The sequence below is a fragment of the Pseudopodoces humilis genome, chromosome 6, assembly GCF_049639895.1.
Source record: "Pseudopodoces humilis isolate 2021_Gansu_Grassland_sample_001 chromosome 6, ASM4963989v1, whole genome shotgun sequence".
NCBI classification, from domain to species: domain Eukaryota; kingdom Metazoa; phylum Chordata; class Aves; order Passeriformes; family Paridae; genus Pseudopodoces; species Pseudopodoces humilis.
The window spans coordinates 29,082,251-29,191,264 of NC_142205.1; the positions used below are offsets into that span (position 1 = coordinate 29,082,251).

General features: G+C 36.2%; 2 protein-coding genes and 1 long non-coding RNA gene across 15 annotated transcripts; 1 reads left to right on the forward strand and 2 right to left on the reverse strand.

Annotated features, from left to right (window-relative positions):
* Positions 1-33,689: 33,689 nt before the first annotated feature.
* Positions 33,690-35,284, reverse strand: LOC148184137 (uncharacterized). The gene is made up of 3 exons (XR_015772642.1): positions 35,153-35,284; positions 34,268-34,314; positions 33,690-33,814 (listed from the first exon to the last, which is right to left on the reverse strand). It is a non-coding gene; the product is annotated as an uncharacterized LOC148184137 (long non-coding RNA).
* Positions 35,285-41,148: 5,864 nt separating this feature from the next.
* Positions 41,149-45,549, reverse strand: FGF20 (fibroblast growth factor 20). Its single transcript, XM_005517696.2, has 3 exons — positions 45,231-45,549; positions 42,886-42,989; positions 41,149-42,182 (listed from the first exon to the last, which is right to left on the reverse strand). Exons 1-3 carry the CDS (start codon positions 45,532-45,534, stop codon positions 41,937-41,939), a joined length of 654 nt encoding a protein of 217 aa, XP_005517753.2. The 5' UTR covers positions 45,535-45,549; the 3' UTR covers positions 41,149-41,936.
* A 5,568-nt stretch (positions 45,550-51,117) lies between these two features.
* On the forward strand, positions 51,118-103,181 carry MICU3 (mitochondrial calcium uptake 3). Of its 13 annotated transcripts, XM_014262150.2 has the most exons (15): positions 51,118-51,417; positions 63,687-63,840; positions 67,359-67,390; positions 68,186-68,264; positions 71,601-71,648; positions 72,969-73,051; positions 77,957-78,028; positions 79,321-79,359; positions 81,343-81,438; positions 86,441-86,541; positions 88,016-88,187; positions 92,166-92,274; positions 93,303-93,460; positions 96,294-96,368; positions 101,545-103,181. In XM_014262150.2, exons 1-14 carry the CDS (start codon positions 51,118-51,120, stop codon positions 96,360-96,362), a joined length of 1,512 nt encoding a protein of 503 aa, XP_014117625.2. In that variant the 3' UTR covers positions 96,363-96,368; positions 101,545-103,181. The 13 variants fall into 13 exon arrangements, with proteins under 13 accessions (XP_014117625.2, XP_087912427.1, XP_087912436.1 ...); XM_088056301.1 differs by lacking the exon at positions 96,294-96,368; XM_088056310.1 differs by lacking the exon at positions 93,303-93,460.
* The last annotated feature ends 5,833 nt before the right edge of the window (positions 103,182-109,014 follow it).

Genomic DNA, 109,014 nt, shown 5'->3' on the forward strand with positions numbered 1-109,014 from the left:
TCCTGCTCATCACTGCTTTGCCTATTTTGTAGCAGAGGATGGTACAATGCATGGTGTGTAATGCTATCAGCTCAGAACAGCAGTGTACTCATCCTGACCTCAGTCACGTGAGAAACAAAAGGTAGATACAGGTCATTAGGTAGTTAAGTCTAGCACTAACCACTAGCAATATTTAATATTTGATTATGTTCATCCTGACAAGCCAGAGAGGCTATAAAATGTGGTTATTGTGAAAGCACTTTTGAAAGATGTTTCCTGAATTTATGGTAATTAGCTTTATTTACCAGCAAATAGAGATACAATTTATAAAATTTTCACAGTTCTGTGAAGTGATAAATGGCTTCTGCATCTGTTACGTTAACTAAAGTCCTTAGATAGCAGTAGTTACTCAAACTCTGCTACAGAGTACTCTGTGGTAAATTTCAATAACAGTCCCAGTGAAAAACCTTCCTGTGTTATCTTACAGTGATCATGTAGTTAGAGGTACATTGGTTTTGCTTGCAGGGTATTTCCCATCCTCTTTCTGTTGTTTTCCAAAACACTGATTACCCATACAAACTGCAACATATTTTTCCTCCTTGGCTGCTGTTGTTTTGTCCCAGCTTGGAAACTGCTTATTGCTGGATTTGCATATTTTTGATGTCTGGCCTACAGGTGCTCAGAAGGTTTTCTATAGCAATTACTGGATTTATCTTTTAACTCGTTTAATGCTAGCACTAACTAACCCTTCTTATTAATTGTCACATTACAGATTTCAGGCCATGGATTTTGTTAAGTTCATTAAAATATTGGAAACACAAAGCTGGCAAGATCAGCTACAACCATAATGGGAATGGTAGGGGGAAGAAAAATTCTCCTTCAGCTGTACAAAAAGATAATCATCTGCTAATAGAATTTAGGAGAAAACTTCCAGTATACACAGGCTGTTAGTAATCCTGCCTGACAGTGTCTCTTTTGTAATCCACCATGTGAATGGATGAAACAGCTCCAAATGGAGGCTTTCCTCTTGGCATTTGATTGTTACATATCAACAGGGAGAAAAGCAGACTAGTTAGACTGTCACCTCTGGCACACACTATTTTCACTCCAGACCTAATGAATGAAATGTAGAGAAATGAATTTGTCTTCTGCTGATTAGGAGCAGCAAGTTTGTGATGTGAGGTATGAGAGAAGCAATCTTCTTGCAGTTTTGGCTGTCGAAGAGGGCATATTCAGACTAGGTGAAATCCAATCTCATGGCCACCAAAAGGGGCACTGCTGCTCCTCATTTCTGTCTCCACCTGTGCACTCCAGCCCACTTCTTTGCATTAGTGACTGTGTGGCTTCATGATGTCTCAGCTCAACTGACTGACTTGATAGAAACCAACTGATAAATTTCATAAACTGACAAATCAACAACTGGAACAAACAACTGAAAAAATTGACTGTCAGCATGTTAACTAAATCATCCTATGAACATGACTCAAATAAATTTATTCATATTGACAGCAAACATCAAAGATGTGCTCTTTTGAATCTGCTGTAGAGAGTGAGGTGTGAACATGTAGCTAGCAATAAGAAAAAAACACCCAATTGAAAGAATAACAAATAAGTAATTGATATTTGAACACACTTCAGGGTAATTTTAGTGAAAAGTTACCAGTACAAAGAACATACATTCTCAGTTTGAAAGGAAATGCAAATAAAACATTTATTATCTATTTGTGCTTAGATAATGAATTTCAGAAAAAATTTAAATTTTTCAATATGAAAATATGTTTCATAAATTGTTTGTACTCAAACTGGTGATGGCTACAAGTGTTACTCTTGTAATTTCCTAGGATGCTTGTAGCATCTTTGAATAAGTATGGCACTGTTGATGTTTGAAAGAAACTCTGTTCATCTAACCATTAATTATTCCAGTAAATTTAATAAATGCTAAATATACACAGAAAAGTAACTGCTATAAAGTTCAGGAAATTATCACAGTTTATTATTACAGAGACTGATGATGGGTATCTATTTTTCATTAATATTTTTCATCTCATCTTTCAACAGCTGAATTTTCCAAAATATATACAACACCTTGTACTTGTAAAACATATTTCCAAACAAATTATCAGCTTACTTTTTATCTCTTGATGTGCTGAAGTTACTTTTCTGCTCTGTATATTACTTATCAGTTATTTCTTTAATATTTTGGAGGGAGGACTGGGACATTGCTTTAAATTTAGTTTGCAATCAGAGAAAATATTGTTTGCATCAACAACACCAAAATAGTTTGGCACTTGTTCTGCAAAGGCTTGAATTATCAAGAAGTGACTAACTTTCCAAAGTTGGTTTCTTCAAATAGACACAAATACCAGCTTTCAATATAAAATCAATAAAACATGAATGAGATGAGAAATACATAACTTAGACCAAATATTCAAATAGTAGAATTAGCTCTTTTGCAAGCATCTGCCCCTATTTGCCACTAAAATATTTATGAAGCACGGTCTTCCAAGAACAATTAGTATTTTTCAAGAGCACTCTTTGGCAAAAGGACTAGAGCTGAGGTATGTACTACACTAATTTTCTCATTTTAGCAACAGATTTTTTTTAAGCTTATTTATTTCCCACAGAAACTTATTTTTTTCCACTAGCTGCTGCAAGTCATCCCAATTCTGCCATTTATTAAATGCAATTAAAGGACAGTGATGTCTCTGCAAACATTCAGCTTTTTAGCTTTTTCTCTGCACTAGTCAAATACAGTGAAAAAGTTACTTCTGTGATAATTTATGCATCTGCATGACACATTCAAGAAATGCAAACAGATTAAATGGATTCTCTTTACAACAGACAACATGCCATGAATCAGGAAGCAAGTCAGCCATAAAATTTGCTCCATTACACACACCACCTAAACATATTTCCATTACAGCCTGGATTATTGTTTCACCCTTCACACTGAAACTCAGTTTGATGTGATGGAGATTTTAAGTATTCTGAAAGTGTGTTTATATTATCAGCCATTTCAACATAAAATTTAGACAGACAAAATTTGAATAACATTACTGTTACTTCTATTCACCATCATTTTTAACTCACAACTTCTGTTCTCTACAAGCACATCTCCTAGTAATGGTCTGTCATGATTCATCCTTATAGCCTAACATGGCATCGAACAACATTTGACATGATGGAAATTGAATATTTAAAGGTCAAGACTAAATACTTCAGAATATTAATTTGCACTAGAAAGTATGCATATTTTTTTAATCAAAGTATAGCTTTTTTTCAGCTATTGTTTCTTCCTACTGAGAAAAATATTTTTAAATACCTATTTTTATTTATTAAAAACAATAAACCCTAATTTCTAGAATGTCTGCCCTCATAGAAATATAATCCTATGAATAACTCCCCTGGAAAGACAGTGACAATTTTAGCCTGCAATATTTGTGATTTTGTCTGCAAAACTAAATCCAGGGAAAACAGGGTTATTGGAATGCAGAAATGCCACTTCAGTTAGACTATTCTTACATCATGAGAAGCTTTCAGTTAAAATAAGGAAATAGTATTACTTCATATTACAGAAAAAAATGTCACCTTTCAGCCCAAGGAAGAAATAAAAAGGAGAGAAATGTTGACTTCTGGCTAATTATATCCTGGCCACATTTTCTAACTTTATCTCTAAATATGTAATTTGAAAATATTTCTGATTAGACCCATGGGCAAAAGCATATTTCTTTCATCACTTGCACAGCCACATGAACATCATTCTGCATTTTTTGCAATCTTCAGGTGACACACTTCGTTCTTCCAGGCTAAAACACTCAAAAATATCCAGAAGTGTGTGCATCAATCTCTTTCCCTTGACCTGCAGGAGAAAGTCTTTGTAAGAAAAACTACATTCACATGCTCAATACAGAGAAGAAACAATGTATGCTGACCACTTTGTTTCCTTCATTCATTTTACTATCAAACTGGGCTTTTAATTTGCTTACAATCTTCTGGACTAACCATTCACCCTATTTGCTTCTTCAGCTTTTATGAAGTGGCTTACAAGAAAGGAAACACAACTGAAATGCTAATCGTTTGGCTAAGATCTAATGTTTTATATCCCCTTCCTTTGAAGAGAAATATATGTAAATCTACTGAAGACTTACAGTTGTCAGTGAAAGAGTTTTGAGGTTGGTAAGTTGTTTTTTTTTTGTAACCCTATCAACTTGCAATTCACCTCCGTTTCAAATGTCGGCAGGTAAATTTTGTGCATCTCAACAGTTTTGCACTGCCAGGGCTTTAGCTTAAGCTCCTGTACTTTCTAAGTGGTTAACCATCCTTCTTTGATCTCTGTGAGGCCCTGTCAGGTAGAACTTTTCTTAAATCCTCGAGCATATTTGGGCTCTGTTTGGCTTCACAGCAACTTCACCAGTAAGTGTACACATGCATCCCCTTTTCTGACAGAAATACTTGCAGAGGTAAAGGTAAATGTAGAAAAACATATAGCTTGCCTCTCCTATGTAATGTAACACTTGCCATAAAGAAAATCCTTCTTGCAGAAATATAAAAACTGCCTTTACTCACAAACACTCAAGAAAATAGCATCACTTTTCTTATTGTAGTAATAATACAAAGAAAGAAGTCTGGCTTTATTTCTTTTTCTAAGCTCCAGTAAGCCTACCAGAGAAAGCAACTATGCTGATTTGAAGACTTTTCAGGTTGGGATCTCTTATTCTTTTTTTGTGCAATAATTTTGGAAATTCAAGACAGCATAAAGAGTTTATGTATTAATTCTAGGATTAGAGTTTACAATCTACTGTATTTCTACTGTATTATTGCCATTGGAAACTAATTTTTCCCTCAAGCTGTAGGAGGATTTATCATTCTCTCTGTTTTCTGGAGGTACTTCTTACATACACTACTATCACATGGATAAATACTTTTAGCCAGTTTCAGCAGTATATTTCTGCTGATCAGAATTCATTCAGTAGTGTCAGTGTGCTCTTGTGTTTTCTCACTTTTCCATTATCCTTCTCAAAGTTTTCACAGTTCATTGAACAACAATAAAGAGTAACAGATTCATACAGGACAGAAAGGAGATAGTGTAATCTCCAATTCATGTTATGATGCTTCTCCACATTTCTGCCTTTAAAAGATAAGGCCACAGTAATCAAACCAGAGGAACTATCTAATCTGCTTTCCTCTCTAAAACTGACCACTAACAGCTGCTTAACAAGAATATAAGGGTGTGGATACCTCTAGAATAACTTGTGCAGAGAAAATCTCCACACTGTGTTAATGAATATGTATTAAAATCCACCTGGAGAAGTTTCTGGATAACAAGTAACTGAATACTTCGGATTTACAGTAACAGACAAACCTTTTTCCAGCACCTCAGAGATTTTTCTTCATTTGAAACAATGGTTCTCTTGCTAAACTCAAATATAAAATAAAATTACTGTCTGACACATAATTTGTGATCTGTCAAGATACAAGATTATATAATTAAGCCAAAATCAACTGTTACTTCAAATTCTACCTTTCATTCTCAATTTCCACTTCCCAAATACAACAGCAGCCATGGACTTGAAATAATTCTCCAGAGATAAATGAACAATCGAAGTATTTTTTCTCTCCATCAGAAGAACATTCCTATGAAAAATATTTAGTGTTTCTTTAGCAGTTCTTTAGTTATGCAAGATAATATTTATGTAGAAAACTGAGCCCTTCTGTGGTTGAATATTTCCATGAGACTTGGCTGAGGAGTGTACTGGTTCTGGATAGGATGAAGTTAATTTTCTTCATAGTAGTCCATATGGTGCTGTGTTTGTACTGAGCATTGCCTACTGCACAGGATATGCTCCAATCATTCTGATCTCTATCATACTTTGCAGGCTGAGGTTCATAAAACACAATTTACAATGAAGACATCACCATGGGAGTAGTTACAAACGTACTTCTACACAAGCAGCATTCATCACTGAGCAGAGTCCAAATAATTTATTCTGACTTCTGATTTAGATACCACAAAAAAGGCTGTGGAAGGTAATGCTGCTGACCTTGAGAGCCTGAGCTTTAATGTATTGGGAAAGAATATTGGCATATGGTCAAAAGTTGTAAAAATTGCAACATTTATGCTGCAATAAAAAGAAAAGTTGCCTTTTCTTTTAGCACCTAATGGTATTTCTATGGATTTTACACTACAACTTTGTTTTCCTATCCCAGAGAAACATTCATGAACATAAACATACCAGAAGCTCCAAAGTTAATTGTCTGTGATCATAATGAAATCTAAATCTCTTTCAAAATTTATTCTGCATTTTCACTGTTCCTAAACATTATGGTCATTTTACTAATGTTCTCTGCCTAATACTGTTCAAAACACTGGTTTTTATGTGTACTATTTAACTTCCATTTCATTTCCTTTGGCTTGCTAATTTGTACATATAATTTTTTTAAAACTCTGCCTCTCTATTTCTCTTTGTAAAATCCATGGGAGCTTTTGCAGAAAAAGAAAGTGAGGGTTAATTGGTATGATTCCATTTCCTGGGTAGCTCTTTCATTTCACCAGGAAATGACCAGGGCTTATATAACAAAAGCCAGGTAAGAACTGTTATTCAGTTTCAGAAGGAATGTCATTTGTAGACGATGAACCAAGTCAAAAGCTTTACATTCATTTTCTTTGTTAATAAAATGATTCATGCTACTCTATTATTCTACTGGTATTCACATGCCATTTTCACACCCTTAAATGACCATCATCTCTCTAATCACTGCAGATCAGAAACTGTTCTGCAAACTAAGAAAAGGAGCTCCCTGCACTTGCCCAGCTGCAGAGGCCACTCAGGAAGCTATGATGAGCTTAAGTTTAACTTCCATATTTTTCAGATTCTGTGGTGCCTAGGTGTGTAGTTTTGAGCTTCATATTAAGTGTTGGTGAGCTCCCTTCACAGAGTATATAGACAAAACATTCCTTTTCCATCTTGAGACAGGGTGTTTCAAGCCTAACTGTTTCAGGCGCAAAAGCATAAACAACAGTGGACTGAAGAGAGAAAACAAGGATGGGACTTCATAACCTGAAGCTGTAATTGGACAATTAACTCTGATATGCAAATGGACCAAAACTTATAAAAGTGTGAGACCTCGTGACCAGGCATCCATTTTGTGACTACTTTGGGTCCACCTTGGGTGTAGCCCTGGCCAGGCTCTTGTACTGCCCAAGGTGTATCCTTTAAGGCCTTTGAGTAAATACCTACTTTATTCTTTAATTCTGTCTAGCCTCTGTTCTAGGTCAGCCATCTCAAGGCATCAGCTGGAGGCCAACACCAGTGTCAGTAACCCACAATGAAGGTGAGCAAGCTTTATCCCTGCCCCCAGCTCCCCACCAGTAAATATGGCATTTAACAGAACAATAAAACAGACCTTTACATTTTTTCTCTTCAATCAACCATCTCTGGTATTGTGTCTATCTCATAACGTAAGTTTGACCCAGTTTCCTTCCACCAGAGACTGAGCAGAATCCTCAAAAGTTATTTTTCTTTTGGAGAAGAGTTTCGTGGCTGCAGTTAATATTCTTTATTAAATAAATAGGTAAAAAAATATGTCCAAATAGTTTAATCAATACAAACATACCATTATTCAAGAGAAGTTCTAGAATTTACTGTGATATTTTCCACAAGGTGTCTGTTACTTCATTAAAAAGCATTACAATTTTCTGTATGTCATCCAGGTATTGCATTTCCACAGTTCATAAGCAATATCTAGCTCTTACCACTGATAACTCTATGCAAAAATCAACATATAGTTTTAATTTGCATCCAGTCTCAAGGACTTCAAAATATTTATATAGGGTTTGTATCGAGATGAAATCTGGCCTTATATCTACTAAAAATTACGAATTTCAGTGCATTTTACTAGAGATGAGTTTAACTAAAAAAACTCATCTCTAGTAAACTCAGAAAGTCTGGGGTCTTTTTATAACTTAAGAAAAATGGTCTATCAAAGCGACACCATCAAAGTACATTCATGGAATTTATACTTCTCTTGTGAATATATTGTGAATATATCGTTCTTAATTTTTGAAAGTAATAGTACAATGCCTTTACTAATCATTTATTTAATGCCAGTTTGCAAAGGTGTAGCATAGCTTATATGAGATCCTTAAAATTTTTTGTGTTTTCAGTTTTCATCATACAATACAAAGTGTGAGATGTAAGCTTATTTTTCCTAATTATTTTCACGAATACTTATGGTGCAGACACAACAGTTTAAAGACAAGCAGCATGTGTAACTTTCTGATGACTAATGACATCTTTAAGGGGTTTTTTTCAGTTATTAGTAATGGCAACATTAAGAACAAGGGGGTTGTTATTTGATTTGTTTGATTTTTGATCAGAGAAATAAATAAGATGTTTTAAAATTCCCTAATATGCTGGGTGTTCATTGAAAAATACTTCAGAATACATTAGTCTTAGCCCATGCATACGACGATCCATATCTCAAGGGAGAACATATTTCTGTGATGTTTTATGCTAAAATACAGTTTCACAGGTGAGGTGACTTCTTGCCCATATATTAGCATTCAGAGTTCTCAGTCTCCCTGAGAGTCCCCCAATCAAAATTCATTGTTTGTAGAGTAAAATGAGTCTTTAATCCCATGAAAATTCATGTCTAATTTTTCCATTTGATCATTTATACAACAAGGTACTTCTCATCCCAATATGATCATGATACAGATGGAAAAAAGCTGAATCATAGCTGAACAGATGAAATATCCTTGGTGAAATTCTTTTAAAATGACATTCAGATACATATAACAGAGACCAAACAGAGACTGCCTATGAATTTCCCCATGTGGTTCTGAGAACAGTGTGTGGGCATAGTTAATCACCTTTTACACATCTTTGACAGATCACACCAAAGAAAATAATAACCTAATCCACAAGATAGACAGGCTTGAAAATTATAATTAGCAATTTTACTATTTATCCACTGTAATATTGTAATTGTGTTACACTTGTAACAGTGTAGCACAAACCCAGACACTGTTCTGGAGGAGTCCAGTCAGAACATGTGAATTCCTTTGGATAAACATAATATACAGAATGTTTCATGCTTTGGATGTCTGGTTTGGTTCTTTCCCTTTTTTTTTTTTCAGTTGGGGTGCAATCGAAGCTTGATAAAGTCACTTTGTCATAGGTTTTATTACAACTTTTGAGACATCCTTTAGAAACAGAGTTCTGAATTTGTACTACTAGTACCACTAGTATATGTATATACTACATATACTACTAGTATGTGAACTCTTCATTATGTCTCATTTGCAGTCTTGCTATCTCCTACATACAGAAAATACTAATTTGACTACAAGAGGCAGTATCCAGAAAAATGACCTCATGAAATAGAAATGGCATGTTATGTGTGTATCAGTGAAGTCATGATGGTAATTAATTGAGGGAGAATTGCAAGCATAATTTCAACTCACACAGCTAGAAGTGAGGATTTCTCTAGAACAGAATTTATATCATATTCGGATTTGTGATAGTTGCATTGCTGAGAGTGATGTCAATACTCAAGAGACCATCCCAGTAGTTTCCTGAGAGTTCACATTTTTATTGAATTTGTGATTAAGAGCTTTGTTTTCATGTACTTCAGCAGAAATGATAGTTCTGAGTGAGGAAAGTTTTCTTCAATATCAAGGATGTAACTGACAAGAATGGGAAGAGAAGAGGAAAGAGACATAACTTTTAATGAGCAAGTGACTGCAGCTTTCCCTGAACATAAAACTGTCTTCCCTGAATCACTTCCTGTGACTTCTGAGATAAAAGTGGAAATAATGGAAATTAACTAAGAGACCTTTCATCTTTTTATTCAAGCAGTCTCAAATTAGGATTTTTTGCTGTTATTTTTACATCAACTTTGTAGACATTTTATCACCTTTCTCTTTGGGTTCTGTGAATGGTTGCCAAAAAAAAAAAAAACAAGTCAGCCACAGTTTCTTTAAATTGAAAAATGGCCCTGTGCTGTGCAGAACCCTTGTGAGTAGGAAGTAGAGATATCTGTGAAAATAGGTGGATTTTAGACAAGTTTATCTGATTAAGAAAAGAGGGGGAAGAGGGGGCAAGTTAAGAGTTAGAAAGACATTCCCCATCAAAGAACATCAAGTTCTCTAACAAGATATAGGCAGTTCTGCACTTAACCATACTTAAATACCAGGGAACCGAAGGGATGTTTCCAGGGTCCTGATAGTATTGTCAATTCTCTGTGGTTGTTATTTTGCATTTTCCTGGAAGCAGTTTCTGTGATATATAATAAGCAATTAGCTCAAGAGAACTAAAGCTGAGAGTTGCCATATAAAATAGAGTACTCACCAAAATAAAAAAGCCAAAACAAATTACTGGAGCATAAACCTGTCTGGGTTGGGAATGTATTGAGCACTGAGGTAAGCTAAACCTCAAAACAAGCACACAGATCCACATTCCTCTTCCAGGCTGAATATTTACTTACATGCTGGGGCATGCTTTCATTTACCCTGGAGTGATGTTTCTCCAAATGTCCAGGTTAGACACAGTTGAGAGTATTCTGCAGCTCCTGTCTAGGAGCATAACTGTGGTTTCATTCATGAAATTCAGAAGGTAGTGTGGTATATCCATCTCATCTGAAGATAAGGTGCGAATACCTTTCACATAAAAAATAGTACATTGAGTTCTCAAAATGTGCAACAGATTTTTTCAAGAAAACACTTCACAACTATAGCTGTTACATATAATAAATCCGTTCATTGCCTATTTCACAGAATTGAGCCTGAAAACAAAATGAAATTTTCCACAGTTTTCTCCAATTTTCAATTCCCTTTATAGCACAATATGCAAATAGTTTTAGTGAAGGAGGGTGTGTCAAAATTATTAATTGAATTAATATGTTTTAATTTTTTCAATATAAAAAGAGTAAAGTGTTGTGTTTGGATTTCAGGAACATTCACACCAGATTGTACAACATATATAGAAGTTCTAGTCAACTAATATTAGTTTGATTTTAGTGACCATTTATTTTCTTAACACAAATATTATTGCTTTCAATGAATTAATTTAATACCTGAAAAGCAGCACTGGCTTGAATATACTATGATAATGAAAATATCAAGAGGAATTATGATAGAAATAAAAAAAAAAAAACAGTGACTGGGTCAAGAAAGTAGTTAAATGATGGCTCTGAATGGTAATAGTGTCTGAACAGATCTGTCATACTCTAGAATAGCAAAACCAGTTTTACTTAACCTGATATAATTTCTGTTTAGAGGTTTAATGTTTTCCCTTAATGGTTTCAAGCTTTATAAGCCGTCTTTTTCTTAATGACCTTAGGAAAGCCAACCAAGAACCAGCAGTTCCACATTATAACATCTCTGGTTTACTTAAAGCCTAAACACTGTGCAGATAGCTGCAGTAATGGCTATCTCAGCTGACCTACCAGTAACCCCTGTTTTGACCTGTAGGAATCACCCTCTCTCTAGAGGGCAAGAAGTTATTTCAATTATGAGGCTTACTGGTTCTTCTGTTTCAGTGGAAAAGTTTTAGGCAGGAAACATTTCTGAGGCTTTCCTGGCTTTTTACATGATTAGTTTCTCTGAATTTTTCATTATGACACTACAAGAACCTTGATTACCCTTCCATCAGAAAAAAATCTTGCAAAAATAATGTAACAATTAAAGACCTCAAACTTGAAAATTGATTTTTTCAATTGTCAGAAGTAAAAGGGAATACAACTGCAATGTTTGCCATACTTGCCCAGAGATCCCTGCTAGTGGACTAGCTCAGGAAATCCTGTATCCTGCCACTTGCACTGCTGTTTGCTGTACTGATTGTCACTGTATATTAAAGACCATGTAAACGTCTTCTTACAAAAGGCAGAAAATTCCTTACTATGTCAAGAACATTCCCATTTGCTGCAGTGTCTTTTTAATAAAAATAAACTGTCAACCAAGATCAACAATGTAAGTACAACATATAAACACACCCTTGCAGGTAATTGTACCAAAGGTACCAAAAAGTTATTACATCAGTTACTCCTACTGTTTCCAAAGGCAGTTACATTCCTAAGTACTTTTATGTATCTGACACAATTCCTTTTTCAGAATGGTGACAGAGTTTTCCCTAAAAGTGATACATTTGCAAAATTCCTGATTAATACTCAATAGATCTTTATGGGGCAAGAATGGACAGAGAGTTTTTTCAAAGACAAGTTTGGAGCACAGTGCATCTGATACCTAAGAATTTGACTTGTGTGGTTCAAAGGGACAATATATTTATTAAACATGTGGTTTATAGACAGTAGTACTTTTTCAGAGCATACAGTGGAACGTGTTACAATAAAATCTTTTTTGGAAAATGTGTTTAACAAGGAAGAAATCATATTCACATACATATATACTAATATACTATTCTCTGTTCTGGGGGTATATATACCTGCTCTTAAAATTATTAAACAAGAAGTAGGTGTCCTTTAAAAAGATACATTTTTAAGAAAGAAATTAAAGCTCATCTTTAGTTACTAGTGTTATTAATTTACCTTGGCAAAATATTATTCTTATTTAATTTTCCTTTCATGGCATTATATTTTGATCAACAGGAAAGAAGAAGCAGTTGAATGTGAGGTATGTCAGCACTCAGTGCAAAAGCTTTAACTGATAGTTTCTACTTCTCAGTTCTTTAAGCTACAACTTCACTAGAAATTTACTTCATTTTACTGGCATCAGGACCTAGTCCTATTAGCAGCTCTGAAATAAGTCTGCCACTACGGAAGGAGTTTATAAACAATTTCAATTTTTTTTACGACTGAAGTTGTTTAAAGAATGAGACATTAAACAGGATACATAGAGAATCAAACAAAATTATTCATTTCAGATTACAATTTATTTCTTCTGGACAAACTCAGTAAATAAGGTTGCTGTGTGGAAGGATGGGAAGAATGTGCCAAATACAAATTGGAATTTATTGCACAAGTACAAGAAAAAACATCAGGAAAACTATTAGCGCTTATCTAGCTCAGAGTAGAGTGAAATTTTTCCTGTTGTTTTCTTTTTTTTTTCCCTAAACATTAAGTAACTACATACAATACTGTGTTTATAGTCTTTTATGAAATTTCTCTTATGCTGTGAGGCCTATTCTGTATATCAAGGCTAAGGCATTTTTACTTTTAATCATCAGCATATAATACTTATACACCCTATTATTTAACAGCTCTGAGTTTCTACCTACTTGCAGTGAAGTAATACCAGAGATTATCCTTAGAATTATTCTGGGATTATAACTGATAAAACCAGAACGTCAAGCACTTGGCTGTGTGTGCTGCCTGTTGCCTGCTGTCTTTAGTACACGTAGAGGAGGTTTCAAGAGGCAGAAATAAAGGTGCTGCGCTGGAGGGAAGGTGAGGCAGAGGCTCTAAATCTGCCAGTTTCTTGCACCAGTTCTGTGCCTGTGCCACAACAGCTGCATTTTAGAGCACCCTTGAACCCTGATGACTTTCAGTACCAAGCCAAAGCTGTTATGCTTCTTCGCTTCAAGGTCCTGCATACTCATCCTTCAAAATACTACTTCATTTACGCTTAAGCACAGTGGTAATTCCTACTAGTGTAGCAAACACTTTTAAAATCTGAAAAAGATTGACAAATTCCATTAAACTCCAGCTCCTACTAGGGATTCCTGTGAGCCAGACTGTTGCCTAACATGTACTTTTGACGACAATTATTTAATTTTGAAGATAATGCCTTTCGACCCAAAAACATGCTGAGTGGCAAAAGGAAGGACAACTAGTTGGTCTCTTCCTTACCACAGAAATAAAAAACTAGTGCAGTGCCAGATGAATTACTTGTTTTTCTGTAGTACACTGAGCACATATTCTTGCTTTTATTAATAGAACCTGACATGATAACACTTTTTCTCTTGATTTTTCCATGATAATTAATTATCCCAATATGGGAGGCATTTTATATATGAATACAGCAGGTATAACTTTTAGTTATAATCAAGTTTGAGGTTCACATTTGCTCATTTTCTAGTATCAAAGGTATTTAGGGTGCTTTTTTTATTGCTTCAAATGGAATAGACCATCACTAAAGTGACCATGACTCATGTCTTTCTTGACCTTACCTTGACGCATTATTTATGTGATTAAATTCCCCATATTTCCCACTATGTGGCATCAATGTTTTTAGTGGCCAAAAAATATGTGTAAAAAAACATTTTGGAAAGCATTTAATAGAAAACACATTTTAGGACAATCAAATCTTTAAACCTGTATTTTCTTCTTCAAATTTCCACAGAACCTAGGAAATGGGAGACCACAGGAAATTTCAAATCGTCTTTAGGGAGTATCATTTTATGTTCATTTGTTCTCAATTCAGCCATGACAGAATGGTTTCCTTCTGCCTCCAGGGAGTTTTCTAGGAAATTTTATTCCTTTAGTATCTGTGCTTCAGGTCCTGTTTTCAGCTGGGACATGAGTGTAGACCTAAGCTTAGGTTCTGTTTTGTTGTAGGTGGCTGTCTACCACTGCCACATCACTCTATCAAGCCCAAAAGAAATTGGTCCCAGGTTATTAAGGCACTAGGGAGCCTCTATATCCCGCTGCAAATCACATCAATATTCACAAAATTTATAGGTAGCATGTAATTATTTAACTAAAGAAGAGGACTTTCATCATGTCAACCTGATATATCACAAAACTTGAAGTTCTTCAGGTGTCTTCTTACCTATGCAGTCTACAGAAAAAAAAAATTAGAAAGTAGCTTGCCTAGTAAAACAAATTACTGCTTTGATTAAAAAAATACCACAGTTTATCTGGCTTAATATTTTCTATTATAAAAATTTTGTGGTTAATCTCTCTTCTAACAATGCAACAGCCATAGCAGATTAATTTGCCTTACTTGGATAACAATTCTTTTGCTAACAGAACATGTCCTACCATTTGTGATTTGAATAGAAAATCAAAGCAAATACACATGGTATTTCATCCAGTAAACATGACATTCCAGAATGTGAATGGGAACAATATGGGCAAATTCCTGCTTTGAAGTCAGCAGTAATCTCCAATAGACCTAAGCAGGCCACATTTCACTTGATGAGTTCTACAATCTGTCTCTAAATATGGCTGTAAAATCTGAAAGCAAATAATTGACAAGCCAGGTTAAGATGGAATGACATGACAAGTGTGAAAAGCATTAGAAATTCATATATCTGTCTCAATGTTTCCAGTGAACTTGTGTTTCATGATTGATAGACATTTAAAATGCATTAAAATAAATGTGAGCTCAACAACTATGAGAAAGCAGAGAAGCCACAAGGAGAGAGCATGTCCCACTTCCTGGTCTAAAAAAAGCATATTTATGCCTTTTTAAACAGTAGAGAATCCAGTCCTCAGTCAAAATTACTGGATTTTTTCCATGTCTAATAAGTTAATTCTCAAGAAAATAAGATGTTCAGAGCCTCTTTTATTTTTCATTCTCTTCCTAATCTTCTCCCTCCCACCTCAACTCTGTCCCTCATTTCTCCTTCCAATGTGACTTTTTTAATGATTAGAAACACTATAGATTACATTTTCTTTTTCTGTAGGAGGTAAATTATTATAGCCCCTCCATCTTCTGCCTGGTAACCCACTTTCATGAAAATTCATAGATCTTTTACACCTCTAACCCAGATTCAAAATTGTTTGAAATATATTAGGATCTTTCAGTACACTCAATGGTATTTACCCACAAATGCATACCAATATTAAGTTTGCAATCACTATGTAGTGATGCAGGCTATCAAACATATTGGAAGATCTATTTTTTTTTTATATTATCATTTTCTGTGGATAAATAAATCTCCTTGAAGTGCCACAAAGAAAGAGCAAGGGTTTTCAGCATACGTTACAAACTGACTGCCAAGAATAATTTGAAGTGATCAACCACAAAAACCACTAATTAGAAACAACATAAAGTTAAATACATTAGACCTCTACTTTCAGAATTTACATTACAAAAATCTGGATGCTTACTCTGTGTGGGCTGAAAAACTTACAATGAAAACTTACTGTATTGGGTCCTATGTATCTCACTGATTTGGGAGAAATGGAAATAACTGTCTGTTTCCCACTTCTCATAGATTTTTCCTCTATATTTTCCTTCAGATGTTTGAGTGCTTATAATCTACCAGCAGAGATTCTTCAGAAAATTAAAAGCTTTGAAGTTTACTACTAAAACTTAAAACTGGAGGCAAAGACCTCCAGAAATAAACAGAAAGAAACAGAAAAATATTGGTTTCATGTGGGTCAAAACTTTACCTACTTTAGAAGAATTTCCATATTTAAGGATATAAAGAGTGCCTATTGGACTGAAATATATCAAAAAGCGTAAAAAGTGTTAGAACCACAAACTTTTATTATTTTGATAAGCACAAACAAAAAAAAATATTTCAAAGTTCTCTGAATTCTGCCATCTTGGCTGTTTTGGAAGTGTATTTAAAAGTTTAGGACAAAGTGAAATACAAATTCTATATATCTGTTGTCTATTTAGCTGCTTGCTGGAGTCTTATTTTAGGGCAAATATGCTCCAGGTGCTTCTGTTCTGCTCTCTGTCAACTCTCTGTTCCCAGAATGTGACTGAAGTGAATAGCAGCATTTAAAGTCTTTAACCTTTAGACAGTCCTAAAAGCATTCCACATCCTCCTGAACATCACATAAGCCAATGTGGTGTTACATGCACTGGACCTATAGCCACATCTGACTCCCAACCAACAAACACTTACTTGGAGGCTTGATAGACTGCTAGAAATTACAAGGAAAACAATATAAATGCTGCACATAGATTAACAGATCATTATTAGCCCTTTCCACACTAAAAGCTGAAACCTCCTTGATCCTAGACTATAAAAGCCTTCTGAAGCATTTTGAGTTTCTCTTTGATTCTTGGCCCAAGCTTTAATTTTCTCACAGTGCTGCAGCTCTGGATTTCATTAGGGATACAATCTCAAATTCCTTTGTGCCTCTACTTGTTTGGAAGTGTTACTTGCACCCTCATCTTGGCATGCTTCCCTACCTATATAAAAAGTTAATTGATGATATCAAAAGGGTGTAAACCATGCCTGCTAATGAGCATTGTTTATTTTTTGCATCCACTTTGGTCTTATCATTAACCTGTAATGTAAAAAAAAAAGTTTATCAGCTATCTCAAAACAATAGTTTCTTATCATGTTCTTCTCAAATTTTTTATAAATATTTATAATTTTGTTGCATTTTCAGATATTTTATTTCTTTATCAAAGTTTATTTTCAACTTTTCAACATTTTCAACAAAAATTTTGTTTTTTATTTATGTTGAATGTGAAATCCTTCTGCCCATTTAAACCAGGAAGACTTATGTCTTGCAAATGTCACCAATCACTGCCAAATACAATGCATTAGCACCCATAAATCAATGTGAATAAATACATGAACAGAAAGTCTCACTTCAAAACTATTATTTAGCAATTTCTTATAACCACATGGTAAGCATATAATAACAGTACTGTATATTGAGGGGTCAAAAGTGGCCAAAACCTAGATATCTTTCCAGGTTCTAGAAAAACTCAGAAGGGGAAGGAAAGAAAACCACAAGAATCAGAGTCAATCACCAGAATCAACAGCAACAGCAAAGAGATGGAGATGTTTTTCTGATGCTAAATTGGATCTTGAGCGTGAAAGCCTGACATAAAAATTTATAATGATCAGAACAATCATGAGCAAAGAAGTTCACTGTAATGATAATATGAATGAAATTACCATTTGTTTGACATAACAGCATTATGGATCTAAGACATTACGTCAGTCAAGTATAGCCCTAGAAATATTTCTTACTTTATTCTAAAAAATTTTCTTGAATTCTTTGACTGTGAAGTTCCATAACTCATTAAAACATACTGGCTGCTATGAACTGAGTATTTGTAATGGGAAAAAGGTTATTTTTATAGTCCACTAGTCTCATAAAACTGTCATTGTTCACTCTCAGGTTTGGATTTGAAGCTACTTTATGTCTCTTGTCAGACTTTCATTTGTCTTTCTTAGGATGAACTGTTTGGGGAAGCTTTCAGCTGCAACAGCACAGCCTTTTCTGAGAATGTTATTTTGGCGCTCAAAAAAATCTTCTTGAAAATCTCCATGCTTTTATCATCAAGAGTAGAAATCTAAAAGTTGTCTAGGCAATGTCCATGATGTGACATGCACTATTTTCTGTCTCTGAAAAATTCCCTTTATTGTGGTTGAATTATAAGCCTTTCAAAATGCTGGGAAAGACACATACAGAGGAGGAACGTGGGGAAAACCTAATTTCTTTCATCAGAAAGCATGAATCAAAGGGGAGAGATTTCAGGAAAACCAAGAGGACTAATTAAGTTGAATCCAGTCAGGTTTTACATGATGCAGCTAGATACCCAATGAAAAATCCCAGTGAGACATCTAGTATTTGTAATAGGTTGCAAATAAAGTTAGTGAGCACTGCAATTATGTACATATTGCTTTCACAAACTCAGATATTCTTAAAAGAATCATTCTGCATGTCTCATTTTTGGCACACAAAAATGGACACAGTAAATTTGGCTTTAATCTCTTTGTCCTTCAGTTCCATAGCTGCAAAAATGGGACACTGATAGTACATTTTCAAAGGGAAGACAAAGATATGTTTAGGAGCAGCCATGAAGCAATTAGCTGATGTGATAAGAGAACCAAAGAAATTCCCAGGAAAAGAAATTAATAATTCTGCAGTCAGTCAAGATTTTGGATGATGTAGCATAAATAAGGCCTGAGGCTAAACCATACAGTGAGCAAGATAAAAAGAAACATTGGATAACTATTACTCACTCTGTAAGCCAGAGGTCTCCTGGGAGAAAAGCTGTGTGTGACTGTGTAATTAAAGATTGTATCATAACACATATGCACAAGGGGATTAAATAATAAGGCTGAGTGGGAAATGTTCATTCCTGTCTGTCCTTCTTTCCTGACGTTTAAAATTTTAGATCTACTATTTGAAATGCCATGTTAGAATAAAGAAGCACGTGCAAATTTTTTATAAGGAGAGCAAAGATAATTTTAAGTATTGAAATTAATATTAGCAAGTAATAAGTAATGGAAGAACTGTTTACTTATACATTTTAAAAGACAAAGTAATATTATTCCACAGAAAAAAAAGGTTCAGAACAGTCATGTATAGCATAGTCATAGCCATGTATTGCCTGCTACTGCTTCAATATCATATTGATGTTGCATGTGTTTCCCTTCTCCATGATGTTTGATGAAGGAATTGCAAAACACACCAGACCATAAGTCACTGAAAAACCTGCTGCTCACCAGCATTCTTAGATAGCTGAAATTCTACCGAATTCTCTTTACCCTTCATGTTTTCTTACCATTTTCTCTTTGATCTTCTTAGTCCAATAGAATCCACATAAACTTTCTGAGCATTTTCTTGGCTTTCAAACACTTTGCTATTATCATCTTTATAATGAATATCAGAATACATACAGAATAATTTTCAGAAAACTTTTCCAATCCATCTGTGCCCCTTGGTTACTGGCATTGAAGTAGCTCTTGGACCAAGACAAATACAATATAAACCACATACTGAAAATCCAAGCACAGTCATTTGAATGATGTCAAGACAACACCTTGCTCTACAAAAACTTAATTATTTCATTACATTATTCAAAATTAATCAAAACTGGACTCCCTCTGAATAAAAAGTTAAGCTTGATGCATGTTGAAAATAAGAAAAAACAGAATATCTATTCTCTAATGAGAGCTAAATTTCTCGTGTCAATAACATCAATGATGCACTACTACTTACGAACTCTTCATCTCAAAAAGTCACTGAATTATAGAATGGCCTGGATTGGATGGACCTCAAAGATATCTATTTCCAACCCATTGCCATGAGCAGGAACAGTTTCCACTGGACAAGGTTGTTCAGAGCTCCATCCAGCCTTGCTTTGAACACTGCCAGGGATGGGACATACAAAACTTCTCTGGGTAACCTGGTCCAGTGCCTCACCACTCTCACAGTGAAGAATTTTTCCCTAAGCCTGTTATCCTCCTTTTTTGCTGAGGCATCTATTGATTCAGACAACCCAACAGCTGTTTTAATGTTGGAGTGCAGTGCAAATGTGAGTCCAGGCTTGGGATACCATCACCTGAATTAGAAATATTGCTACCCTGTGACACAGAAAGTTGAAGTATTTAAGCTCCTTCTCTCAGACTGATTCCTTAGAAAGTGTGAATGGCTGTATTTCTTCTAAGAGACATTATTCTGAATCAGGTATCGTGTGCCCGTGTGCTTCTAACTATAAGTCAAGTTGGATATTTCTTATGTTGCAGCAATGTCAAATATATAAAGCCTGTGCTGTTGAAAATTTCACAAAATGGAATGATATTTCTACACCTGAACCAAGTAAAACTTGGCTTTAGCAGATGGTTACAGATTTGACATCAATGAAAATAAAAGCAGTACCTTCTCAGGAAGGCAGAAAATTCATTCTCAGCCTTGGCTTTGGGAAAACCAGGTACATCCTTCCTTTAGCAGGCTGGATCAAAATAATTTGTTTGGGGGAATTTTAAAACAAATCCTATTTGCTGTTCTCATTAAGCCTTTAGTTACTGCATATCTTTCCTCTACCCCCTAATTTCTTTTAATTAATTAGCTCCTCTTTTAGGATTAGTACCCATAAATAATATCTCACTTGCAGTGGGTTGATGCCAGGCACCCATCAAAGCCAATCACTCACTTCTTCAGCTGGACAGGGGAGAGAAAATATAATGAAGGTTTCATGAGTTGAGATAAGGAACAGGAAAAATCATTCACCAAATACCACTCTGGGCAAAAAGGGCTAAAATTAAGAGATATTGACTCTATTATTAACAAAATAAGAGCAGGATAATGAGAATTAAAATAAAACCTTCAAAACACCTTACCCTCACCCCTTCCTCCTTCCCAGCTCTACATCCTCCCCTAGCAGTACAGGGAGACAGGAGATTGGGGTTATGGTCAGTTCCTCACACACTGTTTCTCCTGCTGCTAAGAGAGAGGGAGTCCTTCCTCTGCTCCAGCACGGGGTCCCTCCATGAACTTGTCCAATGTGAGTCCACCCCATGGGCAGCAGTCCTCCCAAAACTGCTGCAGTGTGGCTCACTTTCCCATGGAGTGCAGTCCTTCACGGACAGGCTGATCCAGTGTGGGGTCCTTTCTCCACAGGTCCCCACAGGGTCACAGCCTGCTCTCAGGCACTCACTCGCTCTGGTGTGGGTCTCTGCATCCCCACAGACCCCCACGGGCTGCAGAGGGCAGCTGCCTCACCATGGGCTGTGGGGGAATCTCAGCTCTGGCACCAGGAGCACCTCCTCTCTCTCCTTCTCCACTGACCTCAGTGTCTGCACAGCCGTGCCTCTTTTCTCTGGCCACAATTACAACTGTGCAAAAACATTATTTATTTTCTTCTTCAATATGTTATCACAAAGGCATTACCACCATTTCTAATTGCCCCAGCCTTGACCAGCACCCAGGGATTGGCTCTGCTGGACACAGAGGAAGCTGCCACCAGCTTCTCACAGAAGCCACCCCTGTAGCACCCCCACAACCAAACCTTGGCCAGGCAAACGCAGGGACTTTCATAGCACCATGGCAGCTGTCAAAAAGGAATACTGACCATCTTTTGCAAAGTAAGAAAACAGGTTTCCCATCTAATATGCACACATAAAGGCAAATACTTTTTTACAGTATGTTCTCAGAGATATTAGATCTATTAAACATAAACTGCTTTCGTTTCAATTTCATTATCTTTCTTCTAGCCAATCGATAATGTGGAAAAACATTTGGCCATGTCAAGTGTCCCTTTATTAGCTTATGTTCAATACAATACTCATCAAAACCAGATTAGCCACCTCTTGACTGCATATCAGAAACCTGAAGCTAGATTACAATCTACCAGATCACACAACACATTGAAGATGTGGGGATGCACAATATATATCTTCAAAGAACAGGAGGGAAGGGTAGAAGGTGAGAAGGTCTCATTTGTAGTTATTCACAGCTGGATTATGCATCATCTTGTGTACTTGTACAAACAGTATTATATTCCCTGTTTTTTGAAAACATATATGTTTTACAGGTATCCTGAGAACAAACTGCAGCAGCCACCTTCTCTTTTAGTAACAGCACAGTAACTAAAGGCATTAATCTACTTTTCTTTAATATTTTTTCTTCAGCACTTATGGTAAGAATTCATATGATTTGTCAATAAAGTTGTTTTAGAGTTTATGACTGATTTTAGGCTATTGCTAGGAGAAGTCAGAAGAAAATAGATTCTGAGGAATAGACTATGGTAACCATACATTTGAATATTTCTTAAAGCATACCTAAGTGAAACATTTCCCATTCTTTGATATTTGCTTTTTGAAGAAACAATGTCTAAAAATGATTATTATTATTGTACCTTAATATTTTTCTTCCTATGTAGATAAGCAAAAATTTAATTGGTAACTCTCAGACCACTTTAAAACTACACAAGTTTTACTTTCTGCTATTTTCCAATCCTGAATTTCCTAATATTTTCAAATACTAAATTTTCTCCAGTCTTTAAATCCACTGTCTCTTTCTTCTTAGCTGTTTCTCAACTTCAGCAATTCAGAAAGTATTCCTAAGTGTTCAAAATCAAAAATAATCAACATATTTTTGGAAGCTTTTTTACCAAACTACCAGGTCTAATAAAATAGAAATATTTATGTCTGTCAACACAAAAACCAGGTCTATTCTAACAACAAAGAGTACACCCCTTTTGGCACCTGAACTCAGTCTTGAATTTTTTTTTAATGCTCTTTACTGAAAGTTAATGAAGTCATTCTGTGTCAGTCATGTTCAGACATGAAAGTGATTCAAAACACAACATTTGCAACTTTCAATTTAGGTTTCACAAGGCAATAAATGAGTTTGCTAATATAGAACAATTGTTCAACTTGCCTGATTATCTGAGGAGAGGGATGATTCCCAAATGGACGACTATACCAGACAATAAACTGGCAGCTGGTTATCATTACCAAAATGAATAGTGAAGTATCACTGACATCTGTATGGGTTCCAGGCAGACACTGCTGTATCAAGGTAATTTCTTTGTTTTAAAGACTGATCCTTTCAGTGTCATTGATATGATAAAATGCATCTTCACTAAAGCTGTGAAGTGTGTTATGGAAACACAAAATTACAGTAACTGCTAAAAAGATTTAAGAGAACTGGATCATAAATAAAATTTCCTCTCTCCAAGTCCAAGCCAAGTATTGGCATGATGAGATAATGCAGTAAAAGCATCCCAATAAAATGAGAGAAAGTCAAGTTTAACCACTCTAAGTGCTTTGAGCTTATGACACAGCTGATAAAATCTTCCACATACAAAGTAACTTCTGGTGTGATGATTTGTCAGACTTCATAACTGATTTTCAAGGAGCAAATGCATTGCTTTATAGATTTCCAGTAAGATATATAGCATAGTCTTCAATTTGGTTCAGTGATACAGAGAGGAAATTATAGAATGTGACCTCACATAAGAGTATTTTCCTGTGTTTTGCAGTAACAGTGTAGAAACATACTGACACCATGAAATTCTTGTCTATTATTGTTAAATGCATTAGGAAATTATTTTGCATACATTTGAAACAGCATTTGATGAGTAAAAAAAAGGCTAAGTGTGAACTAGTTCCCAAAACATTGTTCTGTATTACTACAAGTATTATTTGGGATTTAAGAAGGGGAATCCATCTGGGTGTTTACAAATAGAATAAATGGCAGCAAAGTATCACTATTTTCTTCTTGCTGCTAAAATACAGATGTGTGTATGTAATACAATTATATATATATATATATATATATATATATATATATCATATATAGATATGTGTAATTACTGCTTAACATTTTGAAAGGTTTTGATGAATGACTAAGGTCAAAATTAATCATCTTGGAATCAATGGAAATTACTGAGAAAAAGAGAACTCCATAATTTTCACAGAGGCAGATTGACATCTTTACTCCTAGTGTCTGAGAAGAAGTAACCAGTTCCCTGCTTTTCATACTGCTCTATCATCCAGAAATACAAGGAAGCTGTCCTGAAAACCATTTCCACACCAAGCCAATAATTCTAGTACAAATTGGAAAGTTTTTGAAGAACTCAGTTTGGGAACAAGTGGAAGGATTGTACTTTCTTTCTAACAATTTTCATTATCAGACTGGTTCAAGCAATTTCAGGGAAATTCCTGAGGGAAAGTAAACATGTCTGAAACTCAGTCTAAGTCTCTGTTCTGAATGGTCTCCATGCAAAACAAAGTCAGTCACGAGCAACAACTGCATGAGAAATCAGCTACTCAAAATAAGTTAGCACTCTTAAGAGGAAGGGTGTAAACCAGTTGCTGATTAAGTTTTATAATTATTCAGAGGGCCTTATTATACTTTGTTCATTACTTTATGGATGTTAGAGCAATGGTAGGTTTTGTATGTCTTAAGAGTTGCTTGGATGGGAAAAAGAAATTACTGTGCAGATTCTATTGACATTGAAGGTACATAAATCTGCATACGAGGACATATAAAAAGTCTTTTGCATATGTAATAGATTTTAAAGTTACATGAGTTTTTTATATCTATCATTATTTATTCTTTAACATCGCACACAGAATTCAATTAGAAGTGAATTTTTATCATAAAGCCAAAACATTTTACATTTTTCCAGCACATCAATCAGATTTATAGGCTTAGATATACAAAGTAGGCATTAAATGAATGCATTTTTGGACACATTTTTCTTACTTATCAGTAATTGTAGATTGCATTAATTGTTGGGTTGCTGGTTGTTGTTGTATAGGGGATGATCTACAATAACATAAACTATCAAGTTAAAAAACCCTCTACTTCTTAGACTGACAGACTGTTAACTGTGCTAGTCTTTTTAAACTTAAGACCAGTGAGAAATAAATTCTGTTTTATCCTATTCCGCCAAAACAACAAAGCAATGGGGGGTTTTCCTACAGATTTAATGTAAAAGTCCCCAGATGACAAACACAAAAGCCTAGATATCAAACAGGTTGAAAATGCTGATGTTTAACACCTGCACTGTGTGAGGGCCAAGAAGTAAGCTAAAGCCTTTGCTAACCAACACACCTGCTTGATAGTTTTTAACTCTTTCATCTTCATTCTCAAATTCCTTGCTTATAATAGGCGAGAATTGTAATAGCATGATGCAACCGAACAGATTTTAAAAGACAGTTTTAAAACAGAAACAAAACTCTACCTTCTTGTCAAAATGTATCAAATATTATTTTTTGTTTGGAAGGGCTGTCTAGCCTGACAGGTTTTTTAATAATAACTGGAAAGGATTATTTATGGCTACAAACTTATGGAAAAAAAATCATACAGGCTGCATGGAACTGTTTTCTGTGTCTTTGTATTATTACATAGTGGTATCTGACCAGGCATATGCTGCAAAAAAACATGAGTTGTCTAATCATTCTCCCTACATTTCAGAGGCTGCAACGATTTAATTAAAGACCATCCAGCCAAAGCTGAGCCCAGGTATATACTGGGTCTGCTTTGGCAGTCCATAAGCACTGAGTGTACATGCTGATGTGCAGAAGGCTTGTCCTTAAAGTCACAAATGAATGAACAAGGGCCCATGTTGCAGTTCTTACATTTTAATATTCCCCAGTTCTTCAAAAAGAAGAACATTTGATGGTTTTTCTTGTTTTGTAAATAATACTGAAGATCAGGTTCATATTATTGGGTCCTCAGTCACCCTTAAGATAGTCCACACAGGGTAATTGCCATTGTCAATAAAAGCATTTTACCTAACTGAAAACTTGTGCAGCAAGTGCAGCTAATATGTCATTTTAAGTTGATGTCACTTTCTGCTTCCTTCACTATTTAATGCAAAAAAACATCTTCTAGTGTCTTTCATTACTGCTTGGAAAGTGCCAAATGAATTCAAAACCTATCACTGCACACAGAAATAACATGGGATATTGCATATGGGAGATAGTTCTACTTACAGTGGTAAGAAGGGTTGAGGTGGAAAGGGTGGACTCAACAAAGTACAACTATAACTGCAAACTATGCCTTTTGCCCACACCTAAATTATACTAAAGAATGATCACACCAATGAAGCAGCAGCAGGACCTGTGATTTTGTTGGAAGCATTGGTAGAAATTCTTCATGTTTAAAAATAAGTGATCCCATGTAATACCAGGAACTATACTGGGTTTCAGTGTGAAGCTTATCAGTATTTTTTTCATCTTTACCTCCATGTAAAAAAAATTACCTAAAGAACTACTAAGCAAGAGCTCTTCAGACCTTCTTGATTAAAATGACACTTCAGTTACATGAAGAGCTGGCTATCATTTAAGGTAACATAATTTTCAAGTCTGAATGCCAGAAGGGAATAAATTAAGAAATTAATACCCTGAGGATGAATTTTCATCACTTCATATGGGTCAGGAAGCAATTCACAGAAAGTCCTCAATGCAGAGGTTCCTCAATAGCAATTTGAGAAAGGCTGTTCCACAAAAGAAGCCATTTGAATGAAGAGCAGAGGATAACAGTCTCTTAGTAAGAGTATTGGAGTGCTCAAAAATGATGAGGAATCTGAGGCTGAACACCCATGTGGTTTCTATTATGTGATCTGAGTTTGTGTATTCTTGTGATAGATACTGTAAAACAGCCAACTTCAGCTTCATGTCTTTTCTCCATAAATACTGGGCATACGGAAAAGGGTCCCCTTAGGTTACATTACTTAAAGGAGCTACAATGCCAGATCTTACTCCTTTGAAAGGGTAGAAGAGCAAAACCATCTGCTTGTAAGACCAGTCACTGTGGTTGAGGAACTACGTGTTCAGAGTTAAAACCCACTGAATGGTAACTCCAGAGCATGGAGTCTAACACTTCTAGACACAAAGCAGGAATCCTAACCAGAGAGTCCCTCAAAAGATGAGTTTACCAGAGCACTAGAATCCATTATCAAGCAAAACATGGGCAAATATGGAGTTTAAGGAATCTGACAGACTGCTATTAAGACGGAGAGTTCACCCCTCCTTTCTTCCTGAGTGTATTTGGTAATTATTTGATGAAGACTGCTGAAATGTTTTCAACAGTGTTACAGCAAAGAGTGTTTTTCATGCTCCAGCATTACAGAGGCAAGGACACAGAGGATTTTAATCGTTATTACCTCACCAAAGATATTTTGGTACACTTCACAGGAATATTAATTTCTCCCTTGCTAAACAAAATTATATCCAAAAGTTTGACAATATGTGTGTGGAAACAAAGAAAAGGCAACCCAAAATTTCTTTTGAAATTGTCAGCTCCTTTTAGCCCATCCTTTTAACCTCCATTTGAACTTTGGCAGTAGTTAAATTGTAGACTGATGCTTTAAATAAAGCTTAAAAGTGCTGACAGTGTTGGAATAAAGGTTTGAACACACTAATAGGTTTTAGTGTCTGAAACTTTTGATAATTTGGCCCTGAGTGTCATGGGTCTCTCTGAGTGAATTCCATCTGTCCCATAAACTTATGTATTGAGAAGTAATGCAGCCCTTTGATCTTCCTTGTGTGAAGATCCTCATGTTCTATAAAATCAACAAGATGCTCTCATTCACTGAAAAGCCAGATCTCAGACTTGGTGAGACTATACTACTTGCTAGTGTATGTGCCTTTTCCCCTTTGTCTATGTCAAATTTCAGCTGCCAGATGACATCGCAAACACTGTTGAAATATCAAGTGCTTTTACTCTTACGACATAGTCATATCAGAATAAAATGTCATGCTATATGACCATTTTATGACCTGGCCATGTTAGCATAATATCAACTGAGACTGTAAAATAAATACTAATGGTTGCACTCTGCAGTAAAACACACTGTAGTGCATTAATAGACACTTCAGAAATGTTATTTGTCTATAGTGAAGTGTTTTGGTATCTTCAGGTGTTCTTCAGTGGGGTTTGTTAAACAACCAACAAGGCTGCTCCCAATTAGCACTGCCATAGCTGGAAGTGGAGCAAGAAAAGGACTATTTTTAACCAAGTTCATAACTAGAAATTAAACCGAGACTGAAAGCCCACTTGCCGTAAGCCCACAGCACAGTGCAGAGCGGACTTACGCGCAGTCTTTCTCATGTGCTGAGATGCTCAGCCCTACACCCAGAACTGCCACCAAGCTGCTTAGAAGCATCCTAAGATCCCCAGAATCACCCCCACTACAGGGGAAATCCAAACAGGGCTGGTACCCAGCTGGCCTCCAACAGTCCCATGAAATGAAGCACTAGGAACCCTCAGGGGATCCCCTTACCCTGCTTCAACACCCACATAGCAGCGCTGCTGTGCTTGAGTAATTCCATGCAGATAGATGTAGGGAAGGATTTTCCCTTAGTGACTGTTCAAGTTCATTCAAGAACTACACTGCATATCTGCAAACAGGTTCCAGGAGACTCTACTCCCTGTATCTTCATCCCCAAAAGTCATTTAGGACCTTATGTGATTTAGTTGGCCAAAAAAAAAAAACTTCCAGCAGTGTAAATACTGTGTTTAGGATTATATATAACCCATATGAAAATAAATCTATTATGACACGTGAAATGAAGTTTCACTTAATTTGGGATTTTACCTGCCAATATTCAGATAAAACCTTATTCATTGTATTTATTTACTTCACAGTTTTATTTAAATATCATCTATATGACAAGGTTTTCTTCCAGCTGCTTGCCATATAATCAGCTTATTCTAACTTCAAAATATAATTATTAATACTATTAATTATTAACATGAATAACCATTACTGACTTTTTATATTAATAAGTAAGTAATTGATAAGGGTACTATTTTCTTATTATTAAAATGCTATTAATAATGAAGTTATATCCTGTATTATATCTCCAAAAACAGGTTACAAAAACATGAAATGCTTTCATGTAATTTACAGTTATTTCATTAGATGGCAGTGTTACATTCAAAAACAAGTGTTATATTCTTTTATACATATAATTTTATATTCCCCAAGGAAAGCAGTTGATCTTACTCTACATGATAAACTGTACATGTCTATATACATGCTGGAATGGTCAAGTCTTACATCTGGAAGTGTATCTTAAAATTAAATGCTAGGTGTTGATAACTGAATCAAGATATTATTCTACTTGTTAAAAAGTTATTCCTTTAATAAATAAAACATTATTTACCATCATCTTTAACTTCTATGATCTATTCAAGAAACCTGTGTTCCAGAAATCAGTGTAATCAGAGGAATTATGATTTTAAACAATATTTATATTTTCTTGATCCTTAGGACAGCTAAGACTCAAGTCAGCTCCAAACAGAAGTTTGAAACTTCTTTAATAAGTTCCTTTAAAGAGCTTTCACAATGTCAAGAATGATAATTTATTCCTTTTGTATCATGGATATCTATACTGCCCCTTTGCTACACTAAAATCTGAATCCATAGACCAAAGACTTGCTACCTTACTTTTGAGAAAATCTTATTTTTCTAGAACTGAAAGCATATCCAAGATTTTCTTTCCTAATTTCTTTATACTCCTTTCCTCCCTTGATACATCTGTCAAGAAGGCAGGAGTATTAAAACAGAGAAGAAAAGGAAAAAAAAAAAAAAAAAAAAAAAAGAGGACTTTTGTGTTAAAGGATACTAAATCTAAGATAACAACTAAATATTTGGTATGACTGATAGTGAAGTAAAACAAGAAGTTGGAGGATGAAAGAATTGTGCTAGGAAAGTATCATTATGCTTGTCCTGGTCACATCTTCTGTCCTTCATATCTGGCATTGGATATTGTGTAGGATATTGAGATTGATGGAGAGACTCATTCAACCTGGCATCACTGTTCATAGGGGAAACTGCTAATAAAAATGATTCATGCTCTGTGTATGCTTCTCTTCAGGATACAGATTGTTCTCAAATGCCCCAGATGCTGCCTTTTTTTTTTTTTTTTTCTTGTCTGGGAATAAATTCTACCACCAAAACATACTCAATTTCCACTTACAAAGTCTGTTCAGCATTTTAGTCATTCCATCCATGCAGATCTATACTTTTATACTTTCTGTCAATAGGCTTTCAGTCTTGCTGGAGGAAAATGATAGTAAAGACCTATACTAGTTCTTCTTCATTATTTCTTTGTCATCAGTTGTTCTGATAGAAGCAGCACTTTTACTGGGAAAAAATAATTCCCAGTTTAAAAATGTGGTTTATTTCTCTCTCTCTCTGCAGTATACATGATGCCAACATGGTTACTGATGTACTGGTCCTTTGGATTGTACTTTTAAAGGTTACAGGACTAATACTGCAGGTGCCTGATAAGAGACAGCATCCTCCTTAATATCATACTGTCCTTCCATGCTCAGAAGTCTCAGGCAGTGTGCTAAAGTGGACTGCTTTTGTCTCACAATATTCCTTAAGGGATTTCTATTTTTCAAATAATGGATGACGAGACAAGAATTTTAAGGATCTCTGGTTCTTTAGAATTGCATCTATTCCTCTGGAAAGCCACATTATCAAAATGCCATGTCCTTTACTGGCATTTACCCTGAAGGCTGGGAAAGCTTTCCTGTGAAAGGTGGAGTTCTGCGCAGTACAGAATTACAGCAGATGTGCTACAAAGCCCTACCTCAGGCTACTTGTTATTTTTACACCCTATCTGAGCTGATTGGTTTTTCCCACCTGTGTGAAATTTGCATGTTTTCCTTTTTTTTTTTTTTTTTTAATTACCAGTGTTGTGCACCAGTATAAGGCAATCACAGATTTGGCCACAAGTTTGTGTCTCTGATAGAAATACCTCCTTTGTGCTCTCTTGGTCTTTTCTCTATTTAAAATGGCATGATTTTTTGCCCACCACTTTTCTTTTAAACTTCATTAAAAATATAGGATTCTCTTAATTTAATTTTCTGCTTCACTTTATTGGCAAGATACTCAATTCCAGGAAATTAGAAAGCAGCAAATTGACATTATTATTGGCCCTTTGGGAGCAATAAGACTACACATAATGTGATGACATAATGTAAGTGCACTAAAAATAGAAAGAAAATATGCAGATAAAGGAAGAAAATAGTTATCCCAGTAATTATAGTATATGAAAAAATATTTCTTCCAATCTTTTCCTCTTATTTCTGATCTACATGGTTAGGAACTCTACTTTTTCTACCATGATATCGTTAACCTAGCTAGCAGAAATATAACTTTTAAACTGAGGTCTTTAAGAAGATGAAAGGCAGGATGATGATGATTAAAGGAAGAAGAAATTGCAGATCATATTTTGTGAGTTTGCAATGATGCATCAAAGCTGGCTAAAGTTCCCAGTGAAGCTGAAACTGTTCCTAATGGCTCTGCAGTTTGTCCTTTCATGCCTTCCTGGTGAAATACCTTCTGACAAAATTTGTCTTCTCATTGGACACAATCAAATAAAAACTCAGTTTTGAAGCACAATAGTCTCACATTTGTGTGAATACTAATATATTCATGCTTCAAAATAAAACATTAATTTGAAACTTTTTAATTTTTAATATTAGGAAAACTTTAATGTATTACAGAGTAATCAAAGTGATTTAGGAAATTTTAAGTGCAAACTGTAGACATGAAAAAGTACAGCATTTAATAACTCTGATGGTTTGTTTTATCTATGAGTTGATGTACCAGACCAGAAGAGAATATATAGTGTCTTTAGGTTTTTGTATAATCGGACACTGATGACAAAAGAACCCCATGACTATAAAATTACAGTTTGATCAATATTCCCTATCAAATAAACTTGTGTTCCCCATATAGTTTGTAGAGTGCAAGAAAAACACCATGTTTGCCATTAATCACTTTTCACTATTTAGCTGGCAAATAAAATACAGCACTACAAAAACCTGCACCACACAGAGGCCTCAGGTGCTGTAGCTCAGAGAATATGGAAAGTGAACATTCTACTGAATGCTCTTCAAAGCAAAAAATTGATCTGCCTCTTGAGGACAGGCAGCCAATGAGATCTGTGTCAGACCAGACAGTTTCTGATCCTCCTTCCCAGCTATATAACCAAGGGCTAAACACTAGGAAAGCAGTTTTATCTCTGCCTGCCTTTGCAGCTTTGCTGCCCTCACCCCTCTGCACAGTGAGGCACTCTGCATGTCCCAGCCTTGCTCCTTCGCCTGCCTCAGCCGTGCCTCTTCGCGCAGGAGCAGCGCTAGTGCTGCAGGCGAAGGTAGCCACACTTCTGTGGTGAGGGATTTGGCATGCCTTGGGAGGCAAGGCAGAGCCTTCCTTTGGAGTGGGAAGATGTAAAAGCAGGAGTGCAGCTGCTCAAAATCCAGAGCTGCCTCTGACACTGAACACTAAATAATACAAGCAACAGGAGCATAACCTTCATCAGAAGAATCCAGGTATCTCCAATGACACAGGAGATTCTGGTTGAACAAGTAATTAAGGCTATAGTTTCCAAAAAAAAAATGTAAAAATGCATAATTAGGAAGACCTGATTTGCTCATGGAGGTGAATGTTTCTACAAAGGAAAACAGGAGGTTAAGTATACAGAATAAAAATTGATGACTGACCGATCAACCTTTGGAAGGATTCAACTGCTTGGAAAGCATAGTTTCTGTGAATAGTAGGGACATGGGACTGGGAATAGCTCCAAATATGTTAACCCCCTCCTGTCATTCTTAGTGCTTTAAAACACTGTCTATATGAGTCTTAGGAAAAGAGAAGCAGAAATATTAGCCAACTATGATTTGAATAGATGATTATTCCCATATATTTCTAACAGACTTAAAGAGACGAATTTCCTGAAAAACTGTATATATCTACTTCCTAATAGCATGAATAAAAAATAATCTTATACCTCATTAGTCAGTAGCAAAATACATTAATTTTAATATCATTAAACAGTAATGAATTTTGTATAGAACAGCAAAACATGAGCCAATTTCCTTCACCTTTTTCCAGCTATGTGAAGGAAAACCTGAACAAAAAAAGAATGAAGTTCAAATGAGCCCAAAGACCAAAAATACATTTCTTTTGATTATTTTTACCTTACTATCAGATTTCTTCTGGTGATTTGAATAAGTTACCTAGGAGAAACAAAGTATAAAAGTCTGTCTTCAGATCTCTGATAGGAAATCCCCACTACAGCAATAAATATTGTATCTATGTCAGGCAATTGGCAAGCTACCTTATTCATGATAGTCCCTGGCTGACAATCACACAAAAGTGAGACCAGAAAGTACATCTTAAATGTTTCAGCACTTGGATTTTCCTAACTACTCCTTTCAAGTTCTTTATGAACAACTTGTATATAGATCAAAACATGCTAATTTCATCATCACTGGCCAGCTTCATAAAAGAATCATACAAAAACATATGGGCACACTCACCAACTTTTTAAGCAATAAGATCTTTCATAGAGCCATTGAAGTTTCTTCATGAGATAAAAGCGTTTTGCTGTTTTGAAACAATAGTTTGGGGTTTTTTTAATATGAAAACATATGAGAGTGCAGTGTGTCATTGATCATCTGTCAACTTTTCATTTGAAACACTGTCAAGGGGCTGCCTAAATTTGCAAAGGTAGCAAGGGCTACTACACTGCACAGCAGAGAAGGGTCCAGGGTTTGATACTGGATGCCCTAATAGCCTAGGGCAGCAAGAAAAAATATCAAAAATACGTACACAGTACCTGGATATGAGATGCACTTTATTTTTGCTCACTTGAGACAGTCTTTGATAAAGCACTGCTAAGCTGCAAGAGATCTGTTCTCAGAGATGCCCAGAGTTAGAAAATGCATCCTAAAGAGTGACCTAAAGAAGGTGAGAGCAAATAGAACAGATAAAGGCAAACACCACTAATAACCAGGAATTAACTAATTTGAGCTTTCCAAGGCATATATGCCATGAAGAAAAAACAAAGTAATGTCTACATATTCCTTATTTTAGCTGTTTGCCCAGCACCATCACAGAATGGAGAATACTTTACATAGTTAAGATTAGCAGACACATTCCTAGATAAAAGAATTTACCTCATTACAGTCAACTTGAGAAGTTAACTGAGGTTATAAGCCACAAAACCACAACCACTACACAAATGTGAATATCTTGAGCACAATTTTTCATAATAAATCAAATGCAATGTGGTGATTTCAATGCTACTTGAATACAGCCATGAGAAATGTCTATCAGATGAGATCTTCACAGATATGAGACAACTTCATACTGCACCTTACAGTGTCCAGCATTCACAAGCACAGCACTCACCTCAGGAGACTTTATGATTTTGGAAAAGTTACCCACGGCACCATGACCTAAAAGAAAAATTGTGAGTGACTAGGTACTATGCCACACAGAGTTCAGTGTTTGCAGTTTCTACTTTATACACAAACATAATAGCATGGAATTAAGAGCATTTGCTGACCATTTGGTGACTGTTAAGTACTGGATTCTAGATCACTGAGGAAAGTTTAGACAAAGCAAACTTCTCACAGCAAAAATCTACTTTTTGTACAAAGAGGTATAAGATTCTAGCAGAAGTAGGGATTCCTTTGGATTAACTGTAAAGAGATCAGTAAGAAAAAAACCAAATAACCAGATCACTACACGAAATCACAGTGGGTAAGAACTATGGTTGTCAGAGTTTGACTAGTGGGCCAGAAAGACAGCAGAGCTTTGTACAGCCATGACACGGAGTTCCCTGAACAGGAAAAGCTATCATCTGACATTTTAAAAATCAAAATCTGTTCTAAATAAAAGCTGGAATACAGTAGGTTACAATCATGCACTCATCTTCATGTTGAAAGTTACCAAAGGATAGACCATTCTAATAGACCATGTGAAACAGGTTAAAATCCTTGACAAATTATACAGTTATATGTCTTATAAGACTTTTCTGCATTTATTTAATGATTAATTAGACATATTGACACCTGATAGCTGCAAAATTAAAATATAAAGACTTAAATAGGTAGTCCCAAGTTTGAACAGCTAAAGAAAAAGAACAAAAAGCAGAATGCAGCTATCAGTTCTCATGCTGTCATTAGATTATTTTAGTTTTCAGAAGGAGTAGGTTAGCGTGGTTCTGCTGGAGCCCAGGCTAGCTCAGCAGGGTTGCACACCTCAGCAGCTGCACCAGGTGTGGGGAACTACCTTGGCTTTATCAGCATCAAAGGTAGAACCTTTTGAGCTTTGTGCTCAACAGGCAGGATTATCAGCTGCAGTCAAGGAACAGATAAATGAAGAGGAAGAAGCTCTCAGTGTGAGGTTCCTGCAAGGAGCAGATCACTGACTGGAAGGACTAAGGGACCAAACAACCCCAAGCACACCTGCGCTCGGGATTTTCTAGCACAACAAGGCAGGGGGAGGGAACCCTTGAGGGTGGAGTATGGGGAGGGGATTACAATGTAAAAACCAATGGACATGTAGGGGAGGAGAGGACAGGTCACATGGGCCAATGGGACATTGAGAGTTAGGGGATTGACAGGGAAGGATCCAGAGCAAAGGGCAGGGTTTACAATGATTGATAGGGAAAGGGGCAGGGTTGCCTTGACAGGCAGGGAAGGTTCGGGAATAAAGGGTTGGGTTTACACTAATGGACGCTTCAGGGGAGGGGATAACATTCAGGGATAAACCAACTTGAGAGGAACGGGGGTAACACAGGAATAAACCATTAACAATAAAAGATAAACAACTACCTACAAACTAATAAAACAAACACGTACTGCAACAGTAGATGGCCAAAATAGTACTACCTCTAAGAGGTGAAGACACAGTTTTTGTCCAGCTGAAAAGCAAAATATGTTTTTGTTGGAGCTCAAAACTTGATAACCCACCTGACCAGAAGGTTCTCTAGTAAGGAAGACTTACTAATTGTGAAGATCATCTCACAGTTTGCAAAAAAGTCTTGAGAATATTCTCCTTCATCATCTCACCTCCATCATATTTATACCAAGCTTCCATCCATATCTCTACTAGAAAAGGAAATGATACTTTCTGACTTCAGCAAACTAGAAAACATAAATCCAGAATCAGCAGAACATTGATGACTTGTAGCTAATATTACTTAATGTTTTTTATCCAGAAGCTTCAGCACAATAAATGTCAACTGCTAAAAACTCTTTGGTGTAAGCATAGTTGCCTAGCACCACCTTCTGATGTCTCAGCCACTCACAGATGAAATCACCCTAAGGCAAACCTTGTCTTGAAACTAATTTGAAAAGCATAGTTCATGAATACATGCTAGAGTAGATAGATATAGATAGATATAGATATAGATATAGATATAGATATAGATATTGATATAGATAGATAGATAGATAGATAGATAGATAGATAGATAGATGATATTGATCTAGATATAGATATAAATACATGTATAGATTGAGAGATATTGATATTGGTATCGGTATTTAAAAGTTTACATTTGGGAGTCAAATGTGACTTAACTAATATGATTTAAATGGGATCTATTTGTAAATCAGGTACCACTCCTGAACTGAAGATAGCCATGAAAGTAATCTATGGTTTGTGATATTTTAAGTGAAATAAAACATGATTCAATTTTTCTGTAATTAGACAAAATATATAAACCAGGACCTTACCACAGGAAGAGCTGTACTAAGCTCACTGTCAAAAGACTGCCTAACACTTTTACTCCTTTCCCCATAAACTGCCTTTACGAGAGACCTGCTATAATAAGAGAACAACATTTCTTGATAAGAGCAGCAGCATTTCTGGATATGTTGAAAATACAGAGAGCTACTGTCACCACTGTTTTAATTCAGTATTTTTTCTTTTTCCTGCACTTCCAGAATGATTCTAGTGACTGATCATGTTGCAGATTAAACAGCTATTTTGGCAAGCTGCCAACCAATTTCTGTTTGAAACTTAATCTCTCTCCAACTGGCAATAGAAGTAACTGTTTGACCTCTTCCCTGTTTGGATATTTTTTTCTTCCTGTTTGTGCACAACTTATTGATAAAGATGTCATGGTTAAGTATGCCCCACCTGAGCAGCTTTTACAAGTTTCTGGTTTTCTGCCCACAAATCTCTGAATGTTAAGAAATCATAAAGGATTGTCAAAACTTATGCAAAGCTTTGTAATCAAAAACTGAGTTAAAACTAATGGCATAAACAAAACTTCCCAAAATACCGTTTAATGGCATATAACAACTTCAGAATGTTCTCTTTGCCTCTCTAGCAATATATTATTGCCATGTACTAAGACAAGGACTGACACTAGGTACAGTAACAGCAACAATTCCACCACAGCTGCTGAACAGTACTGCAAAGGAAATTGTTTTAAGAGAAATGTCTGAAAAAGTGTACGTTTATGCAGATGTCCAGGAAGTGAAGAATTCCACCATGATATTTTTCAACATTGTGAAATGTTTATTTCTCTTTTCTTCCTCAAAAAAAGGAAATAGTCCAGAGGAGAATTGGTAAGGAGAATCCCTAGAATGTACATCTGTCTTACTCTCCTTCCAGTGAAGTACTCTCTCCCAAGGTGATAGTGTCTTATGTCATGCAGCTGCTTTTAGGTTCTTTTAGCATTTGAGTCCTCAAATAGATCTGCTATTAAAAAATTACCAAGTAATTGCAGAGATTGGAACAGTGGTGAAGTCAATAGTTTTTTCTCACATTAAAAGTGAAAGGAGCAAATGCAGTAAAGATCTCCAAAAGGTCTCTTTACCAATAGCATCTCATTGCAGTATGGAGAAATAAGAGCGAAACTTAAACATCCTATCATGTTCTCAGTATCTGACACAGGCTTGGTCCAGTACATTAATATTATATTGCAATAGTAAAGATGCTTTTATGGTGTGTAAAGTTGCCTTACCTCTCTTTAGTTCCTTGCTGTATAGAAAATGTAGTATGGTAAACCTCATTTGCAATGGTATAACTAGAGCCACAGCACAGTGGTACTATTAAGATTACATAAGCAGCAGAAAATAACTACAATAAACCCACTGCTCTTATAGCTGCTGGTAAAGGCCTATGTTCAGGTAAACTTCACAAGGTTCCTGAAGCTAGATTAGATGCCTATGAAAAAAAGAGTAAAACAAAGCACATCAAGAAATGAAGGTAGCTGGAAATGAATGGCTATGATGGAAGTGTACTTGTTAAATGACTCCTGCATGTCAGAAAGTAAATTCTGCGCAACCCTGAAGTGCTGCCACAGTGCTACATGCACTGAAGTGCACGGCCATACCAGGGATTTCAGTTTTCAGATAGAAGCAGTGAAGCTGGCTGTCACACCTGAGTATGAAAGATAACATCAATAAGCTTATGACAGAAAACTTGAAGATGTGGACAGGATCAAACTGCTCCGTGTAAATGCAAATGGCTCAGACCAATGAAAGGTCTGTGTACCTTATAGACTAGTTGTCCACTTTTTCTGGTTATATCAGCTTGTCTGTTTAAAAAATACCCATTTCCAGGGGAATCTGAGTCCTCTAACTATCACAGATGTAAAATTTCAATAGAAGACTGTTAAGAATTCTACTATCTGCATTCTGGTCAAGTGCACAAAAATTAATAGGAGTAACAACTTCATTTCAAATATGAAAGTCAGGTTGGTTCCTCCTGGCTTTCAGAAAATCTTTTGTATGGCCAATATGTTACTTCTGACACAAAAACAAAAACAAACAAACAAAAAAAAACAGAAAAAAAAAGAAAGAAAAACAGAGCAGCAAAAATCAAAATATATGAAGAAATACAGAACTGGCATGGAGCACTCCATTTCAAGCCAACTCTGAGATCAAAGGGTCAAATTTTTACAGCTTGTAGGAGAATCTATGGGAAGCAGAAAGTGGAGCTGCAACTACTGCACAAACTGAATTAACTATCTTGAATGGTTCTTCTTCTCTGGGAAAAAAAATGAATGAGTAAGGGGCAGTCAATCATACAGGAATTTATTTCAATATGTAGTATTTTCTCTGCCTTCAGAGATTTCCTCTGAATCTTGAAAATTGTCACATCCTTCAGATTACTCCCTTCATAGTATTAGAGCAGCCCACATCTTTCAGATTTATACAATTAGAATATAATGAGAGTTAAACTAGATCATTTATTCTACTTGTTAAACAGAACAAACCCCTCCCTCTATGCTGTTGAGCTTTTTGAAGTGGGAGTGAAAATCACACAAAAAAAAACCCCAACCTCTGACAATTAAAGCTATTAGTTTAATAACATAAAAATTGCCCTTTTGAGGTGTTACTTTTGTATCTACCATTGTCAAACTAGAAAAACATTAACTGTATCTGAAGATCATGATGAACAGGATGTAACAGAGAGCAAATAAATGCTTCGAGCATAATGAAATAAGGAACCTCAATGTATTTCTTCCATGGCAATACACCAGAAGTAAAAAGGAGGCTATGACAGCTTTTCAGTGCTCTGGGGGTTTTGGACAGTCATTCATCACCACTATAACATCTCCATTATATTTTGTATATATTTGCATATATCTAAAATAGAAATGGGGAAAGCACATATCACTCTTCTGCGTTTAGATGTTGGGCATGTGTTTGGATCCAGAAGTTCCAGATTATTATTTACCATTTAGGAGTATCCTCGTATATACAAGTTATACTTGTATAACTGTATATATGATAGTTGTATCATATCTGTGAAAAAAAGATGCACAACGATAATAACAAGGCTAATTACAGGCCTTGACATCTTCAATGTACTTTTGAAGATGAACAGTAAACTGGTAACCCAAAGAGAGAGAATTCTTCCTGCTATGGTTTAAACACTGTGTTTGCCAGAAATGCATGGGAATCATACCCCAATCAGCAGCTATTCTTTTGTACCTAATTTATATGGAATAAACTACTTTTTAAGACGCAGAGGAAGAATTTTTCTATATAAAGCATATACCCTTTTCTTCAGCTATTGATCTAGTACTAATGGGACTCAATGTTGCCCACAAAACCATTATTTTATGATAAACTGGAGTGCATTACAATGTTATTTTACTAAGATGTCTTCAGTGCACTGTAGATCTTCCACTTCTCATCTTTCAGAAAATTTAAATGAAACCTTTTATCTAGTAAGTTATATATTGCTAGCCACAAAGTGCTGAAACATGCTTTTGTGTATCTGCATTTCATTTTGGCAGAAAGTAAAATATTTTTGTCAACAATCCATCAGTAACCTATGCTCAACCACTTCTCACTGTCTGTACTGGAAGAAGGTCTGGCAGAGCGAAGGTTCTAGCAAGTGTGCTATATACTGGAAAATGTTTTTCCTTGAGACCTTGATTTTATATAAATTATGCATGTGCAGTACTTGAACCATATACAATTGCATAAAACAGAATGCAAATGAGTTATCTTGAGCAGGAGCCCACTGGGAGCACTGGCATCTGAAACATGAGACCACCTCTGGTGCCCTCTCCTGAACTGCCTTCCCTGCAGTTTTCCTGGGCCAGCCTTGTCCATGCAGGTGGCAATCATGTGACAGCAAGCTGCAGCAGGTTTAGGTCTAAATCATAACTCTGTCATTAACCCTTTGTATCCTTGCAGAGCAGACTTCACCAACAGTTAATGTTCAGTTTGTGCTTCATAACTGACAGGTCTGAATTAAAGTAGTATGATCTGCCTGTTTTATAGTTGTAACTGGCTCAGAGACACAGCTCATCTTTGCTCTAACAGCTTTCACAGAACATCTTACGCTGAAAATATTGCCTAGATGAGGAATTAAGATAAGAAAGTTGTCTTCTTAAGCTTCTCTGTACTCTGTGGTGAAACAACCCTCAGAAGTTTTTCATACAGCAATATATGAAACTTTGCACTCTGAACTTGTTTCCTCTTAACCATATTGATAGGGAATATAATTAAAACATGAGAATACTATATGAAAATTTTACAGAGACTAGCTATTTTTCTGTTAGTAAAGATAGTAGGAATCCTTTGATCATGCTGTGATTTGAATCAAGATTTCAAGAGTTAATATTAGTTTTTCTTTCAAGGTAACTGCAATACACTCATCACAATAGTTGCAGGTTTGAAATGTTGCACATAGTATGCTAAGAGACTCTCAGTTTAAAAATAACAGTAAACCAAAGAAAGTGAAGTAACTTTTAATTCTCTTTTCAAATGTGCATTTGAATTTAATACAATCTGTAAGGCACTCTCATAAGTAAAAAAAAAAAAAAAATTAAACATTCTTTTCCAAATAAGGACAGTTACAAGCCAATGGTATGCACATAAAATATAAACTTATCTGTAGCTGATAAACAGTGAAACACAAATGTTCAGGTTTTGGATGCATTGCAAGGTAATGTCATTTCTGTATTATGATATGACCCAGAGTAAATATTGGCACTGTAAATGATTTCTCATTGGGGTTAGAAACTTGTATTCTCTTCATATCCCAGTAAAAAATAAACTCTTTAATAAATAAATATATAAAATAAATATATGCTATCTGGAGATGTATAAATAGGTCCATCCTGAAGAAAATTTCCAGTTTTGACTACTATGCATTGACATCTAACATCCATCACTAGCGTGGAGCGTGTAAAACTTCACACACAGTTCTCAGATTTGTCACTATCACACAGTCCATTTCTTTCTGTTTTTTTCCAGCCATTGTCTCATCCATGTGATGTAGATGGTTCCTTGCTAACCTACAGGTCACAGGTAATCCGGGCAGAATTGCTGAGAGTTCGTTACGTTTTAAGAAGTCACACTTCCCCCTGGTGACTGGCTCCCATTCAGCAAGTCTTGAGGAGGCTGGTCCATCCATGCTCAGCTTCAAGGCTTTGTCTCCTAAATCCAGTGGTTAGAAAACAGAGGCCTGCCTTTCACCAAGTAGGTTCTTCACGTCCAGCATCCCAGACCTCGGCAGGTTCCTCCTGCTGGCATTGCCATGAAAGCACGGGCAACAGCTCCAGTTTGCTTTTTTGCCAAAGCTACCTCTTTCCTCAGCTGTATCCTAACACATCTTTGTACAGTTCTGGAACTCTTTCAGGATCCACAGGCCGGGGTAAGAAATGCGTGAATTTCTGGTGTCTTTTGGACCTTGCCCCATCTCTGGGAGTACCATCTTTATTAAGTGCTACAAAGTACCTCCGCCCTGAATCCCCATGTTTGTACACATTGGATGAGTAGGTGTTGTACCAGTTTTCCTCAAATTGCTCCCTGAAGATGCACTCAGAAGTTAGTTTCTCCTACAGAAAGAGAGGGAAAAGAAAAATAAGTTAAACTGTCACTAGATATTTGAAGACATGAAAAATAATATGATAAAAATAAACAAAATGCTTTATGATTTGTGTAGCCTTACTGTTCATTTAAATGTCAACAAACCAAACCCAAGGAAAGTATGCAGACTCAACAATGAGTTTGGAAACTTGGACCTGTACACCTACAATTTTGTATTTAGTTAACATTTTTAATTAGTTAACATTTACTGTAAGAAATCTTTGCTTATTTATGACTTATTTAAAATTCATCTGATTTACAGGAATTATATTATGTAGAGTACTGTCCTAGAAATGAGATTTGATAGAGGGACTCAGATGCAACGTAACAGAGCAGGAAGGTATTTACATATTTCTTTGTGGTGTGCATCACTTCTCACATTTTCAACTGGAATGACCACAACCGAAGGAAGTGGAGAAACAGAGTATTTTATCTGAAGATGTTTTAAAACTTGAAAGAAGAGTAGGACTGGCATTACCCTTATAGCTTTGTAAAAATCGATTCTATTTTGTTGAAGTATCCAAGGCTACACCGTGTACTTCAAAAACATATTACACATTCCAACAGGAAAAGATGTTAGTATTTTGAAAGCTGAGATGAAATTCTTGAGGAAGAAGAAGTAAGCAAACCAAAACCTAAAGATGTATGAGCTGATATGAAAGTGGTACTTACAGAGCCATAGAGTTCTCCCTTTTCATTCATTCCAAGGTAAAGGCCACTGTCCACGCCTCTAATACTGACCAGTCCCACTGCCACACTGATGAATTCAAGGATACCTGGGGGAAAAAAATTGCTTTAATTAATTTTGTAACCATAAAATACATAGCATGCAAAAACTCAGTTGAAAACAAGTAGAAAATGCACATATTATAGTAAATGTGGCCTAGTTTCTCTGAAATTTCAAAAACTATGGGAAAAGGTACAAAGCGTTCACAGGAAAGCAGTCCAAGAAGCCTCAACTAGGAATATGTATCCTACACCACTTAAGAAACTTTTTTAAAATGTTGAATATGAAAGGATTTTATTCAGCACTGTGACTAAAGCCATTACTACCATGCTGTTGGAGTCTTTAATGATTGTACACTATTTGCTAAACTGCCTACTCAAATATTGAAAGATCAGTTTGAATTACCTGAAAATATACTACTTATACAGAGTTATCTAAAAAAAATAAAATCCATTATTAGGTCATTTGAATGGAAATCAAAGCAGAGATGGGAATTTTATATAACAGAATCTACCCACAGAAAAAGAAAAGTATTTGCCAGACATCTTATCTAGCATATGGGCCCACACCTCTTGACACAACTTGCTGTCTTTAGTGCAGGCTTTTAAAGTACATAAAATATGCTGCTTTTCTTGCTACCGTTTGAATTATAACATTATTTATATTACATTTGCCCAAAAATGTAATATATATTAATAAAGTATTTTGAGACATGAGGTACTATTTGAAGCCTGAATTTGGCAAAGGTAAGCCAACATACTTAAACAATTGATATGCACAGATTACAGCACATCCAAAACATGAAAGAAAAGGAATGTGTGAACTAGCTTTTTGGAAGTTGTTAACAATGTAAACAAAGCCTCAAAAAGAAGTGCCAGAATCATATCTAAGATATTACTGTTCAGCAGCAAAACCACAAAACATTAAAAAAAAAATCCTGAATCTAAAGTATATAGTTTCAAATAGTGCAGCTGATTATGATTCTTTGTTTACTATTTATGATTTCAGGACAATTTTCACTCCCAGACAAATGGACTATGTGGACTATACAGAAAATAATATAAAATATTTTCAATTTTAATTGAGCTTTGGCAGGTTTCTTAGTTGTCTTAAGAAGCAGCAAAGAAAATAAACCCTTTACAAAGAGTAAGCGTTAAAAACTGTATCACACATAAATCATCCTAGTTTTCCAGTTCATAAAGCACAGAGTCCCATAAAAGATTTGGAGTCATTTTGTCTTTCTGATATCATTTTCAAAGCCACCCTTTTCCGAAAGCATAATAAGCAGGTGATACAACCCACAAAGAAACCACATCAGACAAACCTGCCAAGAGTAGTGGTAGAATAAAGGTAGTACAATTCTAAAAAAACTTAGTAAATGTTAGATCTATGGCTAACTTAATTTTCCTTTTAAAGCAAAGATTTATTTCATGTTTACACGCTGTAGGAAATATTCCTTCTGAAAAGATCTGGTTAACTACTGCTCCTCTACTTCTTAAAACATCCATGTGTTATAAAAGCAATTAAGAGCCATTCCAGCAGATTGTTTTGACTATAGGGAGGGTGATAGAAAGCTCTTTAATCACCTTTTTATGACTGCTAAATCAATACACGCCAAAACTCACATGTAGTTGACAACAGCATATTTGTTCGCATGTCCAGCTTCTACAATTACTATTTAGGATTTACTGTCATATCACAGGAAATGTTTATGTTTTGGGGCTGTCTTCACCTCCTTTGGGTTTATAGACAGAGAAAGCTGATTGGGAAGCATTTTAGGCACTTGATCAAAGAGGCATTTTAGGCTCCTCTGCTTCAGCTTTATGTCCCATGAAGCAAAGCAGTCTAATGCAGTCTAAGGATCAGCATGCCCAAGTCTGTGACCTATACTGTTTTAGAGAGACCCAAGAAGCTCCAATACCAATAGTGAATACAAAAAGGGTCAGTCTGACTCTTGACCATTCCCACTAAACCTACCGGTGTATGCTTGTGCTTATAGACCCCAGCACAGATTGAGCAACGCCTGTCTCCGGACTCACCTGGGATGCACAGCCCTCCCTCACTACCCTGCCATGGTGCAGACCCCACGGTCAAATGCCGGAGGGTGAAGCCTTTCTGCTCTGAGGACTCATCCACCTGCCTCAGCATCACCAGCATCTCATCTCCCTCCCAAGAACACGACCACTCCCGCCCAGGTACACACAGATGCGTTTACACACACACACACACACACGCACACACACAGACGCACACACACACACACAGGCGGGGCCGTGCCGCAGCCGCATACCGAAGAGGCTGTGGTCCTGGCGGGTGCCGCGCACGCTGCCGTCGGGCAGGATCTGCAGGTGGAAGCCGGTGCGGCAGTACAGCTGCCGCCGCCGCAGGATGCCCTGCAAGTGCGCCAGGTCCGCCGCCGCCGCCGCCGCCGCCGCAGCCGGGGCGCGCCGATCTCCCCGCTCCGCCGGGGCGCGGCGGTCTCCGAGCAGCGCCGGGCGCTCCCCGGCGGGCGGCAGCAAGAAGTGGGCACCCACCGGCTGCCCCAGGCCGTCCAGGCCGCCCAGGAAGCCGCCCACCTCGGCCAGCGGAGCCATGCGGGCGCGGGGCGTGCGGGCTAGGGCGCGGCGGCGGCGGAGAGCGGCTGCCGGCCTCTCCCGGTGGGCATGTAGGGGTGCGCGGCGGAGCCCCAAGCATGGGGAGCCGGCAGGGCCGAGCCGAGCGGAGCCGCTGCGAGCCGAGCCGTGCTGATGCGAGCCGGTGCGAGCCAGGCGGCGGGGTGCTGTTCATCAGCCTCGCGCGTGTGTATATATATACGGCGGTCCCCTGACATATGCTAATGAAGCCGCTGCGGGGAGGCCGCGTTTGAAATTGTAAACCGGCTCCCCCTCTGCTCGCACCTTCCTCTGATCTGCCGTGACGGCGGGGAGGGGGCTCCGGGCGCGCCCCCCGCGCGCAGCCGGGCGCGCACACGCGCGGCGGGGGCGGGGGCGCGGGCGCGGCCCCTGCGCCGAGCGGAGCGGAGCGGAGCGGGCAGCGGGGGACGGGCGGGAGCTGCCGGAGCATTACGTGGACAGGTGCAAGGAGAGGCAGGAGGGAAGAAGGAGAAAGGGCGTTACCTGAGGGTTAGACCTGCCCAGACACAGATGAAAGAAAAAACCCGAAGATCTGACAGTTTTACTCCCTGTTTCTGAAACGCTAATAAAATGAACATGCATTACGCTTCCCTTTTATCGCTTCAACTACAAGGAGGGGAATTTCTAAAGAAATTGGCATAGTCAGGGAGGTGCTTTCCCCTCTGCAAATTCTCCCTCACATTTAATTTATCATTGACGTGATAGTATTTGGGTATTGACAGGAGATCTTAAAAACATAAATGGGCAGCCCCATCATTTGGGATAAATATTTTCAAAACTTGCAGAGAAGAAGAAAGAAAGATTGAGAGGTGGCGCTCATCTAATCCATCTTCTTTGGGGTTTTTCATTGGGCCCGTAGCCAAGGTCTGTGAACATCATAAATTAGCAGTATCATCTACTGAAAGATCCCCGTTGTAGTTCTATAATGTTTTGAATCAGTTTGGGACTTTGTTGTTCTGTTCCAGATGAGCATATGCACTTTTTTTCATCCCCAGAGTAGAATGTTTCACACAGGAAAATATATTTTGGTGGAAAACATGTTCACCTGGTAATGGTAAAACAATGGTAAAACTACATTAAATCCAAGAGCTTGACTTTTGCCATCTTTCCTGCTTTTTCTGTAAAGTCTAATGAATTTTAGGGCTTAAATGACATGACCTATCTTAGCATCTAAGATATGCTGTTCCTTGCCAGTGTTAAAACATGGTATTGGAGTATAAAATGTAAAGATCTTTCACAGTTAATTCTTTCAAAAGTTCAAGAGAATCACTCGGTGGTTTAAGGTTTCATTTAAACAAAAAAGTTGCAGAGAATCATGAGAGATTAGTTCTCCCGTCTTACTTCATGGTCTTTTCAGTCACAGTCTAAATCTGAGAGATCAAATGGATTTGACTGCTTACCTTTGCTATGGAGAGTATAGGGCTAATTAATTGGCAGGTGCTTTAAAGCAGGTAATGTGACACCTTTTCATCATTGCAGTCCTAAGTACTGCCCCTGTGTGCACCTGAATTATAAAAAGGCTGCTTTAAAGCAAGTGATTTACTGTGGAGGGATTTAAAACTGAAAAAATTAATGCTAAATACAATGATCAGATAAATCACCTCAGAGGAGAGCACTGGCAGACCTGTTCTGAAGGCAGTTACAGATAGATGTTATATTATTTTACCTTTCAGATAACAGGAGCCTGTCATGTGGTCAGACCCAAAAATCCACCATAATCGAGATTTCAAAGCACATCTGTGTAAACATTATCACATCAGTGTAAAACATCAACCAATGAGCTTTCTCTTTGAAGCAAATCTACTTAATTGTAGTGCTAAATCAAAGAAATAGATCAAAGTTGAATAATCTATATGGCACCTATTTCTCAAATAGCCTGTTCACTGATTACTCAAATACACCAAAAACGTTTGAAATAAACATCAAGTATTTTTATTGACATGACTGGCAGGTCAAGATCAAACTGTTCATCACAGCTGTTAAGTTGCAGGACATGCACCAGGATGGTACAATTAAATGGAGGAGGTATATTGTTCTAGGGCTAAAGATGCTCCCTGTATATACAGATACTGTTCCTGGGTCCAAGCAGTACCCTCAAGTCCTACAAACATTAGAGGGATCTAGATAACATCACTGTCTCCAGTAGAGAAGGGTTGGGGCTATTTTGAAGAAAAAAAAACCTTCAGCCATCACACACTGAAAGACCCTTATGGCTAAATCTTTCCTGTTATATAATGGAAACATTTAAAGTAGAGCGGAATACATAACACCGATCTTTTCTGAGTGGAGTCTTTAATGTCTGGGAACTAAACCGGTTATGCTGTTTTATAAAGTACCAGAAAAGAAACAAAAAGATAAGATTTTTGTGTGTGTGTGTTTGCACTAGTCATGTGACAGGAAAAGATAACGCTAAAGATTTTTTTTTTTTGCACCTTCTGAAACTATACCATGGGAAGTTAAATAATTTTGAAGAGTTATTTTACAAGAGTACATAATTCAACTTAAAGTATACAGTACAATCTAATCGACTCTACATATACTTCCTCAAGACGGCACTTTCAGTGTCATTGAACAAATATATATGTGGTCAAGTCTTTATTTCCATAGCAAGTTGTTGGACTTCTATAGACAATAAAATTACTGTATATTTCCTAAGAATAGCATGTTGTCATAAGCAAAACCTAGTGGCTACCAAGGGAAGAGAGAATGTAATGGACTGAAGTCTTTCATAGATAGTCTGTATAAATATGGAGAGACAGCTCAATCTGCATATCAATAAAACTCCTGTTACCTATAAAACTTTAGGTCCTGCAATTTATTGCACCTTGGTTAATTTTAGAACTCCCTCACAACAGTTCAGTGCCAGCCATAAATTTTTAATTATATAATAATATATTGGAAAGGGAGGGTTCATGAAGACATGAGAAAGCAAACATTTGGTGGAATAAAAACCATGGTGCAGCACACATGTTATGTCCAGCTGGAGATACCTATGTGTCATGGCCAGTTTCAGATTCTTCCTAGATTTGGACACAAAAATCTGGTTTTCTGCTTTCAGGAAGGTGATCAGAACATGCACAAATTACAATAAGTGCCTTTCTAAGCACTGCAAATCTGAATGAAAAAGGTGTATCCTTGTGTAGAATTCATTAGGAAGAACAAGGTTCCATGTACAAATTAGGCCACAATCTGATGATGTAAAGCCTTTAAAATGCAGTACATGCAGATTTTAAAAACATTGAAAGCTTTCTCTTCAGAACAGATATAGCAGCAAGTATGTATACATACATGTATATTTATATTTAACTATTTAAGAAAACTCAGATAAGAAAAAAGCAATGATGATTTTTTTTTTTCCTATGGGAAGGAAGTTCTGCTTTTCTTACACCTTCATGCTTTGTTTTATTTCTTTAATTGAAGACAGAAATTCATAGGGCTTTTTAAGATTCATGATTTTACCATCCATGTTTTTGTGGACACACATGAATAAACACCTGTATATGCAGAATGGAGCAGAGAAGCAATTGCAATGAGCAACATTTACATGGCTACATCCAGCAAGAATAAACGGTTTCCATGTGTCAATATACAAGTGCCTCATTTGGCAGCTTTTTCATTAGTCCTATAAGTGAATCACTTAAGTAAATAAATAAGTGAAGGATTAAAACAACCTTAATTTATTTAAATTACATGCTTTCTGAATCTGTGCATACAAGATGTTCAGACAGCTTATGTTTTTAGACTTGCTGCACAAATAAATTTCGTTCTTGTTCCTAAGAACACACCTTGTGAGGGAAGTTCTGCCTAAAATTACCTGGGTGTAAGTCGTTGCAGATGTGAATTGGATTTTTGAAGTGAAAGAAATTTTAGCCTAAAGGTGTTATTGAAAAGTAAATAAAATGTGGCTAACTAATTTCAGGAAAGCAGTGTGAACAGGGAGATAACTCATGGCTCATGACTATATGACTACAGGACTACGTCAAGGGGACTGATGAGCTCTTAACAGGTTTACTTTGGGACACCACACTGACCAAAAGCCAATTTCTCTTCCAGTCAAACCAAAAGGGTAGACTATTTGAAAAAAGTAATTGTATTGGTGAATGATGTCTCCTAATGAGGCAGCTAGAATTGATAAGATCCAAGAGCCACATGCTACAAAATTTTTCAGACTGGATGCTTAAGTCATGTACTTGCAAGAAAAGTACTCATGTTTCAGTCATATTAAGCATTAGAAACCTTGACTCCTAAATGCTGGTCTCCATATTGGCCTTTAGTCATTTAGTACAGAGATAAGTAACTCAGACTTTCAGACAAGGATTTTGCCTGGGAGTCATACATATAAAGTATTTATAAAATAAAGCAGTGGATTATAAAAAAGCCTAAAAAATAGTTTGACAGTTTGGAATAATGAAGTCAAGAGAATTACTTGATGGATTAATTGGCTTAAAGTATTCTAAAATTTTGAAAGAAATGCAGTAAATCTATCATTCAGCCCAGATACCTGTCTTTGCAGATATAGCTCTGAGGTAACTCAACCTTGGCCATTCTTGCAGTTGCATGATCTGACAGACTATCAGTGGCCACACTTACTTTTTGACACATATCTTAACCACCAAATGCAACTGAAAATGCATGAGAGTGTCTTAAAAAGTATCAAGTTATCATTTGTGTATTTTCTGAAATTCTTGTTCATAATAATATAAAAAGTCATTAGAGATTGGTGGGGAGGATGAAGGATAGGTGGTTAAAACTTGGGGAAAATGTACTTATGTAAAGAAGAAAAAGATAGACTTTACCATTGCAAAAAAATGCCATAAGATGTGCTGGGTCTTGAAACGTCTGTGTGCAGTTTATAAAGTTTCTAGGTAATGCAGGTGGTGATGCAGGTTGTACCGTGGAAGAACGCCCGAACATAAAATGCCTGACAAGATTTATTGCCCATCAGCATCAAGTAGGGACAAAATACCACGCTCATCTTTCATAACTGGTCTTTCACTAATTCTTGGTTATGCTAAGGAAGCTACCTTCGTCAAGAATATTTATCAGAGGAGAGGCAGTTGACACGGCAAGGACACATCGCGACATGGTGCGCCGCACTCCCCGGGGAGCACGGCCACGGAATAACGCGGTGAGGCTCCGGGGCACGACGTTCCGCACACGCGGCGCCCACTGTGCGCGCAGAACTGCAGCGAGGCGCACCAACAGCTCCGCCCCGGTCACGGCAGCTCCCGCGCACCACCCTGCCCCGGCGCTTTGGTTCAAACTGCGCGGACCCAGCTCCGTGCCGGTTTCCCGTGTTTGCTCTGGCCACCTCGTATCTCCGCTAGCTGGTGCGCACCCCGCCTCTGGCACGGCACGTCTCGCTGCCTGCCGCCGCCCGTCCCGGGAGCCGGCGGCCGGGAGCAGCGCCCGCGGGCGGCCCGCCGGCGGCGCGGGGCGGGGACTGCAGGGCCCGCCCGCTTCCCCACCCCCAGCCCCGCTTCTCGCGAGGCTTCTGCCGGCACCGGGGGCTCGGTGCGCCGGGCGCTGGGGCGGAGCGGGGCTATGGCCGCCCTGCGCTCCCTGCTGCGGTGGCGCCGCCGCCTGGGGCCCGCTCCCGGCGCTCCGCCGGCCCGGCGGCTGTGGGGCGGTGGAGGCGGCGGCGGGCCCGCGGCGGCGGGGCGGCGGCGGTGGCGGCGGGAGCTGGGCTGGGCGGCGGCGGGGGCGGCGCTCGCCGGGTTCGCGGGGTACCGGCTGTCCGGGCGGCGGCGGGAGCCCTCCCGGGAGCCGGCAGCCGCCGAGCCGGGCGGGGCTCGGGCGCTGCTCCCCCTCCCCGTGGCGGCCGCTGCCAAGGAGACGGTGACGGTAGGTGTGTGCGCGCCTCTTCGCAGGGAGCCCGCTCTGCCAGGGGCGGCTCTCCGGGACGGCGCTCCCCGGGCTGTGGCGCAGAGGTGACCCTGCGTGGAGCCAGCCCCGGGCCGGGAGGCGAGGCAGGGCCCCAGCAGGAGCTGAGGAGCTGTCACCCATCGGGAGAGACGGGCTGTCACCGGAGCGCGGCCGCGGGCACTGGCGCGCCTTGGCTGCGCCTCGCAGCGCGAACCCTGCGTTTCACCTCTGCGGCTGTCCCAGTCCAATCTTTCTCTAATAGAAAACGCTGGTTTGCAACCGGAACAGCTCCTGGCAGCGTAAATCCCGAGTTTAATTTTATACTTAGGACAAATACCTTTCTTATATAAGAAATTTCCTGTAGAGTGAAAGGTTTACGCTGAACTTCGTAAGAAGTGTCAGCATTCTGACAAATAATGGTTCAGTTGGACTAATTCAGCGAAAACTCCGGTTGAGTAACCAGGGGTAACGGGAAATAGTTGACGTTAACCTGGACAGTGAAGCTTCCTGTGATAAGGATGAACTCCTGCACAGCAGTCTATGTAACATATGGTAATCATAGGGTTGGGGTTTTTTTTCATTTCAAATTGTCAAGAGCTGTGGTTGGGCAGTTTGTCGGAGTGGCATCTGCTAAGACTGGAAGTCAGTGGTGTAAATGGCCTTCTTTGTCTATACCAAGTTTATTTTATAGTGTCTTTGAGAACAGGATCTACATTTTTGCAGTGGAGGCTTTGTGCCTAAGTATGAACGTTGTTTGCCTTTTTGCCCTGCATCGTTAGCTGAAAGGCACATTCTGTTGGTGGCATCCTTTATGAAGGGAATTTGAATCTGGTATTTTTGGTTATTCGTAATCTTGTGTCTGGAGTGTGTTACTGTAGCACAGAGGACTGAAGCTGTTTCAGTTTTTCATGGTGTTTTGATTTGACAGAACTTTACATTGTTTTACATAGCCAGTCTTAATGGTCAGTTTTCTTTAAAGGGAAGTATTGTTGCTGTACCTTTGAGAAGTCAATGAATTTACTTGGATGTATGATTACAAATTTTCGCACACATCACTGTAGATTATAAAATGTAATACCTATGTATACTTATTTTTTGAAAACAAACACTGAAGTACCTTGCTTCTGTATGGAAAAGGGCTCTAATTAATTTGGTTTTCTATTTGCATAGCAGAAAACTTGAAAGATTAACTTGAAATATGTCCACTCAGATTGTGTGGACTAAATCTGGACAGACATCTGAGAGTATTAGTTTTATGTTGCAGGTTTTTATTTTTTAATGATTCCTCTAATTGATTTCCAATTGCATGTCTGTGTGCTCAGGATTCCTTAAAAAATAACCTTTCAATTGAAGCCCCCTAAAAATAAGGATCAAAGAGCTGTGGAATTTTTGGTCTGAGGTAGTGGGTTCCTGTGCTTTTTTTATTATTGACTTTTATTCTGCAGAATAGCTTGTGGGAAAAGACCATAGTTTGAATGCAAATCTAGACAGGGAACTACCACGAGTAGTTTGACCATGAGCTCTATCTGTAATCCATTTATAATTGCCCTCTAGACCTGTGATGAGCACCAACTCTTTCACTACAGATTTCTAAAAGATCTCCAGAAATGGAAAAAGGGATGCAAATATTGTGTTCAAATTGCATTGAATGGTATTCATGGTATTCTGCGATGGTATTGTATTGTAACAGCCTTTGTTAGAAGGCTGAATTAGTGTTGCCTGAGTGGCAGTAACTTCTTTAATTCCTGATTTTTAGTGCTGAACTTTCAACTTTAATTAATTGTGTGTAACAGTATAAAAAGCCTGATAACTTGGAAAGTAGAAAATTCTTTCATGAAAGGTCATAAAGGTGTCGGTCTTACTAGGATTAAGGTTGGAGCTGTTGGATCTACTGCAGAGTGTGTTTAGAGTAATCATTGGAGAACGATAACCTGCAGTTTCTGTATAGATGAGTTTGACGGAACTGTGATGCATGTTTTGCTAGGATATTTTTACAGTTTTATCGGGTAATGACCACAAAGAATGATGAGACTCAAGTATCTTGGAATGCTCTCCAGCTGCTTTTGGTCGTTTCTTTATTCCTGCTGCATTTATTCCTGGCACCGTTTTCTGAGGTTTTTTAGGTTTATACTTATCCCATTTTCCCATTTCCCTAGTTCCCTGCTTTTCATTCCACCAAAGCAAATCATGTGATGGCTTTTCTTTTTCCTCCCTCCATCCAAGCCACAGTCTTTTTCTTCATCCTAATATTTTCATTTGCATGTTTCATCCTTAATCATTCCTCTAGCAGTATGCTTTCCCTAAATGCTATTTACTTAGATCATTGGAAGCAGGAAGTTGTGTCTCTGGTGTCAGTGTCTTGCTATAGAGATCTACAGCAGCTGGTAGAAGCAATTACACCGAATCTTGCATCACCCCTAGGGGACAGAGTAAGCACTAAAAAAGGCCCCAGTACTGACAGTTAAGGGACCAGCCCTTGCAAAACCTGAAATCCTTTAAGAAATAGACAGCTGTAGTAAATGGATTTGTATAAACATAGACTTAACAGAGGGTCTTAAAATTTTTCTAAAAGTTCTGGTGGGGGAAATCTATCTTCTCCCATAGACTTGGTGTTTAATTTTTTTGAAAAGCCCATTCTGAAACATTAATTGACAATGGATAATTTTATTATTAAATTTAAATTTAAATTTAAATTTAAATTTAAATATTTAAAATTTTTAAACACATAGTGAGTTTATAACTGGAAACAGTATCACAGTGTAAAGTATTCAGATATTCAGGGTAGTTATGAATATCTCACCTCTAGCATTGTGGTTAACTTTGGCCAGCAGGCACCACACCATACCACACAGCCACTCCCTCATTTTCTAGTGGTGGGATGGGAAAGAGACTTGAAAGTGTAAAAGTGAGAAAACTTGTGGATTGAGATAGAGACAGTTTAACAAGCAGAGTAAAGGCCACACAAGCAAAGGAAAATAAGCCATGCAAACAAAGTAAAACAGGGAATTGATTTACTCCTTCCTGTGGGCTGGCAGGTGTTCAGGCATCCCAGGCAAACCAGTTCCAGTACAAGTAATGGAGACTTGGGAAGACAAATGCACTGAATGTATGTGTCCATTTCCTCTGTCTTCCCCAGCTTTGTTAGCAAGCACAATTATTGTATGGTATGGAATCTCCCTTTTGTAAGTTGGGGTCAGCTGTCCCAGCTGTGTCCCCTCACACCTCTTGTGTACCTCCAGATGACTTAGTGGTGGGACAATGTGAGAAGCAGGATGAGCCATGACAATGTGCCAGCACTGCTCAGCAACAGCTGAAACATCCAAGTGTTATCAACACTTTTGGTCAGATGGAAAACATAGCACCATAGCGACTGCTGTAAAGGAAGTTAACTATCCCTGCCAAAATCAGTACAGGTATTGAATTCCCATATGTCTATTTTACTTCTTCTGAGGAATTTGTGTAAAAGTGTAATAAGTGGCCTTCTTGTTTGATACAGGTAGCTCCAGTGGACAACAGTTTTCTTATGCTCTCAAACATTAAAATAAATGGGTTAACCTAGTTTGCATTTTAACTCTCCAAGAACAACTTTCTCTTCTGGCAAGCCACCTGTTTCCAGATAATATTCATAAGGCCTGTGAAAGTATTTTTAGAGTTGTGTTAGTCCCAGTTAGTATCTGTACAGCTGACTTCTCTTCAGATTCTATCACTGAGTTGAAATAATGCTTGGCAGTAGTGACAGAATATTTAAGTGTATAAAGTTATCATATATATCTTGATAGTTGGTTGCTTTGTCCTACTGTCTTCTAGCATTTATGAACCAGAACATTTTAAAAGGGGTTTTAGATTCCAGGACTTCTAGTGATGATTACACAGATGTTGGTGGGACACCTTTTTGACCAGTTCAGAAATGAGGCACATAATTTGAGACTAAATGGACAAAAAACGTATTTGAGACTTGTAGAGAAACAATGTGTCAAAATGGTCTGCATATCTGTCTCCATGTTCTATTAAATGGTTGCAGTATGAAACCTGACGTGCAACAGATTTGTGAGTTTATGTACAGATGAGTAAGGAAGTGCCACTTGCCAAAAGTGAGGTAAGCTCTGAAATCTATCACCAACATGCCGTCTGTCATGTGGCAGACTATTTGATCAGACAAAGGTCATGGGATCAGTGCAAAAGTATACTTACTTGACCAACCATAACACTTGAGGTGTTCTGGTGGAAAGTAAGATTTATTGCAGAAGCAGCATGAAGCTAAGCTCCCTACAGGATTACCTTTTCCCAGATGCTTTCTGAGAATAACTCTGGACCCAAGGGCCTTATGTATGATTACCTGGAGTGAAATCTTGGACGCCATAATAAACTGGCAATTTTAATTCCAGGGATGCTGCCACAGAACATTTGAGAACCAAAGTAAAAATCTGCACTCAGAGCTGCTAGTTTTGTGTCTGAAGGTTTTGGTGAAGACTGGGAGAGCTCTGCCAGCAGGTACATCCTTTAAAGTTTAGGAGATGGTTATGCAGAGAAAGAATATGTTTGAAGGAACTGTTATTTTAACAGAGTGACAGAGTTCCTCAGAGGAGTTAATATTTGTCTTCTAATTCCTTACTTCCAAAAGTTGTGTCATTAGTAAAACTTTCTAAAATGGTCTTGGAAATACCAATGATACATCTCTGTACTCCTAAGAGATCTTTTATGTAATCATGTTGTCATTATATAAAGGTAGTGAACTCCAGGTCTCTAATTTTTGGGGGAGATATTCTCTATGAATCACCTCCTTCAGAGATGATTTAGGAATTTAAAGAGAGGCAGGGAAAGACAGGCACAGACTGTGTGCTTCATCACATTTCTTGAAGGCACATTAATTTTCAGGATAAGGAAGCTGTATACCTCAGGTGTTTCCAAAGGGTTTTTTCCTAGTATCTCAATAGTACTTTCAAACTATCACTTCGTGAAAATGCTCAAAGGATCAAGTGTTTTCATAGCAGCACATTTCTACGTGCATTACATCATGTATTTCCATCTCAGTGAAATGAAGAACAAGACTTTACCTCCAAAAAGTAGGGAAGCTCCCCTAGGGAGGAGGCTCTCCTGCCTGCTCAAAGAGGATGTTGTTCCAAAAGATGCATAAGCATCACTTTTCCAAAAGCCGCTTGCAGCAATTGCTGCTTCATAAGTATTGTGCATTTAATGCCATAGGACAATTGCCAAAAGTAATTTGGTTTTAAAAGTAACGGTTTGCTCTTTGGCTGATCACATCTGAAGTTCCTTACCAGCATAATCCTGAGAAGGATACTGCTTGCCAGCTGTAGTGAGAGGCATGCTGCTGGGCGGGGAAGGTTTACCTTTTGTCGTTAATTCTGTGTTCCTCATAGTATTAAAAGAGATGGTGCATGTTTGGGATGGACAGATCCAGCTACTAGTGTGTTTTGGTGTTGCATGCAGTGAAGCGTATGAACACATGGAGCTGGATGTACATACCAACTAGGCTTCTGGAACTGCTATAGGTGAAGTGGGTGCCCTGTGAAACTAATGCAAGAAGGACTGATATATTAGTTACATTGTTACCCCAAGGATTTCCTGTAACAGAATTATATCAGAACATGGCCCTTTTTACAGCATTTTAAACCCGTTCCAGCTTCCTATGCTTGTAAATACTTTCATATAATACTGTCCTTATCTCAGTGAAGCGGGATCAACTAACAGAATTGTTGGCTGTACTACATCTATGTAGTCTGCTAGAAGTACAACTTCAGTAAGCATCAAAACAATTTTGCCTACTTTGGGATTTTCCCACACTGGGAACCTGACAGTTAACCTTTTGGCCACCCAGCATGAAAACAGAACTGTGCTACTTTTATCTACATGAGAGCATATTAAATAAGCCTGAAGTCAAATATAAACGAAGGAAGTTAGGAACAGCGTTGCTTTGAAACCTTTGTGTTTTAATGATTTGCACAGATTCTCGTTGATGGAAGACAGATTACTTTGCAAACAAAAATTCAAAGAAAGTTACTCGCTTGAAATAAATTGAAGATTAAACTACTGTAGCAAACATATTTTTGACTGCAAGCAAAACGTACCTTTAGCAGTAAACGTTGGCTTCTTTAGCTAAAATAGACTCTCCTTTATCTCAGTTGGGAAAAGTTGATTTGACTTGGAATAAAGTTGTGAGATTTTATGTGATATTGCTGGAGCTTTTTGCCTCACATGCCCACACAGAATATATATTTTTAACTATTTGTTCTGTAAAACATTTTGCATTTTTTGTGGATATTCTCAGAATCTGGGAATTGGAGTATTATTCTGGGATTCAACAATGGATTGTTGTAGATTACTTCGGTAGAGCTTGTAGGCATTGAATGTTTAATTTCCAAAAATCCTGTATCTGGCATTTAAACTTATCTCTGAAAAAACTTGGTATTAGATATACACAGAATATAACTTAACTAATTATTGACCGAATATTACACAAGATTCGCACTTGATAAAGAACATTTCTTTTGTATAAACAAACAGAGTATTGAGGTACTGCTTTATCTTCTGCACTTTACTTCCAGTGAATTTGGGCCATATCATTGCCATTTTTTTGATATTTTCAGAGAGTTCTGTGTCCTAACGCTGCAAAATTTTAACTATTTCAATGTCACTGTGGGCTTGTGCCCTGTGTTAGGCCTTGTATTGTTTTATGACAATATAGTTATTACATGGGTTTCACTGGAAGGCCATACAAGTTAATTCACGTTGTACCAAATTCTGAAAGAAAATGTTTCTGAAGTAAGACAGCCAGTAAAATTTAGTTTCATTTAAAATCTGTTTCATTTAAAATTTAGTTAATTTCAGTAAAATGAACATGGGATATGGGACCAGAAATAGAGATTAGCCTGTGCTTCAAGGAACTTCAAGGAATTCATGGAGACCTTTGGTAAGAACACCAGATTTTCAGGGCATTTTGGCTTGTCTCTGTTGATAGATACAGTACATAAAAGATGAACCCAAAATGGGAATGGATTGTGAACGCTGAATTTGCTCAATCAAAAGTCTAGATTTTCTTCACTCAAGTTTTTGCTTTGAATAGAGGGAGAAAATACAGAGGAGTGTCACTCTGAAGATGTTCTTTAAGGAATGCTTTCAAAGTTGATTGACTTAAAAATGTCAATTGTCTGTAACAAAAACCTTCATCTAAAGGACTACTGCTTTGTGACACATGGTGGTATTGTTACAAGCAGGGCTTTAGGTGGCCCTCTCTAAATACAGTACTTGCAGAAAAGCATTTTTAGTAATTATATTAAGTCATTGAAACATGTTAGTGAGAAAGCATTATCATCACACTCTCATTTGCATAATAAATCTGAAACTTTTGAGGCCTTTCCCAGATATTTTAGGCTATTTGTAATATGTTTGTAGCATAGATTGACAACAACAGCACACCCAATCAAAGAATACTTTCCCTTCAAAGAAGTACCCTGCAAAATTACTGTTTGGTCCTCAGTTTAATTTTTGCTTACCTTGTTTCAATTAAAATCTTTCCCTCTGTTTTCTTTGCCGGAGTGTGGTTTGTATATAAGTATTGAGTCTATTTAATCCAGTTTAGAAAGGGCTTGGAAATATCATCCATGGAAGTATTAGGTGTTTGTTGTGTATATGCAATTCTGTGTTAGGGAACAGCAGGAAAATAGGCCAAGATAATTTTTTCTCTTCAGCTGATTTAAACACCCCAAACAGGGGCTGTGTTCTCTCTGCAATCCTTCTGCAAGAGTATGGCACAGGAGGATGGGGTGAAATGTGGAGCAACAAGGTACCAGCATCAGTCTTTCCTCTTCTTGTTTACTACTTTAGTTGTGAAGTTGAAAGGATGGAAAGTTTGTCTACCAGCTAGCTTCTTGGTTTCAGCTGTGGACTTTTTTCCCCTTTATTTCTAATAGCAAAGCAGGTCAGCGTACATGTGCAGGTAAACCAGAGATAAGCAGCTATGCCTAAAATTAAGGTAAAACTGCTATTAGGAGATTTGTGACTTTCTGTGCGATGGAAGTGGGTGTGTCTGTTTTTTATGAGCGAATTGTAACATTATACAGGATCATAGTAACTAGTAGGCATGATCGCTAAGAGGATTGGTAAACATGTAGCATAAAAAAATCTACCTTAATTTGTTTTTCTGAGAGATGTGCTTTCATGAAAGTTTTTTTAAATACTTGCTAATCACAGAGAGATTTAGTGTGGATAAGGCCTTGAAACTTCAAATAGAAATTGGAAACCTAGTGAATCCTGTTCATTCCTTCACAAACAGTACCTTCCCTGGGGTATTCAACATCTACTTTCTGTGTCTTGTTCACAGAATCAGAATGTTTTGGAAGGGACCTTAAGGATCATCTAGTTCCCAACCCCCACCACCATGGACAGGGACACCTTCCACTGGACCAGGTTGCCCCATCCAACCTGGCCTGGAATACTTCCAGGGTACCCAGAGCTTCTCTGGGCAACCTGTGCCTGTCTGACCACCATTCTTTTCTTCACAGTAAAGAATTTCTTCCTAACATCTAATCTTACTCTACCCTCTCTCAGTTTAAAGCCATTCCCCCTTGTCCCATCTCTTTGTGCCCATATGAAAAGTCCCTCTCCAGCTGTCTTGCAGATGCCCTGTAGGTCCTGGTTGGATGCTCTAAGGTCTCTCTGGAATCCTTCAGGCTGAACAATTCCAACTCTCTCAGCCTTTCCTCACTGGAGATGTGCCCATTGTGTCCATTGCTACAGTAAGATTGCCCGAGATGGGCATAAATATGAAATAAATCAGTCAAGAGCAATTGGTGGTGTTGCTAAGATTTTCACACTTGATTCACTTCATTATCATTTGCAAATGTTGGGGAAAACAGAAGATGTTTCCTTGTTATGTGTTGAGATGAATTTCTTAAATGAATGCCTGAAGAAGTGCAAATTGAGGTAATACTTTAGAATGTTCTGGCTTTTAATTAGAATATTTGTTACTTCCCAGTAATTATGGCTTTTCTGCAAGAGCAAATGTTCTGTATGATGCATAAAATGTTAAGCATAATAGATGCAGTAAAGCTCTGAAAAGAAATTTGGATAAAAACTAATATGATTTCCAAAGGAAATTTTATTTATCAGTTTGCTAATTGGGTGCCTGGAGTTTTCTGCAGCCAAACTTTGCTTTTACTTGGACATTTAGTGTATGGACCAGTGACCCAATACATATTAAGCCTTGGTTAATTTAAATTCATGTTGGATCAACAGCAGAAATAAGTTGTTTTGATTCTTTCTGATAAAACCAACGAGTTCAAAATAAAGTGGTGTTTTTACTCCTTGGAATAAAATAATGCTTAAGCTCACAGTTTTCCCTCACTTCAAGTAGCTGGAGCTTGCTGCTGTAACAGGTTATATTTTCTTTTTTCATAATCTGTAAGCTTCTGTGGGCTAGGTTTTGAAGCAAATAACAAGTTTCATGGGGTAGATCCAGGCATCTATCTGGCTTAAAAATAACATCACCAAAAGAAAAGTTCTCAGTCAAACCAGTTCCCTTATCCAGTTTGATGCTTGGAAAAGTGAGCATAAAGCACCAGAGCAAGGTCATGCAGGTATGGGGCCTTTAGTGCTCCTCTTTATGGGGGTAGGCTGTATTCATATCAGGTTACAATGATTTTGAGCCAGAGCATGAACTATTGTTATTGCTATATATTCAGAGGGAAACTAGTTTGAAAAATGAGGCAGAAATTAAGGCTTTGCAGACCTGAGTACTGACGTGCATAAATTTTAAGCATGTCTTTAAAATTCCATGTTTGCAGCATGTTATTTTATACTTGTAGTAGCATAGAGTCCTTAAGATAATGTTGAAATATGTGTCTGAAAATTTAGCAAATGTTTTTCTGAATGTCTCAAGCGAAATAATAAGCAGTAGTACCTGAGACAGTGAGAATTTCTTGAGAGCAGAGTCTCAACGTGCTCTCTAAACACTGACAGTGATCAAAACTAAAATGATATTTGAAAGATACATTATCTAAAGATTTCTGTGATTGTGTGTGATTGATTATTGACTGCAATTGATTTTGCATACATGTGTGTAATATGGCCTTGAAGCTGTTTCTTTTCTTAAAATTGACTTTGCAGAAATACTGCTTTATTGCTTGTGTTTACAACCTGACTGTATTCACAAGCATGTTTGTAATAGTGATAAAATAACATACATATCAAGAAAAAAGATAATTATTAAACTTCAAATGCAGGGCTAATCAGTTGTGTCACTACAAGTTCTATCAAAACCACTGAGTTGTGTACTTTCTACATGAAGGCATAGCTTGAATGCCACTGGACTGCTGAAGGATTAGTAAGAACAAAATAATTCAAATGGTGAGATAGGACAGAAATATTTTCTCTTGCATGTGAGTATGTTAGAAAAGAATTCATCTTGTTGAAAGTCAAAGATGACTTTGTAGATCTGGCTGCTAGACTATTTTTACTTCCCATATTTAAGGTGGTAATCATTTGAAAATTATGAAAAACATGAAGCCCTGGTTTAGAGTTACTTCTCATGCAGAAGTCCAGAATATTTGTAGAGTAGTCTACTGAAAATTAAATTATTGTATCAACCTTTCTCTTAATCTTACTTTCTGTGACAGGTTCATCTGTTGAACTATCAGAAAATATCTGATATAGTATCTGGAACTATCAGAAAACTGTTGAAACAAAACATTTTCACACATACACACATGGAACAATGATTTCGAAAGTACTAGAGACAGTCCAGAAAGAGAAATACAGTCTTTTGTCCTTATAGAAGACTGGCTAAAATGTCCTAGATAAGGTATTCAGTAGTAAGACTCCCCTATAAAACATCTTTTTTTTTCCAAATAGAAAGTGTTTGACCTCTTCTAGACACATTCATCTTTGATGTTTCTCTTCTACAAATCTAATTTAATCTCCTAGTTACAACTGAGGCCATAAAATTTTGTTTGATTGCAGTAGTCTCAGCAATGTTTTATTTTTTAAGGATGTTGTTTGAAAAGGTGAAGAAAAGTGAGCCCAGGTCTTTGACTACTCAGCATAAATGTGTCTTTGCTTCTAATTGCTGAAAACTGTAATTTATTCTTAGAAGGGTTTTGGAAAACTAATTTCTATTTGTATTTGGGGACCATTATCTCTTAGTGGACTGCCACTGCAGACATCTTCCAACTTACATTTGGGTTTAGATGCCTCTCTGAAAAATAAAGTACATTTGTCTGTTTTCTTAGTTATTAAAAGAAAACATTATAGTTTAATTGTGTGTTCCTTAGTTAGACAGATGGAGAATTTTAGGAACACCATTTTAAATGACAGGAATAATGAGGAGGTTGGGAGATTTCATTGATAAGATGCTGCATTCCTATTTTAACATAATGGGAGAAGTTACCTACATGATTGCTCTTTCTAGGAAACAGTTTGGGTTTGGATTTTTCATCTCTGAAAAGATGTTGATACATATATTTTCTTCAAGATAATGATTTCACAGGGGAGCTTGCCTCGTCGTCTAAAAAGAGTTTTCAGATAGCAGTATCATATTTTCTGTTAAAGGTTTGGTAGTGCAACAGAAAGATGTGAGAATTTAGAATATTTACAGTTTTGTAGTACCAAGTTTACATTTAAATTAGCTGGAGGGGAAATATACCAGAAACTCCTGACACAGACTCTGGTGATATGTGAGCTTATATAATATGCTATATTATACTTCTGTAACTCTGGAATTACAATTATGCTCTGCTCTTCTTCAGTTCCCCCAGATATGGTAGCTTTGCACTGGAGAATATTATGGAAGCCTATTACTATTAACAGCTGCACTTTATATTAAGAAGAAATACTAAAAAAAATCTCAGTTCTCTTCTGGAACTATCAGAAAACTGAAATAGTTTTGGCAGAGTTGTTTGAAGTCTGGCTGCTGAAGTTACAATAACTTTCTTGAGTTAAAGTTGCCCCTTCTATGAATCAGGAGCTGAAATTCTCTTTTTTTTTTAATTTTTTCTTTGAGTTTGGGTAGTACTATCAATTTCAATACACAAAGATCGTTGCTAAAGTTGTAGAAGACTGAAAATGGTAGCAGCGAAATCCCAATTGTAGTTTCAGCTCTTACCATAGGAAAATACTTGGCTGTGTTTGACTTTATGAATTATCACTTTTATAGTTACAGTTCCTTTGTGGTGAATGTGGCAATTGTAAACAGAACCTTTTTCCTAGATTAAAACTGCTTCCTTCTGTCTTTGAAGGTTACAGAAAACAGATCAGATCTGGAAGATTTACACCTTTATGCAACTCCGCGGGAGCAACGGTTTCGTAGGTTTGCCAGTCTAGAATTTGAAGGACAGCTGTACATGACTCCATACGACTTCATCCAGGCTGTTACAAGTGATGAACCCAAACGTAAGCAGGGGTTCTATAATGCTAGAACTGCTAGGAAAAATGTCTGTGGTGCGTGTTATTTTCCCATTTGCTTTTGATTCCTACTTCTGTTTCTGATTGTAGTAAAAAGGTACTGTATCTTCAAAATTTCAGTTGTGTCCAAATGCATACAAACAGTATCCTGATTGTTACTAGGTTGTAAACATCTGTATGCAAGTTAAACATTGTTGTCTTAAAGGTTGCAAACAGCTCAACAGTCATGAAAGATGGCAAGTTAATTTATGCCATTTGCATTGACACAGTTTCTTTCTGAGCAGACTTGTATTGCTGTAAAACTCTTGCTTCCTCTTCTGTATAGTTTCTCTGTAAGCAGGCAACATACACATTCTCTAAAAGACTTAAGGTAAGATATAACACATAGCTGTATCATGGCTTTCTAAATAGCCTGCTTTAGAGTTTTAGTCCCCCAGGGGATCAACTTTCTACACTTAAACATTGCCAATGCTAGTACTTTGTGTTAATTAATGAAAAATTAACTATCAACTTCAGGTCATTTATTGTAAAATCTTTGCTTTAAGTATCAAAGAGTGACTAAATAGTAAGGTGATCCCTTTCTGCTCTAGTTTGATTTCCTGGCCCTCAGGCTTGCATTGGTAGCAGCACACAGCTTCTGGGGAATGGGAATATCTTTGCTCAGGTGTAACATGTATAATCACTCACTTTAGGTTTTCCTTTCTTCAGTCTATACCACAAAGCGAGTATGGAAAACAGTCAAAAACAGTGCTAAAACAGTCAGAGGAAGCTTAAAATTTGTGCAGATGTTGGACTTTTCCCCTTTGTTCTCTTAATAGTAATGAAACAAGAGGAAAGAATTCAGCCATGGCACATCAGTGATCAAAACTTCTGTAACTTTTGAATAAAGATATAATCTCATTGTAACAGTAAAGATAGAACATAGAGCTTAGATGGTGAAAACTTGCAAAACTTTGAAACTTACCAGAAAGCAATTTTTTTTTTTTTCTTTCCAGTTAAAAGAAAGGAAGCAGATTGCTTATCACACAAATTAATACAAATACACTTCAGCACTTTTTATCTATTTCCTCTGCTCAGACCTTCAGTTCTTCCCATTTTTTTGTTCATGTGGAGTTGTGTTTCACTGTGTATGGTCATGAAGCATTTGTGCTATATATACTGGACATCATTAAAACATTTTGGTTTAACTCTGTTTTATGACAGTTTGATTTGCTAGACCACACTTTATGTATGGTTTGCTATTAAAATTTTTCCATGCTGTTGAAATTTCTGCTTCCTTCTGTCACAAAGCAAGTATTCAGATTTTAAAAACAAAACCAAACCAAAAATCATTAAGCTCATAAGGACATTCTGGGGCATTCTGTTTATCTCATGGAAAAGGAGAAGAGATCTGGAGTTGAAGAGTCAGGCACCCTTCTGAATTCAGTGTAGCAAACCTTGTTTCTATCAAAATCCTTCTGTTCATCTAGTTCACCTCAGACTGAAAGCAAAACTAACCCGGGTGTTTTTAGGTTTCATGGTATCAGAGGTTGGTTGGTATCATGGTTGACATAACTATTTTAAAGGATTATAAATAAGTAGAAGTGGATCACTTTGCTCTAGTGCAGGTCATATTGTCTGGGACATAGGAATAGAAGGCTGATAAATAGGAATAGCTGAAATAGATGACCCACAGATTACCAAATCCAGCTTCTCACCTTTGACTATGGTAATTCTAACCTTTGTACCACAGCATTACCAAAGTATCAGTTTCTATTCTAGGGCAAGTCAATTTTCTGTCTTGCTCTGTTGAAAGTAGTACATTCAAGGAAGTAATTTTTCTAATAATACAGTCTAAACATTTAATTTTTTATGTTTGGGGTCATTTTATAACTAACTTGCAAGTTATATCTAATTGAGTCCATTCAGGTTGACATACTAGACCATCTGTACTTTGCATAATAAAAAAAAAGAACATATAGCTGAGGTTTTTATGAATGAAGACTAGAAAGGTCTTGAGTTTTGTCAAAAAGCAATAATGCCCTTTGAAGTATAATAATAGAAGCTCTTTATGTCTGCTTTATAGAAAAGCTAATAATACTAGGCCTGAATGATATTTGGGATGGAGTGAACGCGTCTATTGTGATTGATTTACTTTGGAAATCATGTAAACCCTACAAAAGTCAAGAGGGTTTTCACTTCCTTTTTTGATTAAACACTAACTAATATGGTAAGAGTATATCTTTTTTAAAATGTAACTTTTTCCTCCAGGCATTTATTACAAAAAATATAAAATGAATGCTGTAATTAACTTCCTTATGCCTTTATGGTAAAGGCTTTCATTTGGGAACATACATTATTTTTAAGATTTGTTCTTGATGCATTTTTATATTCTGAATATGTGTTTATATAGTGAGAAAACAAATTAAGAGAAGATGAAATATATTTTTTCCCCTTAGTCCTAACTATAGTAAATTCAGCTTAATACTGAACTGTAAGAAGTGTATATATATATATATATATGTATATATATATATATAAAAAAAATATATATATATACACACACACATAAATCTTCACTGACTTATCTAGAAAGAAAATATGTATTTAACATATAAGACAGGGAAATATTCTGATTGGAAAATTAGATATATTTAGTCTCCAAGTTTTTTATGGTAGGCATAAACATACATCAATTTATGTGGCAAATGAGATTGTTTTAGGGCACTTAATTAAAATATCAAACTGAAAATCTGTTAGCTGATGTTATGATGTTATATGATATAACTCCACCATAGTTAAGAGTAGGATTTGTCAAAGGTCTTGGTGTAAACCTTCACCAAGATGTAAAATTTAAATTTCAGTGAGTTTCTAACTGGGAAGTGATGAAAGACCATAGTGGGTAGCTTGTGTATTGTTTTAATTATCTAATGGAGCATGAAATTAATTAGGAGAAAAGGATTTCTAATAACACAGCGTGTTTTGCTCTATAAAAAGAAGCCTTTACCCACCAAAAAGTTGTGGATTTGGCCGCATAAAATGCTACTTCTGGACCTTTGTGAATTCTGATATTAGCACTTCGTGTAGTTTCAAGGAGTTTTTTTGTATTTGCTTTAAAAAGTATGAGTTGTCCATGAAGCAAAGGTCGTCATCCAGGTCTCCTTACAATGTACATTTTGATACTTCTGCTACTAAATAATCATTCAGAATATTGATACCAGGGTTTAGCATGAATGCCCTCTATGTCCTGTTAAATGTTTTAAGGATGTATTTTGGGAGTTGAAAGTCTTTTACCTCATTGAAGCAGAGTTGGATTAAAAATTAAATCTGAATTGGTTCTTTAAAGTTAGGACATTAGGTGTGTATTAAGTTAAAGGGTTTTTTAATAACATAAGGACAATTACACTCATGAAGTAAGGCAAATAATGCTTTGTCTAGAAAACACAGTATAGATGTAGTCCAATTTTCATGACACCACATTGGCATAATTAAAATCTGTGCATTCATAACTTCTTCTTTTGTTGCAGATGCTAAAAAGTGGCGATCCCTTTCAAAGCAGGTAAGCAATAATTCCTGCTTATAATCATACATTTTGGTAGCTGATTTTGTTTGTGATGGAAATGTAGCAGCACAAGAGAGTTTAATTTCTTCATTTTTGCCACTTCAGACTCAGCTGAATCCAGAATCTCAGATACTTGAGCTGCTGTGCCTGTTTTGTTGGATTTACTGACTTTCTCAAGCATGTCAGTTTCTCCCTCAGTCTATATCTGACTGCATTTCTTAGTGTCTAGGTGTAGTATGTGTATCCAAAATTGCCTGAAATATTTATGCCACTCTCTCTCCCTTTTGTGGTGTTTAAGTGCCTTTTTTTTTAATTTTCTTTTTCATTTGAATAACTGCAAAAGGACTCCGTTTCCCTGTATTTTAAGTAAAATACATTCACATTCACGGGTGAAGTTTGCTTTAGTTCAGGTCAACTGTTTTAAAAGAACAGTTGCTCAGATTTTGTATGAAAACGTTACTGAAATCCAGGGGGACTTATCCTTGGCTTCAGTCAATATGAGCAGTGGTGAGTTATTTCAGCCACAAATACGTTGCATGTCTCTCTCCAGCTCAGCAAACATTTAGTATTCATGCAGATGAGTAATTCTTGCAATAATCATGTGTGCAAAATTTTATGGAGTGCTTAAGTACTTCCAAAATCATTGTGGTAACTGAAGTTAAATTAACTGGTAGATTTGCATGTAGTTCCTTGTATTTTATATTGATATCCTAGAACTTAATCATAATCTATTAGCTACTTCATTAAATGCTGAAATATATGCTTTTACATTTTTTAAACTTTATTTTTTAGGAACTGAATCAGATCCTTATGGAGACACCACCAGTTTGGAAGGGATCATCCAAACTTTTCCGTAATCTTAATGAGAAAGGTGATTGAGGAGAATTTATTTTCCTGAACCAAATGATCATTCTGTTAACTCTTTTGTGATGATGTACTTTTATCTGGGTCACATTTGCAAAAATAAAAAAAGTTCTTGCTGTTTGTTGCTTTCTACATTTTACAGCATGGAAAAGTTCCATGTGATCTCTACAGTGTTTTAATGATGCCATCTTTCAACTACCCTCATTAAGTGATTTGGGACTCAGAGTCTATTAAGCTGATATTTGAATATTTCAGGTTCAGTTTGTTGCCATGAATGATCTCTGGACTATAGACAGAACATTCCAGTAAGGAAACAATATCTCTTTACTTCAGTTCAGTTCAGGTTCAGTAACGTGATTATTTCTAAAGACAGAAGTGGTCTTATATCACTGAATAAGCATTTTGTACACAGCAAAGATTCAGAAATGTTATATATTCCTTTAAACTCTACAGATGAGGGCTTTGATAGTTTTTAAAACTTACACTATTGGTAAGCGAAGAGCCAAGAGTCACTCCTGGTCTCCTCTGTTGTATTTTTTTCTTTCTTAATAAGCTCTATCACTTCACAACAAAAAAAAAAAAATAGGGAAATAAAACAATGATGGCTTTACAGACATTTGAAAGCTATTTATGATAAAGAATCCACATATTTCTTTGCTTATATTTAGAGTGGCAAAGATTTGGTGGCATGTTTGAAATATTTTCAGACACAAGTACTTGTTATAAAAGAAAGACACTTCATGGCATGTGCAATGTGCTTAAAATAAGCACACCAGTAACTTCCAATCAAACATATGCATGTAATTGATTAATATAACTCAAATGCAGCTCAGATGTATTCAAAAAGTAAGTAGTATGGACATACTCTCAAAGGAGGCTCTCTAGTACATGGAGGCACTCCCTTTTTTTTCCCGAGTCTGCAGCCAGCACTCCAGAGAGGCAGAAATTGGCACATCTTTGCGTTGTATTTCAATGTGTTTCTTTGCCCTAGGCTGCTTTCTATATAGTCAGAACAGCTGACTTTTGAAATATTAATTGCATAAAAATTCATCCTCAGAATCTGCTAAATCAATACATTATCATTTAAAAAAATGCATCTAGATGTTGCTTTCTAAGTCTGTAATAAAATGTCTGCAACATGTGCAGTCTTGATTCAACAGTATATTACTCCAATTTTCTGCCAGTGAGTTCTACAGAAGTTGATGGAATTGGTAGGACTCAAACTGTCAAAACAAGATGGTAAAATTAGTATTAGACTTTAGTAGTTGGATATCTTTTCAGCATGTTTTATGAAAAGGTGAGTTCTATTGCCCAGTTTTATAGAAAATACAAGAAAAGATGAGTCTTATGACTGATAGCCTAAATTGGTGAAAAATGGAAATAGAATTCAGGTCTCCTTGGTTATAATTTCATCTTGTTTTTTGTTGTTGTTTCTTACTCATTTTTTTTAAACATGCATATACGAAGCAAGTAGCAAAAGCCTATGTCCATTTATTTTGCCATAGATTTATGTAATTCAGCTGAGGCATGCAGATTTATGCCCACTGACCTTAAGTTTTTATTATGTTTTACCCTTGAGTGCCCACCTTCTCCTCTTTCTGATCTTAGAGTAAGTTTTTCTTTCCCTTCAATCATCATTTCAGAGCCTCTCTCCCATAACACTCAGAGCAGTCAACCAGAACTGTCTGTCTGCAACTACAATATGCCAGTACAAACAAAAGGAGAGAAGGTTTGCAAGGCCGTTTATATTGCTTTCTTTGTACCTGTGATGGACTACTTGACAATTGCACTTTCCTCCTGTTTTACAACAAAGAAGGTGCCATCAAAAAACCAAAAATATCTATTTACATTTATTGACTGGCTATTAAAGAATGTTTTCCATCACTGAATGAGAACCTCTGAGGTATCTGGTTTCTTGATAGGTGCTTGTCCAAACAGATTCAAGCAGGCCTTTGAAAACTGAATTTCTGCAAGCTGCTGTATAAAATCAGGAAGATAAAGCATAGAGCATGTGTTACTTAAATGCCTGTATTTAATTATTGCTAATCTGCAAGAATATGTAAATTGAAGAAAAGAGTAGGTGGTATTAAAAAATTGTATTAACTTTCATAACTAGATCTACTAGCAGTAATAAAATACTTGTTCTGAAGACTTAAATTTGCTCTTGGATCAAAAGATGGGATATTAAGTATAATGGGAGTAATTATATCACATGAGTGATACAATACTTTTAGTTTTAATTGTACAGGTTTTTCAGTGCAAAAAAAATCAGATGACTGCTTACCTAGTTTGTCACATATTCAGTTAAGTCAGATTTTAAAAGATAAACATCCAAAGATGTGCCTGTTTTTGGGAAAACCTTTGCACCTGACTTGGACTGAAATCAAGCAGACAGACAGCAACTTTTGAAAATCCTAGCTGATAGACATCTTTACTCTCAGGCATCTAAATACTTTTTTTTTCTCCGTTCTTTTGAAATAATCTAATATTGTGGACTAACTTAAAACTTCTGGTTTTGGAGGACAGACAAAACCAATTTGTTAGAAATCAGGAACAAGTTTTCCTAGTTCAGCTTCAAGTATCATTGGAGCTAAGGGCTTCTGGGAGAGCTGCAAGCCATTGTTTCCCATTCTTACTGAACTATGAGATGTTTCTCTTCATGGCTGCTCTGGACCTTCTGCAAGTTTGTCTCTTTCCTCCTTATTCCAGACGGGTACAAGTACAACTTATGGTACCAGACACATTACTTGGGTATTGACTTCAGCTCTAATTTGAATTTTGCCTTAATCACTTCTAAAGTGAAAAGGAAGTGCCATTCCACAGTGTGGTTCCCTTTTGTAGTTTTGCAAAAAAAAAACCATGAGATCAAGTTTTCAGTTAATATAGCATATGCACTTAAAAAGCACTTAACTGTATTCAAATCGTGTGTATCAGGAGGAAGCCCTATTAATGTTCTCGAAGTAAATGTTTTCATACTGTTTAAGAGTATTATCATGAATTACTGGTGGGGTTTTTGTAAAAAAAAATGAATAAATCATTTCTATTAGCTTTTAAGGGTCTATCCAGATTCTGTTTAATGAGCTGTGGTCCACTGACTGTCATGCTTGCCATGTTTAATGTACTCCTTCCCTAAAATACAAACCCAAACAAAAAGCCTCAAGCCATAGATGAATATTGTAAAAAAATAACATATTGGCCAGGTTGAATAGTTACATGCATACAAGTATGACTATGCAAATGCACATGTACAAAAATTCTCCTTATATATAGATTTAGTGTTTTCAAGTTTAGGCTGTGAAGACAAGGTGAAACTAACATGGCATAATTTTTTTTTTGTCTTCAGGTGTGATATCTTACACAGAATATTTATTCCTCTTATGTATTTTAACAAGTAAGTGTTTTTGGAGAAAAAGTCTAAAAGATTCCTTACAATTTCAAAGCTCTGAATGTATTGTTGTGTGTTCAATTACACTTCCCATCCTTGCATGTAGAAAAACTACACCATACATCTTTGTGCCCCTCTGAACTTCATTTGCCCTTCTGGAATCCAGTGTTATGCTTTATTTAAATGCATTATTATCTGGAATACCTTTTAGTGGATGTTGAGGAAGCTGTGCCACACACTCCAGCTAAACCCCAGTTAAGAGCCTAAATTTATTTTCTTGTTTGAAATTCCTACAAAATTTGTAGCTAAATTTGCTGAAGTTCATAAGGGACACTGAATATAGGGAGAATAGAAGGATACACATTTTTGTTGGTTTGTGTCAACAATTAGTGCCTAAAGGGTAAAATCAAAGAGTCAGTGGTAAAATATAAAGTATTTATGTCAGAAACACTAACAAAATTGACATAAATTTGAAGTAAAATAACTTAGAATAAACTAAGCCTGATTCAGCTTTTTTTTTATATTTAAGAGGTGTTTTCTGGGAAGAAGCAAAGAGTTTTACTTGTCTTTCACTTATATGTAATTAAATCATTTTGATTGGATTAATTTGTGGGGCTTTTTTTTGGATATGAACTGGGTTCCTATTATGAATCATAGCTGGAGCTTGGCCCTGAACCCTTAGTATCTTCTATTGTCGGATCAGTGATTCTTCCATCATTTCTCTGTTATCTGAATTAACTTTTGGCCATAATTCATTCATATTGCAAATCAGTGGGTATCCCCAAAATGTTGCCTGAAGGCTTTACTTTTAGTTACCATCAAAGTCGCTATGTTTCTGAAATAATTTAAAGTTCTAACCTGGTCTCAAATTTCAATGGCTGTAAGCATGTAAACAAGAAAATGTTGAGTGTCTTTCAGCATAACATTTACTTTGACCAGAAGGTATGTCCTGTACCATTTTTTTGAAAATATTTTTAAGTGTCTTTTAGAGCAGTATGTTTTCATAGAAAATTTATTTTCTACATACCTGTATTTGTAATATAAAATGGACTCTACCCATGAACTAACACTCTTTTATGAGATACTATACTATTATTTCATGTTCTATTTCTGCTTTTGTGTGCATGCCTTCTGTTTGAATTACGTGGGTTATACTCTTTTACAGATGTTATAATTTGCATTTACTATGTACACAAATACCCTGATTTAAATTAGTTGAGGTTCTGGCTTTTATGAAGGTAGGGACACCAAGTAATTTCTTAGAGTATTACACTCGCTTTCTTTCCAAGGAAATAAATAATTGAATGTTTGGCATTTTTTTGGCAGAACCACATGCGGGTTTTCGAATTGCTTTCAACATGTTCGATACTGATGGCAATGAAATGGTGGACAAAAAGGAATTCTTAGTGGTATGTATGTTTGCAGTTTTTGGTGTAATCTTGAAACTAAAGTGATGATGACAATTAGTCATGAGAATGCTGTCTACATTGCTAGCTATTCTTCACTGAATGTAGTTGTTTGCTTTATTCAATATAAATAGTTATAATGTAAACTGAAAATAGAAGCTCCTATTTAGAGTGCACAGGAGTGTTGTATATAATTATTTTTGAAGCTTAATTCTAGTTTTTATTCTGCATCTTTTAATTACTGCTGTAGTCACAGATAGGCTATTAAAGTAATAGAAATGTTTTAATGGTTAGCAGAGTTATTTAATTACTCTAATGATGAAAGGATTTGTAAAAAAATCTTTTGCTGGGAGACCACGTCACTTTGCCGTCTAATCTGCTGATAATTACAAGTGACCCAAAAATAATGACTGACATAAAGTGACACTATCATCTGTTTTGGACAAGATTTGTAATGAAATAAAACACACATATATCTAGTTTAGCCCATAAATCCATATGCTGAAGCAAATTGCTGAGCTGGGGTTCAGTGAGTGTTTTTTAAGGAGAATATTCCTATGAGTGAAATTGGCTTTGACCTGAATGATTCCCACGTGCTTTGGAACAGATGGCAGGATACCTAGAACTTGGCAGTAGTTTAGATGCATCCAAGGTTTTGCTACATTACTAATTCGAATGACAGTATTTTTCAAATTAAGAGCTTTTCTCTGTTTATGGCTTGTAAAAAGCAGTTCTGTAAATTCATCTTATTCATTATTTAAGCAGAGTTTATTTTTATCACTTTGGAAATCTAAATAGTTATAAAAATCCCAGACTTTGAAAGAACTTTACATGTTGTTGAGATTTGAAAATGAAGAATAATTTGGCACTTAAAGGAAAATCTTTGAAAATCTGAAATCATCCACTATATATTCATTTGTAGCATGATAAATCTGATAATTGCATCTTAAAATTTGAATACTTCATAAGTTTTCATGTATTAGGATGCACCAAGTTCAGGAGAATGATCTGTGCACTAATGAGAGGGCTATTTTAGATTTCTGTTCATTTAATTTATTTTCTGATTTCAAAAGAAATGGGAGGAATAATTAATGCCACTCTAAATAAATGCTAGTGATGGATTATTAAAAAAAAAAAAAAAGGAAATGCACAAAATTGACCACTCAAAGTTAGGGCCTCTGAGTTTACAATAACTGTGTGGCTTTCTGTTAAAAAAAGTGCACCATAAACCAGAGATCTCTAAATTGTTAGTGTCCATAGGCAGCAGCTGTCTGGGATTACACTGAAGCAGTCAGTTATGGTGAACATTAGACATTAACATTTAAAATATTGTGGTTAGTGGTGTAGACAAGCTTTCTGAAGACTAAACAAGGCCTTAATTTTCTACTGAAAAAGTACCGATGATTAATACAATAAAACACAAGAACTGAATCAGATGTTGGAAAAAAAATATTTGTGTAAAGGATATAAATTTTATCTTCATACATTTTTGTGTAGCTGAGCTTATAAATAAATACAGTGAGTATTACATGAGAAAAAGCCCAGTGCCTTACTGAAAAAGATGGAGCAAAATGCACAGAATTTGCAGAAACAGACACGTGGAATGTATTTAAGTGTCAGAGTCCAATTTGTTTAAAATAAAGACACCCTAGTTTCCCGTGTATGGTTTCTCAGTTGATTCAAATAAACTATGCTAACCTTAAGAAAATAGAAACATGGAAGAAACTCTACTTAGCATGTGGAACTTCCCTCAATTCTCCTTTTCGGGGAATTGAGGGGAGATCTGGGGCCTTGTTCTGGTCACATGGCTTAAGCAGAACAAGTGTCTGCTTAAATTCCAAATTTATTTTGGAAGGTGACACCACTTGCAAATTGTGGCATGCTGGTCATTTTTTTGTATTCTGTTATTAAATGTACACATCCTTGTATGTGCTAATTCTTAATAAGCATCTCCTCCATTTGGAGGAACAAACCAGCAAACATTGGATTAATTAACAGAAGGAAAAAATAGAGGAAAGGAAAAAAGCAAGCATCTTTCATGATTCAATTAAACAAAATGTGGTGAAATAGACTCACAAGTTTGTTCTAAAAGAAAAAAGGGCTTCCATTACAATAGCTAAATGGGAGGAGTTGGAGCAAGAGGCGTGTCTTTCAGAAATTGATGCTAAAAATGAAATGAAATAAGCATTTAAAGTGGGAAACAAGGACAACATTTAACTATGGATATTGCATCTTTCTTTCTAATTATGCTTTTATAGTCCTCTTCAGTCCTGCTATGTATTTGTTCTCTGTCATGATATTTCGCTGAAGTTTCTCCTTATTCTTTTCCTGTTAGCAGATTTGGTCTGCTAAAGAAAGAAAGTAGAATTTTCAAAGAGTAGATATACTGTCCCCTACCTATGATTGTATTTAACAAATCTGTAGAGATTAAACTTGAGGTCAGGTCTGCTTCATTAGGTGTCAGTGATCCTTTAAAAATTAGATCGGAACCCTTAAGTCAAAATGTTAGATCTGAAGTGAGAAAGACTAAAATAGATAGGTAGATAGATTTCTTCTGTAATAAAAGTAAATATGAAAATAGAAGCTGATTCAGTGATATTGCATCTGTGATAGAACTGGCACCAGAACATACATTTGGGATCTTTACTCACATTGCTTGAATATGTATCATATCCTGTGTGCCTGAAAGAAGGAGACTGTTCAAAAGTTGCCATTTGAACTACCCCAATATTTACAAAATATTTATCCATCAATTTCAGGCAGCTATTGCAAAATTTGTAGTAAATGGTGTTCAGTTTAACAAATAAAAAGACTTTGAAGAGCTTTGTTTAGGGATCACATTTTGTGTGATTCTTGGGGAAAGCAGTATGTGTAGTGAAGAGCTGAAAAATACTTATTTTTTCTGATAACAGCTGTATTGTTTTTGTAAACAAATTTCATGGTGTTTGTGCTTTCCTCTTTGCTTATGTCATAGGGGTGAGGTCAGGGAACAGAAGGATTGTGTTGCCTTGTTACTGGAGATCTTGTTTTGGCTGCCTTCAGCAGTCAATCTCATTATCCTGTTTCAAACAGTGTTCCTATGAAAGTACTCCTAGACCCTTTTTGCATTCCCTTTTTTTTATTCACTGGTATCCTATAGCACTCTTTCTGAACAAAAGATCCATTTCCAGAAGTTTAGCAAGGGCTTTAATAATGCATGCAACAGAATCCTACTCCTTTTGCCTCTTTGGCAGGGGAAATACATCCAAGGATGCCTTGCTTTTACTGATCTTTTTGGTTTTTCAATTACTGCCACTCTTCTCTCCTGCTTGATGGCTTGTCACTTCACTTTTCACAAGGGATTTTCTTTCTGCTTCTCTCTGTTCATTTAACTTTTTTCTTTGCATTGTTCTGGGTTGCAAACTGTGCAGTACTCTATCCCATCAAGAGTCTTTCCTTTTTGGCAAAAGTTACAGTAACTTGTGCCGGTAAGTTTGCAAAAAAATTGGAAAACATTTACCAAAGTCTGTAAATTTATCCCATACTCAAAAATAAGTATTGTGATACAAAAAATGTTCTGGTCTCTATTTGTCTTATAGAAAATTCTAGAACTCAGTAGTCAAATTTGAATTTTTTTAATGAATGTTTAATTACTAAACATTGAATTCTTTCATTTTTGTGTTGTCATACCCCTGCAGTAAAGCTTGCTGATCCCTTTGTCTTACTCATCTGCCTTCTCTGAAATAAAGTTATCCTGAAATTTAGTTTGGAAAATTTCCTTGCAAAATTTATCACACACACTTTGTTTTACATTCCAATCCTCGTGGAGCTCTGTGTAAATGCCATTACATTAGCAGGTTTTACCAGACTTGTGGTAGGTAAAATTCCACTTTTGAAAGGACTGCCACAATTGTGTCTGTATGCCAAGGTGTTTGGTTCTGAAAATACCATATTCTACATAGGACAAGTTTCTCAGATCAGGGTTTATTCCTTTTCCAGCCCACTTAGAGGATAATAAATTCTACACCTGACAATATGATATATTCACATGCAGTTTTTTAGGAGCTGAAGTTCTAGTAGAGACCTAGATAGTATCATAGTTAATACTGCTCTCTCTTGCTAAACACTGTGAGACCTTTTTCTAATGGTTTGGGAACATTAATTGGTATTACTATAAATAAAAATACTTAAATAAAACATACACTTGCAAAGAAAGATAAGTACAATCCAGTTCTTCCTCTGAAGACTTTACAAAAATAAATATGCTTAAGAATCCATGTTTGAAATCTTGTATTTGAGGTTTTCTCAGAAGTCATGTTTAAAGCTCTTCATGTTGAGATAGTTGTGAAAGGGGTATTTTACAAGACCTGAAGGTATTCTTTGAACAGACTTGAAAAGGAAGGGTACTTGATAAATTACTCTTGAGTAGTAGTTTGTTGCTGCTGAAGGGGAATGTTTCACCCCCACCAGGTGTTTCTACCCCTCCCTTGTGCCAGCAGGAGTAAGAACTGATCAGGTTAGAAACTAATATGGAAAAAGATTGATCCAGCTGACTAAATAAACATAAAGATACTAATTAGAACCTGACAAGAACGGAAGTGCCTTGAGGTGGTGAAAAAGGATGGAACTTCCCCTTCTTATATTGGCCAGACTGACTAAATAGGATGTTCTTAGTATTGTGCTCCCAAGTAGAATTGTTACCCTTACTTTGTGGAAAAAATACTTCCTTTTTCCCTTTCTATGTGATAGTTTAAGTTGCAGAAGGAACATGAAGGCATGAGTATGAACAATAAAGCATCACTGAAACTGATATTTCAGTAAAGAACTACATTTTAGTACTGTTCGTAATGTTCCTTATGATGAAGGATATTGTTATGCATGTGAAAACAGGCTGAACACTAAATAGGAACAAAATGGTTTGCTTTTTAGCTCCAAGAGATCTTCAGAAAAAAAAATGAGAAGAGAGAAAAAAGAGGAGATGAAGAAAAACGTGCAATGCTGGTAAGTAAAATCAAAAAAGTTGCATCTGGTTGCTTGATTTTTTTGATGTAGGACAAAATTATGAGTGTATATATTTAACCAATCTCTTTCTTTAAACACTAAATTTATATTGTTAAAAGAATATAGATAACTTTATATGTAGAAAAAAGCAATATTTAGCCTAAACTGCAGTTACTGGGAAGAAAAAGTGTAAGTGGTTTATATGAAGGAAAAAATAGCATTTTAATATGTTACGACAGTAGCATTGATTCCATTTGGAGTTTAGAAATCTAGGAAAAAGTGAATAGTAATGACCCAGTGTTACTGTCTATAACTGAGAGAGATCTCAGTGGGAAGACTTGCTTTCAGAACTAACTGAAGCTGTTCATATAGACCTACTGATCCTGGTGCTTATTATCCACATACTAGTTTTAAAATAGATTATGAGATGTTACAACTGAACTTAAACTTTATATTCAAATTTAATTTCTTACTAAATAATGCTTATGACCAATACAAAACATATTAACCTGAATAAATTTCTGTGGAATATTGGGTACTCACATAACGTAAAATTTGCATTTCATGCAAATAAATAAAAAAGGTAAGTCAGAAATAAATGAGTCTATGGTGGTTTATCTGAGGATGGCAGACAGGTAATTCTTTTACTGTTGGAATAGTAAATATCAGGGACAAATTTCCATCATGCAGAGAGAGAAAAAAAAACCCCACGTTTGTTTGCAATTTGCATCTTTATGGAAAAAAAATCCTTATTATAAGGAACATTTTGACATATCAACAGAGCTTCTCAGTGCCCATTATACTTTTGCCAGCATCAATGCTCAGTCCTAGTTCTTTGTCCCTGAAACCAGAGGAGGTATGATTTTCAAGAATTAATACTCTTTAAACCTTCTGTGAGAATAAAAGGATTTTTTTCTTCCCGTCCAGAGAGATCTATCCTGCTCAGCTTTTCAAAACTGTAGGTCAGTTGTTGAATCTGTCATAGAATGTTTATTTTGAACAAAGGGACCTAAAGGAAGAGCTTTTGGAGAATGTAAAGATTGCAAAATGGCGCATAAGTCCTGAGGGTAATCTCTAAAAATCTGTACTTCTCTTTTGAAAATTTGAAGAGTAAGACTGAAAGTAAACTATTTGTTCTTCTTCACTGTCATTTTGAAAACAAATAAACAAAAAGACTAATTATATATAAAGGTTTGCTTGTCTTAACCTATTCTGTTGTCTTTTTTTCCCCCTTCTTTTTTCTTCATTCTGACATGTGATACTTGACTTGGCCCATTTTTGCTGTATGTCAGCGTCTTCAACTTTATGGATATCATACTCCTACTAACAGTGTATGTACTCTAATTATTTTCAATTGATGCAGTCTTCACCAGTGAGATGAAATAATATGAAATAAATACGAGAACTTATTGTGTTTATCTTTTTCATCAAGTAAATTATTTCTGCTAATCAGTAAAAATGTGAGGAATCTTGACTTGCATAAAAGATTGTTGCATGCATGCTGAGCATACAAGCCTATCAGGAGGAAAGGCTGCTCTCTATTTATATAAAATGGAGGAAACAGTATTTTTTAAGGGAAAGTACAAAATATATTTCAATAAAATATACGCATTTTTAATTAATGTGTGTAAACTAAGTCATCCTGTATGAGTCATTTGATCAATCTCTTTGTTTCTTTGTGTATAGTATGAATAATTAGTCAGTTGAATCCTTCACCTCTTTGTTGCCCCCCAAAAAGAAACCTGAAGAGAGCTTTCCTATTTTCATGCTTCACCTACAGAACAAATACATGAGAACTTTCAGTGCTAAACTAGGAATGGATTTTACAGAAAATACTCCCTCCATTACTTAGGTGGCAGTAAACTTCTTTTTCTTCATTTTTGAGAGGTGAAAAAGAGAAGCAGCAAAAGATCTGAGGTTTTTAATGTCTTCATCATGATAATTTTCTTAATTAATTAATTAATTTCTGGATCATGGCAGAAGTAAAAGAGTTTTTAAAAAACATACAGATTAGGCATTCTACTTATGTAATTTTCGGCTTCAGTAAAAAAATCTCCTTCTGGACTCCAGCCATGTCCAAGCACTTTATGGCCAGGTGTGTGCCATGTTTTTGTCCCTCCTACTATCTGAATGGAGATCTCCATGCAAAGGAGACACAGGTGTATAGGAATTCAGTAAATCTCTCATCTCTGAAAATTGGTATTTTGGTCTTCTGTTTCTCCCACTGAAACAAGAAGTGTAGCAGCCTTTTGTTTCCTTTGATATCCTGAGGAGCTGAAGATACTCAAATTCCAAGGAGATGCAACCCTAAAATGTCTGGGATAGTCCAACATGCTGTGTCATGCATAAGGACCTTCTCCTCACTTCATCTTACAAAACACTTCTAGTTTTTTAAATGTATGCTGAGGTCCATAGGCCATAAAAAGCATATAGTAATGTTTTAAATGGGTTAAATTTTTTAGTATTTTCATTTGCATGGGTTAATTCTTTTGAGTCATGTTCTGGTGCATACTGCATTTGTGTCTAAGGCTGCCTTGGCATGTGCTGCATGAGCGCTTCCACTGGCCAAATGCCAACCAGAACATGATAATTATGACGTGATGCATGCAATGGAAATAATATGTGCACGCCCAGAAGTACTAATTCAGTTGACTAAAGTAACTCCAGTAAGAGAACAAATTCAGTGATTACTTAGAATAGATAATTATAGAATTTTATGCATGAAAGAATGTGGTTGTTCACATGACAAGGTAAGTTTGATCATCAGACGTGGGTAGTGTTTTCCTGAGAAGTATGATACAGTTGAACTTACTAGGCTTGTTTTTTGCCTTTCTTTGTGGGTACAATGATGTCATCATAAATGTTAGCTTAAATTATTTTGTGTAACTAGTTGTATGGTGATATTTTTATTTTAACCAATGAAAACATGAATTATATAAATACGTAAATTAATATTTTCTGGAAAAACAGAATTGATAGAAAAAACAGTGGCAAAATACTGAGTTTAAATGGCCATTTTGACATGTACTTTTAATAAATATTTTCACTTCTGCTTTCTTGAATTTATTTTGTTTGGGAAGATGTAGTCTGGTGATACTTTCGGTGCAGCCAAGAGCATTAACCAAATAGCTGTAATAGACCAGTGTTCCTTTCATTTACAAAATGTCATGTAATTGGTTAAAATATTACTATTTAGAAGCAAGAGAACCAAGTCCTGCTTTTAAAGATCAGTTAGAAAATATTTTAAAGTTTATTAATGTTTTTTCTAATGCTTTTTTTTGTTTTTCAAACAATTGTCCTTCTTGAAACTGCAGGTTCTTAAAACAGGAGGAGAGGACCTTGTCCCCAGAAGCTATTGGGATACTTTGAGACGTAGCACAAGCCAAGCACTCTTTTCAGACCTTGCAGAGGTATAAAACAACCTCTCTGGTCTCTGGTCCATAAACAGACTGCTATTTTATTTATTCTGTTCTGATTGCTTTTATTATGAACCTTGTTCTTCTTTTCCTTTTAATTACTTTTTTGTTTTAAACCTGAAAGTTCTCAGATCAAATGCATTTGATTCTATACAATGTGATAATTGAAGGTTGTAATTTCCAAGAAAAAGAAAAGTTACCTTTTGAAAGAGTTGGAAGATGAAGTCCTCTTCAGTCCTCACTATGAGAAGTATTTTCTAACACTAATAGTCATGGCATTTCACTGTTAGAGAAGTAATTCAGGAAACCTTTGTCATTTAGACATGGTCCAGTAAAATGACAACTTTAATGAGAGTTGTAGCCCTTTAAGCTTTTAATCTTTATGTCCTTAATGTGCTTTTTATGTATATTATCAGAGCAAATCTTCACAAAAAGTATAATGCAAAGATTGTTTTAATTATTAGAGAAAACTAGGAATATTTTAAGGTGACCAAAACATTGGTCCATCTTTTTTAATATTACACTAATATTAAAATAATTTTAATATCACATTATGGAGGTCTAGGAATATCAGTGAGTTGTCAAATTAATTTCCATATTGCTTTAAATTCTAATAATTCTTGTTTCATGAGGTGCTTCTAGATAATTGAGTAAGATATTTCTTTGTATTTATAATTTCAGAGGGTCAGAAAACTAGATTATTTATGCTTTTCTTTGCCCTACACAGTGAGTGTGATTGCTCTGCTGGTAGTGGCATTAAAGAACATACAGCAGCTCCCAACTGACTGTGGTGTCAGAGTTCCATGTTTCCTAAGCAGGATCATAATGAGAAAAGAACAGGGAACAGAAACTGACCTTCAGTTTTACCTTCCAGACTAAAACAGTCTTTTTCCTTGGTTTGGAAGCAATGTGTGCTTCATATTAAAAGTAATTAGTGTTTTTGTCCCTGCTGTTCCTCTGCAGAAGCTATTGAATAATCTGAAGACTTCAATGGACTTATTTCTAATTTCTAGGCTAAATTTACTCATACCCCCTTTATATCAGTCTGTTGTAATTTTCATAGGGCTTTTTCTTCTTTAGTGTTTCTCTTCTTCTTTAGTGTTGATCTTCTTACTCATGGTTGTGTTTATAAATGCAGTCATAGCCCTCTGTTTAAATTTATTTGAATTTTAATTATGGGCTAAACAAAATAAGGTATTTGATTTTTCTTTTGAGGTAGAACTTACGTTTCTTAGGTATCAAATAAGGTTTTTCTGTATTTCGCTCAGCTTGTGTTCATTTGCCCATGAACAAAACAAAATGTACTGTTACAGAATTGAGTTTTATAAGAATATTTATAGCAATTTCCATAGTAATACCTAGTAATCTTGCAATAAAGCAATATACTCAGCCTATCTTCCCTGTCTTCTATGTTGATGAGCTTCTGAGTTGTTAATCCAGTTATTATTCCTAATTTATTTAATCAAATTTTAAAATCCAGAATATCAGTGCTCTAGTATAGTCAGATAAGGACACATAGAGGGGGGAGAAGGCTTCTCATTTTGCTGATTATTCAAGAAGCTTGGGGCATTGAGTTTTCTGAATGAAATGTCATCTTAATGTACAGTTAGCTGGCATGAATTCAGTCCCAAGTATAGATGGACTTAAGTTTGGTAATCTCTACATGCCTTTAACTTGAAGAGAAAGAGGATTTTAATATGCAATGCCTCAGACTAATATCTGTAACTGTACTGTAATTGAAGCTTAATAGCAGCTGTACTGGGTAGTGATTTAAATTCTCTGTAAAGTGTATAAGAAGCCTGTCTGCTCACTTGTTAAAATCATTTTATGAAGAAAAATCATGTTCTGCGTTTTCTCCACTGATAATTTCCCACTTCTCACCATAATTATCTTTATCTTGCTTGGTTTGGGCCAGCTGGCATTCATCCATATTCTTATCTCTCCTAGGTACTCTTGGATCTGAATAATATAGCTATTTGTAGTAAGAAAGTGGCATAAAGCAAGGTGACACTGAGGTCTGTGTTGTTTCATAGGCTTTTGAGAAGGCTATATGTAAGTTGAAAAGGAGAGTAAATAAGGTTTGTTGCTATGGGAATCAGAAGGTCTTTTCAGAGAGTAAAGTTATTTATAACAACTAGTTTTTGCTAGGACAGTATATAATACTGTTTCTGTTCTTACTAATTTAGCAATTCCACTGTCCTGTTGGAATATGCCAGTTATCACTAAATTCAGTTTTGGGGTTTACCCTTAAATTATTAAGTGAAACTGGAAATCAGTAGGTTAGTTATCACTGTTGGAAAAATCAAGAGTTTGCAGTAAGAAAGATCTTATTAACTGAAATTATAATATACATAATTATTGGAATATGTTGGTAAAAGTAGAATCAATGCTCATAAGCATTTCCATTTAGTCAATCCTTGTTAATCAAGAACTTGAAAGTAGTTTTGCAGAATACAAAATAAATAGACTTTATGCACTTCAGGTTAGAAAATAGAAAGGAAAAGATATTGCCATTATGCATCAAGTCAGTAAGACGATTGAAACACTTGTTTTCAGTCTGTCTACCTGCATTTGTATTCCAGTTAGTGTAAAGAGAAATGAGAAGGATTTTATTCTCATTTAAATGATTGTAAAATATATTTGATCAATATTGAGGCTCTTATGGAGCCTCATGGAAACAGGTGAGGTAATTTAATTTTCACTAGTTGCTATCAGTGCAGAAGGAGCACAGGAATAGTTTTCAGTTGCCTGCAGTTCTTCAGAGAGGCATATTGGGTTGAGTTTCTGCAGTGAGGTTTTTGTTTGGAGTTTTTTCATTTAGTGAGGCCAACCTAGTGGGAATTGTGGAAGGACTTACAGATTGTATTTTTTTTTTAAACGGTTCTTTAGATATGGGTGAATGCAACCTAAGCCTAAGGTTTTGAAATGTTTTTGTAAGATGAAAGGCTGTAATTTAACATTTGATATCTTTTCAGTGAACTTGAGGGAAATTGTTTGAATGTGCTTAGGGATTTAATTGCTCAAAAGACATAAGAAGTCAGGGTATCTGCATTTCAGTATATTGTGTTCTGTAGTGGAGGATAACAATATTAAAAGACAAATAGTGATTACTTTTCTGAATTAGTTTGCTCACTTGAAGAGCAGAGCTACCTTAATTGAAGGGCATGAAATATCTCTACCACTATATACACTATGTCATATTATTTCTCCCTGGAGAAGAATAGGAGAATAAAGAGGAAGCTAGAGTACATGAAATACAATCTTGAGAATCCTAAACTGATTATAAAGAACAGAAAAGTCTCTCTCATTTCTTTAGATTGGATGTTGAAAGGGATTTGTGTTGTTACTGCCTTGTGTTTTCCCTTGTTGTTGATATATAAATACTCTTAATGAATATTGCACTTTACATTTTTTACAAATCAGTATGTAAATTTGAAAATAATATAGTATATTTTAGAGAATGTAGATGTGAAATGCTTTTTCACGGTACATGGCTTATCATGATGCTGGAACTATTGCGTATTGTTGAAAAATTTTTCCTGATTTCTTAGTTTCTTTGTCTGTTATAATTTTATATCCTCTTCAGTGAAGAAATAGAGTAAGACTTAAAGGACTCTGAGTGTGGCTTGCAGGTTTATACAGGTAGATCTTTATAGAGCTGTATAAACAGTTTTCTATACCTATGGTAGACCCCACAGGTTTATAATGCATCATTATGGTGATAAATTATTACTGTTACATCTCCCAAATATTTGCTAGGTTTCTGTGCTATGCCTTGTTTTGTTCTGTAACACTGTAGTCAGCAGGCAAACTTCGTAATGGGTGGTGGCTTTCCTAGGAAGAGCAGAGATTGCTCTCCAATTTTTTGCTTTTCATAAAGTCTTGTCTTTGGAAGATAAATGAAGGCTTGAACAAGAGATAATCCCTAAGGAGGTACAGTAAGGAGACTAAATACATTACTTTTTAAATGTCAAATGTTGGCAGAAGCATGTTAATGCGGGAGGACAGTGTCATGCTGGACTACTGTGGCTTATTCAAAAGCCTTATATCACTGAATTATTCTTCTAGCCCTTCAGTGTATTAAGAGCTTTTTTTTCAAATAAGTAAAATCAATGCATATATACAATAGTTAAGGGAAATGAATATGTAGTAAAAAAGTGGAATGTAATGCAATCACTATACACAGATGATAGTTACTTCTGTTTGGATTCCTGTTTACAACTTTTGCTGTTACAAATGGTCAAAATTAGTTGGCTTTCTCTTCTAATTCTGGCCTTCAAAATCTTATGTTATTTATTAAAGAAAAAATATTAATACATACTCAGAGATTCCAGTCCTGCACAGAGACCACAACCCATTAGATGAGGAACATTCTGAAGAGAAGTAATCCAAATGTTGCTTAATTATTCCAAAATATTTCATAATTCTGATGCTTTAAATATGTTTGGGCAATAACATTCAAGATGCAGGTATCTGCCACTTACAGAAAAGAATCATGTAAAGTATACCTAACTGATGTGATTTTGGAACACAATCCCATATGTACTTTTGAAATACAGAATAAGAGTATATGAACTAAAGTACTTTAATTTCTTTGTAGTTTCATAGTAGAAGGGAAAGGAGATTGTGTACAAAGGGAGTTACGTTTTATGGTTTACCTTAGCTGACAAGATTTTTTTTCCTCACAAGTTTCTGGTTTTATTTTTCATAATTTTTCTTCCTTCATTTCAGCTTCCATTACATCATTCTCTTGGTTTAACTACTTTCTACTAAATGCATTTAACAGCTACTGCTATATTTGTGTGAAAATTGCATGGCAAAATTAATGTAACGGATTTCAATACTAAAATCTTTTAAGATCTTTAATCTTTTTATAAACATAAAATACAAACTCTTTTAATAGAAAAGTCTATTATGATGATAGGCATTCTCAAATTATACTTCTGTATCTGATCCAATCATGGCCTTAAATTTTTTTTTTATTCTAATATTTAAGCGTGCTGATGATATTTCAAGTTCACTGTCAGATACTACACTGCTTATACACTTTTTTGGCAAGAAAGGAAAAGCTGAACTGAACTTTGAAGATTTTTATAGGTGAGTCTCAACTTCATTAATTCTTTGTAAAAAATATTTGTATAGTTGTTCTAATTAATGTGTACTTTATTACTATACACATAGCTTATGCAGGTATGTTTATATGGTTTATGTTCCCTTTGTGTGTGTTATATACACAAAGAGCAAAATAAAACACTAAGTGGACCAACAATAAGAAGTCCTCTTCCAGTGCTGCCGGATTTGCAAATTTTGTTAGCACTTGTGTGTTTAGTTAGTTTGGAGTAGAAAGGTTCTGCCCCAGCCCTGTCCTTATTGATAGGTAGGAACTTCTTTCTTGGTTTTGAACTAATTATATTTTTCCCCTCTTTGCCAGTGCTTGAAAAAAATGTTGGTGTGCACTTAGAGACATATTTAAATGCAAAATTTTTCTGAAGATACCATGCATACACCTTAGAACAAGCTTCTTTGGGTAAAAGTTAAAACACAATGGAAGCTATAGGCTTAGTTATTGTGCCAGTAAATACAGAATTTAAAAATACAGGGAGAGTGCCATGAAAACAGAACCATTAAACTGTATGCTGGGAGAGATACAATGTTTAGTTACTGTTTTCTCAGTAAATACTCCTAATATCTATTGTGTTTATCATTATCATTAGCTGTGTATTCCAATCAATCAGAAGTTTGCAAAATATTTTGCCTTAAATGAAAAGCCCTGAAAATTATTCAGTATTTTACATAATATAAAAACTGTGTCATTAAGTGACATCACGATGTAAGTTCAAAGTAGGAAGCAGCAAAGAAGGTAGTTTTACAATAGGCCTCTTAGTTAAAATGTTACGGGTTGTAGTTGACAGTGAGATAAATGAGGCTCCCAGTGCACTACTGTGACCAGAGAGCTAATTTCACCCTTGGCTGTAGGACTAAGACATCACACAGAATCAGGGAAGTTACTTTTCCTGTTTATAGATAGCTGGTTTTATATTTGGTGTCCAGAGTATACTAAATAGGTTGTTAAGTTGGGAAGAGTTTATAGAAATATGGTAAGAATAGGGAAGTATTTTTTAAAAAGGGTTAGATTGAAAGACTGCAAGCACTCATCATACTCGGCTTGGTAAAAAGACGAAAGGTTAAATTTCAAACTGTAAGTAACTACACGGAGAATAAATTTTGGGAATTAATTTAGTACCATGATGGAATTTTGAATTTAGCACATACAGATAAAGATCTGTGACTCACTGAAGAAGAAAATTGGGCAAACACAAACTAAAATTAGATTAAAAGTGTAATTATTAAGTAATTTTAATCCTTACTAACACATTTCATCATTGTGTTAAGATTGTTGCATTTCCTTGAAAATACGTCAATATAGATAAGGGATTTACCAAATTTGCCATCAGTGCTGCAGAGCTAATTTGTGTAACATTATTTGGCTCATATTCTGTGAGTCTTTTATGGACATGAACAGTAGAAGTATAAAGTATGACAATTTTTTCATGTTTTGTTTGTGTTTTAGATTTATGGATAACCTGCAAACTGAGGTTCTAGAGATAGAATTCCTTTCCTACTCTAATGGGATGAACACCATCAGTGAGGAAGACTTTGCCCATATTCTCTTGAGGTACACAAATGTGGAAAATACATCAAGTTACCTGGAAAACATGCGCTGCAGCATTCCTGAAGAAAAGGTAATTGTTTAGCAGTTGACCACAGCATGCAGTCCCATTGTAATTAAGATGAAAGCATAGCTTTATTGGACTGAACTACTTAGCACCAGGATTTTATTCTGATCATAAACTGCATGCCTGGTTTTTCAGATTACTTGATGAATGAAAAGTAGAAGAGTAAATAGCATAGAATTGTGTTCCATAGGATTTAGCTAGTTGTATTGCTGAAATTTAGATAGAATGTAACAGATAGATAGAACAGGTTAAATTGCAAAAACCATACAACATCAAAAAGAAAAATTTTCTAGCAAAGACTTACTAAAAAAATCTTTTTCTTTCTTCCTTTCTTCCTTTCTTCCTTCCTTTCCTCCCTCCCTCCCTCCCTCCCTCCCTCCGAAATAACATCACATTTTATCTCTTTGTTTTATAGTCCTATTAATGGATAGCTTGTAATTATTCTTGGGTGTGGGGATTTTTTAATGACTGCAGAGACAGAAATGATAATATAAACAGTAAAGTTTAAGAGGTGGATACTCCTTAATTTGTTTAACAACAAATATGTTGTCAGAAGTGTATCTGAAAGAAATTCAGTAGCAACTATGCATCAGTGATAATCTATAGGATAACATGAAAAGTAGCCCTTCAAACAAGGGATGTTTTGGATATGCTTCTTCTGTTTGTGTTTAGAGAAGATCAGATTAATCTGCCCTAGAAAGCTAACTCTTTCAATAGCTATATCCTTTAATAGCACTGACAGCAGAGCTCACAAAGAAAAGTAATAAATCAGTTTGAACAGTTTGTTTGGGTTTTGTTTTTATTTGAGAAATGACATGGTAATTTCAGTCTTCACAGTAAATAAGATCAGTCAACTGACCTGATAGAAATACACTCCAAAAATCAACAGTTTCAGCAATCTGGATTATGTGATTCTTCCTGTGGTTGTACAGCAGTTAGGGCCACTGAGTGTTAAATATAGCTGGGAAAGCAGGGCTGTGTCTTTCAACCAGAATAGGTGTCAGATGAAGTGGTAAGATTGGGATCAGAGTTCCTGCTCAGTCACCCTTTCCAAGCCTGTTCTAGGCACTGAGGTGCTCAGATCAAACAGCTGTAAAAGGTTTGTGCAGCTTTCAATATTCAGAGCCAAGACTGTGCAACAGAACTGCTATAACTGCATGGTTCCAGATGTAAATCTGAAAAAAAAACCACCTATCTCTTTGGGTCTTGTATAGAAACAATAATGTAAGTATCACTTGGGAAACTGAAAAATAATGACAGTTGTAGAGAAATGCTTTGAATGTCAAAGGTGCAGTTAAGTAAATATACAGACACTTTCTTTTGAACACAAGGTAGTAGTCTTTGAAGTTCATCTCTAAGTCTTCCAATCCAAGTATTCCACTGTAGTTTCCTCTTCTTGGTCTCCGGTGGAACCATCAGTTAAGGAAAACTTCCATGTAGAAAGCTTTGTCACTCAGTTACAGATTTGCTTATTTGCTGTGTTCGGGAATGTCATGGCACTGGGTGGGTGCCATGTATCTGTATGTCATATGCTATACCTCCATTAAGTGAAACAAGACATTGCTGTATTTCACAACTTTGTAGCATTGGCTTGGTAAATGTTCTGTCACTACATCTCTCATGCTGGCCACAGATTCTTAAAAATAGGACTTTGCCTCTTACTGCCATGGAGGTGTTGTTCACATTGTTCAAATGTTGTCACATTTTTTGACTCTTGTCATAACATTATAATTTGAAAATTATAAAGTTTGCTCTATATTTCATGATGGTGATATGCTGCAATACTAATACCAACCAGAGGGTTCCATTATGAGGAAAAATTAGTCGAGAATGTAAAGTAATAGGCCAGTACTCTCACAGTTGGCAATGTTAATCTTTCATGGTGCTGTACGAAGATGCCCCTAAAGCAGCATGATGATCTTTTGTCATATTGTAATCATGTTAAAATGTTCAGCTGGCATGCTGCCTGCTCAAAGGATGTCTTCCTCCTTTTACTAACTAGATGCCAAGCAGTGATTCATGTAAGCTGGCATCATGAATTACTACAGATATCAGCTCCTGAAGAAAGCCTGTGCATTTTTAGCAGCATTAAAAAGTTAATTAATCTGAGTTTTCTTTGTTGTAGTAAAATATAATCTATCCATGCAAATAAAATAATTAGCTTCCTTTTTTTGTCATGGTTTAACCCCAGCCATTGACCAAGCCCTACCTAGCCATTTGCTCACTCCCCCACCAGCAGAATCAGGGAGATAATTGGGAGAGTAAAAGCCAGGAAACTTGAGGGATGAGGAAGAGACAGTTTATTAGGGAAAGCAAAAGTCATGCACACAAATAAGATTTTTAGAGTAGCCTGACCTCTTACATTTGTTTTGTGCATCCAGAATTTTTACAGACAAATCAGTGCACATTAAAGGATTTGTCAACTTAAAATTTCAGCTTAAGACTTTGGTGGATGTTCACTACAATTGCTGATTTGCCATAGTACCTCAGGCTTCTAGCTGAGAAATGAATTTTGACTGGTCTAGGAATTTCAGAAATGCATGGCAGAGTTATTCCAGTCCCACAGAGTTTTCACTCTAAACACAGTGCAAGAACTAAACTTGGACACATAAAATAATAGTGTCAAATGCAATGAAACAAAAAGATAGTATTGATAATTCTAAATTAAGTTTTTAAGATAAAAATTTACATAAGGTGGTGGTTCTTCTTGTGTAAATGTTTCCTCCCAATGTCAAGGATCTGCTTGTTGAGGAAAGCAAGTCATGATGGGATAGACCAAGCTCACCAAAGAATTTATAAATCCTAGCTAGTGGTTAAGCAGGGGTTTACATCTCAAGTGTGTGGAGACCTATTAAATTCTTCTGTTATAACAATATTATGCTGCTTTCCATATTTTCCACAGTCCTTGTTGTTTCATATGGGTTAGCATCCAACCTCTGCCATCTTCTCCTCGGGCACAAACCAACATTTGCATGTTTTCTGTGTTCCACCATACTATAAAGACTATGTATGTGTTTCAGGAGAGACATAGGTCAATGTTTTAGTTTGAACAGAAAGGCTCACAGTCTTACTATTGCCTTCAAATATATTTTCAGAGACAAGTACTTAAATAGGTTAATAGAATAAAAGCAAATAGAAAAATAGGCAGGAATTATAGTTAAAGGAGTCCAGGGAGATCAAGGTTTGACAAAGAATGCCATTCCATGTTCAGAATGGCTGAGACCAATGGGGATTCTGGCTTAGTTCAAAGTCTCATTTTCAGGTCTCTTTCAGAACTGATTTAGAGATAGTTTATCAGATCTTTGGATCTCAATCTAAATTGAGAGAAGAGCAGAACAAATATTACAAGTAATGAAGATAAACTCTTTTAACAAGAACACTATCAGTGAAACTTTCACAGGAGATATTCTAAAGTCTGGTCATGCAATTGATTTTTTAAAAAGCTGGACAAACCTTGCAGTACTTGCAAACCCTCAGCTGAAGAGGCTTGGGTATCTAAATCTGGATATGTAAAGATTTCACCCTGAAGTACAGCCTTAAGGTAGATCATAACATACATTTATGAATCATTCAATGTATTTATATGAGCACATACACTCATATATGTATGATAGTGGTTTGCAGGTTTTCAGTAGTAAACATAGTCCAATGTTCATCTAAACCTAGACTTTTTATTGTTAGTATTGACTACCATATTGTAATAATCCTGGAATTCTTAAAAATTGCCTTCAGCAATGGAACAGCATTTTTGAGTGCTCTGGTGAGAATTGCTGTCTTGTTGCAGTCACAGAGGGGAAAGCAAACTGCATTTCTCAAGAAACACCAATTCTCTACTTCATTGACTTTTACTACAAAGCCTTTTTTAAAATGGGTGTGGTATCTGTTCTTAAATAAAGTAGATATATATAATTGCAAGGTTTGTTTATTCAGTTGCTATTACTACTAGTAATTCTTACAGTGCTTATTGTTTTTTTTGGTTTTTAGGGTATCACATTTGAAGAATTTAGATCATTTTTTCAATTTTTGAACAATCTAGAAGACTTTACAATTGCAATGCAAATGTATAATTTTGCAAGTCGTTCCATAGGTCAAGGTAAGTATCTGTATTTTTATAAAAATGCATTGATATCCATGTAGAACTGTTGACAAAAATGCAAAAATGTTTTGTATTTCCTATTTTCTAGTTTTAATGCTTCCAGTAAAAGGCTAAAGATGCTATGACTACAGCTTTGAGAGGAAAGGCCTTGGTCATCTCATAAGAGATATTGTGCAAAGTCATCTAAGTGGTGTACAAGCTGAATGCAGAATAGTTGTCCATCAAATCCTACAATACAGGAGTTAAGAGGCAGCTGATGACACTGGTGAGAGATTAGATTAAGGCAAACAAAAGCATTTCTTTATACAGTGAGCATCTGAAACTTGGCCTTCTACAAAGGCTGTAGAAGGAAACAGTGTCAGAAGGTCCAAAGAGAGATCAGACAGGTTTTTAACAAATCAGTCAGTGGGTACTGAAAGAACTGGGCATATATGTACCTACTAAAATCCGTAATAAAACCTATTCCAGTTGTGATGCTCAGGGAACACAAGATGAACATGCAAAGTTATCAGACTTGTGTGCTCCCTCCTCAAGTAGCCTCTTCGTGCCTCTGACCACGTAACACCAGCATGGTCCTACCTCATGTGGCCTTACCAAGGGATTGTATAATTTTCTCTGTGCTCTATTTCTTGGGTTCTGTTCTATGTCAAATAAGTAAATGCCATACATGTAACATAGGTTTAATTATAATATGATTTTCTAATTTTGTTATTGCTCATAGTATAGTAACATTCTGTACTATATATAACATATAGAATGTATGTAATATAGCATTCTACTAATCTGTAGATTGTTACCTTTTTTGTAAAATAATTGGCACCAATTAGGCAGTGTCATTTTTTATCAGTTAAGAACTACTTGGTTTAGAACTGTGAAATTCAGACCTAATTTTCACTTTTTCATATATTTGAGTATTTAAATGTGAAAACTCAAGTTAAAAGTTTACTTATATTTCATAATATGCTGTTCACAAAGTACCCTTAAATTGACCTTATTTTTTTTTTTCTGTGGTTGTCCTTATGCAGATGAATTCAAGCGTGCTGTGTACGTAGCTACAGGTGTGAAGCTCTCACCACATTTGGTGAACACAGTGTTCAAGATTTTTGATGTAGACAGAGATGACCAGTTGAGTTATAAAGAATTTATCGGCATTATGAAAGACAGACTCAATCGAGGGTTTAGGGTAAGGATTCTAATTTTTAGTTATTTTAGTTGACTTTGCTACTTACCTCTACTTTAGCGTCTGTAGCACCAGTGCATATGTTTAAAGAAATACATTTTATGACATACATTTTATGACATATATTTAAGACATACATTTTATAGAAATACTGAAACAATCTGTAAGATAAAATCCTTCTTAAATTCTTAATTTTTTTTTGTTAGAAAGTAATTCTTAGAGGATGTGATGTACCTTTACAATGTGCAAACCAAACAGGAGATGAGAAATCCCCTGTATACTGTCATTTCTTCTGTACTGTGTGATTAATAGATTAGCATTAGGAATTTTAACAACAAGAGCAATTATGTCTATACTCTGTGCAGAGAAAAGAGAATTTGTCTCTCTCAAGCTCAAGAAGTTTAAAGGTCAACTCTTGTAAAACATATAAAAACCAAGTGTTTATAATGACAGTTGGAAAGAGTTGCAGCAGAAGGTAGTTTTAATTTTCAAATAAAAATTAGTGAAGTGGTGCTGAACAATGCTGTGTTCTAGTTCAGAGCTGATTTTAATAATTAAACCCTGCATCTAATATTCAATTATAATAAGCTAGATGACAGGAAATTACTTGCAGTCATTCTTTTTTTCTTCATGACAGGTGTTAACGTTTTCAACTAAATGTAAAATGGTGTTCTAAATACCAACCTTATTGCTTTATTGCTGAGACATAAACCTTAAACTGTATTATGGTTCCTAAAGTCATATTTCAGTATGTTATTTCTGTAATTTTAGTTAATTTTAGTTAGGTTCCTAAATGGAATTTTAGAACTTTCTGTGAAGTGGTGTTGAGTCTAATAGTTTACTTGTTATTTCCGTAATATTATGATCAAATGTAAAATGTGGATAACAACCACTGTATTTGTAACAAAATTATTTACTTGTTGGTCCTCAATTCCTTTTATTATGGTGTGGGTAATGATGATTGTTTCACAATCGTTTCAAGCTGTTCAGCTATATGTTTTAATTGTTTACTAATTGTAAATGTGCAGTGTATGTTAATTTAACCAGCAGTCTGCTTACTAAGTAATTCTTGTATTTATTACATGTTCTATTTCACAAAATGCATGACAGAAATCATATATAATTTTAAGAATCTGTATCATCCAGCACTATTCAGTCTTACATATGTATCTTGCTTTTGCTTGGACCACTCTGAAATATTCCAGTGGACTGTAAAAGAACTATAAAGAATAGCCAATATTCAGAAGAATAACACAGTCTTTCATGAAGTCTAATTCTAAGTTAAGTTAAATACTGGACATCTCCATATAGGAGACATCTCTATATAAGAGACAATTGTGATTTGGTCCTGTAATTAATGTAAATGCATTCTCTTCACTAATCAGGAGTACTACAATTATAGTAGTAAATTGAGGAACTACAATTTCCAGTAAGTTTCATAAGTGTCACACAAATCATTTCTTTCCAAGAGTGGATAACAGTAAAAATTCTGCAAAAATTTTGCCTTGATAAACACTGCCCACCCACTGCAATCTTGATTTAGAATGAAAAGTAGAAAATGCCTAAGAACCTTATTCCCAGAACAAACTGATGGAAAGTGTCATTAATTGCTTCCTATTGTTTGTATGTGAAAAGTTGCAGAGTATTTAATGTGTCTAAAGCAAGTAAGACTTCGCCTTCTTGCTCCTACAGTGTGGAGGATTGTAAATGTTGTCTTGTGCTAAATCAAAACTAACAAATTACTAACCTATTCTTTATCAATAACTGTTTTGAATCCATATGAAAATTCAGTCAGTTTCATCATATAGATACAAGAATGTAAAGGCTTCAGCTTATTCAGAATTTTGTAGCAACATAGAAATCTTGGCCATGAGAAATCTGAACCCCTTTATGAAGTATAAATGCCTGATTTTATTGTTAAGTATCCCCCAATTAATATCTGCCAATTAACGTAGTGTCTGATTATCTCTCTAAAAACATCCCAAAATAACAGTTGCAAATCAGCCTATGATTTGAAGTATGATTTTACATTTAACATCTTGTACTTAGCAATTCTACCTTTTTAATTGTTTCACTAATTATGTTTGCCCGGAATCTTGAGGCTGTTAGAGGATTTGGTACTGGGACCATGTATTTTGAAAAGGGCATTTTGTGGTTTTATAGCCAGACTAAAGTGAACCTGTTTTAAGAGCAAAGAGTCACACAAGTCCAATGAAAATGCTGTTCTTAAACATCAGCCAGTATGTAGCAGGTTTGTCCTATTTAACAGCTTAGTCTTGAACTTAAAAACTTCAGGAGGGTCAGGTACTTCCTCTTATAGGAGCACAATAAATGTTCATTTTAATACAAAATTTATATAAGTTTTTGGAAATGCAAATGTCCTAAAGACTTTAGCAAATGAAATTTCTCTTTTCCTGCAGTTTTGTAGCACAGCCTGAAACCTTGTTTTTGTTTTAGTAGCTCGAAGCAAACTCATATGTTAAGCTGCCATCAAGTGGTCAGTCAGAGTATTGCCATAAACTAATTAAAAATGTTCAGACATGAAAAGCTTTTTTTTTGCTTTCTGTTTCCTTAGTTATTTCCCTTTCTTTTTCAAATCTAAAAATATATAAAAATATTCCTTTTCCTTTAAAAATTCCATTTTTAAACTGGAAGACTTGGAACTTAATGACTAAATGATAAACATTTTGCATAACACATACTGTACTGTATCTCCTAGCTATTTGTCAATTAAAGCCATTTTTTGTATTTTCATGATACCGTTGTCTTATGCTTACCCCTGGCTGCCTTCACGTGTTGTCTGCATCTGCACACTTCTCCATCTTCTGCTCCACAGGGCTACAAACCTATACAGAGGTATACTACTTTCAAATCCTGCGTGAGGAAGGAGCTCTATAGCAGATAAATGACGGTATGTGTTAGCCACCAGTCTGAGTGTGCCGGCATGCCTGCAGGAATGGCTGATTGTTGAACTGTCACTGCTTTGTTTCCTGTTCCAAAACTCAGCAATAGGTTGTATGACTGCAAGCAGTGTAGTAGCTCGAGGCATCACATTGTGTTTTTGACTGAAGCAATTGAATTTTATCCTGGAGTTGGTAATGACTGACTTACACTGTCACTGTTCTGTGAGCCAGCTGTGATTTTGTACTTACTGTGTTTGAAATTAGGAAAAGTATTTTTTCATAGTTTCTGTTGCTGTTTTATGTCTGTCCTATTATCTCTTTTTAAGTAATTTCTCAGGTACCTATAAAGTATTTATCAGAAGATTGTAGAGGCAGATTTTTCCGACTCTTAGTGACTTGATTCTGCTTTGATTTATACTGCTACATTCTTAAAAGAAATGATGTATTTTTGGCTCAATTAATGCTGTACCAGCAATTTAATGCAGCATTGTGTCCACACATAACCACCATGGCCGTTTCCACATGTCCGCTACATGAACGTCCACTCGTACAGTACTGTGGATTTCAGTGTGAAAACCGAGGTGTGCAGGTTCTGTAGCCAACTTGTGAAACTGTTTGTCACACAGGGGACACCGACACTGCGTTAGTAGACATTTCTCTTCTTCACACAAAGGAGGAGTTTATTCCTTTGCTGTTGAAGGGTTTTTCCTGTTTCCATGTAAAGCCTTTGCAGGAGTTGCGATGATGGCTGTTGGCTCCCAGATTTTTACCAAGGGGAGGAGCAAAGAGATGTACACCATGACAAGCAAGGCCCCATGGCCAGTGGTCTGCTCTGAGTGACCCTCAGAGGGGTCCAGCACATCTCATGCTCCTGAGCCAGGAGGGTTTGACTGTCATTCCCCTGCTGTTTTTAATTCTGAGGCACAATATTAATCTGAGATTTTTTGTTCAATACTATACCCTAATACTGAAGCATTGTACTAATATGTCAGGGACAGAAGAGGAAATTTGATCTTAACACAGCATCTGGTTTCTCCACCATTTCTCTACTAATGGGAAGAGTAAATGACTAATAAAGTAGTTTAAACAATATTTTAGTAATCCAAGTTACTAGTCGCATGAAAGGAAGTCATGGCTTTATTTTAATCTTATGTATCTTTATATCTTTGAAACTTTTGACTTTCAAAGCTGCCTTTCTTCTTTTCTCATGTATTTTTAAAAATAGTTATTAGGAGTACTTTGTCTTTTTGTCAAAACCCATATTGCAGTTTCATGTTAAGTATTATTTAAACTGTAAACTTTTCAAAACGTGAAACAGCTCTTACACGAAACTGGCAAAATGGTGCACAGTCATGATACTTCCCTAATAATTTCAGTGAAGGGTATGTGACCAAGTGGAAGAAAATGCAGTGACACAAAAGAATCCAGTATCTAATCAACAAACCTAATAAAATTATCTTGGTGACAGAAAGAGAGACTGTGGTAAAAGCATCAAGTATACATACATCAACATCTTGTCAGATCTAAATTCAGGCATTAAATTAATTAATTCATATGCTGAGATGATGTAAACTGGGAAAAATGTACCACAGAGATTTATGAAGAGAGATGTTGTTCATTCTGTATAAAGTCATTCTCAAAAAAAATTTGAATTATAGTACATCTACACTACCCATTTGGAATCAGAAGAAACCATGTTATTTTTCAGGGCATGGACTTGGCTACAGGCACCTCACTGACTTAATATAGAGGCCACTAGTTATTTACCCTGCTCTTCTTCCCACCTGGAGCTCTGATCTAACAAAAAATTCTTGTACCTAAGCTTGCTTGAGTAGGTCTGAATCAAATACCTGTTGCACTGAAGAGTACAATGTAAGCCTTGCATATATAAAATTCTCTCTTCCCTGCTGACACATTAGTTTGCTACTGCTCTTCACCTGAGCAACTACTTCTTGTCTCTTATCAGGAGTCAGAGTCACAGAATTGTTAAGGTCAGAAAAGACCTCTGAGAACAAGTCCAGGTGTTACAGTGACATAACCAGTTGTTGGCTGTTCAGAGTTCCTTTTTGTGAAAAACATTGCATAACTCATAATATTTATTCAGATTTATCGTAAACTTCTACTAATGGAAATGAAAACTTTAGCCAAGGTATGTGAAGTGATTTGGCAAAAGTACTGTGGAGTTGAACAGGAATAGTTCTGTCTTTGCCACACATTGTGCAGTGAAAGTGGATGTACATCATTGTAAAAATCATTATTTTCCATTTAGTTTATAAATTGAAAAGATAATAAAAATGGAATTATTGGGGATTTTACATTGAACAGTTCCAATAGGTAATTAAATTTTATTCTGATGTCCAAAGAAGCACAAAAATGTACATGAAATACAAAAATCAGCTGCAACTATATCCCACAGTTAGGTGCAGTACAACTACTATTAATTTTACTTTTTTCCAAATATATATGTACAGTTCCTTGTGCTTTGAAGTATTGTGCTTTTCAATGGTAAATGTCTGGTGAAGGAGATTAAGATACTTGGCATGCTTGCCATAGATTATACCCTGCTTTGAATCTGCATTCAATAAAAGCAATAAACAGCACATTGTGCTGTACCTCACATGTCTCTAAAATGCACTAATGCCTTTACTCCACAGTGTAAAGAATGTTGTACCCTTATAATAAATAATGCAGATTTCTCCTAGGGGAACAGCTGTGTGTGGTCCTTGCAGGGCACCCAGCCTGACTTGGCATTGGCAGGTACTTCTTTGCATACACTGCAGGGAGAAGTGAAAAAACATGTTTGTGGAGAACTGCCTGACAGAGCACAGAGAAGAGCCCTGCTTTTGAATGGCTTGTGAAAGGATTATCTAGGAAATTTCTAACAAAGCCCTTTCAAAGTTAATTTCCAAAAAGGGATGCTAGAGACAGACTTACAAAGGGATTCAAGTCCATCTAAAATACTGTTTGCTAAACTAGTCATGTGCTCAGTAACTGTAATAGATATTTAGGCCATAACTGTGATATTATTGATTACTGAAGTATTGGAAGTAATTATTACATCAATGGAAATCTAGAAAATAATTTCTAGTAACTTTGAACTAGTAATTTTCTGAGAATCTCAAGATTTTTTTTGTATTAAAATACCTGATTTCTATATGTTCTGAATATTGTGGGTTTTCAAAATTTCTGCTTAAAAGCTTTCAGGAGATAATGGTTAATAGCTGAAAATAGTACCTTGAGACTGAGTGAGGAAATTTATTTTGAAAAAGACATGAAAAAATGAAGCATAGATTCAGAACTTCATTTCCAGCTATTTCAACTATAAATTGCTGTCTTCTGTAAACACTTTATTCTGTCAAGTGAGATTAAATTTTTCATTTAGCTAGTATTTTTAAAGCTTTTAATTTCTATACTTTCCTAGTACACAGCAATTGAATACAACTAGTGTAAAAGACAGCTTTCAAGAAAAACAAAAGAGGCTGTTGCTTACTGTTAGAAGACTTTTGCTTACCTCTTCTCTAAAGCAGAGAGGTGAGAAGCATGTGATTAGACACACCGTCTTACAAAAGTTATTGGAAATTGCAGAACTTGGGCTTTTGATCCTAAACCTGACAAGAAGCTTAAAAACATACCTGGTTACAGTGAGAGGAGAATGTTCCAGTGAAACATGAAAGCATTGCAGAATGTGTGGACAAGCTGTTCCTTGTTGTGGATTTGGTACACTGAGAGTAGATACAACAATAGTGCGCAATTTAGAAATAAGTAGATGAATAGTCAGTGTATTTCAGAATTTCTTTTAATGACTTTTATGAACATTTCTCTGGAGTTGTTTCATAAAATAAAAAATACGTGCATATCTTAAAGCATAGGTTAATAAACTGAATATGCTTTTGTTAAATAATGCACTTCAATTTGCAAGTTATACAATTTTTCATGAGATTGACTATAAATATCAGCTAAATCATGCATTCATCTAAGTATGGTTTCTAATATTTCAATTATGTTTGCATAATATACTACTGTGGATTAAATTGTGTTCTGAATATCTACAACTTCTTTATAAACTTCTATGTTATTTAATTAAAAAAGTGAGGGATAAGAATAAATAGATGTAGGTTTCAGTGTCTAATGGTGGATTTTAATGCACTGCAATGTGGCAATTTCTTTAACATTTTGACTCAGTTCAACCAAAACAAGGTATTGGACAGTCTCACCATGTGTCCTGTTTTAGCTGAGTTAATTTTCTTCCTGGTAGCTGCTACAGTGCTGTGTGTTAAATACAGGATGGAAATACTATTGATGATACACTGATATACTGGTTGCTATGAGCAGCACTTGCAAAGAGTCAAGGACTTTTCAGCCCACCCCAGCTGCAAGGGGGCTGGATGTGCACAAGGAGTTGGGAGGGGACACAGCCAGCACAACTGACCCCAACTGGCCCAAGGGATATTCCACACCATGTGGTGTAAGCTCAGTATATAAACTAGGAGGAAAGTGGTTTCTTTCCCCATTTGCTCTAATTCTTAGTATCTCCACATCTATTTTTGACACTTACTATGAGAATAGACTTGTGGAGTTAGGAACAGTGGAAGAAATTATGAGATCCAGTGATAATGACAGAGAGCATAGAGCACAGAGCAGTGGATCTCCCAGGCCAGCCCTTGGCCAGTTTTCCTCTCCATTCAGTGGACAACTATTCATGTTGCTGAACTACAATTTAGGATTACGGTAATCTAATAAAAAGAAGCTTTCATGTCATCTGCCCTTACGGTATTTAGCTTTTGCTGCTGCCTCAGTTTAATGAACATCAGTAATTTTCTATGCTTTTTATTTGGTGTCATTGGTGAACTTTTTAGTACAGTGTCAATACAAAGAATCAAGGAACGAAGCTAGAGAGGGAGCTGGACATGCCTGAATAAAGAGGAAATGCCTTCTTGCATCTTTTAATATAATTAGGCCATTTGTTGAATGCTAACTGTGTGTTGTGAGGTGAGGATGCCTTTTGAATACTTAACATGTATGGATTTATAACTCTTATTTTACAGAACTAAATTTGAACTCTCATTATTTTAATATTAAAACATCTATCTAGTATGTATGAGTCTGAATAAAATTTAAGGTAGAATTAATGACTTTAGTGAATGGTATCTTTTTTCCAATTGTATGTTTTTTCACTTTTCACAGGAGACTCCAAAGTATGGTTGGAAGGAATATTACTCTTGTGTGATGACTGTAACCAGTGAGCATCTCAGAGATCTGTGGAAGCAATTTCGGAGACGAGATATGCTGAGATAAAGGAAGAAAGCAGGATTATCTGCACTGGCTAGAATTATTTATTCCCATGAATTCTTAATGAAGAACAAACTAACCCAAGTGAATGGTGAATCTTCCAGCTGCAGTAGAAAACACAGGACTTCTTTTCCACTTAGTGTAGTGATCATCAACTCTTAAAACCGCTTTTCAGTATGTATTTTATTTAATTGATGAATTAACTATGCCATGTGAGTGGGAGAACCCTTCTTTTGTAAGAATACCTTTTGAATATTATTTTTGATTGTTTTGAGATAAATTTATCATTTAAAAGGAAACAAAAATAAGTCTTAGACCTGGGCAGGAAGATGTTTGGCAGTGAAGAGAACCTGCCTGCATGAGCTTAGACTGTGAATTTACTTTCAGAAGAGCACTGTTAAAAGTTTGTGCTAAACTGAAATGAGACTACATTAAGTAGCAGAACAATTACATATGAGTTGAATGGACAAATTAAACTCTTAGAGGCTATTATTTTACCAAGAGTAAAGCTGTTACGGTTATAATGTGAATGATAGGTATTTACCTAGGAAAAGTACTGTATGAACTATAATGTTCAGATTCTCTAAGTCTTATTATTATGTTTATGCATTTATCCTTTAAAAAATAGTACAGATTTTAAGATGTCTTACAAGCACTGTGTCAAAGAAAAGTCAAAATGTTAAAATTCATGTAACACACACTTTGTAGTATTTATTATAAATTTTATTGCCATACACTGGTATGTTTCTGATAGAGTACAAATTCATGTGTTTCTTGTGAATAGTGCACTTTTATATGAAGTGGCACTGAGTAGAAATTATAGCTGTCTAATTTGCTACTCTGGAATGCCGTATCTGAAAACTAGATAAATAGCTTGTGTTTGTGTCAAACAAAAAAACAAAACAAAACATGAATGCATGCACAGTACAGAACAACACTAAGTAATATTATCTAAATAATACTTGTTTGCTATTCAGCAACAGCATTTTTCCTTACTCCCTATTAACATTATTGTGAGGTAGTAGGAATTAAATCCACACAAAAAAGAACACATATTTTTTATAACCTTTTTGAAAAGGTTTACTGGACATTGCATAAATCTGTGTCTGTTTAGGAAAAGACTGTGCCTTGAAATAATTCCAGCTGAATACACACACACGCTTCAAATAATGTCAATAAATTATCATCAGAAGCAGAAATATTTGGTAGTCAGACAATCAAAAAAGAACTAAATGTTTTTAAATATCTTACTACTACAAATCATGAAAGAAAACTCTTCAAAATTTTATTCAGTGCACACGTTGCTCAATTGCCATCCTATATATCATGTGAATAGATGTATGGCATCTGTGTAACAGTGCACCTAAGTTTAGAAATGCTTAATTTATAGTAAGATATATCTCTGGTAGAAAAATCAAAACAAAATTAGAAAGAAGCTTTTTTTAAAGAAATTCCACACTGGGAATTGTAGAAAAAATATGTGATAAGTGTGGCTTTTATCTGAAAAAAAAAAAAAAACAAAACCCAAGCCAGTTCAGAAAACTATCAAAGGATGATACTTTAGTTAATATTTCACAATAAATAAATTCAAAATTTCCACCTTGGTGTCCTTAAACTACTGACAGCAAGAAATAAATCAAATAAATTGAGATAAAAGTTCTTGAATTGACACAGCAGAACATGTGTGATCATTTGGGGAATCAACCTTATTCAATGTATCGTCTCGGTACGCAAAACTGTCTCACTGCTTCTTGTCAGCCTGTGCAAAACCCACTTAGCTACTTCAGTGATGAAGGACAAAGAGAAGAAAACATTGGGGGTCACTGAAGGTGTTCCCATCCTTCCTTTTCATTCATGACTGCGCACTCAGAGTGATCCTCAGAGGAAGCAGCAATACCATCATCATTCTGATCCTCCATTGCCCCAGGCAATAATGCACTTTGCTTTTATGGCTGGCTTGAGGCAATTTTAGCATTTTTCTATATATTTCCTATCTATGGTTACTTAATATAAAATAGAATGTGAAAGTGTCAGATTAGTTTTTAAGACTATTTTTTCTTCATGTTTAATATTATTTAATATAAATATGAATATATAATATTCTTGTTTATTTCAAAATAAATGCACTTGAAACTAATTTTCTTTGCAGCGTATATAATTCAAATTCTTTTGTCATAATAATTTTTTTTTTCTTTTTTGGTAACATGAATGTGTAAGTGCTTTGAATTAGAGCACCTCACCATCACAAAAAAATAGACTTGTTTTCTTCTTTTAGTCATCTCTTTAGATAGCTTTGCTTTTCAGCCACAGAATTCTGCATAAAAGACCTGAAAATGCAAGGACAGTTGAAAACAAGGTACAGTAATGGCACATGCCATCTGCTGTAGAGGCACCCCTCGGATAAACAACTGTCACTGGGCTCAATAAAACCTTATTCAAAATCTGCAGAATTCCTGGCAGCACAAAAGATGTGCATGTTGATGTGATGTGAAAAGTTGTGTAAATTAAGGCTTTGTTTAAAACCAGCTCTTGTTCTCATCTATAAGCTGAGAAAACTGAAATAATGCAAGTAAATATTCAGAGGAGGTTTAGGAGCTGCCCACAGATGCCCAGACCAGCTTGGATAAAATGAGAACTAGCAAACCTGCAGCTGTGGGTAGCCTTGATAATAACCAACTTTTGCCTGAGCTGTGGTGAACTCCCAGCTCCTGGCAGAAAATCCTGTAGTGCAGGCTGCTCCCTGATAATCTGATGGTGTTTAAGATCCCAGTGGTAGCTTCCCTCCTTGCACATTTTAGCCGTAAATGGATACAAGCTCCTTCCACTGTAGATTCTCACTTTGTATGACATAGAACGTTATCAGCCTGAAGGGAGAAAAAAACCCAAACTACTGAACAGTGACTTTCAGCTTTTCTTTAGTCACACTGCCTGGTTTCTATAGTTCTAGAAATAAAAAATATAATAAAAAATAAATAAAAAAACCTAAATATCAGGATACAAATGCATTGAATTAAACGGGAAAAAAAAGGATACAGAAATTTTTCACTTTGATACAACATTGTGTGATACAATGATTAGTACCTAATGATGTGTCTTGCTCTCTTGTTCCACTGAAAATATATTCAAGACAGTTTCTAGAAAAATAATTCCAGACTAATACTTCCAGAAGAAAAAGAATCAGACCCAAAAATCACTATTCAAAAATGAATCTGGAACTTATTTGTAGCAATACCATGAAATCCATGAATCCATGAAAGCATTTGGCACCCTGAACCTGTCAGCAGATAGTGCCCCTTGGATATATTGCATTTTTTTTCTTGCACATACAATATAATATGAGGGAGTGCTTTAATCTTGAATGGGTAATGTTAATTTTCACCACTAGTTTGACTTACAAATTCCTCCCACAGATGAACATTATAATTAGCTAGTAGCATTCCATAAAAATACTAGTACCCACTTAATTATTTTTTTATTAAAATACATAAATATTCATAGAAACAGTAATTTATTACTCATGGGGTTTTTTAACTCTAATCCTGATTCAGAAGCCACAATCTAGATTCAAAAGAGTATGACCCTGTGAAAATAAACTTTCAGGTATTCTAATTTCTAGGGAGGGAGGGAGGGAGGGAGGGAGGAAATGTGGCTGTTGCTGTATTTGAGGATCCTCAGGAACAAAAAGCGTGAACTTAGCAGGTATTTCACCCCTGGACAACAGGCAAACCTGAATGTATGACCAAGGCATGCAGTGGCTCAGGTCTGTCAAGGCATTTTGAGGCATAAGCTGTAAAAGTAAGTTTTAAACTACCCTGTCTGGAACAAGGAGGGGAAAAAAAGAAAAAGGAGGTTATCAGATTGGCCATTTTAAATTTAGATGTCTGCTTTTGGAGTCAACCATTAAATCACATAACTTCTACTCCAAAGGGCAGAAAGCACTGCAACGGTGCACACAGCATGGGATAAGGTTTCTCACATACAGCTCTTGAAGGGTTTTCTACTGCAGGGGTTTTGATTTATGCCTAAGCAGACGCCTGCCTTAGGGCACTGACGAGAGATATCCATTGTGAGATCCAGTACTGATTGGAACTGGTTTGGCTTTTTCCCATGTTTCCCACCATAAGTGACAAAGGGAAAAGCAGCAAGGGAATGAAAATTCCCAGATGAATGCATCTGGGAAAAAAACAATGCAATGAAAAAATTACCACTGAAAGTGACAGAAGAGTGGGTGGATAATAAGCCCAAATAAGACTTGAAAAAACTCCCCTGAAGGCAGACTCTGACAAATACAGTAATGTATCAATACAGAGATAGAAATCAAAAAAATTGAGAAAGGAATTGGAAAGTGCCTCTCCTGTGGAGAACCAGGAAAATTGCCACAAAAACTAAAGGAAAAAAAAAAAGCATACAACAACAGTTAAGTTTGGGTATGCAAACAGTTGCAAATAATTAAGCACCAAGCCAGGATGAGAGGGAGAGCAGGAAGTTGCCCTTCAATTAAAATACATTTGACAGCTATCCTGAGACTGGGGAGGCTACTGAACTGCTTGTTTTCATGTAGCCAGGAGCTACGAACTCTACACAGATGGTCCCTAGCTCCAGCTGGGATACATTTTCCAAGTGATATCTTACGCCAGAAATGTTGCAGAGAGATTTCTTTTCCTGTGCATGGTAAGTGTGGTCTGACACCCAAACACTCTGGAGAGAAGCAGCAGCACAGTCACTGTCAGGAAGGCCTGGGAGCATCCCTGCAGGGCTGCTGGCTCACCTAATGAGTGCTGTGTGCCTGTCAGTCTGTCAGTGTGTATTCCTGCTTCTAGCTGCTGCTCTGATTGCACTTGTGTAGGAGTAAATATGTGTCTTCCTGTCTACTCTCCCTCCTCCCCTTGCTGCTCCACTGAATACATGGGACATGGTGGGGGGGAAGTATTCCATCGTCTCAGATTGCTTACAGAGAGGAGCAGAGCCCCCTAGACATGCAAAGGAGTAGTTTTTAATTAGGACTGCATGCTAACGGTGTCAAGATGCCTTCCTTCAGAAAAAGACATTATCTGAACCCAGCTGGAATCTACCTGTCAGAGCATATGGAAGGAGAGAGTGCCTGCTTCGTTAATGTCATTTGATCAAGGACCTTATCAAGTGGAATGACAAAGGGACAAAGCCAAACACAGAGATGTACAATGCACCCAAACGACACTCACAGAGACAGCAACAGGGACAGCCCTGGTCAGCCAGAGTACTTAGCAAGGGTATGTGGAGCAGGAGGATGCTTGTTTCAGATCAGCTGCACAAGAACCTTGTCAAAATGCACTGTGCACCAAGCTGAACAGCTGAGTGAGTTGGGACCATGGAGCAGGTAAGAAGGTCTGGGATCTGGGCAGGGCTATGAGAAAACCAGGGAGGCTATGCCTGTACTTGGGGATCTGCAACAATGCATGTGCTTGTGAGGACAGAGGGGCGGGAAGAGTGTGTGTTTTCACTAGTGACCCTCAGCCCTGTCAGCCAAAGGGGAGAAAGGGACTTGGCTGTTGGTGCTTGTGTGAGCCCTGTGCACAGTGGAAGGTGCTACTGATTGAGCAGGAAAGCAGCAGCCACCTTCACCAGCCTGGGACAGAGACAGTGGGGTCCCCACGCTGGGGTCCAGCAGGGAGGAGGATGCCCAGCCCCAGAGCTATGGGTGGCAATCCCTTCCTTTAACACCTCTTTGCACAGCTGGTTACAGAGACTAGTCAGAAGTGATAATGTTATACCCAAATGTATGCCAGGAGAGACACATTTTTAAAAAATCTACCAGCAATAACTTGCATATACCTTGCCTGAGGGGAAAGCCTGAGTGGTACCACTTATGACAAGAACGTTTTGTTTCAATCTGCCACACACTCAAGCTGCCTTCTCAAACCCCAGCTTCCTTCAGCCCGGCTCCTGACAAGAAAATTACCTTCATTTCCTCTCTCTTTTTCTTTTGTGAACATTTCACATAAGCAGCAATAAACTGTGCCCCACGTAACCTCTCTCACTGTAGAGACTGATTGGGAAACCTCTCCATTAATACCTAATGGCTTGGACTATCCCAGGATTTACTTCTGCCAAACACAATGCTCCTTTGAATATACTTGCTCTTGAGTTTTTCTACTGTTACCTAAAATTTCTGCAGATCATACCACAGAGGGAGGAAGAGGAGGAAAGACACAGAAGAAAGGATCTCTCACGACCCAGCTGGAGGAATCATAAATCATGGAAGGAGTAGAAAGTAACTGTGGACATGAAGGAGAGCTAGAGAGCCCACGTCCATGGGAAAAAGACACAAGGACAGGAGAGACGGATTCTTTATAGCTCTCTGACCAAAGGATGCTCCAAGGTAATTCAGTGTATTGATCCAGGCAAGCTTTTTTGTTCCATCTAAATTAAAGTGAAGTTTGCCTGTTTATTTCACTAATTTTGAACCAGATAACCATGATTTTGGAGCTATGGGAAAGCATACACTATAGTAATTATTCATGTAATTACTAGCATGTGAAATAAGAGAATTCTGATTACTGTGAAAGTTGAAAAGTAAGCAGAGGGTGCTAGTGGCCATGGGAAAAGCTGAATGCTGAACTACACAGGCCAAATTCCATGAAGGGATAATGAAAACTTCTGAGCAGAAATTGTATGATATAATTTAAGGTCTTTGTAACACATCATCTTTTTATTTCCACACTTCTGGCAAACTGCCACGTCTCTATATGCATAATATTTTATATATCTACGATTCCAAAGAATAAATTACTATATTATACAGTTTTCTGTAATGTTTACTGTGTTTCCTTGGCATGTGTTGTTAATAAGCCCCATGTCACATACAGCATTTTTAAATGGTTTACAGGTGAAATCTTTTCATAGCCACAAAAACGATGCAAAACCTACTTCATCCTTACATACACAGCATCCAGCTGCAAACTTCTCAAGGTACAGACATGTCTCCCTGGAAACACAGAACACAACAGATGCATTATCCTTGGTACCTGAGAGAGGTCACTGTCACATATTCCCAAATAAATGCAAAAAGCCATCAAATGAATTAAATTGCCCTCATTTCTTTTAACTTTTGTCAGCAGAGCATGGGGTTTGCCTTCAGGCAGTGGTAATTCTATCCCTTATGCTTTTAAAACCTATGTTGAATAATAACATATGTTTCATTAATGTTTTCATTAAAACATAGTAAAGTCAAATCCTTGAAATGTTCTATTAAAATGCGGCCTCAGCAATGACTTGCACAATTAATGAAGGTAAAATAAAATGCTTTTATTGTCTACATCGTGTTGGTTTCAGTCCCTTTATTCTTGTTTTGAGAAATATAGCATGCAGGAATATAAAATCTATTTT

What these genes read in the sequence shown, in the direction of transcription:
- FGF20 (XM_005517696.2), bottom strand. Translation starts at nt 45,534, where the DNA reads ATGGCTCCGCTGGCCGAGGTGGGCGGCTTCCTGGGCGGCCTGGACGGC. An exon ending in CCAGGACCACAGCCTCTTCG is followed by an intron (nt 42,990 to 45,230) that starts GTATGCGGCTGC and finishes TTTTTCCCCCAG; the next exon opens with GTATCCTTGAATTCATCAGT. An exon ending in AGGGAGAACTCTATGGCTCT is followed by an intron (nt 42,183 to 42,885) that starts GTAAGTACCACT and finishes CTCTTTCTGTAG; the next exon opens with GAGAAACTAACTTCTGAGTG.
- MICU3 (XM_088056301.1), top strand. Translation starts at nt 51,118, where the DNA reads ATGGCCGCCCTGCGCTCCCTGCTGCGGTGGCGCCGCCGCCTGGGGCCC. An exon ending in ACAAAAAGGAATTCTTAGTG is followed by an intron (nt 73,052 to 77,956) that starts GTATGTATGTTT and finishes TTTGCTTTTTAG; the next exon opens with CTCCAAGAGATCTTCAGAAA. An exon ending in AACTTTGAAGATTTTTATAG is followed by an intron (nt 86,542 to 88,015) that starts GTGAGTCTCAAC and finishes TTTGTGTTTTAG; the next exon opens with ATTTATGGATAACCTGCAAA.